This window comes from Mytilus edulis, chromosome 7 (assembly GCF_963676685.1).
Source record: "Mytilus edulis chromosome 7, xbMytEdul2.2, whole genome shotgun sequence".
Classification (NCBI taxonomy): domain Eukaryota; kingdom Metazoa; phylum Mollusca; class Bivalvia; order Mytilida; family Mytilidae; genus Mytilus; species Mytilus edulis.
Genome location: NC_092350.1, coordinates 19,698,183 through 19,806,424, shown reverse-complemented (window position 1 = coordinate 19,806,424; position 108,242 = coordinate 19,698,183). Strand labels below are relative to the sequence as shown.

The window sequence follows — 108,242 nt, the reverse complement described above, 5'->3', positions numbered from 1 at the left end:
TAGGAGCATCCAATGGAGTTCTCAAGAAGTTGTTGTCCAAAAGTTTTGACTAGCAAAAGTTTGCAACGGACCAACACAATTTTCAAATTGGTAGTTTACAGTACAAATTATAGTGAAGACAGGGACTTATAACTAACATCATCATTATTCGTCCTTGAGTGACGACCAGCCGATTTAAAAAAAAAATCAAGAATTATTATATTATAGTTTTTCAGATCTTCAGCTAAAACGCAAGCAAATTGAAAAAAAACGTCATCAAATGGCAATAACTCCAATAAGGAGTCTTCTCACAATTCAATCATTGGATTTATTGGTAGCTTGTAACGTTGGTTTGGCAGTTGGTGTCATCGGACACACTTTTTTAAAGTAGTTAATACCCTTATGATGGTTATGGACAAGTTGTTCCAATGTGCCCCACCAGTTTCAGAGGACAAATTTGTTTTTAAGTTAAGGAAGAACTTTTCTAAATATTACAGTAGATTCCAACGATTGAACAATAATGAGTTACTCATTCTTTCTGACAGTTTTGTTGTGCATTCTATAATTTAAAATGGAAATGGAAATGGGGTATGTGTCAAAGAGACAACAACCAAGCCAAAGAGCAGAAAAAAGCCGAAGGCCACCAATGAGTCTATAGTATACTTTCAAAGAGAAAAGAAGCTAGTCATTGATGTAATGGACAATTGCCTTTTCACAGATATTTGTATCCGAGTAGAAAATTGTTTGCACAATTCAAAAGTATAGGCATTAACTATCCCTTTGATGAATGTTGACACCCCCCTTTAGTTGACAGAAGAATTAGATCATATGAACTTAGTCGAAATGTACAACATTAGATAGCACACATATAAAAATGGATATGTATCAGTCATTGAAATGATATCTCAAAAAACAAAAAAAATATTCAGATATAAAAGATTCAAAATTTTGTGTTTTTATATAAACTTGCTCATTGACATTAACCCAACATCTCCGTTTTCATAATATAAAAAAGTGATCACTATTGTGAAAGAGATGCTGCATATGAAAGAATAAAAGATGAATAAAGAGGTGGTATTTTATACTGAAAAAGGTTAAAGAGTCCGTCGGTACATTATGTGAATGTATATTGATTGTACGCGATACATCATGTGAATGTATGTTATTTGTACGAGAAACAACTAAACATGGAACACACAAACAACTTTACATAGATACGTAACCAGTAAACATACCTATAGATAACGCGGGACATCTTCATCAGTGCATCACTTGTACGCACAACGACAATGAATAAATTCGGGATTTTAATCATTACATCCTTTGTTTCAAGGTATGTTAAATTGGTTAACTATGTGATTGCTGTTGTTCTCGATTAAAGAGCCTGATTGCATTGTAATTTTTTTTGCAGAACTGTTTCAGCCTGTAAAATGCATAATTGTTTAAAGTTTATAGGATTTGACATTATAGTATTTGTCGTACAGACTATGTCATATTACGGACTTTTGACTCGATAGGTTTACTACATTATGCTTAGAAATTTTGGTACTCGATCAAGTAAAAGCATCTTTTAAAAGTAAAATTCATAAACGGTAAAGAAAAAATAAATAGATATAAACTTGCGCGTTAGGCAAAATGCGCTAATGATCATCATTTCATATTCACTGGTAACACTTGGAACTTCTGAATAAGTTAAATCACGAATTCCTTTATCAACCTTTATGCTTCTATATACAGTCAGAAAGTTCCAATATAGCATGTATAACTATAACTGGAAGATAAACGCTTCTCAGTCCTTCAAACAGATCATGGTTTTGTTTATTTCGTCATAACAACAGTGTTTTAAATCATATTTTCTTATTCAATCTGGCAGTAACTTAAGATGGGGTGTGAGATCTTGTTAACCGTAGTTTTTTTTACACATCACACAAAAACGGACTATTTCAGCATCTTTAACTGGCTAAGCGGTCTTGGCTTTGTTGAAGGCCGTACGGGGACCTATTATAGTTGTTAATTTCCATTTCATTTGGTCTTTTGAGAAGAGTTGTCTTAATGGCTTTTTTATATATAAATGTCTCTTGTCTAACCACAAGACAACCAATAAAATTGAGAGTGGAAATGTTGAATGTGTCAAAGAGAAAAAGAACCGACCACATAGCAAAAAAGAGCCGAAGACCACCAACAGGTCTTCAACACAGCGAGAAAATCCCGCAGCAAGAGGGAGTTTTCAGCTGACCCTTAAACAAAGATGAATAAATGTTCAGTGCGCGTGGTAATGAACGTCATACTAAAATTAAAAATCATACAAAAAAGGACAAAGGCTCCTGACTTGGGACAGGCGCAAAATTGCTTCGGGGTTAAAAATGTTTTGTGAGATCACAACCCTCCTCCTATACCTCAAACTAATGAAGAAAAAACAAACACACAGCAATACACACAGCAAAACTAAGTTTAAAAGAAGTCCGAGTCCGATGTCAGAATAGGTAACAAAAGAAACTAAGCAAAATGACAATGATACATAAATTATCAAAGGACTACTAGCAGTTACTGACCTGCCAGCATCAAACCTCAATTAAACTTTATAAATTTTTGGAACATGTTAATTCTCTGTCCATAAAACGTGACCGAGTGTGAAAGTATGTCTATCTGTATCTGTATCTGTATCTGTATGGGTACGTCGTAGCTACCAATTCTGGATTTTATACAACGGGAGTGAAGGCGCCGTCGATTTATTGACGTTTCGCGAGAGCAGATTTAAAGATCGCTACACTTGTTGCGCGAGCAATAGTGTCTTCTAAATGGTTCCAATTTACTATTGTAGACACAAAGAATGAATTTGAATGTTGCGGTGTTTTACTAGTAGTAATGTCAAAACACCTGGTATTGTTCCTCACTTGTTTTTCAACAATGTTTGTGGCTTGATAGTTGTCAAACTTTTTAGCTGCGATGTTTCGTCTTGTTCTTGCTGATTTGAGGAAGTCGTCTGGATCAATAGCTACCTATTCTGACATCGGACTCGGACTTCTTTTAAACTTAGGTTTGCTGTGTCACTATTCTGAAATGGGGCCTTAAAATTAAAGATCTTTAATCCAGTTGTCTTGGAGATAAAATGCAAAGGGATTCATTTTGTTTTGTTTTTTTAGTATCACATGTTTATCATGTGACTGTGACTATCGACACAGAGACACATACTGTGGACCAGTGCCAACCTGTCCTACGACTAGCACTCTCGTTCTAGATCCATGTGGATGTTGCCAAATTTGTTCCAAGGTTTTTACAGTATTTTAGTTAATGCATAAACAAAACAGTGTTATATCTAATGTATTAGATTACTAGTATCTTAACCAAAATGCTGCTACATGTAACTGGCATACATGTAAATATAAGTGATCATGTGGTCTGGTATAATACGAACAGCTTTAGTTGCAGAGTAGACTTTTTCAGTTTTTATTATAAAGTTTAACTAGATAGTGGTCAATGGGTTAGGGAATTGGGGGTTTAAGTTTTGCTCCTCATCAAAGTTCTTGGCAGAATAATTTTAAAAGTTAGTAATAACTCTCGGTATATTCAAAGCTCTTCTTTAGGCATGATAATTTTTCATTTAGCGCTCAAATTAATCTTTCGCTACCACTTTTCAAAAGTTCGGAATGTGAGTACGACATAATCTCAGTAGTATTTAACTTGCCTTTCCTTTTTTATATCTTAGTTTTGCAAATATTGATTTTTGATAATATAACCATTACATCAGCACTTTATTTAAGATTGAGGGAGAAGTATGTGGTGGACCTTGGAAGATATATGGAAAATGTACATCTGGACTAAATTGTCAGGCCTCCGTTCCCACTGATACATTAGGTGCAGGTGGCAACTTCGGTAATCATCACGAACCAAAAGGACTATGCAGAAAGCCTGGTGGTAAATTCAAACATTATAAGTATATTTCCTTTTGTATTTTTGTTAAGTCTTGCGAAGTCTTTTGTTTTCTTTGTTGTGTTTTAAAAACACTGTACTAAAAGTGACATTCTTTTAGTGTTTTGTTTTATATGTACGCAGTTTTTGTATTTTCGGCATTTTTCCATTTTTGCAATGTTGTTGTCGATATCCCTTCAACTTATGAACTTAATATGATTCCTATAATTTCTTTCGTCTTTTTTCTAGACTAAATTAATGTTTCAATCATACCCAGTCTTAAAGTTTATCTGCATGCTTCTCATTCACCAACTATTCTTATTAAGTATATCCATAACTGTTAAAAATGTGTAGTAGAAATGTAGTGTAATGCAAATCTGAAATGTCATAGATATATGCATAGCCTGATAGTTAATTATGTTTTAATGAGTCGTAAAGTCTGGGACTCTCTGATAACAAATTCAATATTTCAAACTTTGCTAGAGGAAACTTATCGTTTGTGTCCTGCAAAATTATTAATTAGACAATTATTATTTAATAAACCTTGAAAATATCTATTGAATTTCACTGTTTGAAATGAGAAAAAATCTTCTTTCAATTTGGCTGACGGACAATAGATTAAGAACGTTTAATAAATTCATATTTAATTTCTATATAACGGATGACAGTCTACTTGTTCTTTTTTTTTTTTGTCTGTGATAAGAAATATAGGCAAGTCTATTTATAAGGAAAATCAATAATAAGTAGTGTAAGACGATTACGTTAGAACTGAAAAAAGTAAAATCACAAAAATACTGAACTCAGAGGAAAATCAAATCGGAAAGTCCATAATCACATGGCAAAATCAAACGACATCTACCGTTATGAAATTGTAAGCCTTAAATAGTTTGATAACCTTTTTTCAAACCGATTGAACACTTGAAAAAAACAATGTTAGAATTGAATATCAAAAACAAGATCAACCTATTTTAATAGAAACATTTTGTATATGATTACTTCTTTGAATAACATGATTATATTCATAAAACAATACGTTTTATATTTCATAAAAAAATTCCATTTTTTATTATTAAATTATGTGACACTTTCTTAAACAGAGGTTTTGCAATCAAGTCGACCATGTTTTGTTGCTCTCAAGCAGTACCAAACTGACATACATATCAGAGGAAAACGACAAGCGGTTACAAACAGACAGCCATTGTCCACTTCAAAACAAGTAACAAAACCAACCCTGAATAGCACAACACATTTACTGGTCTCACTTTCCAAAACTAAGGCGAATCAATCCAGCAATGGTCCATCATCACCAAATTATACTACATTAATGAAATTGTTATCACAAATTACAACAGATTCACCACTGAATATTACAACTGGATCGTTAAATATGACACCAAATGACACTATTACCACACCACAATCTGGAACTTCGGAACAAATTACCGAGGATCAAACAACTGTAACTGCTTCGTTTACTTCGAGCGAACCAATCACTACAGAAGACATTTCGTTCACAAGTGAATCGTCCACCGAGGCAACAACATTTACTGCAGTATCGACGACAGACCTTGGATCTACAAGTGAATCAATTACCACAACACCTGACATGTCCACAGAGGTATTAACGACGCCGACAGTCCCAACGACAACTCCGTGTCCACTCAAGCCAAGGTGTACACCAGAAGGTAAATAAATACTCTATCTATACTGCAATTTTCTTCTTTTTGTATTATTTTGTACTGTGGTTTTCCGCTCAAGAGGTTTTATGATCGCGATAAATGATTTTTTTTAAATAAGTTTTTCGTATTTTGCTCAGGAGTTTTGTGCTGTTTATCGACATGAGATTATGTATGTCTGTATTGTTTCTATTTCACGTCACCATTTTTCAAACCTCTTTCCTTAAAATGTTTCACATTTTTCAATGAAATTAAGCATAGAGTCGTCTAATCTTAGACTATAACTAACCGAATATTACAAACATCAACACGATGGTGTCATGAATGGAGCAGAAACGGTTTATAGGTGTTATGTTTCTATTTTGTCTATTTCTAATACATGTCATGGTCTTTCTTCGACCAATACTGTGTAATTATATACTTTGTCGTATACTCTCGCCTTTATATCGAAGAGCGAAATATAAAAGGGAAATACCACATATATAATCTTTGCGCAGATTATTTTCGGTATGCACATTAACAATCTTTCAGAGACAAACGTCATAAAAAAGCATCGAGTTAGAAGGGATAAAAACTAACAATCCGTATGTAACCTGTTGCAAGGTAGAATTTATGTCCCTATTGTATGCGCTCTCATTTTCCAGTGGCAGTCCAAATTACCAAGACCATCATCTCGGATGGCCTCTATTATTATAAGACCTACCTATTGTATTTATTAAATTGTTCTCGTCCTGAACATGCATGACATATTTGCCACTGAACGTCAACCATCAATCCGTAGGTGGCCTGTTGCAAGGTAGAATTTATGTCCCTATCGAATGCACTGTCATTTTCCAGTGGCAGTCCAGATTACCCGGACCATCATCCCGGATGGCCTCTATTATTACAAGACCTACCTATTGTATTTATTAACCTAGACCTACCTATTTTATTTATTAACCTATTCTCGTCCTAAACATGCATGAAATATTTGCCACTGGACGTTAGACAACCATCAATCAAACTACAAGTTCTAACCTTGGTTATGGATTTCAGTATTGTAATATTGTTCAATTCTTATCTATGACTTTTTTATTGTTATTATTTTTCTGTTTCAGGTTGGTTCGCTCCTACCCAATGTGACCCTTGCGTTGGGGAGTGTTGGTGTGTTTATTATTCAAATGGACAAGAGGTTCCCAACACACGAAAACAAGGACGAGTGAGGTGCCCGTAGTCGCTCACTTGATTTTTATATTTTAACAATAAAATGTTATATCAATTACTATCATTACTAGGACTTCGGTACTTAATATTAAGAACATGGTAAAGACTAATAATTTCTTAATATGTATGTATTATAAAGGCATCAATGAATGCGATAAAAGGTGATTTATTTAAATGAAACTTTTTATTTCTATCAAAATTTGTTTATGAAAATGATTAAAAAAATCTTTGGTGGTAAAGTGAAATATTAAATTGTGGTTAGATTTATAAAGCCTAGAAGTCTTATTTTGTTAAGGAACAACTCTTAATTGGTAACAATGTGAAAGGTAGGCTTCCGTATAGCTGATATGGAGAATAAAATTGACCATAACTATTGCTTTACGTTAAAACTCCAATGTTGAAAGGATCAAGTTTGAGCTCCGCATTTGTCTGAATCATTGATTTTCCTGTCCCTTTATTTTCATCTAAAGGAATACATTTTGGTGTTATCTTAAGCTTTAAAGTAAATGTTCCATTACAAACAAGTTGAATTCAGAAGCACTCTTTCAGTCACGACTTTGATATTCATTAGGATCAAACATGAACAACATAATGTTATTGAAGTTCAGGTTATATATGGCAGTGACCATAATGCGTTTTACTATTTTTTAATAAAAATATCCATCAAAATTTTGAATTATTTCAGTTTATGAATTGTAAAATATAAATAATCAACAAGAATATGCAATAAGATAAAACAACAAAATCGTGCTTTATTAAATCTGCTTTCCGAGAGTATTTATTAAAAAAAAATGACATTCGGTTCTCAAAATTAAATAATATATCAATATCAATGCTTTAAAATTGCTGGTTCTTTATTTCATCATTTAGTTGTTTAAGGTAGAACTTGTTGGTTGTTGATGCTAGCCAAAAGACAAAACTTTACAAATAATTAGATTTTCAAGATAAACTACCTAGAAAACACAGAATTAAAAAATATAACATCAAAACAATAAGTCAGTAATAATAAAAACTACATCATTGTGAATTCATGAATATATACAGATATATTTTGAATAAAACAGTTTACGCTTTTCATTATCATGCTTTAGGAAGAGTGTAAAGGAACTCCGAACGAGCAGGACTGTCTATCCAATCACAATCTTCGTGCATGTGAAAAGGTTTGCCACGTGGTATTGTCATAATCATTCCCATTTCTGTACTGCCACCTACAATTTTACAACACACAATAATACATCTAAGCTGAATATATATGAGCACATGGTCATCCTTTCTTACTTCTAAAGGCAAAATAACTTTCATATATAGAGTTTGCTCTTAGAACTAAAAATACGTTATTCATGACTTCATTTTAACGCTTGTGAATTTCCATGGACTTATGGTGATAAATTTATTTGTTTCGTTAGAATAACTAATCCTATGTTCTAAATATACTTACTATTCATCCGGGCGATTTCAAAATCATAGAAAGGATCGTTACGTATTGATTTAATACGAAGGCACAATATTCCATCCTGACCTGATGTTATGGAACTAGCTCTGAAATAATAAGAGTCCACGATATAATGGTAAAATAAATTGATCCATTTAGAAAAAAAAAAACAATAAATCAGACCTGCAAGACTCGACAAGGTACACATATTGTATAAAGCCAATGGTATGAACATTTGTATTACTTATAGTCATTTACTAGTAGTAGCTAGCCCTCGATTAAAAATTCATGATTCAGTAACTTCAGAAAACATACTATTATAATCAAACTTTGTAAAGCCATGCATGTACTCGTGATTAGAAAATGGTATCAAAAAATATTTGTAATAATTCTTGATGTTCATACTTACCGCAGTTGAAAAATATGTTTATCTCTTTTTTCACATCTGAATAAAACATCTGTCCCATTCATTAATGTCAGAGTGAAATCAGATTTGGTAAAAGACACTCTCCATGCAATCTTTATAGAAGTACTCCAGGAATGACGAAGTACCTTCGGAAACTTACATCCAGGACCTAAGCAAAAGAAAAAAACGAAGTGTTTTTATGAAAATGAATCTAGACTAGGTGGCGATTTTGAGCTTGATATAACGTGTTGAAATTTGTATATCGTTGAATATTGGAAACAGAAAATCGATGAAATCGTCCTTTGTAGTTTCATAATGTATATCCCATTTACTTTTTATTTGTTGTCTAAAAACACACCAAAGATGTTCATTATAGACGAAGTGCAGACTTTTATCGCAGTCTTCAACAACTGAAATCATTATTTTGAGTATTTCACTCATCATCATGACATTTGACATTTATCGAATACCGGAGTCACAAATGACCCTGCATAGATATGAATGGGTTGTGATAGTAATTTTCGTGTCCTTTGTTCATCGTTTTCGTGGAAGGTATTTAATCATACGATCAATGCTGGTGTCAAAAGGTCGACACTGTGTCAAAAGGGCAAAAATAATTGCTTATCCTTAAAATGCACTATTTTAAATTTGCCGAATTGTCCTCATTTGTATTATATGCTAGGAATACATTCATGCAATCATAATACAGAAAAAATACCTCTTTTGACACTTATGCATGTATCTGTTACAATAATTTATTGTTTGTTCTGAAATGTGACAAGCTCTAGATCTAGAACCAGACAGGTTTTTTTTTAAAAACATAACTTCATACAAGCGCGAAGAAACATATTGTAAGCAAGAGTTTTGTATACATTGAATACTTTTGTTATTGCATTCTAGCCGACACATAATGACTTACTCGTTCTTTGGAGATATGAATAGACAGGCACTGATGATCCAAGACACACATCGTTTAATGACATGGGACCAAAATCTCCTCTGTACAATAATGGACCCATCAAGCTGTGACCAATAGATGGATCTGTTTAAAAGATGGAAATCACCAATCATAAATTATAAACTCGAACAATTCATGTTTTTGATATTTTACAGTGTGTCTTTCTATGTTGTGACGTATACTATTGTTTCAGAAAAGGGAGAAGGTTTGGTACCATTAAAACATTTAATTCCGCTGCAATAGTTTGCACTTGTCCTAAGTAAGGAGTCTGATGTTCAGTCAACTTCAGTGGTTGTTGTCTGTTTATGTGGTTCATAAGTGTTTCTCTTTTTTCGTTTTCATATAGATTAGACCATTGGTTTTCCCGTTTGAATGGTTTTACACCAGTAATTTTTGGGGCCCTTTAGCTTGCTGTTCGGTGTGAGCCGTGTTGAAGACCGTACCTTGACCTATAATGGTTTACTTTTATAAATTGTTACTTGGATGGAGAGTTGTCTCATGGGCACTCATACCACATCTCCTATATCTAATTGCAGGATTTTGCTGTTTTCCGGCATTCTGTGTGTTATATTCACAGAGGCTGGCTAGCTAGTTTTTTAATGGAATCAAAAAAGCCAAATTTTATATCGATCATGTTAAAATCATATATTTCATTCAATGTCTATAAATAATATTTCGGACTCATAGACAGACTTCTCTACAAATAACTTCACCAAATAACTCATGGTTTGTTGTACTTTAAACTGTATCTGCTCTATGGTAACTGTCCCTTGAAACTAGCCTCAATATCTATTTAAAGCTGTTCATTTTATTATATGCCGATGATACTGTTCTAATGTCAGAAACAAAGGAAGACCTTCAAATGCAATTAAATTGCTTCAGTGAATATTGTGATACTTGGAAACTTAAAGTAAATACATCTAAGACTAAAGTTTTAATTTTCTCTAAAAGAAGACAGCCTAATAATATTAATTTCATTTATGAAACAGTGAAAGAATTTATCTACCTTGGACTATTGTTAACAAGATCCGGATCCTTCAATAAAGCAAAGAAAAGACTATCAGAAAAAGCAACAAAAGCTATGTACAACGTTATTAAAAAAAGATAGGCAGTGTAATTTATAAATTGGATGCCAATTAGAGTTATTTGACAAACTGGTGAAACCAATTCTTCTATACGGATGTGAAGTATGGGGATTTGGAAAAAATGACATTTATATTGAACAAGTTCATCTCAAATTTTTAAAGCATTTACTATACCTCAAGAGATCTACCCCAAGCATGATTGTGTACGGTGAAACCGGACGATACCCATTGGAAATAAGCATTAAATGTCGAATGATAACATATTGGTGCAGGCTGCTTATAGATGAAAACAAGTTATCATCAATCTTATAAAAATTTGTATATTCCCGATATCACACAAACAATGATGATATTTTATGGATAAAGAACATTAAAAATATATTGGACAATGCCGGATTTTCAAACTTATGTTATGTGCAAAATACAGACCTCACCAAATGGTTACCAAAAAGTATCAAACTTAGATTAATTGACCAGTTTAAACAAATTTGGAACTCAGCTATTCAGAACACATCAAAATGCATTACTTATAGGCTCTTTAAGGAACATTTTGAATTTGAGAATTATTTCAACATCATATATATACACTTTGTAAATTCCGAACATCGAATCCTTCACTGCCAATAGAAAAGGGGAGATGGTATAACATTGACAGAAGTGACAGAAAATGTTCAATATGTACATAAAGAGATATCGGAGACGAATACCACTATATTTTTGTTTGCCCGGCTTTACAAGATGACAGAAGAAGATTTATTCCAAATGGACTAATACCAAGACATAACATTTTTACATTCAACAAACTGTTTAATTCAAAAAAAAACAAAGACACTAAGAAACCTTTGCAATTTTATAAGATGTATTAATAGTAAGCTCACTCCTTCTTAACAACCATAATTTATTTAACATACTTATAGAAAGTATTTCTTTATACAATTTTAGTTTTTACATTTGACTATATAAATCTATATATATATTCTTTTATATGTTATCTCATCCGAAATTTTGAATTTTATGCATTTTTAATGCATTTTTTATTTTTATGTATATTTTTTTTTAACTTCTCTGTAACCTTTGTACTTGCATGGTTTTATGAGAATAAACTAAACTAAACTAAACTATCCTAAGTTAAAGTCCTGTGATCATTAATTTCGTAGTCCTTATATATACGATATTTTCTACAGTTTTCCTGTTTTAAATGAACTATGATTTTATCCTCGTTGCCGATTCTCAGTCTGTTTCTTTTAAAGACAGTGACAGAACACTGGACATCTTTTTTTGTTTTTGTAAATTTGACGATTGTGTCATATTTGGAACTAATAAATTGCAAAATTTTCCAGAGTACCTGTTATTTACTGTTTCATATCATTTCTTGTTACTCTGTTTTCTTATTTATTGTTAACAGAATTCAATATGCAGATTTATAATTGAATATAGCTATTTTTCAATTTCGTCTATCTATATTCCTGATCAACAAATTGTGCCAGATGATTTATGTTCTGATAAACATATAACTGTGCATATCATTGGAATTCTTTGATCTAAGGAGCTGGATGAATTTATTGAAAACTTCCATGTTGATTACATCCAATTAAATTTTGATTTAATCAATATACAATTTCTGGTGTTTTATGTCTTTTTTTCTTTCTTTTCTTTTACTCACCTTTCGGTAATGTAATGATCAATTGATATTTGGCTTTCAGTGTAACATATATATAAAAAAAAACAACATAAATAGCAGAAATTTTAGAATTACGACTTGCCATTTAGCCGAACGAGGCTGTATTCTGCACGTGCATGATATGCGATGTAAGCAAATCCGATACATAAGTAACCATGATAACCAGGCCTATAGTCTCGAATTCTGAAATTAAAATGAAAATATGTTAATGTATAGAAATTCGTATAGATATGTGATGACATCGTGTATATGAAGCTCTCAAATAAAAAACATTCTTGCATATTAATATCATAGAAAATCCTTGCAGTAACTATTATACTGTAAAACTCTAAACCATTAATTAACTATAGCAACATTATGCATTGCAATATACAATCTTTGACTGAATCATTTTTCAAAAAACAGCCTCGCAAATGAAGCGAAATTTGCCAGACACGTGTAAAATAGAACTAAATTTCAAAAATCTTAAATGAATATCTACATATGTATTCAATTTTGATTTATCTCCTTTTGTAATTCTTTAATTTCTAATTCTTTTTGTCCCAAGTTTGTCGGTTTGGGTCGGTTTATGCATCGCTGTAGTATTGTTATATTAACATTATCATCATAAGTCTCATTTGCACAAAAAAAAATCAATTTATTCATGAATTGTGAAATTTTGATTTACACTCAGAATTATGTCCCATATTTCCATAGATATTTAACTCCGACATCAAACTGAAGAAAAGTTCGTCCTTTACATTTTAGATTTAAAATGTGGAACAAATGGTTTCATTTGAAACTCTTTTCTTTACGATTATAGCATAGCACTGCTGGCAGATTAACAAAACCTGAAGCACCAGAACAAAGAAGAAACTCGTGGTCATGCAGAAATCGTTGTAATATCGTAGCAATTAAAAGTGCATACCATTTACGTTAATGATGTGCTGAACTAGAATTAGGAGTATTCAAAAATAATGTTCTCAAGCATGTTAAACGGTTTTCTATTTAAAACAGTATTGGTTTTCTAATATATAAGTGATTATAACAAACTTAGGGTAGAAACTACTTGACAAAGAAGAATTTCAAGTGCTAACTAGTTGCCTGTAAATTAATTACGAAGTGAATCTCCTATCATCCAATGCGTTTTAAGTCTGCACGAAATAATTACATGTAATTTTAATATAAATTAATCAAACTTATCCAGATGTTGGGAGTTAATTATTTTAACAGGAAACACAATGGGAAATGTTATAATCATTGCAAAGTATCTTCTCAAAACTTAAGACAGCTACAGCATGTATAAATATCAACAATACATTGATTTGAAAATACATATACAACATTTGACCTTGTATGTTTTCATTAAGTTTTACTGAAAATACTGAGATGTATAGTATGAATGCAAATGATACAATTATTCATCTGTGACCAAGGGATGACTACATTTCACCGTACGACCTTTAACAATGAGAACATTCTTCGCCACATGTTAATGCACATGTTCCAAATCAGTATAATATAATTGCATTTGTCCTTAATGGAATGGTGTGTTGATGTCACATCTTTGGTAGGCTCTATTGTATCTATTTGTATCGACTATGGTCAATTTTGAGCTTCACATATTGTATAAACCACTGTTCATGCTATATGTTGACCTTCATATCACAATTTTCTTTCATTGTGTGTTGTTGGGTTGTTTTTTCAATTTTCGTTCTGTGTTGTTGGGTTGTTTCTTCAATTTGTACTGTCACATTTAAAACAAATTAAAACAGAATAAATCATATACTGGTATTACCTTAGAAGAAAAGTATTTCCTTTGCTTTCAGCACACTTATATCTCAACGTTTCTTTGCCAGGTTCTTTGAACACCACACTTTTCCTTCTGACCCTAAGTATTGTTCTTGGTTGATTGACTAAATACCAACGATCTCTGAGGTAGGGTGATATGGAACAGTTAAATTTGCACTCTAAAATAAATAAAAGAATATGTTTCAAATAACATGTTATTCAACATGCAATACAAACTAAACAAAGCAGGGATGATATGAGGTGCTCCGGAATGGTATTATACTCCAATGTTAACATCTCTATAGTGATGCCTTGTACTATCATACAGTAAAGGATTTGCATATGTCTTTCGAACTTAATCATATTAATCCATTTAAGGAATGACTGTAATATTTTTTCTGTCTATGAAGAAATAACATAAAAGATTTGGTGCACACTGAATAACGCGCGTTGCGGGTTATTTAACAGTGTGCACCACATTTTTAATGTTATGTCGAATAGACAGAAAAAATATTACAGTCATTTTTTATAATTTAATTCTAAATTCCATTTTAAACCGTAGAAAACCATGAAAAAACGTTGATGACGTCACGGTCACATGACTAAATTATGTCTATGGGCTCGTAACAAAATAACGTTAGCCAATCAGAAGACGCTATACATCCAAAATTAAATTATTGGTACATGCAAGTTCTTTTACAATATGAATGACTGGATGTCAAAGTTGAAATGACATCCGCTTTTATATTTACTTATGCAATGCAGGTCTGAAAGGGGAGACTAACGACGGAGCAGTATGTATGGACCCTAATGAGTTCAGATGGTTGAGTACAGACTTTGATAAAAACAAAATATAGAAAAGAAAGGACTACCAGTATATTATATACAACACGTGCATGTATCTCATAAAAATTGTATTAAAGCTGCCGAAAAATTTTGCAAGATCAGACCATGTTGACATTTTGTGTTTGCTGAGTTGCTGTTTCATTGGTGTATACAACGCCATCCGCCAGTCTTTGAATTATATCACTCTATCTTCCTGAGTAGAACAAACAGATTACAACACTGTTGTAATAGAAACAAACATTTATAACTTAATATTCTAAATTTAATGGTGTGTTACCATTTTTCATCTTATTATTCCGCAATGAAGTTTTTTCAAATATCAAAACTTTTAACATAATTATGCACCAGTATTTAGTCGGAAGAAAATGTCAACATCTACAATTTGACTGTAGAAACTTGAGACGCGTATTTAACTACCCACATGCCTTTATCAATATTGGAAGAAAAAAAATAGGATCACCATAATAGTTTCCACGGTAGATATTTTCTTGAGATATTGTTTATGTGCTACAATTTGTGTGTAGAAACTTGAGACGCGTATTTAACTACCCACATGCATGCCTTTGTCGATATTTGAAAAAAGAGGACCACCATATTCGTTTCCACGGTAGATATTTTCTTGAGAAATTGTGTCTCCTCAAGATAGATAGACTGGCAGGTACACTTTGTGCATAGCGTTAATACAAGTGGCCACTAATTTACCCCCTTTGCGCCGAATATCAATGTCCGTAGAGGTTATATGACCTACTTGGTACAACATGTAAAAGGAATGTTCGACGCTTTTTTTTTCAAGTCACCAGATACATTTACAAATTAAACTTTTTTTTTATTTATATTTTATACGAAGCTTTATATTGGAAAGCTTGACTGTTTGACAAATGTTTATTTCTGTCAAAAATCTACAAAACATTTTCCACATAGATTTTATTTTTTTTAAATGACGCACTTTGTATTGCCAAATATCATGTCACATTTTATATAGATCAGTGACGTCGACGCTCACTGTACATATATTTTTTTCTGTTTGCCAATAAACTCCCCCGTTGATCATGGTAATTTTGCAATTGATACATTTCAATTTTCAAACTTAAACAAATTGACTATTTAACTATGGAGAGATTGAATAAATATTGAAGTCAACGTATCACTGAGTGGTAGTAAATATTTATCTAATGATTAATGTAAATGGAATGAATGAGTGCAATGTTCCGAATGTATTATGGTTAGATCATTCACAAGAGATAAATTTATTAACGGAGTTCAAAAAAAATTCTCAAACTAATCAGAACCGGTTAAAAGCATGCAGCCTCTAGTCAGCTAAATTTTTAATTTTTTCGCGAGGCTTGGCGAGATATTCAGATTTTCAAAAGTCGAGAGCAGAAGATCGTATTATACGATATTTGGTGGTGGAATATGTTTCTAGAAATAAAAGATTGTTTAATTAGACAAACTGCGTGCAAGTTTCATATTTCTTTATCAATGACTTGCTTAAAAATGCTTTCTTTCTATGCGACATTATCACTGGCATAACTAGCATTTTTTCGTGAAGTCACAACAGCAAAACAAGAGTAAGTTAGTTTAACGTCAAAATTATATTTATATATGACCTTTTCTTCTCAATCAAATCCGAGAATTAGCGAGTTCGTGTACATATAACAAAAAAAATAATATTCACTTTCTAACTTAACATATATATAGTATAGTGCTAAAGTACTGAAATGACCTTTCTATTCTATTTTTAGTTTTTTAATTGGTTTTATTCAAGAATTGATTTAGCTGAAGCATATGAAATTTGACCGATATCAAGTTACAGCTTCAAAAGTTGATACCTAATCGATACTAATTACAGTAACACATTATTTCAACACTTTATCAAGTCAATGTATATGAAATCTTATTGTAGTTTTCTTCAAGGATCAGAAATAATAAAATGTAATGATTTCTAACAATCGAGAAAATTAATTCAATTTTCTGACCTCTCATGGGAAATTATGTTGTTGGGAAAACGTATTTCTTTACTACCTTAAATACTTGAAGAAAATTGATTAGAAGTCGTCTCCTTGACAGATTTATCATCTACAGACAAAATCTGACATTCATTTACTCTTTGTCTGATACAAAGTTTAACTCTCTGGACTTCAATACAGGGGGTAGGGATTTAACAGATGGTTTAAAACTGTATAGAGACCGAAACCAGCAGAGAACACTCCGGTATGCTGTGATGTGTTTCTTTGAGTCATATGAGTCTGTACTTTTATATATATATGAGTCTGTACTTATATATATATATATAATATATATTTATATAAGTACAGACTCATATGACTCAAAGAAACACACATATATATATATATATCCCGTCATTGTGATATTGTACCAATGTTTAAATTGTTTACATATTTGGTTGGTTTTATATGATTAAGATACAATGTTGACTGCTGTATCCCTATTTTTTTACATTTTTAATTATTATGTCTGCGTTTTTGTTTCACACATCGTTGTCAAAATAATGGAGTTGTATGCAACTGTCATTTAAGTGAGAGGTTTAGCTAGCTATATGAAACCAGGTTTAATCCACTGTTTTCTACTTAAGAAAATGTCTGTACCAAGTTAGAAATATGACAGTTATTATCCATTGGTTTGGTGTGTTTGAGCTTTCGATTTTGCCACTTGATTATAGGGACTTTCTGTTTTGAAATTTTCCTTGGAGTTCAGTATTTTTGTGATTTTACTTGAAACATGTAAATTGGGAACATATTTAGAACTATTACTTATTGTACATATGTATACAGATTGGTATATCCTGTGCTATTTTTAAAACTGTGACTTACCTATTATTGTAGATAGGTATACAAGGATGTACATGTATGCTATGCTACATCTGAACCAGTATACCTGTTAAAATAGAGAATCATCTTGTATATATACATTTGGATACACATGTAAATAAAGACATACAATTAAAGCATACAATACTGAAGTCTTTAGGTATTTGGGGGATCCTTTTCTTTATGTTGCATTATCTGTCCATTTTCTCAGCAACTACAAATCAAAGCCTCTTGATTTTTTTATACCAAGTTTATTATCGAAACGTTAAGCCGTATCCTTATATGTTTTATATGTTGTCTGCTTCTATACATACACTTTTATTTGTATGTTTGTCTTTTTCAGCCACGGCGTTGTCAGTTTATTTTCGATTTATGAGTTTGACTGTTCCTTTGGTATCTTTCGCTCCTCTTTCAAAGTTATTTGGGTACTAAACTTTTTCTGTACCTACTTTATGACGGAAGAAAGATAAGTGAAAACTAAATGAGTTACCCTCTTTTGTTGATGGATTTCATCAAATACGACATCGTCTGTGATGAAACATAGACATAAACTTTCCATCGAGTACAAGGGTAAATTGTGAGGTCTTATTTACCGGGGATAAAATGACACTTCGTCATACATGTATATGGTTCACTCTGTTAGTTGTTTATTTAGATCATATTAGATATACAAAGAAAAACATAACTATACTTGATGAATACAGAGTAATCTTTAAAGGATTTAAAATGTTCAGTGAATAATATATGTACTTACCATTATTTATAAAAAGTTGTTTATAAATCCTACATTGTATATGGAAATTTCAGGTATCAAGCTTTTAATAAAACATTAGGCGAAATAATCACCATCGAAAAACGATAAATCCTGCAAACGTTCTCTTATTCCATAAGGTAAAATAGATTTTACGATCAGTTTTATTGTTGAAAATGTAAGCATTTCATTTAGGCAGTCTGTATAAACGGTTCCATGGCTTTTAATTATGCATCAATAATTTTTTTGTTCTATAACAGAAAAAAAATCGTTGAACAACTGTGAAACAAAAGTGTTTAATTAATTCTAACATTCGCAATGTTGATTTGAAGTTCTAACTACTTTTCCTGTGTGTATGGATCTGACTAAATTAACAAGCGTTATCTCATATTCTTTAAGATCTTGTTAGTCTTAGGTTGTTGTCAAAGGTTTCAGTTCTTTTTTACAGAAGTTCTTAATAATCTTTAAGATCAAAGAATCTTATTCTTCAATTAGTTTGCTTCTCCAGAAATCTGTATCTTTTAATGAGATTTACCGCTCAAAATAAAGATCTTTGGCATTCTAAGGACTTTATACATCATCTTCATAAACAGCTATTAGGCTTTAATTAATACGGTATGCCCTGGAATCTAATAATTTTTTATATTTTACTGCGATTGAAATGTAATTAACCAGAGTATCTCGTTTTATCCGTTCTTTGTATTTCTTTAGAAACCGTATTGTGACTTGCCTGACATTCATATCAGGAAGACAATCGTCTGTACTCGGAACTGAACAATATGACATGGAGAAGATAAGTGATTCTGATCTAATTTAATTGATAAACGAAAGCTTTATTGTTAGTTTGTCTTGTAGATATTGGGTTGATAAACGGCATCAAATTGAAATGTAAGAGATCATATAAGATAGTCTCCTTTTGGTTAATTAATTATAGTTCAACCAATGAGGCAAACTGGATCATTTTTAGATAAGATTTCGAATGAAATTGTATAGCATTAAATGGAGCTTAAATGGTTCTTATACCCAATCGATCATGTTAGAAAATAAAAAAAAGAAAGAATGTTCAAAAAGTGGCCTCATCTTGATTTAAGTTTTTTTTGTAGTCAAACGAAAACTAAAATCAAACATGTACCGGCCACGTCACTTGTACTTTTGTCCATCTGATGAGTTAAGCCTTTTTCAACTGATTTTTATAGTTCGTTTGTATGTTGTACTGTTACACCACTGTCCCAGGTTAGGGGAGGGTTAGGATCCCGCTACATTATTTATGTATGTGCCTGTCCCAAGTCAGGAGCCTGTAATTCAGTAGTTGTCGTTTGTTTATATGTTACATATTTGTTTTTCGTTCATTTTGTTACATAAATAAGGCCGTTAGTTTTCTCGTTTGAATTGTTTAACATTGTTTTATCGGGGCCTTTTATATCTGACTATGCGGTAAAGGCTTTGCTCATTGTTGAAGGCCGTAAGGTGATCTATAGTTGTTAATGTCTGTTTCATTTTGGTCTTTTGTGGATAGTTGTCTCATTGGCAATCATACCACATCTTCTTTTTTTTATATCGACAGGTCAAATCAAATTGAATTATGTCGGTGATAGTTCAGTGAAAAAGTTGAAAACAATTATCATTCTATCGTTATTCTTGTCAGTATGGGGAAATCGTAAATGACTCTAAGACACCAAGAAAAGAATCACAGACATTGAGAAACTTTCATACTAGTAATTAGAAAATCCTCCCACCCTCACGTACCATCTAGCCAAACACAAAACCCCAGACCTCAAATGTTTGTAAATTAAGATACATGTTCCGCACAGATTCAGTAAATTTTTCTGCTGAATGCAATGTTGTTGGCTTTTTTTTATTTACCAAACATTAGCACTACGTCCTTTTAAACCAGTGAACGGTAACAGATGAATTAACATGATATTTTAAATCTTGTATCAATGAAACTGTTAACCAATAATAACCTTCCAGTAATTATTCAGAGGTATACGTTTGTGCCAATAATGCGTCCTTTTGCGCCAGAACTCATTTGCGAAAATCGTTAGTTGCGCCACTAGTTTTCAAAAATAATTAGTAAAATTGAGAATGGAAATGGGGAATGTGTCAAAGAGACAACAACCCGACCAAATAAAAAACAACAGCAGAGGGTCACCAACAGATCTTCAATGTAGCGAGAAATTCCCGCACCCGGAGGCGTCCTTCAGCTGGCCCCTAAACAAATATATACTAGTCCAGTGATAATGAACGCCATACTAATTTCCAAATTGTACATAAGAAACTAAAATTAAAATAATACAAGACTAACAAAGGCCAGAGGCTCCTGACTTGGGACAGGCGCAAAAATGCGGCGGGGTTAAACATGTTTGTGAGATCTCAAAATGATGATTTCAAAGGTCACATTTCTCCTTTGACATATGGAGATTTGTGATTTCTTCAGATAGAATACAAATCACTAGCATGTTTTACCTAAACGTATTCTGTCTGTCCAATTTGATTGGATTCTGAAGCGTACAAAAAAAACTTGAAATCAGTTGTGTGGGTTCCTGACACTGTATTTCGAATACCGTAGGTTGACATATATTAATTTTGAAGTAAAGCGTAATTTATATGATACCATACGATTAAGATCTCATTCAGATATGTCATGCATGTCTCGCTGAGAGCTGGAAAATATATGAAAGGATTATGATTTGCCTATGAAATATGTTTATGCATAATATAACTATTACTAGGTGTGGGGGAAAAGAGCAACAAACTTTGCCGCTCTTTCAGAACTTGGGAGATTTCCTTTACATTTTGATATCACCATGTCTATGATCAGATACTGGCACCGGCTTGAAATTTTGGGTACATCCTTTCCCTTACTAAAAGATGCATATTTAGAGTCAAAGCTATTATTTGAATAAAAAATTTCCTCTTGGTATGGATCTTTAATCTATTTGAAAAAAATTAATGGGGTTGACAGTCTAGCCTTTGCAAGCAACTTTAGATTCAAAATTTTAATTAAACAGTTTTTGTATCAGCACTATGAAATACAGTGGAGAAACCAAATGCCTCACCTGAGCAGAGGAGAAATTTCAGTCGATTGCGTATTTCTTCTCACAGACTAAGAATTGACTCTCTATCAGGGTACTATCAGACAAGACATCATATATATGTCTCAGGTGCACCTCAAATGAAGTTGATGATGAAAAACATTTTTTATTCTCGTGTAAATCATCTCAAGATAAGAGAAATTGTTTTACTGATTCCACTATTCAATCACTATGCCTAAACTTTACGCGTTTGATTCCTAGCCAAAAACTGATATGCCTCCTAATGTAGAGAATCTTGATATCTTGATATCTGTCTGTGATTAAGTTGATGAAGACAAAATATAACTTTATAAAGATAAATGTTTAAATCAGGCTTTCTGCAGTAAGCAAGAGGTTGGGCATGGCGGGGATCAGGGCACATCGTATAAGTTCTATTTCCTCTTTAATTGACTCTTGCAGTTGTGTCACTTTAAATAGTACTGACTCCTCTGCACCAGGCACGACTTCTTCTTCTTCTTCTTCTTCTTCTTCTTCTTCTTCTTCTTCTTCTTCTTCTTCTTCTTCTTCTTCTTCTTCTTCTTCTTCTTCTTCTTCTTCTTCTTCTTCTTCTTCTTCTTCTTCTTCTTCTTCTTCTTCTTCTTCTTCTTCTTCTTCTTCTTCTTCTTCTTCTTCTTCTTCTTCTTCTTCTTCTTCTTCTTCTTCTTCTTTTATCATGTCCACAGGCAACTAAAAACTAAATATAGGTCAATTTGAAAAAAATCTGAAATAAATTTTTGTGTATATTTTTTTTTTAATTTATCTATTATTTTTTTCTGGATGGGGAGGAGGGTCTTTTTGTCCAACCGAGTTTGAAAATAGTTTCATTTCACACCACTTAATCAATGACGATAGTCACAGCCTTCTAATATAATATCATATAGTAAAACCCAATGCAATAGTAATGAAAGAGGGTTTTGTTAATATTAACTTCATTTGCCACATATTCTTTTCGTTAGTATATAGTTTGCGGTTATAAGAAAGTACTGAATACAAAGTGACAGCAAGTACAATTATATTAACTGTCAAGTGCTTTTAAGTAAGAATTATATGATACGATCATATCCGTGATTAAGCGTGTGTATTTGCATTTTTCCCATATTTTAAAAGAACAAGTTCATTTAATACTTTTAAAAGTATTTTTATGCTTATTAATGTTCATTTTAAGGAATGCTGAAATTTATAAGTATATCAGCAAAAAATGAGATAATTAAACGAAACTATGAAAAAAAATCACAATTCACAATTTATTTTTTTGGGGGTGGGGTTTGGGGGGGGGGGGGGGGATACACAAAGCTCGAAGTTCTAACAAATATTATTTTCCGAGTGAATCAGACAAATTAAGATTTATCCAAATCCTAATTAACAACTTATTGGGGTTAACTTGTCTATGTACTTTTCTCTGGCTTTTACCTCTAATTTGTAAAAAGTAAAATGTTATGTAGATCAGTATTACGTAATGATCAATGATGATAGTTGTAAAAAGTAAAATGTTAAGTAAATCAGTATTACGTAATGATCAATGATGATGATTATAGTGAATGTAACAGTTATAGTTGCTGTTGAAAACCTATATCGTTTGATGAGCTGTATGAGCAACTTTCCAAATATTCCTTACCGCACTTGACACATGCATATTTGTTGTGATTATTCACGGTTTTCAATGTGTTTGTTATTTCCGAATCATTCTCAGAGGCACTCCCATGGGTTATTCATTCATTCAGAGCACGATGAGGTATACTAATTCTAATTAGATTAACAACCCCGTGTTGTTTCTATGTCGTGAATTGTCCGCGGCGGAAATGGTAACTGATCAATACATACAGACTCCTATTGTTTATATAATTAATAACACACTGACAGTTCAGCCTACTTCCCCTCTTTTCAAAATTTGAAGAATTTTTTAGATGGAATTTTGATGTAGAAGAATTTTATTCAGACATGGAGATTTTAATACAGCTGTATTTTTGTTATTATTTATTTTCGGTATTAACAATACGAGGTAAGCTGATTTATTTTATTATTTCATATACTTGACTTTAAAGGGTTTTTATAGTTTTTTTCAACAGCAAACATCATAAATCATAATGAAATAAATATAATATTATGATGTAAATTAAAAGTTAATTTTAAAGAATTTTGCCATCAAAATTGGGAAATATAATAATTTAAAATATTCATTTTAGTTTATTAATATAATTAGATCTTTTTAAACTAACTTTTTGGTAATTAAAAAAACGAAAGGCGATGGATTTTCCAAGTAGTACGAAAACAATTAGGAAATCCTATGGAATTTGTGATATTTATCATGTTTATTACGTTCTGTTTTTGGTACAAATGCAGAATTAATATTCCGATGATGACGTTCACATCATATGAAATGGATTTTCTATCAATACTTTTTCAACAGGCAAAAATTTACATTTACATATTGTACGGATTCTTTAGTTAAAGATTTGATAAATATTTTTCTGTTCTGTCACAGTCTGATTGTTCTTCTGACCATTGCAGTAATATTTAAATATTTAACTTCTATGTTCTAACTAAGCAGAAATTCACCTTGTTAGTAATAAACGAAATACAATTATTTCACAGATCATACATTTTTCAGTGTACTCTAATTGCGTTCAAGAATATTTACTTCATGGGACAGCGACATTAAAAAGTCAGCCCTATAATTCTATACAGTATGAGTGTGACGACGGATTTGATCTGTTCGGTTCAAATGAAGCCTATTGTTTTGCTGACACATGGACAACACCAATTCCAATATGTCATGGTAAGTTCTACTACCAGAGGCGGATGTATAGGGGTTTCATACCCCCCCACCCCCCCCCCACCCCCCCCCCCCCCCCCCCCACACACACACACATAATTCAAATTACTATATCCTCCACTGATTTGGTCACAGAACTTTTTTTACATTTGTTTTTGTTTGTTTGTCACAAGATATACTGAAATGTAATACGCCAATAAATGCATGAACTCGTTTGTCCATAGAGAGAACCGATGCCTTTAACACAACATAGTCGCGGACATATACAAAAGTTCTGGATTGCTTATTTATAGATGTAAGATGTGGTATGAGTGCTAATAAAGGCAACTCTCATTACTAGTCCAAGTCACAATTTTAAGGTCCCCCTTTTTTTTATGAAACATCAAAGAGTTTGAACCTACACAATGAACTTGCATTTTTATTTTTGATACAATGATAGTTCCTCGATACTTTTTCGACATCAAACTATCTTTTTAAAGATTTAATTAGTACAATGTCTTTGTGATATAACCTAAGGAAAGTTTATCTAAAAAGATGAGACTGCAGAACTGATACGTCCTGCTCGAGTTTCAGAATAATTAACCACACTTATTAAAACTTGTATCTAAATCATAATTAGATTTGCTTAATAATCATGATAATATCTATTTTTAGATCATACGCTATTAACTATTCATTCATATGTTTTAGCTAAAGGATGCAACCAAAACGTCTTCACATCTGTAGAAAATGGAGAAATCGATGTATTATCTGAATCTTCTCTTGTACTTGTGACATGTGATCCTGGGTATATAATGGATGGTGAGAGTACGATCAGCTGTGACGGACAACACTGGTCTGAACCACTCCCAAACTGCCATTGTAAGTTATGTTTGAACCACTCCCAAACTGCCACTGTAAGTTAGGTCTGCACCACTCCCAAACTGCCACTGTAAGTTAGGTTTGAACCACTCTCAAACTGCCTCTGTAAGTTAGGTTTGAACCACTCTTAAACTTTTTTTTTTATTGTATTGTTATATTACAACTGTATTGTGTTTTTTTTACTATGTAAGTATCAGAAAGATAAGGATCGTACGTAAAATGTGAGAATGGAAATGGGGATTATATCAAAGAGACGACAACCCGATGAAAGAGCAGATAATATGTGTCTATAATACTATCTTACATCTGGGATGAGGATTACCGTATCATGTCCAAGATTACACAAACTGAGGGCTTAAACAAATATATATTAATTCAATAAACATGGCAACTAATCTTAGTCCTTGTTGGACCGAAGATATTTATCTTAATCTTTTAAGATGGCAGTGTTAGATTACAAGATGAATGAAACCACCTTCTTTAAAGCCATTGTGTAATGAAAATAAATGACAGTGCCTTATAAAATCAAATATAAAATTATTATGTTTTGTACTATATCCGTATCATGATTTAATATAATATATAAAATATAATATATAAACAAGAAGATATGGGTCATTTTCAAAAAATGTCGAATTTTGAAATTGAAAAATTTATTAAAAGTTACTTATTCAAACAACCCTCTACATAAGCAAATCAAAACAAACAGTACTTTAAGAACAACATATTAAAAGATGCAATCTTAATGATGTCATACAAGAATATCTTGAAACATTTTTTGATCGGTGGTACAATATTTTGTCTATCCTGTTACCATTTTCAAAAGAAATTTTGGGTTATTAAGAAAAGGTTTAGATAAAATGTTAAGCTTGTTTAACGTTACCAATTAGATGGTTTTCAAGAGAATAAACTTCTATATATATTCATTCTGTAAAATAATAGATTATTTGCCAATTTTCTAGGTTGTACTGAAAAATGGCTCTAAAAATTGGTTTTCAAAGGTTGTAAAAATTACCACCAGTAATGCAAGTCTAAGATAGCAATTTATATTGTTCGGCCTTTTTCCACCCTTTCGAATAAACCCAACATCAAGTAAATCCCTCATAAGTTAATTTACTTTTCTCTTTATTTCGTTGGTAACAGGAACGTACGTTTCTGATATATCACTATATAAAAGTCTATCCTGTTACCTTTCTGTCTATCCTGTTACCGATATCAGTATTGCACCTGCAAATGCTTAATTGGGAAGATTAAGACGTTATAACCTTAAGATGAGTTCAAACAATGAAATATTTCATTCGTTTTCCACCTACATGTTAAGATAAAAAAATTAACGACGTGTTTGTCTATAATTGTCTATCCTGTTACTGTAACCATAGCAACCATAGTAACAGGATAGACATAACAGGATAGACAAATTTCTTCGTTTTTGATTGCTGTTGTGAAATAACTACTCCCTTTGGTGAAGTGATTATGGTTTTCTATTGTGAATTTGGTTTCCAACACGTTATTGCACTTTTTTACAACCATACTGTTAGTGTAATTAATCAAAATGGTCGGTAACAGCATAGACATGAAAAAAAGTACGCTCTATTTTTTTCACTAAATGTCTTGAAATTTCTTTTCTCTACACTGTCGTTCAAGAAACGAGGCGTTTTAAATGTAAAGATTACTTTGCATTTTTGAAATCAACACTGGCTGATTCAATATTCATAGGGAGAATAATTTAACGACTGATTTAAGTAGCGGTAACAGGATAGACATGAACCTCCTGTACGCTGATTGAATTTAGTTTGTAGATAATCTGTTACATACAATGATAAAGAAGCTACGATTTTTCGTTAGAATTATAATTAACGTTCTTAAAAAGTCTCTTTTGCAGATATCAAGGCGATCAGAAAATCGGAAAAAAATCATTTGAAATGTGTTTTTCTGACAATGTACGCACACAAATACCCCCAAAATCGGCCTTAAATGCAGTTTAATCTTATCAAAATAGATGTAAGGTTTGTTTATTATTAATGTTCTGAATCACAAATCCGACAAGCTTTCATTTAAACCATTACAACTGAAATTTCCATTAGAAATAAAACTTTTAGCATGGGTGTACTGAAAATTCGACATTTTTTGAAAATGACCCATATGGTATGATTATCAATGAGACAATCTTTGTTAGAACACACAGACCTTCTGTTCACCTTACTTGATTATATTTTATATGCTTTCTTGTAGCTGCAGTTGATATTGTAAGTTGTAATTTTGAACAACATTCTTTATGTGGATGGACACAGGACATAGGTCATCAATCTGATTGGCTGATTAACATTAGAGAAACAGATACTAAACGAACTGGTCCCAAGTTTGACCACACGTTGGGTTCGGAAAACAATAACGGTTAGTCTTGAACGAAACGTTTCAAATGAAGACGTTACACTTTTCTATGGTACTATGTTTATCATTTTTTTTTGTAACTTTGCAAATGATTATTGGCCTCATTTGTTAAACCAGTATATCAAATTTAAAAAGATTAGTATTGATTTCGATAAGATTCACCTTATAAGAATGATCTTGACAGTATAATTTTGTGTATTTGTGGCAAGTTCATATTTTAGTATGAAGTATTTTTTTTGTGTGTTTTGTGTATGACAGATTTAACGCATAATTTTCTAGTATTTCTGCTCCAAGTCGGGGGAAAACAGTTATTTTTTTTTGTTTGTTATACATCCTCAGCTTTCAAATATTCGACGAGGAAAGAAAATCCACAAAGCACCGACTTCGGTCGCATAAAATAAATAACGTGTTGTTTCCATTTTTTATCATCCCGAAATCAACCGTTTAAAGTGATTGCATGCGCATTGCCTGTCAGAATCATATATACGTTCCTATTCATGATAGTTATAAAAATTATATTACTCGAGAAATTTAAAGCTTTTGATATTATACTATATAAGTATATTTATGATAAGTTTAGTTCATCTTCACCAATTGTTGTTATTAAACATTTGTACATATGTATTTACCAATCTAAAAGGAGCGTTTGAGATATGAAATGTATATTGTGAAGTTTCAGTGAGAGTAATTCTAACTGTACAAAGTTGTTCTTTGACAGGTCATTACATCTATATGGAATCGTCCCACTATGGAACGCCATGACTGCCTTATGTTAATGATCAGCATTATATGCAGTGCTCACACCATTATATTAAGTGCTCACAACATTATATTAAGTGCTCACAACATTATATTAAGTGCTCACACCATTATATGCAGTGCTCACACATTATATTAAGTGCTCACAACATTATATTAAGTGCTCACAACATTATATGCAGTGCTCACACCATTATATTAAGTGCTCACAACATTATATTAAGGGCTCACACCATTATATTAAGTGCTCACACCATTATATGAAGTGCTCACAACATTATACGTTTTTTGTTGTATGATGAGATTGGTGTATGATGAGATTGATGTATGATGAGATCATTCGGTAAACATCGTTTTTTTGCGGAAATTACCGAATCCATAATTTGTAAATTACGGTAATTCCCAGCATACAAATTTAAACAGTTATTAATGTTTGGTGCAAAATAACTAGTTTGTGAATTTAAATTCTTTTAAGAATATAATTCGGACTACGCCGCATTTTTGCGCCTGTCCCAAGTCAGGAGCCTCTGGTCTTTGTTTATCTTATATTATTATAATTTTAGTTTCTTGTGTACAATTTGGAAATTAGTATGGCGTTCATTATCACTGAACTAATATATATTCGTTTATGGGCCAGCTGAAGGACGCCTCCGGGTTCGGGAATTTCTCTTTACATTGAAGAACTGTTGGTGACCTTCTGCCGTTGTTTTTTCTATGGAGTCGGGTTGTGATCTCTTTGATACATTCCCCATTTCCATTCTCGATTATATGCTATACATAAAAGTCAAATTAGTTTCGACAATTTTCCATTTTTTCCCCCGTGAGTGATCCCTATCCATGAGAGAGAAGCCCCACAGAAACAATCAAGATCCGCCGTCAAAAGTAACTTTCCAGATAACGAAAAAAATATTCAGATATGAAATTTTCAACCTTTGAGATTGATCCTAACATGGGATATGGAAAAAAATTGGTAGCAAAAATAACAGAAATCCTCAGACTATAGACAAGCTTGTATGTGAGAAGAATTAGAACGCCAATCACAACAACGAGAAGAATTCACAGTAAAACAATACTAGAAGTTCTCCATTAATATAATTATATTACAATTATATATTGACATAATAATGAGTATCTTTTTCCGTTACAAAACAAATTGTGTGGACTTCAAATAAAATCAAAAAAGTGCTCAGCAACAAATAGCATTCCTATTTTTGTGTTGTTGCTATCATCTGGACCTAAACACAAATTTGAATCTTTTTTCGAGGTCCATTGTTATCAAAGAAGTGCGATCTAAAAGATATTATTCTTCTATGACTTGTAGTTGATTATATTTTGTATCTTAATGTACCTTAACCAGAATTAATTTAGGTCAAGTAGTTATCAAAGGTACCAGGATTATAATTTAGTACGCCAAATGCTTGTTTCGTCTACATAAGACTCACCAGTGACGCTCATATCAAAATATTTATACATCCAAACAAGTACAAAGTTGAAGAAAATTGAAAATGACTCCTTTTTCATGGACAATCGTTACTATCCAATAATAGTAAATCATTCTATTTTACTCACAGTTTGTTTCAATCTTTACCTAAATGCAAAACTTAGATGCATGTTTTTTTATTAGTTGTTAGTGGCTTTGAACTAGCTGTCAGTAATTGCGAGTACTCTCAGATCAGTACTTATAGTGTCTTTTTGTTGTTGGGATATAGAAGTACCCGCCCACGTCTACTCTATTTTCTGGTAGATGGATTTATATTTGTACCCATCTGATGAGTTAAGCCTTTTACAACTGATTTTCATAGTTCGTTCTTATGTTGTTCTGTTACGCCACTGTCCCAGGTTAGACGAAGGGTTGGTATCCCGCTAACATGTTAAAACCCGCCGCACATTCTGTATATGTGGCTGTCCCAAGTCAGGAGGTGCCTTTATTTCAGTGGTTGTCGTTTGTTAATGTGTTATATACATGTTAGTTTTTCGATCGTTTGTTTGTACATAAATTAGGAATGTTTTACGTTTATCATTTCGGGGCCTTCTATAGCTGCATGACTATGCAGTATGGGCTTTGCTCATTGTTGAAGGCCGTACTGTGGCCGTTTAGTTGTTAATTTCTGTGATGTCATTTTGTCTCTTGTGGAAAGTTGTTTCATTATCAAGCATACCACTTTTTTTATATATATTAACCGTGCAAAATGACGAACAAACGTAGTAAACGTTTTTCATCCCCACAAACTCAGTTTTCATAAGAGATGATAACTTTAAATGAAAATAATGTTAAACTGGGTCTTGAAAGGGTAAAATTTATGGATTTTTTTGAAAAAAAGTGTGTTTCCAGTTTTTGGAGAAAAAAATAATTTGTTTTTGATTCTGAGAAAAAAAATTTGGTTGATTCACCCCTAGCTGCCAATATATGTAATGCTAAAATTGAATTAAAAAAAATATTTTCGACTTGTCGCGAGAAAAATAAAAATCAATAGCCCCCCCCCCCCCCCCCCCCCCCCCCCCCAAAAAAAAAATAAATTAAATGGTTGCTGCCTAATGTTATGTTAAACACCTACAATGAAATGCTTTAAACTGCATTTTCCATATCTGTTAGATACTTATTCATGTGAAATAACAAATTCTGAAAATGGATGCCAAAAATGACTCAATCATGACATATATATAAGCTAGTGTAATATAACGCTTATGTGTTATAGAAAGCTGACTGTTTTATTTAAAATGTAATTCAGCTTTTTTTAAACTGAGTACGGACTATAAAGTGGCACCTTGCTAAAGTTCTTCAGTAGGAAATGAGCTCGAGGAATATGTCATACAAATTTCCCTTCGATATTTCATTAAATAAGCTTTTTATTATTTCACTTACATTTTGCCATTCGTATTTCTTACGACGAACAGAACTACTTTAATCATTCACTTCTTAGTTTCATCTTTTCCTTACTTATTTCAATCAGTTTTAAATATTGTATACTGCCTTATGATCACATGACTTTAATAACTGTTTAAATTTGTTTGCTGGGCATTACCGTAATTTACAAATTATGGATTCGGTAATTTCCGCTAAAAAACGATGTTTACCGAATGATCTCATCATACATCAATCTCATCATACAACAATCTCATCATACAACAAAAAACGTATAATGTTGTGAGCACTTCATATAATGTTGTGATCACTTCATATAATGTTGTGATCACTTCATATAATGTTGTGACCACTGCATATAATGTTTTGACCACTTCATATAATGCTTTGACCACTGCATATAATGTTGGGAGCACTTAATATAATGTTGTGAGCACATAATATAATGTTGTGAGCACTTAATATAATGTTGTGAGCACTTAATATAATGATGTGAGCACTGCATATAAAGGTGTGAGCACTTAATATAATGTTGTGAGCCCTTAATATAATGTTGTGAGCACTTAATTTAATGGTGTGAGCACTGCATATAATGTTGTGAGCACTTAATATAATGTTGTGAGCACTTAATATAATGGTGTGAGCACTGCATATAATGTTGTGAGCACTTAATATAATGTTGTGAGCACTGCATATAATGGTGTGAGCACTTAATATAATGTTGTGAGCACTTAATATAATGTTGTGAGCACTTAATATAATGGTGTGAGCACTGCATATAATGCTGATCATTAACATAAGGCAGTCATGGCGTTCCATAGTCCACACCTAGTCGACATGCACACTACAGTAGAATCTGTTTGTATGAGAGTAATAACTAAACCATATTATTCTTTGACAGGTCATTATATTTATATGGAATCGTCCACACCTAGTCGACATGGACACTACAGTAGAATCTGTTTGTATGAGAGTAATAACTAAACCATATTATTCTTTGACAGGTCATTATATCTATATGGAATCGTCCACACCTAGTCGACATGGACACTACAGTAGAATCTGTTTGTATGAGAGTAATAACTAAACCATATTGTTCTTTGACAGGTCATTACATCTATATGGAATCGTCCACACCTAGTCGACATGGACACTACAGTAGAATCTTTATGTATGAGAGTAATAACTAAACCATATTGTTCTTTGACAGGTCATTACATCTATATGGAATCGTCCACCCCTAGTCGACATGGACACTACAGTAGAATCTGTTTGTATGAGAGTAATAACTAAACAATATTGTTCTTTGACAGGTCATTATATCTATATGGAATCGTCCACACCTAGTCGACATGGACACTACAGTAGAATCTGTTTGTATGAGAGTAATAACTAAACCATATTGTTCTTTGACAGGTCATTACATCTATATGGAATCGTCCACACCTAGTCGACATGGACACTACAGTAGGTTGTTATCTCCTGTCTATCCATGGTATAAAAGTCGTCGATGTTTTCAGCTCTGGTATCACATGTTAGGACCAGAAGAAGCTGGATGTAAGTGATGTTTCTCGTCTGTGTAAATTAAACTTGTAAATACATATTAACAAAAATAATTAAAATTCAATATTACCGATCAATATATACATTTACTTGTTAGGACCAGAAGAAGCTGGATGGAAGTGAAGTTTCTCTTCTGTGCAAATTAAACTTGTAATTGCATATTACATGTAACTGAATTTTAAAAATTCATATATCACCATATGTATATGTACTGACTCGTCCCGAACGCAATCAATCCGATACACTCGACCTTGCTTATATATCATGCAATATCTCAATCTACTAAAATGACTCGTTATTTTACCAACGGTCTTTATTTGGTGCTACTTCTGTTAAAGAACATTGTTAAACCAGACAATTAAACGAGCCACTCCTCTTACAATATCTTAGAACCGTATTGTAACTGGCTATGTGGTTTACTTAACGCTGCTATTGCTTGCATATGAATATATCTTGATTGAATGGTCACTTAGACATGTTTGCTACTACATTATCATAACATTAGAAACTTGGTGATTAGCGTCAAAGGCGTCAAAGCCGTATAAATTGCACAACCCTAACATATTATATAAGCACTTCACTTCTTTGCAAACATCATTGCGACTGACCATACAAGAAATAAAAAGATTTTTCAGACCTTATTATACCCCCGCTGTAAAAGTGGGGGTATACTGTTTTACCTCTGTCCGTCCGTCCGTCCATCCATCCCTTAGTTCATTCATCCATCCGCCAATCAATCCATCCATCAGTCCGTCTGTCCGTTCCATAAATAGTTATCGTCGCATCTTCCTCAGAAACTACATCATAATGATTTCTGAAATTTGGTTTCAGGGTTTATATAAGTCAGTTATACCGTGTGATGCGTTTTCAGATTGATCACTCAACAACTTCCTGTTTATCATATACTCTTGGCGGGCGAGGGCATTATTAGACAGCAGTAGCTCACAGATTCACTTGTTAACGAATATTATAAACAAGTCAGGCATTTTTACAAAAGCCATAACTAGTTTCTATAGCTTGGATAGGCACAGTGGATACACCTGAAAATAAATCAGTGTTATTTTCCATATTTTTTATTATTCATCTCTTAATCTCTTAACGAACAATATATATATCCTATTTATTTGTTTTGTAGATATGGGTAACCTAGAGATTCTCCTGCGAATACCATCAGGGCAAGATCACGTGGAAAGTCAACTCTTTCTCATTGGTGGTAACCAAGGAAACGAGTGGCTCAAAGCCGACGTGTTTATTGAAAGACAGAAAGGAGATTTTCAAGTGAGATATTCAAATATAAAGCATGCAATTAACGAGTTCTTTGACAGCAAACTAATTTTGAAAAAAATAAGAAGTTGATATTTTTTTTCTCGCACTGTTTTTGTTAACTATAGGGTTATTTATTTGTCATGCGCTATCTGAAAATGGCAGATCCAGAATTTTTTAGAAAGGGAGGGATGACTGCCCTTAAAGAAGGGGGTGCTCCAGTCATGCTTCAGTGATTTCCTATATAATCAACCAATTTTTCCTACAAAATAAGAGGGCCTTGGCCCTAATTTAATGGGCCAAGTGAGCTCTTCTCATTACTTGGCGTCCGTTGTCCGTTTGCACAATTGTTCTCCTCTGAAACTAATGGGTCAAATTTAACGAATCTTTGTCACAAAATCATTATAGGGTTTCTAGTTTAAAAATATGTCCTATGACCCGATTGCTAACCAATTCAATATGGCCGCCATTGTAAAAATAGAATATATGGTAAAAATATAAGTTTTGTCTATTATTTTGAAAACCATTATCATTAGAGAAAATCTTACCGGAACAAAATGATATGAATGCTGAATATGCACGGTGACCGACATATGCATTTTAAGCCTTAGTAAAGTCTTGCGGATATGAAATTTCACCTGTTATGTACTTGATTTTCTGTTTATGCTATTTCCGGAGTATGGTTCTTGAATTAGCGATACATCATAATTAAGGTTTCAGACAATTTGAAGGTAAATAGATTTTAAAATAATGTAAAATAATTGACATTTCTAACAAATATTCTATTTTGATTTATTTGAATTTTAGCAAAAAGGCGAAATATACCAGAGCGATAATCAAACTCACACAGCAACAGTTGTTAACAGTAACAATATTAAAAAAAAATTAATTAACGTCTCACCTTTAACAAAGCAATACAATAGATACTATGATATGATACTCAGAAGGGAATATGAAGTTTTGTTCGACGTCACGTGGAATAGTTTCAACTAATCAGATGTTGATTTCCCTATTAAAATCAACATGCAGTAGAATAAAACATTTTTTCAACGTCTCATCTTTTACAAAGCAATACAACAGATACAATATTTAGTTAATGTCTCACCTTTTACTTTAGAATTGAATGCTTCTTTTTATAAATTTATTGGGGTGTAAAAGCGTTGACCGAAGTACATTTTGTATGAAGCGCGGAAGCGCTTCATTCTAAAAATGTACGCACGGTCAACGCTTTTACAACCCTATAAAGTTACAAAAAGAAGCATTCAATACTTACAATTACATTTTGTAGATATGATCATGAAAACACGAATTTTATATATTTTATTATTTAATTCACCTGTGCACTTTATTGTTGGAGCACGTGTTATCATGAGTGAAAAGTTGTATTGAGCAATGCAACTGCTTACGGAATAACACGTGATGTGCAGTTAGCCAATCAGAATAAAATATTATAATGAAACATACATCTAATGTAATTATAAAGCAATACACAACACATTGATTAAAGGAAATTACATAATATGTAAAAACCATTCATATAGAATTATGATAGTCTATTATTTACACATTTAACATGTTTAATAGATGTTAAAATATTTTAAATCGATTGAGAAGATTCTTTATCGTAAGTCATGATTATGATTTAAAAAATAATAAAACGAAATTAAAGTAATGAAGACTTCGTCATAAGATCCAAGAGTTACATTTCTTCTTACATGTTTAATGAATTGTATATGCAATGTATATGTATGTAATTCTTCAATTACTTATTTTAAAAATTACATGTAGGTATGCAGTTGTAACTATAAATAAAGGCAACAGTAGTATACCGCTGTTCGAAATTCATAAATCGATTGAGAAAAAAAACAAAACAAATCCGGGTAACAAACTAAAACTGAGGGAAATATAACATCTGTATTTGTACAAAATAACTATATTGTAATATAATAAATGATTTGTGAATCTTACCGTCACGTTTTTATCATTATAGATTGTTGTACAAGCCACAAGAGGGCGTAGTCATACAGCTGACATAGCCGTCGATGATTTCAGGTTTTACAGATGTACAAATGGTAGGTTTAATTAGACATTATTATTTGGAATTAAGTTTGAATTGAATATTTCACTCCACTCATCAGCTCTCTAGATCTTACGAACTGCTGCAATTTTTGTGTCCATTGGTTTTTTTTTCTGTATAAAACTTAGTATAAGACTAGTAGATTAATTTGAGTTATAAAACTTAATAACCTGCACTATCCAAAATGAAATTCTTTTTTCCATATTTGCATCCTACCTAGTAGAGTCAACTTGTCAGTCTAATTTTTAACTAAACAAAACTAAAAAAAAATGAAAATAATCAATCGGTCGTACCAACATAATAATTTAAATACACATTAAAACTGAAGAAGAAAGCTGATCACGCATGCACGACATTGTGAAATATTTTACGTTCATTGCACGTTGTAGCCTTAAATTGTTATTTGGATGGAGAGTTGTCTCATTGGCACTCACACCACATCTGCCTTTATCTATTAACTTTATAATCTGATAATGCTTATATAATTAGTTATTAAAAAAAAACCAAGCCTTTACTTGAAGAAGTTGTGTAAAGAAAAACCATATACGAAAGTTGAAAATTAAAGCTTTCCAACACACAGGATGACCGCCTTCCTTGATTACAGATGACTATGACTTCTCCATTTAAAATTACAATAATCACTGTACTTATACATAAAATAATTGTTCATTTTTTCAACCGTAAGACGGTACTCGTTTTAAATTTTTTTTAAATGGATTTTGGGTCGTTATGACAATATTTGACATCTATGCAGTTTTCAAGATAAAATCTTTAAATCGCTGTTCATTTGATATCAGATTTTATTGCATAGCATTATAATATTCCCCACAGAAAGTAACAAAAAGTTAGTGCAAGAAATCTTCAAAAGTCATGACGTCAACATTGACAAAATCTTACTTTAAACCAATTTTTACTTTCAAATATTATTTTGCTATACAATAAAAGGGTTATGACATGAATATTGGGGAATATGGTCACTCGTAGAACCTAAAATTGCACTCGCAAGCTCGTGCAATATAAAATTCTACTCGGGACAAAATTCCCCAAAATTCATGCAATATCCCTTTATTATTTACATGTAAATGCATTTACCAAATACCCTGTATTTAAGTTAGGGAAATACACTGATTTAAATCTTTTTATTTAATTTTCAGATACAGATCTTGAGAGTGAAGTCGATTATGTAACAACAATTTTATCTCAAGAGAACAATACCGTAACAGATAAACCCATGAACAACAGTTCTTCTAAAGATGTCCTGTTTAACGATGCCATTAAAGTCAGCGTAGATAATGGTAGTGAAATAACCAGACTAAGTGACGACAAGGTTCATACTCCTAATAAATCGGATACGAAATTACCTTCAAATAAAGAAGCTAAACCAGAGCGGCGCATTTTGAATATTGTGAAAACAATTGTTCCAATAGAAAACACCATCCCTACATCGACACGTGACATCCATGTGCATATCAAAGGTTCATTGACTACAGTTGAAGCAATCCCGTTACCCGCTAGTACAGAAGTCTTGGTTATGATACCCAAGCATGAAGGCGTTGAGTTATCATCTGACATACATGTAAAGCCAATTACAGAAAATATTGAAAAATCAACGGAGAGTTTTGTTATATATCCAGCAGACGAGGGAAATTCGTTTCAAAATGTGGTTGTCACTAAACGAAATCTTATTTCTCCTCTTAAAAAAACTGTTTTTACAACGTCTTCATCTCTGCAGACTAGAGCTGATCAAACACTGCTATTTAGACCTGAATTTATAGCAGGTATCGCAGGGGTAGGTTTGATTATTACCCTAGGCGTTGTCCTTATTTCCATTCTTATCTACAAGAGGAGGAACATTTGGGGACGAAAATCCTCTGATGATCAAGGTCAAGTACTTTACACTAAGAATGTTCAACAAAGTGTGTGATCGTTCGGTAACATTCGTCACAACTCAGCCAATTCCATACCTTCATCTTTCAAGAGTAGCGGATTCAGCCGAGGATTGACGATTGCGTCGACAAGTTCCGTTTATCAAAAACATTCCATTTAAAGTTGTGATTTATGCATATGAAAATACTGGACACCTGCAACTTTAATTGGCTTTATTTCCGTTAGCCAAACGCTGTCACCGTATTAAATTCATATCATGACTGGTTTTTTTTTTTATGTTTTTTAAATTCTTTTAAACATGTCTAATATGACCACTGACAAGAGTTACATTTATTTTGTTTGATAGTTATTATTTGTTGATTTTATACTTTTGTAAACATAAAACGAAATTTGATATTCAATTGTTTCATAGACATGCTTATCCTAATTCATGTTCAATTGGTGTCTTTGCATGGACATCTCATCATGCGTTCGTTTGTCAATGCAGCTGGTTCCCTGGTAATCACCGTTAAAATATGTGAGGATTTGGATGGGGTCTACAAGAGTGAGAATATGGCCAATTACCGCAGAATAAAATTCTAACTAAAATTTAAGAATAGAAAAAAGGCAAAAGTACTATGGTAATATAAAGAACGAACAGAGAAAAATAGGCAGAAATTACAAGGAATAACGAAAAATAACTTTAAAAAAATTAATGAAAACACAATCGAAGGATCCTTATTCATGCATTAATGATTTTATTTCTTGACTGGTGAGCGTGAAGATTTTTTGAAATCCTGTGTAAATAGTGGTTTGTTGTGAAATACTGAATGTTGGCCTCTGAATGTCTTTTAATTGTTTTGTTTTGTTTGTATGTGTATGTGTGTGTGTGTGTGTGTGTGTGTGTGTGTGTGTGTGTGGTTGGGCCGCTGCCTCGTTGACTTTAACACCACATTACTTTAATGCATGTCACGCTGAACAAAAAAAACAAGACATTGAAGAATAAAGTAGTTGAGGAATATTAAATGTTTTGGACAGTATGAACTAGACAAACAAATTAAATAGGTGTACTAGCGTGGTTTAGTGTACCTACAAAAAAGATTGCAATATTTGCTCAAGAGATTTTATGTTTACACCGTCAATCTCAAAGTCCAAGGATCAATTATTTTCCGGAAGCAGAAATTTCTTTTAAAGTAGTATTACATCGTTATTTAAACTATTTCCGATATTATATAATACATTTAACTGTTGATGGTGTTTGAAACATAGAAAAATATCCTTACCAACTATTATCGAGTTAACGAATACATTACCATCTATTAAACTGTATCGAAACTTACACTGCATACTATGTATCATTGTTGTTTAAAACTTTTGATTTTTCAACCATGGAAACCACCTTTACCATTGTGAAATTGAAAGATCGTCTAAAAGAAACCAAGAAAAGAAATCAATGCCTATAACTATACAATTGGTAGTATATATACTATTAATCTATTACTTCGGGATACCATACGCCATATGTTGTTAATAATCATGGACAAAAAGGTAACACAGAGGAACAAGTGAACAGTATAATTCTCATTGACAATATATTTCTATGGGAACGAACTATGAACCTCTGCTTGCCAACCTCTTCTCATTTTCATATATATGAGTCGGTGTTCCGTCAGGCACCTGTCAAAATCAAAAGGACTAAAGAAGCTGGATCATTTAATTTTACCTTCAGATATATTGATGATTTTTTCCCCATAACAATCCAATCTTTTCTGATTGATTGCCATTAATATATCTTCCAGTACTAGAAGTTTAAAAAAAACAACTGACACGGCTTCCTCTGTCCCATTTCTAGACATATGCCTCGAATTTTACATAGGCGGTCATCTCAGTACCATAATCTATGACAAACGAAACGAAACGATTTTAATTTTGAATTGTTTAACTTCCCCAACCTAAGTAGCAATTTGCAAACCGCACAGCAGTATGGTTTATACATTTCCTAAATCATTCGGTATTTAAGAGCTTGCAACTGCTATCCAGACTTTATTATAAAACATCACCAGTGTCTGAGTGTATGACGTTGTTTATCATCTTATGACCGTGCCATATTGTTCTCCTTTTTGTATTTCTAAGTTAACAACCTTTACTGTTTAGTTCATTTTATGAAATATAATTTTCGCTTGGCCCAGTACTTATGCATCCTGTCGATGTATTGTTTTACGGTTGTCATTTTTTGCATAATAGTTATTCTTTTTTGCTTTTGTGCTTCGTCTATATATTATTTTGTTTTTCGTTGTTAGCATATTTGTTTGTTTTGTTCACACATTTTTATCAATATATTGGAATTTAAATCAACTGTCTTACAAGTGAGATGTTAAGCTAGCTTTAAAACTAGTTTTAAGCCATCATTTTCTGCATAAGGAAATGCTGCAGCCAGTCATTACACGTAATATGACAGTTGTTTTTCATTCGTTTGATGTGTTTTAGATTTTGATTTTGCCATTTGATAAGGTACTTTCCCTTTTGAATTTTTATTGGAGTTCGATAGTTTTGATATTATATATATTTCTACGTGGTTTTAAAATTATATCAACATACCAGGTTTATAAGCAAAACTTTTAGACACGAATCATCAGCGGTTCTCTAAAGATGGAATTTTATTGAGTATACGATTTTAGACATAGTTTGTATCTCTTTTATGCCTTTAAGCATGTTAAGATTTATAAATTGAAAATAACCCAATGAACAACTAAACAATTTTTAAACAAACATTACCAAGCAGTTTGAAAGCTTTTAGTTTGTAGCTTGGGGAATGTCATACTCATTTTACTGGCCCAATGCAAAATATATGACAAAACGAAACAAAGATAATATGGATCCTATAGTTGCTTCAATCATTAATAACCTTTAAAATGTTTTTTTTTTATAACCGATTAGCGGTTCCTAATTTGTCCGTAAGAAAAGTTTTCTTTAAGTGTACAACCCCAATATCTATTCTGAAGATCCGGTTTATAATATCTTTCTTAAACTTAATCACGTTATCGTATTCCTGGTGCAGTATTTCTTATCGCTAAACTTGAATTTTTATGTGCATTATGATACTAATCTAATACTACTTCATCTGATATGTTTAATATATATATAAAATAAAAAAAAAGATCTGTCATACTTACTTATATTACTGAACTTGTAGTTTTCATTTCAAAATCTAATGACTAAAGGGAAAAAGGCTATCTACAAAATTAAAACGGATATATTTTGACATTCTGTTAAACACAGTCAACATTAACTTGTTTTTCTAATATGTATTTATTTTATTTAATTCAATCTGTTGTCTGGTTTCTTTATAAAATTTATTGTCAACTGTAACGACATTATGAAACATATAGTATCCCTTTTCTCTATATTGACACAAATGGACAACTTAAGACTAAAATCTATGATAAATGAGACTATTTGAACTTTCCAATACTTGTCCATTCTGTACCTGTGGTATGCTCTATCATAGAAAATTATATGGTAGTTGTCGTTCATTAATTGGGTGCACTAAAATGAAATTATATACCTATACATATTATACCGTAAGTACAGTAGTCCAATGAAAACCAACATCCTGATTCAAGTACTTATGTCTTCTGACTGAGGCGGAAGAAAAGGGCTTTGAAGACATTATTGGAAAGAACGTTTGCAGAATTCAATTGAAAAAAAAAAATTCAATGCCGACTGTAATTTTGAAATTTATTTTTCTATTACTAGCTTTGTATATTCGGCACGGTAAGTAGCATGATTGCATCAAGTGAGTAAATACTTTGTTTTCTTTGTGTTATACTTGACAGAAATCTTTTGCAAAAAATTGCGTTATAATGAGCAAAGATTTTTGGCAAGATGACATGTTTTATTGATCATTCATTTTTTTGTTTAAAATCATTTCATAATCATTCCTTTGAACAAAGTCAGATCATTTGAGACATTTTGTCAATCAAAACCTCAGAGTGAGCAAAAAAGTGTTAAGCAAAGGCAACAGTAGTATACCGCTATTCGAAATTCATAAATCAGTGGGGGTTATGTTTTTTTCTGAAAAAAATATTCTGATCCCCAATTTGATGAAAAAGAATATTCTGGTCAAGCAGATAACAAAAAAAAATAATTTTAGACTTAGGAAAAAAAACATACCCCACACCCTGAAATTAAATTAATGTAAGAGTTAAGATTTTACACAATCTACTCCGAGTAATTCAATATAACCTCAACCAATAACAACTATCCGTCACGAAATAGCACACAATTACTGAAAATGGCGTTAAACACTATAAACACTAATCAATCTATATATCTATCATTGATATAAGGAATGCTTGTGAATATATTTTTATGGGTTTGGGCTAAATACTGTCACTCTTTCTTATATTGAATAAGCTCTACACGGCAATAATACAACAGTTTTATGTCCTAACACTTCATTATTTTATCATAATTTTCCACATAGTTCTAAAGAGGCAACGGAAAATGTACTGACGTATCTTTATACAACTATTAATTATTCTTTCTCGGCATGAATATTGCAGTATTAGTTGATGTTACCTGGTATGTAATATAAGTAGTTAGTATGATACCTTTTGAACTATCTTTTTGAAGAAATAACCACTCACGATGTTGTATATATCGGGATTATTTCAATATTCTAGTCAAATCTATTTCCGTTTATTCAGATCTACTAAAAATGACTTTTCAGTGATAGAAATTCAATGTATTTTAAGTGCTCTTCGTCATTCACCTGTCGTTTATAATTATGATAAATTCATTTATCGGTAGGTAAAGGGACTTCTGTTCTAGATTTCCCTGCCCAATTATGCTCGAATTTCCCTGCAAAATATTGTTAGACAATAATGGTTATACCGATTTCAGTGTGTAAGACACATGTCACAATTATCAATTGTCACAGTTACGTAGTAGGAAAATATTATATGCAAGAAAATTAAAGGATTTTAAAAGTATACAGTAAAATTGTAATACAACAAATGACCATCTGGTGCAGTAAAATCTGAAGAGTATTCTGAAAATCAGCATATATTGATGATAGCTGTTATCCAGAATATTTACTGGTACTTTGATGTACCTTTTTTAATTGTTGATGGTGTTGTATACCTTTCAGGCATGCATTAAAAAAAGTTATCAAAGGTACCAGGCTTATAATTTGATACGCCAGACACGCATTTCATCTGCTAAGACTCATCAATCACGCTCAGATCAAAATTGTTAAAAAGCCAAACAAGTATAAAGTTGAAAAGCATTGAAGACCAAATATTTCAAAAAGTTAGGGCTAAGGTAATCAATGTCAAGTATAAAAAAATTCCTCAGTATTTCGTATAAATCATTATTTTGCAAACTGTAAATTTATAAAAATGACGATATAATTGATATTCATGTTAATACCGAAGTGCTGACTACTGGGCTGGTGAAAATAGTTATTGAAAACAGTATAATTTCACCCAGCGAGTCAGTACTCTCGTAACAAAGATGTTTGACTATTATCTCGACATTTTTTGTATATTTTTATATGCTAATAAATATGAATGATTACTAGTATGGTATCATAAACACGAACCTAAAATATCGGAACAATAAGATACTATTTGTATATCTATTTATATTTTTGTTATCAGTTTTTGGACAAAATTGTACAACCTTAGATAATCCAGCACATGGTCGAGTGGTACTACGAGCAAGAGGCAGAGTTGGAAAGTTCAGATGCTATCGTTATTACAAGTTATTTGGAAAAAAATTACCATCTGTTCAGATGGGAAGTGGAGTCATCCACCACCTATATGTATAAGTAAGTATGTTATATACCAACTGCTCAGAACTTTTACGTACCCCCTTTGAAACTTTCAATCAGCAAACAAATTCCAATGAATCTGCTTGTACCCACTGAAAGGTCAACACCTAGTACTGCTTCTTGAGGGTGACTCTCGTGTCCGTGTCGTTATAAACGACGTTATCACTAGGAAACCAAAACAATCAGTCTATATACAAATTGATACCTATATAAAGAGTCAGTTATCGATTTAGATCAATAGCACTCCTGGTAACATTTGTCTTTCAGATAATGTTTTCTGATTGCAGTTTCTCTCTGCTTATTATGTGAAGGTTGAAAGTCAAAAGCGCAAATTTAAATTAATGATACTTGTCGGTTATGTTAACCTACTTACAGATCGGATTTTTCTGATAATTTAGTTGTTTACAGTTTTTTCTTTTATATGATGATTTAGAAAAAAAAACATTGAAATAAACATATTTGGAAAATAAATTGTTGCTATTTTCTCATTCGATACATTATTCTTTGATAAGAAAGATGTTTCACCTGTCCATTTTTAATGAGGTTCTATAAATGCAAATTCAATCAATAATTCATAAGTACAAAGGTTTGATATCCTTCTAATATAAACCAAGTGAAAAAACAGGTTCCTTTATAAAACAGTCTTTAGAGCTGAGGACAGGGGACTCTTAGTTAGTTTTACTTGTATATATATAGATATGTGTGTGTTTAACTCAGTTATTTTATTGTTGTTGTTACTTTTGTTTATGTCACAAGTATAATGTTACTTATATGACAAATAAAGATTATTAATATTTACTGACATTTTTGTGTACTAGTATTCATTCAGATCTTTAACTGTTTTAAGTGACTTTAACACTTACTCAGTTCAGTTTATCACAGCAAATATGGGGATATAAAATATTTTAAATAATTTTAGCTTTTTCAACAAATTAGCAAATTAGCAAATTTTACGAACTATTTGACATATACAACAACTACACAATACAAAAACCGCTTTTTCTAGCCAATGGTTCTCATCAAAATATCATAAAACAAGTATAAACCAGAAAACTACTCATTTTCAGGAAAAGGTTGTTATGACATTCAATCTACAGGAAATCTTACAGTCTTTAAAGATATTGATGGTGCTGTAGCAGAATTCAAATGTGTTCATCCTCTCAAATTAACAGGCGAGAAATTGATCACTTGTGATGGTATGACTTGGAGTGCCCCAGTCCCTTCGTGTGAACGTACGTATGTTTTGGTGCTAATCCGAATTAAAAAAAAAAAAGAATATTTATTCCTTCTTTACAAAATGGTTAATTTCATTCAAAGCAATAAGCTTAACTTTTTCGACAGAAAAACATATTGTAGATAAACTTGTGACATAACTTCTCAATCAATTTCTAAAAGTTTTTGAACAAGAGTTTTAAATGCCGGCACCATACAATAGCTTGTCACGGAGGAGTTAATGACATTTTATTATTCATAGAAAATACATAATTTGGTAAAAATAAGATCTGATGAGCATTTAACTAAATATGAAAACTAACCAAAACAAATAGAAAATAGAAAACATACAACTTAAATAAGTTAATTACCAAAAAAATACAAATAAATTTTGAGCAATGTTTATAATACATTATTTAAAACATAAAATAGAAATGATAAACAATAACAATCCGCGGTTTATGTTACAAGCGCCTCTTTGTGAAATTCGACAGCAGGTTGTCAGCTATAAATATTGAAAAGTTGAAAAAAAAACTTTTATATAAAGCAAAACATTTGAGTTAAATAATATATATCAATAAAAGAAAACGAATCACAGAGTTGATACCATGGTTCACGTTTTTTTTGTGTAACACATTTGGAATAAAGCATTTCAATGTTATTTCGTAAATTTTCTTATCCAGTTCTGTGCTTATATTTTGTAAGCAGATGCAGAACCTGAATATTATTGTGATTTTGAAGATGAAAGTATGTGTGACTGGAAACATGATAAACAAGCAAACATTGAATGGAAAAGGAATTATGGTACCACACCTACTCGACGTACAGGTCCTAAATACGACCATACCTTGGGGAAGGATGAAAACGGTAGGAAAATTAACGTAAAAATTCAGAGTTTTCCTTTTTTTTGTCCGAAGGAGATAAATTTTTAAATATTTTTTTTGAAAATCAAATAAAAGGAATGTGTAACCAAATAAACATTAAACAGTATAAACAAACGAAGAATCCTTGTCATTATGCATTATTCGTAATTTAGTAAGGAAATATACACATTTTCAAAATATTAAGTTATCTGATATCTGAATTGATAATTGCTTCATATGACAGCTATGTAATTCAAACGTCTTGTTTATTACAGGGCATTATATGTTTATGGAATCATCATCTCCTATAAAAATGAACGACACAGCAAGACTTCAATCTCGGTACTATCCCGCTACAACAGGTGGTCTGTGTTTTGAGATCTGGTATCATATGTGGGGAGTAGTAGGATACAACCGTAAGCATTGGTCGACAAAGTATAATTACTCACGAAAGACTTGCGTTTTCAAATTGATCAAGTCGTAGCTTGTAATAGCTTGTTGTACTTCATGGAATGTATAGATACCACATGTTCAAGAGTTGTTCAGCTTGTTCTGTTTAAACACTAATAAAGATATTATTTAAGTCTGAGTATATGCTTCAAGCTCTGGATCACCGAATAAGTTGGGAAATGTATATCCCATATGCAGGTGAAGTTGGTATATTGTTACTAAGGCGGAGGGAAATTGATAATTTAACCAATTAAAATCGTCTCGTTTGTCAAATATTCAGGTACATAGATGGTGTGTTTCAAATTCAGGGTATAAGTCTAAAATGTGGTGGAGGAAGCCGTTTTTTAATTTCTTGTTCTGGGAGATATATAAATGGAACCCGATCAGAAAGGTTCGGATTGTTAATGGAAAGAACATAATCAATATATATGAATGTGAAATTAAATTTACCTGGCTTCTTTCAGGAAATTACCTTTCCCTCACATTGAGATATGGGATAACTGATATTTACAAAAGAAAGCAAGACAATCATATTTATTATTTTCTTAAACAGAAGTTGGAAGATTGAATATATATATTGAAGAATTGGGACAATCGGATACGTTATCACAAAAAGCAGAGTTCCACGTTTCTGGTAATCAAGGGGACGAATGGATAAAAGGACGATTTCCAGTCGGAGAACGAAAAATGTCTTTTAGGGTAACTTTGCATGTAATAGGCAACTTACTTTCAAATTCTATATTTGAATGAGATTATCTTGTGTTTTGCCTCACTGCAACGCATTTCCTGCAATGAGGAATATGACACAGCATGTAGATTTACAAATCAGACAACTGTGTTTGTATCTAAATAGCTACAACGCAAAATCCTATTTTCAATGAGTTTGACACTGCTGACAGCTCGTGATTCATGATGGTAATTTTAAAACTCAGGAATTGTCAATTTCATTACTTTTTACTTCAACCTCTGTATAAGCAATTTTGTGTAAGAAGCACCCTGTTAATGAATTCTGCATAATGTAAGCACGTAAGACTGATACGCGTTGATTGAAATACGAAAACCACTTTAGGGATGAGAGAAAACTATGTCAATCCTGTCTTGCTTGACCCAAAATCTATCTGACAAAAACTCAAGTGCCACTCACTCGACCAAGACAAGCAATGTATGTACAAGAAAAATATGAGTTTCGTACATTCGATGCGCTATACTGGGTTGACCTTCATTAGAAATTGGAAATGTTGAAACTTGAGTATATGAAAGCTATAATCGCCGTCACGTAAAATTGGCACCATGTTTTGGGTTAAAAAAAAAACCTACCAAACGCATTCATTCAAGATGACGTTTTTCAAGTAGTGGATTCAAAAATCTTTCCAAAAAAACGTTACTGTCCTACCTTTCGTTGTGATTGCTCTGTATAATCCTGACCTTCACATTATCCAATATTTTTACATTGTTAAACCACCATCTTGGTTTCTACGAGGATCCCTTATTTACATAACATTCGTTACTGTCCGGCCATTGATGTAATACAATTTCCAGCGCTTTTTGCATGTAAGCAATAAAGATGATGAAAAGCTCTGAGATACCCGAGAAAATAAACAGCACTTTGAACCCCGAGGCGACACTTCCGGTAAAAAAAATGTCGGATTCAACCATTCAAAATAATCTTGGATAGTTTGAAGGTCAGGATTATACAGTGCAAACGCAATAAAAGGTAGGATAGTGGTTGATTTTTGAAATGATCTGTGAATCCGCTCATTGAAAAACTTCCTCTCGAATGAATGCGGTTGTTAGTTTAAAGTTTTTCAACCAAAACATGGTGCCAATTTTACGCGATGACGACTGAAGTTATCTGCAATAACAGAAAGTAAGGACAAGAAAAAAAACTAGACAAGTAGATGTTTGTATAGTAATGTTCAAGTCACGAATTTGAAATGTCCACATCCCTGAACATTCGATTGATAGAAGGGGGTATATGGCGAGAAATTAAAATGTTCTTGTTGTTCTTGAAGTAAGTTTTGTTCTTTTACAAAATTGCGAGTAGCACAATAATTTTCTTTTATTATCAAGGGATATTTCAATTTTTCTTTGATCATGCTTAAGTATACACATTTCAAAATTAGGTATCAACTTTTTGAAACTATAGAGAACGTAACGGTCTTTTAACCTTATAAGATTTGTTAGATATTAAGTACCTTGGTTAAATGTATCTTTCATTGCATTTATGTAAATTTCTTCCCTTATCACATAGTTCCATAAGGCCCATCTGGTGAATCCGAGTGGAAAATGAAACAAAAAACTATTCACATTATACTTTGTTTTAACGAAAAGCATTGTTTATTGATTTCTTGTAAATCCTTTGATTTCAACGTTTTAAAAGCAATTTTGAGACTGTTAAATGGAAGTGAGTTTGTTTTTTAATGCATTAATGTACATTATTTTAATCTACTAGTACAAAAATCTTCCTATAACCTTAGTTGAATCCGATTAAAAAAAAATGCATCAAATTTGTACTGTAGCATTATATCTGTAAAGATGAATGCATTTTTTAATTGAAATCGGCAAAAACGACTTAATATTGCTTTTGAATTTTCAGTTTATAATTGAAGGAACTAGGTTAAAAAGTTACTTGAGTGATATTTCTGTAGATGATCCTAAACTGTACAACTGTTCGGATGGTAAGTTTTACTTACTGTAAAGATGAATGCATTTTTTAATTGAAATCGGCAAAAACGACTTAATATTGCTTTTGAATTTTCAGTTTATAATTGAAGGAACTAGGTTAAAAAGTTACTTGAGTGATATTTCTGTAGATGATCCTAAACTGTACAACTGTTCGGATGGTAAGTTTTACTATTGATCATCTATCTGACATCTTTTAACAAAATAATTATAATTATCTTTATTTCTTAATCTATAGGGAAAACGGGATGTCCAATGCAACTACGGGATTGGATGGTTTTCGTATTTCCGCGGGAGTAACGACGTCGCGTTTTCTTTATTACATTTAGGGTTGACATTTCAGTATATCTATGAAGTAAACGTTAAAAAGTATAGTATGGTGGTGTTTCTGCAGTTTATATTACGAAAGTTGATTAATCCCACCATTTTTTGTCTGTCGTCTTTTGATATAATAAAACACTTACTGTCTGGATATTCGTAGAATAGTAAGTTTATTAATAATTGCACCTCGGGGACAATAAACATACTTTTCCACTCATACCCAATCAACAAGTATACACTATTGACTGGTTATAAGTGTAATAGCAAGTCGAGAGCTTATACACGTTATAGTTATACTCTATTACATTGCGTACACTAAAGCAATCCAAGATCACGAAGACGACCACAGACCGAAACCATATATTTGTTATGTGTAAGTTCATAAAATACGTCATATAGATATTCTTTTTCTGTTGAATTGCTTTTGGTAAGTAATATATTAATTTAAAATTCAGACGACAGACTGAGAAATATACAGATAATATCATTTACGATTTCTCAGAGATTAACGTTGCCAAGTCCACAAATCCCAACAGAAACGTTATTGACGCCATTATTGTCTAATGACAAATCATTACGAAAAAGTACATTAAACTATTGACCAGAGTAATATTGTAAGACACTATTGACTGGAAAATTGTCTGAGGAATGAGATAGCACAAATATTTCATTCTTTTCAGTGAAGAAAAACCTACCGAGGTATAATAAATATAACTATCAATTGATTCAGAAATGACAGTCACTGGTATACATGTACCTACTGATAAAATATCAATAAAAACACATTGCATTGTCACAATAGAGTGACGCTATTTTTGTAGCTCATCTAGAAAATTAAAAGTTGAGTCCTGAATATATCGAGATATGGGTATTTAGTCAGATTTACATAAAAATTATGATTATATTTAAAAAAAAAAAAAAACCCGGATAAATTATAAACAATGTCAAATTTCCACGCTTTGATTAAATCAGTATTTGGGTCAGTTGATGCACGCTGCCGATCTGTTTAACGTCTTATACTTCGAGAAGCAAATACTATTTTACTAATACATTATATTGTGTGTAAACAAGTTGATTATGAGTTATGAAAATCAAGTATCTTGAGCATTTTTCTGAGTAAGTTTTAAAAAATTTCATATATGGGTGTCCCAAGTCAAATATTCATACAATTAAAAAAATACATAAATGGGTGTCCCAAGTCAGGAGCCTGTAATTCAGTGGTTGTCATTTGTTTATGTATTACATATTTGTTTTTCGTTCATTTTTTTATATAAATAAGGCCGTTAATTTTTTCGTTTGAATTGTTTTACATTGTCTTATCGGGGCCTTTTATAACTGATATGCGGTATGGGCTTTGTGTCATTTGGGTCTTTTGTGGATAGTTGTCTCCTTGGCAATCATACCACATCTTCTTTTTTATATTTTCTGAGGATACCCTCATGGTGCGGTATTTTCTGGCTGCGTTGAAGACTTACTATTATTGGCTTTCGGCCATTTTCTGCTCCCTGCAAGGGTTGTTGTCTCTTTGACATATTCCCCGTATCCATTCTCAATCTTATTTCCTGTTGGTCAGCATTCATAAAATCATCAGTATCCTTTTCGATTAACAACTTTTGGTTATATTAATAATTAAGAATTTTCATTGAAGAAGGAGCATGAATGCGCAGTTAATTAATTCGATTGATGTGTCATTTGTATGCAAGAGTGACATTTTTTTTTACTATGTGCCAATTCGAAAAAGGTAAATTGAAGCTATGCGCATATTGTCACCCTTGAACAGGTTCGTGATTTTATATTTACGTATGTTTTTTTTATTAATGGTAGCTCAAAACAAAGATTGTATACCTCCAATTGACACAGTTTTAAAATGCTGTAACTTTCTTTATAATGCTTGAACATTTATGAAAGTGGTATTCGTTGATAGCTAACAGATTGCTCTTTCGAATTAATGAAATGTAAGTATTATACAACAATTATGTAATCAATTATAATGTTAACTGTGACTACAAATTTCACAAGAAATTTCCACTTTCAATTGAAATTAGCTTCTTCATGGTTATTCCCAAAGAGTTAATGTTATCATATGTTGTTCCTAAAGCCATTATCTGCAAAAGCATGTCTCAGATTTCGGATAGAATGTATAGATAAAATTTAACACCCAATCTAAACATTATCTACTTTCAATATCTTTCATCCGCTCTTTTGTAGCTCCTGCTGTGTTGATTGAGATTTTGTAAATATTTCCTGTATAGTTATAGAAATTATAGAGCTTAATTAATTCAAGTGAACTGAGTGATATTTTAAAGGTTGGAGATTGGAAGTAAAACTATCTTCGTATTGTGCTACCTTAATTCTAAATAATCACAAAATCTATAAATTTAATATACATGTATTTTAGATTTTGTTATTGGTTTATTAAAGACATTGATGTATAAATAGAATTTTATTAATTTGAAACGTTAAAAAATATTAATTACCAATAGAACCTTTCATCAGCTTTTAAATATTATTCAGCTACCTATTATGCTCATTTATTTCAGTTCCTGTGATTGATTCTATTTCTAGCTTTTAGGCAACCGTTGTCTAAATGAGTTACTTCAGTATTTATTTGAATGTTAGGTGACGGTTATCGCCATTTGATTATATGACGTCTGCTTACAATTGCTAATACGACAGTCATAATCATCTGTAAAAACTTGACGTTGTAACGGTTGACGTTTTCAAGATAATATAAATGTTTTGTTTCGAGTTTATTACGAGTACTCTATCAGAATACAGATTAAACCATGTCGTATCGTCAGCTCAGTAATCAGTGCTGCAGAGGCTTTAATTAGTTATCAAAGGTACCAGGCTTATAATTTAATACACCAGACGCGTGTTTCGTCTACATAAGACCCACCAGTGACGCTCAGATCTAAATAATCTGAAGCCAAACAAGAACAAAGGAGGACTCTAAACTCCAAAAAGTTGTGTCAAATGAGGCTTAGGCAATCTATGCCTGGAATAAGAAAATCCTTAGTTCAAACTTTAGAAAACAGGAAATTTATAAATGACGCATTGTATTTATTTATAAAAACGTAAATTCGATAACATGAAGGGTTAACAGCTTCTATTCTACTAATTGAGTCCGCAGTTACTCTCAGTTAATTAGTTAAATGTTTTTGTTACGTCACAGTTAGTAAAAGATGTAAACACAGAGTCTTTAACTTTGTTTTGTATATGTAGATTATACGGAGAGTACTCTTCTTTATCGAGACACAACTCCAATCGATACAACCGAGTCAGGTGTGCAAACCACAACGATGTATCATAGACCGTTCGAAACCACCGAAGCTTCCTCAAGTTTGGCAACAACAATTACACGTCTAGTAAAAACAACAGAAGAATTAACCGCTTTCCCTACAGGTATTATTTCTGTTGGTCACTTTTTGAAAACTATTTGAGAGTTTTTTGTATAAAAACATTGACTATGTTGTTATGCGTTTACTTTACTACATTGGTTAGAGGTATAGGGGGAGGGTTGAGATCTCACAAACATGTTTAACCCCGCCGCATTTTTGCGCCTGTCCCAAGTCAGGAGCTTCTGGCCTTTGTTAGTCTTGTATTATTTTAATTTTAGTTTCTTGTGTACAATTTGGAAATTAGTATGGCGTTCATTATCACTGGACTAGTATATATTTGTTTAGGGGCCAGCTGAAGGACGCCTCCGGGTGCGGGAATTTCTCGCTACATTGAAGACCTGTTGGTGACCCTCTGCTGTTGTTTTTTATTTGGGCGGGTTGTTGTCTCTTTGACACATTCCCCATTTCCATTCTCAATTTTATGACATACAGGTAAAAAATAAATAAATAAGGACACCAATAACTCTTTAAACATTTTCAGCAAAAGGCTGTTTATCAGCTTTATAAGATGAAAATCAATGAACTATATTGTTTACAAATGTGTCGATATAAATGTGTCAATGAATTATGTTATTATGCACTTAAAATTTAGTAATACAATTAATATATTTCAAAATATAAAGTAATGTGTTATCTGAATTGATAGTTGCGTCGTATGACAAATATCTAAACAATAATTTTTTTGTGTATTTTCAGGGCATAATATGTTTATGGAATCATCATATCCTATAAAACTTATTGACAAAGAAAGACTACTATCTCCGTACTTTCCCGCTACAACAGGTGGTCTGTGTTTTGCGATCTGGTATCATATGTTTGGAGTAGTAGGATATAATCGTAAGCATTGATTATAAATACCACTTCAAGGATCACTGACAGTTTCAAATTGGTCAAGTCTTGTCTTGTAAGGCTTACTGTTTGTCATGGGTTTATTCATACTAAGTGTTCTTATGGGTCAATATTCTTAATTGTTTCTCCGGATCCATTGGCGGTAACGGTTACGTTTTCTTCTGAAGCTCAGTCCATATCGTAAACTTGGATATGTATAATGGCTCGTTTCGAAGCTGAGACATTTTCACATATGTGGTCAAATTTTCAGGGTACGAAGTGACATTACTTTTTCAGTAATTTAGCGTATTCCGAAAATCCTTTCGTTATGCGGCTCCTCGAGGTAAAAAAAAAACTTTTGTGACATAATAACTTCTTTGAAAATTTAATACTTTGAACACATTTACTAGCTCCATATTTTTTACATATTTATTCTATGTTTCTCTACTTTCGAAATCAACACAAATGGTAAAGCTCTGACACTGAGAAAGTATAGAAGCATGTCCAATTTCACTACACAAAGATTTTTGTTTACACACAACTTCTGAGTTCCTCATTTTGAGGCGCATTAGGGATATTGACCCATATAGCGGTTTTGCTATAAAGTCACAGTTGTTGTACTTCTTATTAGTATGTGTCACTAATGACCACAAATATATACAAATTGTCCTAACCACAATCTCATCCTCTTTTCCTCGTTTGTAACTTAAATGAATTCGACTTATCATCGAATTTGTATTGATAACGAGTACCACGACAGGTACCACTAATGATCCAGATTAGCAAAACACTTCCAGGGACCCTGTTCTCACCCACAGTATTTTATAGGATTTGTGTTGCTCAGTATTATTTTTCAATGTGTTGTTTGTCCCGTTTGGTATTGTCAGCCGCTTTTTATTATAACAATTGCACCTCTGGTAGATCTTGACTTTAAAGTAATGAAACTGATATGATAATACAAATTTGCTTACAAAGTTTTCACTCAATTCACAACAAAAATCATTTGCGCAAGTTATGAGAATTTCAATCTATAACATGAAAATGTACAATATCTAACAAGAACAAACACTGTAAATAAAACAACTCAATTGTTGATTCATATGTAGTCAACCATGCAAAATAAATATTATTGGTACTTCAATTAAGTCAGAAATCTATATCTAGGCATATTCTATGGGTTTTCTGCATGAAATTCTCTCTGAAAATTTTCAGTGTTTGATTGGTTCTTACAATATAATTGAAAATTAATCAATTGCTTTCAAAACAATAAGTTAACAGAATATCTTGTTTAGACTATAGCATGAATCTGAATAGTGATATATAGAAAAATTTTCTTCAAAACTATTATTTAAAAAAATAAAGGGATTTATGACCAAAAAGGGTAACCTTCAATGCAAAATCCTTGTTTTTCATATCAGGACACTACTTTTCCCTCACTTTGACTTAAGGTTATTTTTTTTTTCAAACAGAAGTTGGAAGATTAAAAATATATATTGAAAAAATTGGACAAAAGGATACAATACCACAAAAAGCAGAGCTCGATGTTTTTGGGAATCAAGGAGAAGGATGGATTAAAGGACAATTTCCAGTGGGAGAACGAAAAACATATTTCAAGGTAACTATTCAATTGAGTGATAACATTCTTTTATATTTAAAATTTAGATAAAATTATCTTTTTTGACTCCTCAATACAATGATATTAGGATATATGTAAATTAAATTGAACATACATTAATCGAATGATATATCATTGCAATGATTCAAATGAGGAATGGAGAGAACAAAAATAGTGAAGCAATAACATGGACTCCAATTTGAACGACACCTGAAACATCGATAGAGTAGTTTTCTGCTGCAATATATATAAGCATCACATATAATACGATTTCAAACTCATTTGTAATGTCAGAAATGTGGAAAAGGATACAGCGGATAAATTATAAGATCAGACAACTATTATGGTATTGAAATATCTAACAAAGAAGATCATACCCTTAGTAAGTTGAGACTCATATATATCGTGTTGGCCAATTAATTCATGATGATTATTGTAAAACGTATGTGTCAATTACATTTCTTTTTGTTCATACTCTTGTTTAAACAGTTTTGTGTAAGTACACCCCAGGCTAATAAATTCCGTGTTATGTAAGCATGTAAGAGTGATACGCGTTGATTTGAATATGAATGCAACATTTAGGAATTAGAAACAACTATGCCTGTCTTATCGATGTACTAATATATCTTCCTGATAAGTACACATAAACTGCTTGATAAATGAATAAGGTATTGACAGTTCAGTTGGCAACTAAACATATACCCTCATGACACTAGCTTACCAAAAAGGAAATCCTACAAAATCATAGGTCTGTTCAATGTTCCTTTAAAATTTCAACCAAAGATGAAGAAATGGATCTTCAATCACTGAATTTGTTTTTTTGTCCATCGATTTACGAGTTTTGAACAGCGGTATACTACTGTTGCCTTTATTTATTGGATTCTGTAACTACGTAAGTGTCCTTTCAAACAACGGTATATTGCTGGGTCTTCCAAGTGCTCCACGAAACCTCTTTCTTAATTATCAACATCTGTTTTATCAGCAATCAAAGCCGGGCTCAGAAGTTATTGTGAAACTGCCTATTCTAGAGGTGGCGTGAATGAGATGTCGATACTAAAAAATTCCAAAGATCTTCTAGATTACATACAATCTAAGACTCTCTCATCTTGCAATAGTATTACAACATTTGACTTTTCTACATTTTATAGAACTAAAAGACAAATTTAAAGTGTTGGTATTACTTTGTTTCATTTAAAAGAATGGCGAACGTAGATACAAGCTTAAGAATTGATCTAAAGTTTTTGGATTGGGTTAAGCCTTCCGATTGATATTTTATCGTGTGTTTTTCCATATTGTGATGTTAGACTATTGTTTTAGAAAAGGGAGAAGGTTTGGTACCATTAAAACATTTAATCCCGCTGCAAATGTGTGCACCTGTCCTAAGTCAGGAATCTGATGTACAGTAGTTTGTTCATGTATTTCATACATGTTTCTCAGTTCTCGTTATTTATATAGACTAGACCGTTGGTTTTCCCGTTTGAATGGTTTTATTTGGTTTTGATTTGGTTTTGATGTTATATTTGTTATTTTCGTGGGATTTTGTCTGATGCTTGGTCCGTTTCTGTGTGTGTTAGTTACATTGTAGTGTTGTGTCGTTGTTCTCCTCTTATATTTATGTGTTTCCGTCAGTTTTAGTTTGTTACCCCGATTTTGTTGTTTGTCCATGGAGTTTATGAGTTTGAACAGCAGTATACTACTGTTGCCTTTATTTACACTAGTAATTTTGATGCCCTTTATAGCTTGTTGTTCGGTGTGAGCCAAGGCTTCGTGTTGAAGGCCGTACATTGACCTATAAAGGTTTACTACTTTTATAAATTGTTATTTGGATGGAGAGTTGTATCATTGGCATTCACACCACATCTTGCTATATCTATTAAGTATCTTGTCTTGGAGAGAGATAAATCATACTTTTTAGAGAATCACTCTGATTCAAACTATTTGTTTTCTTAAACTGACATTATCAAGGTGCTTGATTTATTGATTGACAACATATTTTTTACGTTTGGAGGATGTGTCTTTCGACAGACTGTCAAAAATCCAATGGGAACCAAGTGTGCCCCTCTTTTTGCCGACTTCTTTCTTTATTATTATGAGGCTGTCTTCATACAGGAACTTCTTAGGAAGAAAGATAAGGAGTTAGCAATATCCTTTAACTAAATTGAGTTGAATTGACCAGTAAACTATTCGAAATGACCAGGGAATATTTATATATAAATTTACCTGAAGTGAACAGGTATTTCTATTAACCAATCAAATGCGATTAAATTACGAACGATCAATTTTTGTACAAACAGGTAACGAGTAATGTCGAAAAGTAACGAGTAATGTCGAAAGCATCCGAGATGGAATGAAGTATTTTTAAGTAATTAAAAATTTACCAAGTCCCTCCACTCCGATTTCGATGTAATAAAACAAAACTCAACACATAAGTAATGAGAATCATATTTTGGCATGAATAAAAATTTACAATCATAGATATGTCATAAATAATTTTTCATTTAAAGTCCATATTCTTGATAAATATTAATTTCCAAAATGTATAAATGCACCAAACCAACGGCCACTATAAAGTGTTCAGTGTTAAAGGAAAAACTTTGCTTATAAGTTTTGACAAATAAAATATTTTTCTTCAAAGTTAACTTAGCCAAAGCTTTATTACAATCTATTACAGTTTGTATTGTGTTATCAAAATCTATGGGTCTTGGCAAAATTGCTGAAACTATTACCTTTAAAGAATAAAAACATTGCAAATAAAATCAATTAAATTGTTATAATATTGAATAATCAATTTCCGTTATATAGATGATGTTTAAAAAATTTCGGCCACTGGTCACACAGGTCACAATGGATGTAAACAAAATGGATGCCGCCATGAGTAAAAACAATGAAAATGAACAAGAAAATTTATTTACATGTTCACAACCAAACCCAGATACAACTCCTTCAATATATAACACTGGTAAACGTGGTAAACGTGGTAACCCTAAAAGTCCCGAAAACCTACCTGGTACTCAAAAACAACAAACTAGACCAATCCGTAGACGCAACTCTATCGGTGATATTAATGAGACATTGAAAAAAACCTGCAAGTCTGAACAAAATTGTTGCTAAAAAAGTTCTTGAAGCCCTGTCCAGCCCCGAGGTTATAGGCACCAAAATACCAGTTCTGACGCAAAAGCTAAGTGAAGCTCCGAGTCCAATTATTGAAGTAGAAGTCAAAAGTTGTATCGAGGAACAAATAAAACCCATGTCTGAAAAAATAATCAGTAAAAAAAAACAAATTGCAAATAACTATCAAAATATTTGTAAACTGTTTATACAAGTACACCGCATGGAACAGTGTTGCAAAGATCGTATTGAACAAATCAAGGAACAGGACAAGGAGCTCGATGCATAATGTAATACAATAAAAGATCTCGAGACTCGACTTGAAAATCAGGAGCAATACTCCAGACGAACCAGCGTCAGATTCCATAATGTTCCAGTCCCTATTGATGAACAAGGTCAAATCCAACACCAAGTTAACACTGACCATTTGATACTTGATATCTGCTAAAACAAAATGAATCTTGACATCAAAATCAATGGTATTGGCAGGACCCATGTAATAGGAAAGGCACGTAATGGTAAATCGCAAATAATCGCAAGATTTGTTTCGTACAGGAAGAAACATCTGGTCTATTCGAATAAAAATCTATTAAAAAATAATGAAAATGGTACATTTATTACGGAAAATTTGACCAAATTTAGAACCTCATTGGTACAAACTTTAGCCCAGATGAAATATAATGGTAACATAATTGCCTATTGGACTGCTGATGGAAAAATATTTGCCAAAAGAACAGAAAATAGCAAGAAAAAATTAATAACTGAGTGGGAGGACATTCATGCTCTCCGCCGTCCAATGGGAGACCAAGATGCTCAAACTGTGACACAAGCTAGTGAACCTATACCTGGTGATAGACCATAAGTTCATACTTACTTTCTCTCACAATGTCGAGATCATGTGTAGATTTGCTACACTTTTATTTCGTATTTGTTTGTGGATCTGCAGTTTCAGTCTTAATATAGTAAGTCAATATTTGTGCCCAATATTGCAAAACAAATCAATATCATCCCATTCGTTGTATATCCAATCGGCATAATACTATTTGATTATAAGACAGTAAATGTTAAAGCTTTCAAAAATATTTTAAACAGTCAGTGTCAGTATCTCTCCTCGACAGCATTTTTCTTTAATTTTATATATTTAAAACCAATCATATCAATCAATCAATGGGTTATTTCCCCAAAACTTCTATAAAGCATACAGTTTATGAGTTTCTATGATAAATTTTAAAAAAATCACTTATAAGTAAATCACCTACTAAAAAAAAAGATATGTACATATATACATACTCATGCATGTTAATCTGACAATAAAATTGTATATTATGTAACTTATTGAAAACAGTTATTATAGTCCAAATATGTTCTCTATTGTGGGTTGTTTTGGTCGATAGATTATTATCTCAATAATATATATACCAAATTGTGTTCCTTTGAATGCGAATATACACCGAAGTTATTTCCTAAACATGTTATATGATATTTTATGTTATTTTATACCTGTCCTGTGAAAAAAGTAATTTCAGACTAATTATTGCATGCTTGGTAGTAGGATCCATGTACACATATCAGTAATGCTATCACACCAAAAAAGTCCTGTGCTACTTACTATTATTCCAATTGGTCTTTTTTTTCAAGTCTAAATTGATAAGGTAGTTTTAGTTTCATTCCATCTTGTAAAAACTTAATCAAAGAAGGACAATTGATTAATGTTGTTAATATAAACTACAATGTAGAATTTAAAAAAAAAAAAAATTTTTGGGCGGAACCGTTCACATGTACCTTACGTTTATATGTCATTCAATTATTTCAGAGTAAAATCAGGTTGAGGTATTAGCATTGCTTGTATTTCCATCTTCACCATATTTCGCTTTAATAACATAATGTTAAAAATATTAATACATGTATATCCAAAATTTACCACAAGTTCAAAGTGAGAATGTTGTAAACATATCTCCATCATCCCTAGTTATGTAATTTGAATATAAATCCCATATCCAACAAAAATGACTTTCCACATCTATTTGATTTTTTCCCTTTCAATTTTGTTTATACTTTGTGTTATTTTGTATATATTTTTTCATTTTGTTTCTATGATGATGATGATGCTGCTGTATGTGTATTTACATGTATGCTTGGATCGTGTGGCTGCCCTCTATTGTAACTTATTTGCTATACTGAACCCAAATGGGTAACAGTATAGAAGACTACAGGGCAGCCATAGGTTCATTTCATATGACAAGAAAAAATACTTTTAAATTTTCGACAGTCGGTCAAGTTCATATTACGAAATATTGATAACCAACTTACGGTGCACTTGTTTAATCTTCTCACTTTTTCTTCTACAATCAGTAAATCTAAACATCGACATAGTTTTTTTTGTTTTTTGTACTTCACTCAATCCTAATTATTGGGAATATTGAAACAAATCCTGGTATTTGTGAAATGAAGGAATCGAATACACCTTTAACGGTCAATGAAAAAGCTATTTCAATATTATGCACTTTAAATATCCGTAGTATAAGGAATAAACTAGAGTTCATAGATATTTTAACTCTCACAGAGACTCACTTAGATCCAAATATATGCGACAAAGACATCAAACTTAATTCATTTTCAAACAAAATCATCAGAAAAGATCGTAACAATTTTGGCGGCGGCCTCCTTATTTATGCTTTAAATAATTTGACCTTTTGCGTTATAACGCAAAGGTTTGCGTTTAACGCAAACATAGTAAGAAAAATAAAAAAATAAAAAAATGTGTGGCGCTAATACGCTTCCGTACTTCCGTAGAGAACACCAATATCGTCTTTTACATAAATAAGGAGGCCGCCGCCAAAATTGTTACGATCTTTTCTGATGATTTTGTTTGAAAATGAATTAAGTTTGATGTCTTTGTCGCATATATTTTGGATCTAAGTTAGTCTCTGTGAGAGTTAAAATATCTAGGAACTCTAGTTTATTCCTTATACTACGGATATTTAAAGTGCATATTGAAATAGCTTTTTCATTGACCGTTAAAGGTGTATTCGATTCCTTCATTTCACAAAGACCAGGATTTGTTTCAATATTCCCAATAATTCGGATTAAGTGAAGTACAAAAAACAGAAAAACTATGTCGATGTTTGGATTTAACATTTGTTTTATCTTATTTCTTATTTAAGATTCAAAGGAAACAGTAGTTATTAATGGAGGCTGTATATATTAACATTTATCACCTTTGTAGTCATTGCAAAGTAAAATGCTTGAATAATTATATCATATCATTGACTAATAATGAGCAGAATAATATAAGAAGATGTGGTATGAGTGCCAATAAGAAAACTCTCCATCTAAGTCACTATTCGTAAAAGTAAACCATCATAGGCCAAAGTACGGTCTTCAACACGGAGCATTGGCTCATACTGAACAACAAACTATAAAGGCCCCTAAAAACGATATCCATGTTACTACTAGTTTATATATTACAAAGAAAATTGAGTAAATTGAGGTTATACCTAAGAAAAAAAACCCTGCTAATATAGCTATAACCGAATATAAATATACTTCCAAAGTAAGCTCTCGTTTGAGAACTGTGTAAAGAAGGTTAGATTCAAACAAGCTACCCTTTGGCAATAAATGTATAGAATGAAGATGTTTTATTAATAAAATTATGTTCTCTCTATTCAAATTGCTACCCAAGCATCTTAAAAATACTTCATTATATTGAAATGAAAATTCAATGACTTTCTATCAAAGAATCGTGATCATATTCTGAGAAAAAAATGTTTCCTTATTAATAATTCATTTTAAAGCAGAAAGATCATTTTGTTTATTTGACTTGGATGTTTCCCAATTGTATGACATTATTTTTGATCTTTCAATTTAAATATGACTATATACTACACTATATCTATTTTCTTGTTAAATTATATACTTTTCTGATGCACAAATCAGTCTTCATTTATGTATAATTGCACTTCAAGTATTCCATTATTCCTATGCATATTTATTATAACGATTTGGCCTTGTATGTATGTATGTTTCTTTTTTCATCTACTATAGTAAATCACATCCGAAATAAATGACAGACGGACATATATACAAAACTTAATGAATAATTGAAATCAAGATATTTGCGTTATAACGCAAAAGGTTGCAAACATAGGAAGAAAAAAATGTGTGGCGCTAATACGCTTCCGTAGTTCTCCGTAGAAATGATCTTGAAAATAAATCAGATGAAACTCTCTGGGTTAAAATCCGTGCGAAAGGTCAAACATTCTTACTCTGCAATAACCTATCGAACGACGGTCATTATGGCACACGCTTAAATCATGCAATAGGATTGGCTTATCAATTCAATGAAAATATTTTAATTACGGGTGATTTGAACAGTGATTTATTCAAGACGCAAAACAACAAATTAATTGAAATCTTAAATATATTTAATTTACGAAATGTTATTGATAAACCAACTCGAGTGACAAATCACAGTAGCACACTACTTGATCCAATTAATATAAGTGACACTATTTCGTACTTTATCTCAGATGTTTTACCAACGACTACTAATATAAGTGACCACGATGCACCAATACTTTTTCTCGAGTGTCCGACAACTATTACACGATCGTATAAAAGAGAAATTTGAATTGATGAAAAAGTTGACTAAGTTAAATTCTCTGACAAAATGGACGACGTTGACTGGAATGCACTGCCTCCTGATAATAAAGGTGTGAATGAACTATCTGGAATATTTACTGAAACATTCTTAAATATCGCGAGGGAGTGCATATCCACCAAATTAGTTACTATCGTAGCTTTGATAAACCATGGTTTTATGGTTAAATAAAAAAGAGAAATTCGAAAACGAGACTGTTTTAGAAAATATGCCCTGAAATCTAAAAGAGAATCGGATATTGCGAAGTACAAGAAACAGAGAAATAGAGTTAACAATTTAAAAAAACTTGCTAAGGAAAGATTTGAAACTAATTTAGATAACATCATATTGAGTAATGCCCCAAATTCAAAAAAAATATTGGAAAATAATGAAAATGCTGATAAAGTCGAATAAGAGTTCAAATAATATTCCTCCTCTACAAAACATAATACAAGATGAGGATTTCAGTGACATAGTTTATGAGGACAGTGAGAAGTGCGACTCGTTAAACAAATACTTTGTTTTGATATCCAAACTCGAGGAAGAAAATGTTCATATTCCAGAGTTAAAAGAAAAAACTAATACTTTTATTCAAGATATATACATAAATCAAAATGAAATAATTGATATTATCAAAACTATTGATCCGAATAAGGCATCGGGACCAGATTTGATTAGTCACAGAATGCTGAAAATTTGCCCAAAGAAAGTGGCGGTTTCTTTACAAATAATATTAAATAAATCTCTTCAACAATGTAAGTATCCTTCTAGCTGGAAGATTGCAAATGTTATTGCTATTTTTAAAAAAGGTGATTCGTCATTACCTTCAAACTATAGACCAATTTCGTTAATAAGCTGTGTAGGTAAAATCATGGAACGAATTGTCTTTAAACATGTATATAATCATTTACATATGAATAAACTAATTTATGCATATCAGTCTGGATTGTTTGCCAAAATATTCAACTGTACATCAGCAACTAGAAATGTATAATTGTATTCTTAACTCACTAGAAAAGAAGGAAATAAATTGTTTTGTCTTTTGTGATTTTTCGAGAGCTTTTGACAAGGTTTGGCACAGAGGACTCTTGCATAAAATACGGAATACATGGTAATTTGCTTAACTTGTTTGAGAGTTATCTTTTTGATAGGCAAAAAAAAACTTGTGATTAATACTTCATCATCCTCATTTTGCAGTCTTTCAGCTGGAGTACCTCAAGGCTCAGTACTTGGTCCCTTATAATTAATAATATATATAAATGACATTGCAGAGAAACTCACATCTCTAACTAGACTTTATGCGGATGACGCTTCGTTTAATTACTCGGGGATTACCAGAGAGAAATTCTGATGATCAATCTAAGATGGCTTCCTGATGACCTTATACTGAATGTTAAGTTACATCTGGTAATCCGAATCACTCGTATGAACAAAACATGATTATATTCAAGCACGTATTCGAATTTATCAAAAGGTCTGAGAGATTTCTTGTTATGTAGAAAAAGTGTATTTAAGGTGCATCCACGTCATCATCATCATCATCATTTTCAATGTTTATCTTTATTTCTGTTTCATTTTTTTCTCAATTGATAGACTCGTAAAATATTGTTTATTTTGATATTGCATCCAACATATTAATGTTGTATTGTAAATTATTGTCATTCGGAGCGGACTTCATAAGTATGACTTACTTGTATCCAATCCATTTTACTTTGAGTAAATAAAATATGTTTATGGTGTTTATATATCTCAACTTGTACGATTCGCTCGTGTATGTAACAATGTTTTAGATTTTAACGAGAGAAATTTATGTATTACTGAAAAATTATTACACCAGGGTTTTCGATATCACAAACTAGTCAAAACATTTACTTATAGATTATCGGTGATCATCTCAACGAGACTGATTTTCTCGCTTGAGCCGGGACGGCGAAAGCGAGAAAGGCAATCGAGTTGAGATGAACAATGATAATCTTTTTATCGCTATTTTACCTATGACGACGTTGTCAATTTCATGTCAATTTCGTTAGCAACGCCACGTGCATGCTTAGTTTCCAGCGATAATTTTCCATCTCAAGCGAGTAGCATGATATGAAAATTATCACAAAAAACGATCAAAGGAAAAATGCACAAAATAGCGATAATAAATTTTATCATCGGTATAAAGACATCATTCGTAAATATAGCTCAACATGCAGACTGCTAGTACGTTCAGGTATTTCACATCCAATTTTTTATGGTAATATTTTTTATAAAGCACAAAGGTGTCCGTATTCACCTCAGAAACTTACAAAACCTTTGAATAGACTTATTAAGAAGGGATATAATTACGATACTGTTGTCAAGTCATTAAAGATTGCATATTTTGGCGTTAATATTGAGTCACTGATAAGGTCTTTGCATCGGAACTAAACACATTTATTCTAAAAACAGTTGTTGGCATGACACGGGTTATGTTCTTCTCATATATGTTATGATGGTATGATACTAAACCCCTAACGGGACGGATTGTGCCTGATGTCATATGATGAAATCATAATCTTTCAGTCAGTTTAATTGAAGTCTGGAGCTGGCATGTCAGTTAACTGCTAGTAGTCTGTTGTTATTTATGTATTATTGTCATTTTGTTTATTTTCTTTGGTTACATCTTCTGACATTAGACTCGGATTTCTCTTGAACTGAATTTTAATGTGCGTATTGTTATGCGTTTACTTTACTACATTGGTTAGAGGTATAGGGGGAGGGTTGAGATCTCACAAACATGTTTAACCCCGCCGCATTTTTGCGCCTGTCCCAAGTCAGGAGCCTCTGGCCTTTGTTAGTCTTGTATTATTTTAATTTTAGTTTCTTGTGTACAATTTGGAAATTAGTATGGCGTTCATTATCACTGGACTAGTATATATTTGTTTAGGGGCCAGCTGAAGGACGCCTCCGGGTGCGGGAATGTCTCGCTACATTGAAGACCTGTTGGTGACCCTCTGCTGTTGTTTTCTATTTGGTCGGGTTGTTGTCTCTTTGACACATTCCCCATTTCCATTCTCAATTTTATTAAACTAAAAAAGATGATGTTCTCTCACTAAATAATACAAAATTTGGTGACTATGTTGAACGAATCTTATGTTAATCTGACTGTCCCTTTGGTATCTTTCGTCCCTCTTTTATGCATCGAACTAGAGATAAAGGATACTTCATATAAGTTAAGTCTGCCTCATAACTTGTCTTTTATTTTTTAGCCATGGCGTTGTCAGTTTATTTTCAATCTATGAGTTTGACTTTCCCTCTTGTATCTTTCGTCCCTCTTTTCAAAGTACTTGACCAGACAAGTAATTCTCTGTAAATGAAAAATTCAAACACTTGATAAATTTAGTGTACCCAATTCGCCTTTCTGGATTTCCTTAATCAAACACTCTTAAACTCATACATTTAAAACCATGTGCAATAGCAATTAGTAAGAGAATAAACTTTGGCAAGTAGATTTTTGGATAGTACTTTTGCAAGTGACGAATTCTATATATTCGCACTCCTGGACTTACAATGGCAGACGATATGGATACGTAACTGCTAAAAATTGAAGTTGACGATTGGATAGTTGCAATCATCAGGTCCGAAATAGAATGTGGTTTAAAGTCTTGCATTTCTGTCTAAAGAGCGAAAAGAAAAAAATCATGATAATAAGCAGACCTTATTTCAGTAGACTTAGTATCCTTACGCTGAAGGTGAACACTTATAAAAAATATCGGTTAATGAAACGAATTCAAGGAACTTTCCAAAATACTCTTCCTTTTTGTATTTGCGAGGAAAACAAGATAAGGAAAATATGAGACTTAATTTCCAAGTATATATATTAGAGTGTTAATACAGTTCGTAGCTGAAAAGTGTCCAATTATTCTTGAAATCATTTTAGTGATTTTTTTCAAAACGACACAGAGTATGGGAACATTGATTTTTTCCATGGTACATTGAAGAATGATGTTTATGTTATTTGCTATTTGTGAATTCCAGGCTTCACATTGGATTCTTTAAATTTCCTTATTTACAACTAGTACAAATTTTGGTATCTGTGTTACGCCCTCTTGTCATCCAATCAGAAAAGTTTCACATATGAGATGAAGATAAAAAAAAAACCTCACACACCTTATCCACCGATCTCGAAATTTTCCACAAATTGAAAATAAAACTTCCCCTGTTCCTTGTTCTTGTTAAAGTAACGTTCTTTAAAACCATTGTGAATGACTCAATTTATTTCAGTGATTTGATTTCAATATCTATATTTATTATCAAAATAGGAAATCTCAAATATGTGATAATTTGAAAACAGCAAAGTTGAGTATGTTAACATTAATCATCGAGTTCCCAATTTGTTTATCATTGCCCATGATTTATTACATACGTTTTTAGTTAAGTTCTCAACTTCTGAACTTTTTCAGTTTTTACGAATATTTTGATATTTCTATGAAGGAATGTTGATCGCTCCTCCTAAAATCTTTATTTAATGTTAAATAAAAGTTTTCTTGTAAATACTTTGCTTTCAAAGTTATAAAACGTTAATAAAAAAATAACGCTTCCTATGAACCAATTTGTAGAGTGTTGTTTGATTTAGTTTTCAAGTCTTGTTATCTTGTTTTTTATTTTGAAAAAAGACATTTGTTAGGAATCATCAAATGTGTATAAATAACTAAAATTGAAAATGAAAATGAGAAATGTGACAAAGAGACTACAATCCGACAAAAAAACACAAAACAGTAGAAGGCCACCAATGGGTCTTCAGTAAAGCAAGAAAATCCCGCACCCGGAGGCGTGCTTCAGCTGGCACCTAAACAAAAATGTGCACTAGTTCAGGGAAAAAAAGACGTCCCACTAATCTTCGAAATATATAAATGAACTAAAATTAAAAATCATACAAGACTAACAATGACCAGAAACTCCTGGCTTTGGACAGGCGCGCAAATGCAGCGAGGTGAAACATTTCAACCCCCCTCTTTATGAACAAAATAATCTTCACAAATAACTTAATTTTGTTTTTCTATTTTCAGTTTATTATTGAAGGTACGAAGTTGAAGGATTACCTGGGTGATATTTTTGTAAATAATCCTAAACTGTACAACTGTTCGGATGGTAAGTTTTACTATTGAACACCACTAAGCTCTCGTTAAAACAATACCAATGTTGTTACTTTACAATCTATAAGAACCTTGATTTTTTTCCAAAAATTGTAGACATATAGGAGTGTTCAGTAAAAAGAATATTCCATTGACTTTACTGCAAACATATGTCTTTAATGAACGTTTTGCCTGGCTTGACTTTATAAGTAAAAGGCTTTCATATATCAATTATTAAAAAACAAATGAAGCTTCATAATCGGCCTTGTTTACAAACACTTTAGATTCACACTAAATTCCGATATATATTGTCGACCTAATTGCTTTTGAATCTCGTACATTTAAAGCATTCATCATTCATGGTTTTTTTACTTTAGTTTTGATCGATGTACCTTTTTTGTTTATATTGCAAACAGTATCTACCAACCAGAACGGCACAACTCCTCAGACAGCTTTCTGTTATATTGGCGGTTCTTGGTGATGTTTGTTCTTTTATTAAAATTTTCCAAGTTACTGTTCGTTTGCTTAGTATTTTGTGCAGTAACGAACAGGTTGTGTAAAAACAACAAAATTTTCGTATCTTCAAACACTTTCTTCCATGTTTTTATAAACAAAGAAGTGCAAAGTGAAAAGATTTAATTGTATTTATATATTAACCTATCTGCGTTTTTACTTCGGTTGCTGTTATTGGTTGGGGTTTTTTTCTGATGTGTTGGCAAAAGTTGCATAAATCAGTTATGTGATCTACAAGACTATGTTTTTTAAATGACTTCTGCTGATAATTCGTCGGACGACAGTTGGAGTCACTTACAGTATTTTTCGCTGAAACTGTCGATGTTGTTATGATGTTTCATTTCGAGATCATCACCATTGTATGTATATTCATAATAAAAATGTTTGATCTTTAATTCATCAGTTTATTTGATTCATTCATTCTACTTTCTGTTTCATCTTACTCATTATGACGTTTGACTGAGACTGGCGACATTCCCAATACACGTCACTGCACAATTTCAGATAAACGTCACTACACGCAAGTATGATTTAGATAGAATAAAATATGATTTCACGCACGCGGGTCAATAAATGAACGCCTTACATCTATAAAATGTTTTAGTATTTCATTTACTGAATAAACGTATTTCTTAGTGGATGCTTTAAAAACTGACACAATATTTACAGGATTGTTTATTTTGTTATTTGGAGACTCTTCGATAGAATTTCATTCAGTTAAAGTTATATGGAAATATTGTAACACGTCAAAATCTATAGCAAGATGCGATGAAGCTTTTTGGTATATTTTTCATAGTTTTCTAGCAAAGTTCACTGTGGATGAATTTATTTTCATGGGTATCAACTTTCGTGGAAAAAAAGGAAAACTTGTATGTTCGAGGATATTAAATTTCGTGATTTTGCCGAGGTATGTATACAAGCCTATAGAAAATTGTCATTCGTTGAAAATTTAATTTTGAATTACTTGTACCCACGAAATCCATGAAAAACGAATAATAAAGAATCCGAAGTATTTTCATTATCAGTTCACAGCGTTATTTTGTAGAGATTTCCCGAATATATAAGTCCGTCAGTTCCAGTTATTTTGTCATAAATCGTACTTAAATAGGCTTATGATTACTGATGAGACAATCGTATGCAAAAACGATAAAAATAAAGGATTACCAGTTTTTTTTTTTTTTTTTTTTTTTTTTTTATCAAATTCATGAAAATCGTGATCAGACATATTAAAAACCGGGTGTATGCTTAACTCAGTTTGATGAATTAGCATGCATTTCCCGGAACCGTTGGTTTGCATACAAACCTGAAGTATGAAGACCCTTCAATTTTATTTTAAGTTAGCATACTAACACATTTACATTACATAACATTTATGCATTGCATTTCTCAAGTCTGTATGCTGTACGCAGAACTTAATTTTTATCATATATCATATTTCACAGATCTGTATGCCTGGGTGTCAACAGAATCTTCGATGTAATGCATACGAATCAGAGATGCATACACACATGGTGTTGCCGAACTTCTTTACTGCAGAGGACATGGTGTTGCCGAACTTCTTTACTTCAGTGGTTGTGTTCAACTCAACAATTTAATTGAGTCACTGCATCAGTTTATTTACAAACTGATCCACGCCTAGATATACATCGGACTCGGGCTTCCCTTTAACTGAGTTTTGCTGTGCGTATTGTCGTGCGTTCGTTGTTCTGACATTCTACCATAGCTCTCGTATGATATAAAAAGAAATGCAGTAACCGTTGATCTTTTTTCGATTAATGTTAATTTTCTATTACATTAGAATTTTTAATTTAATAAATCAAGTGTTTGGTACGTTAAAGATCATAGCAAACTATCAGGAAAAAAATAATGTACTTTTATTGTAAATTTCTCTAGCTAAGTTAAGAAGTTTCACTTCGCCAAGGACTAACTGATACTTTAAGTCAAGTACATATAAATAGATAAACATCTGATGACAGGATGGAAACTCCACACCAGTTTATTTATAATTTGAAAAAAACCGAATCAGGGGCGGATCCAGCCAAGTTAAAAATGGGGGGGGGGGTACCAACTATATGTCCCCATTCAAATGCATTGACCGTCCAAACAAAGAGGGGTTCCAACCCCTGGAACCCTCCCCCTGGATCCGCCACTGCGAACATATGTCTTATGTATTTAGACAACATTAAAATGTAGATGTATAAAGTACAAGGATTTTTTATATGCCACCAATTGACACAATTCATAAAATTGATGACCTAAATGGTTATATTTCATAGTTTTTGACAAATAAGTGACACCCAAAGATCAGATTTAAATATTATCAAAATAAACTTCATTGAATTCTACAATTGACATTTTTTTTGGCTCAAACTAGAGAACAGCATACCTCCTGTCATAATTTATAACAAATATTATTTTCAAAGAATTCATTTTAAGAGAAATGATTTTGTAAAAAAAAAACAAAGTGATTGTCTCTAAATTTTACCAATTCTATTTGATTTTTTTTAGGTGAAAAATTATAATTCCTCATTCGCTTATACTTTATTCATAATTTAAAATAACCTCTTTTTCAATGCTTTTTGTATATATTGTTTATCGCTTATGTAGATATAAGAATATGTGGTATGAGTGCAAATGAGACAACTCTCTATCAAAGCCACACCTTGTAAAAGAAAAAGCATTATCGGTCTTCAACATGGAAAATTAAAATTCGTCATCGGTTATACAATTACCTTGACATTAGTTTTTGTTATAGAGATTAAAATTATAACACACAAGGTTGACTGCCATACTCTAATTTTTGACAGTATATTTATTATGAAGTTATAGGTAGATGTTGTATGAGTGCCAATGAGATAACTCTCCATCCAAGTCGAAATTTGTAAATGTTAACCATTAAAGGTCAAAGTAAAGTCTTCAATACGGAGTCTTGGTTCACAGACGCGCGTTTCGTCTACAAAAGTCGACTCATCAGTGACGCTCGAATCCAAAAAAGTTAAAAAAAAAAAAAAGGCCAAATAAAGTACGAAGTTTATCTGAAAAACGAGAAACATTTATGAACCACATCAACAAACGACAACCACTGAACATCAGGTTCCTGACCATGGATAAACACATGCATCAGGTTTATGTTTGTTTGTTTTGTTAAAACATTGTTTTAAGACAAATGATTTATATGCCGCTGTCGTACAAGTGAGAGGTTTGTCCAGCTATAAAACCTGGGTTCATTCACAATTAAAAACTAAAGACCAAGCAACACTAGCCTCACTAAAAACACGCGGAATCTCAGATGCTCCGGACGGGTAAGCAGATCCTGCTCCACATGTGGCACCCATAGTGTTGTTCATGTTATACAAACCAGGTAAATAGTGTAATTCGGTAGAAAGGGACCGGGATTGTAGTAATGGCATTATGAACATATCCGATATCAACTGTGAAACAGGTTCCGTTATGGTCATCCAACCCGTGGGTAGGTAAAACTACAAAGGAATGATTTCAACTTCACCATTTGGAACTCTTATTTTGATATCTTCCATGTGAGCAGCAACCCGCTATTAAGGAAATCATGAGAGAAAATTCAAGCCCGGGAATATCGTATCAAAGAGAGATGTATAATCCGTATGCAGGCGCTGCTGGAGTTTTGCTGCATAGAAATGGAGAGTTCATAATAAGGAAGCTGAAATCATATATTTGTCGTACAGTTTTTTTTTTAACCGACCCTCATTGTCAATTTCTAGATGTAAGTAATAAAAAAAAATGAATCACAAAAATACTGAACTCAGAGGAAAATTCAAAACGGAAAGTCCCTAATCAAATGGCAAAATCAAATGTAAAACACATTAAACCAATAGACAACAACTGTCATATTCCTGACTTAGTAGAGGCATTTTCAAATGTCGAAAACGGTGGATTGAATCTGGTTTTAAAGCGCTAAACCTCTCACTTGTACGACAGTCGCATCAAATTCCATTATATTGAAAAGACGCGCGACAAAGTGTCACAAAAAGGAATACAACAACAACACGCAACCCACCAAAAACTAGGGTAGACTTAACTGTATTTGTTGTAAACTTTATCCCTAGTTGATAGGATAAATTTGTTCAACATAGTTTTTCTATTAAGCCAGTCTCATAAGAATAAACGAACAAGTTGACAACAAGAGAGGCATGGTTGGTGCTTATGGATATGATGATTGTTTGTTGAAAAACACTTCCTCAAAACGTGAAAAGAATGTTGTCAATCATGAAATCAAATATCTTGATAATGACAGTTTTAGAGAATATTCTGTTTGAATCAGAGTGATTTTTTACAAAAAAAGATGTAAGACAAGACACTTGCATCTACGTTGGTCATTCTTTTTTTTATATGAAACAAAGCAATACATAAAAGATAAAGCTGACTTCTTGGAAAATAATTGTCCATTTTGTACCTGTGATTTGTTTTATGATAGTAAATAGTATATACAGTCGTTAATTAATTGAATGCAGTAAACAGGAAATATTATGCCAAATATGCCAAATCCATATATAAAATAGGCCAATGAAAACCAACATCCTGCCTATAAGTACTTATATATTTTAACTGTAGCGACATTCAAAGATAATATTGGAAAGAACGTTTTCCTAATTCATTTGAAAAGATGAGGATTGTATTTTTGACATGTATTTTTCTATTAATAGTTTTTGAAATTTGGCAAGGTGAGTAACATGATTGCATTATTGAAAAGAGAGTTCGTTTTTTTTTGCGTTTTACTTTGCAGAGATTTTTTGCAAGGTGAAATATTATAATTTTGCATTAAACCTTTCGTTATTTAAACACCTTCTTTTAGAATCCTAAAATTACTAAAATTATTTGAAAGTTTAAACCATTGTAGACGTCAAAAAGTTATTTATGCCGAACAAAAACCAGACGTACTTCAACGAAATTGTGCCAGAAAATCGTTTACTGGTGTCATACCGCCAATCATAGTACGTCACCTCCGATTTATACGAAATAGGGTCGAAAACAATATTCATAATTCTATTACATTTCATTGCAGTTAAAAAAAATCTTAGTCAACAAATATCTTATTTTTTCAAAACACCAGTTTTTTTTATGTTTGGTGTTTCTGAACAAATTTGAAAAGGACTTTCAAATGCTAGAAATCATTTTTCATTTTGCCTTAACATTTCCTTTTTATTCGAACGTCACTGATGAGTCTTTTGCAGACGAAAGTCGCAATTGGAGTGCAGAACGCTAATTCTAATATTCTTCATAAAATTCATGAAAACTATTGCACCAAAGAGAAACTTTATTTTGGAAATCGACTCACTTATGATTAATATTTCATATAACCTTAATCAAGTACGAGATAGGAAAACTTAAAATAAATATAAAAAGTGTTTTTTTTAGGTTGCGGGTAAAATTGTTAACAAACAATCAAATTCACATATTACTTGTTTCTTGTGCAGTTTAAATGATACCGTTTATTGGTCCGATCATATCTTCGTAATAAACTCTGACCGAAGTTAACATCTGCCGCACGATGTTCTGGTAATTATTTCATTGATCATTATTTTGCTGTAATGAATATTATATATAGGGAAATAGTTTACTGGTATACATTTTACCAAAGAAAACAACTTTGGGCCCTCTGAACCTCACTACAATTGATAATATAAATGGGGAAAATGTGAAGGAGACCATTACCCGACCAAGGAGCAGATAACAGCCGAAGGCCACCAATGAGTCTTAACCTTGCGAGAGGTGCTTTGGTCTTAACAATTATATATGCTTGAACTATTGTTAAAATTGTATTACTTTCAAGATTGTTTTCGGAAATCAGCGTACATTGAAATTCGTTTTAAATCGTAAAGATGAAGGATATAGCTGCTATCCGGAATATTTATTTATACTTTGATGTACGTTTTCACTTTTTTATTTAATGTGGGCGGTGTTGTATACATTTTATGGGTTTATATATTGTATTGATTGTGTACTGTATTGTTTTATATAAAATTCTAATACCCTTCAAACAAAGATGATTGACTTTTATCTGGACATTAGTTTAGATATGTATATAGATGGAAATAAATGTTACGGACTACTAGTATGTAATCATAAACACGTAGTCCCATAAATGACGGAACAATACAAAAATACTTCAGACAGATTGATTCAAAATGTATAAATCTGATGTCACAAATGTGATAGTATTGAACTTTACATTTGACCCATTCTCTTTTATAAATATTCATATTTTCTTTCGGTTTTTGGTCAAAAATGTGCAATATTAGAAAATCCAGCACATGGTCAAGTAAGAATGCGAGCAAGAGGCAAAATCGCAAAGTTCAGATGCTATCGTAAATACAAGTTGTTTGGAACAAAAATTATCATCTGTTCAGGCGACAAATGGAGTCTTCCACTACCTATATGTAAACATAAGTATGTCTTGCATATCCAAACATTCATAAAAAGAAATAACAATAATTTTATCAATCTTTCATCATTCGGTAGTTTCTCGTTGGTTACCATTGTTTTATGGTTACTAGTCAAAAGTGCAAAATCTTAATTAACGGCAACTGTCAAAAGCGCTAAATTTATATTAACGGAAACTCTCGTTTAACAATTTTGGTTATGTTGACTGAATTTATACATCCGATTTCGCTGACAATTTAGCAGTTTACAGATTTTTCTTTCTATGCCCACTGTAGCATTTTGTTTTAATCGATCGAATCGATCTAAATAAAAACATTTTAAAAAAACATTATCTCTAATCATAATGATCTCTATCGCTCTAATCTCAACCACTGCGTTCACACTACAATTAACCGTTAAACTGCAAACAGTGTGCATAAATAGATTTATGTGTTGGTACACTCATACGCACACTTAAAAAATAAATGGATGAAGTTATTGTTTCTCTTGAATCACAAGTTCAAATTTTGATACTGATTTTGTTGTAGTTTTCATATAGAAATGCTGCGGTTCTTAAAAAACAAAAACAAAACAACATAAGAAAAGAAGACGCACACATTTATGGTACGGCGAAGACAACTTTTTCCCGTTTGCTCTTACTTGCATGAACATAAATGTCTGTTTTTAAACAGAGACATATCGGTTGAGCAGCAAACAATAAACCGACGACATCTACAAGGATGTATAGATTATTGGGTTATCTACACAATGATACTAGTATAGTAAAATATAAGCTGCGAGCCACAATTTGAACTTTTTTTGGCGAGTGAGCGCAGCGAATTACCTTAAAAGCTTCACATTGTGTCAAGCGACTGATATTTTACGATATCTATACGAAGAAAACCCGAATATCTGTTTATCGTACTATAAATGTAACTTGTCCTTTTCCCCTCCGGAAGAGAGTTTTACGCTTGACGAAGGCAAGCTTGATAACGTCTCCTGTCATATTGTGACGTCATGCCTGATCTCGTTTCAAGGCCGTGATATGAAAACTACGGAGCGACTTAGCAGGGTGACATAGGCGTAGGGAAGGACGGTAAGTCCGTCTTTTATAGTTTTGTCGCTACACATGCGCATAAATTACTTTCGATTCAACCGTTCTAGTTTGAACAGATCTGTGCGTTTACATTTAAAGTAAGATCGGTTCACTTAAGATAGACAAACTAAACTACTAGTACCTCCTATTGTGTTGTAGTTTAGACAGGTGAAAGATATATTCAAAGCGTTCGCATTAGCCCTTAACCCGAACAAAAAAGAACCTAAATAGTTTAAATCGATCTAAATGTCCTAGTGTGGACATGGTTTATGATGATTTCAAAGAAAATAGCCTTTGAAGAATCAAAATAAATTCCATTCAATACACTTTCCTTCGTTAATCAAGATGTTTTTTTTTCTATCAAGTTTACATGCAGTTCTAAATATGCAAATTCTATCAATTTATTTATTAGTACAAAAATTGAAATTAATGTTAACTGAAATGTTTGTGTATTAAAATTGCAAATGGACATGGCGAATTTGTCAAAACATGCAGCCGAAGACCACCAATGGGTCTTCAACTCAGCGAGAAAATCCAGCACCAGGATGTAGGCCTCAACTGGCCCCTGGATTAAAATATGTTCAGTTCTAGTTCAGTAAAAATGGACGTTATAATAAACAAGTATTCTTTCAGATATTTAACTGTACCAAGTGACTGTTACATATACACAGTTCAGTTCATCATAACACATAGAAAGATATAAAATAATTTATGATATATCTTACATTAAAACTGTTTCGTGAAATTCTGTAAAAAAAGATATGATTTCTGTCTGAAGTATTTTTGTATTGTTCCGTCATTTATGGGACTACGTGTTTATGATTACATACTAGTAGTCCGTCACATTTATTTCCATCTATGTACATATCTAAACTAATGTCCAGATAAAAGTCAATCATCTTTGTTTAAAGGGTATTAGAATTTTATATAAAACAATACAGTACACAATCAATAAAATGTATAAACCCATAAAATGTATACAACACCGCCCACATTGAATAAAAAAGGGAAAACGTACATCAAAGTATAAATAAATATTCTGGATAACAGCTATATCCTTCATCTTTACGATTTAAAACGAATCTCATCAATATACGCTGATTTCCGAAAACAATCTTGAAAGTAATACAATTTTGACAATAGTTCTAGCATATATAATTGTTAAGACCAAAGCACCTCTCGCAAGGTGAAGACCCATTGGTGGACTTAGGCTGTTATCTGCTCCTTGGTCGGTTAATTGTCTCCTTCACATTTTCCCCATTTATATTATCAATTGTAGTGAGGTTCAGAGGGCAGATGAATAAGGTAAGTTGTTTTCTTTAGTAAAATGTATACCAGTAAACTATTTCCCTATATATAATATTCATTACAGCAAAATAATGATCAATGAAATAATTACCAGAACATCGTGCAGTAGATGTTAACTTCGGTCAGAGTTTATTACAAAGATAGGATCGGACCAATAAACGGTATCAATGTAACTGCACAAGAAAGATTGTTTGTTTACAATTTTACCTGCAACTTAAAAAAAACACTCTTTATATTTATTTTAAGTTTTTCTATCGCATACTTGATTTAGGTTATATGAAATATTAATCATAAGTGAGTCGATTTCCAAAATAAAGTTTCTCCTTGGTGCAATAGTTTTCATGAATTTTATGAAGAATATCAGAATTAGCGTTCTGAACTCCAAATACGGCTTTCGTCTGCAAAAGACTCATCAGTGACGTTCGAATAAAAAGGAAAAGTAAAGGCAAAATGAAAAATGATTTCTAGCATTTGAAAGTCCCTTTCAAATTTGTTTAGAAACACCAAACAAACAAAAACTGGTGTTTTGAAAAAACAAGATATTTATGACTAAGATTTTTTTTGACTGCAATGAAATGTAATAGAATTATGAATATTGTTTTCGACCCTATTTCGTATGAATCGGAGGTGACGTACTATGATTGGTGGTATAACACCAGTAAACGATTTTCTGGCACAATTTCGTTGAAGTACGCCTGGTTTTTGTTCGGCATAAATAACTTTTTGACGTCTACAATGGTTTAAACTTTCATATAATTTTAGTAATTTTAGGATTCTAAAAGAAGGTGTTTAAATAACGAAAGGCAAAATTATAATATTTCATCTTGCAAAAAATCTCTGCAAAGTAAAATGCAAAAAAAAATGAACTCTCTTTTCAATAATGCAATCATGTTACTCACCTTGCCAAATTTCAAAAACTACTAATAGAAAAATAAATTTCAAAAATACAATCCTCATCTTTTCAAATGAATTAGGAAAACGATCTTTCCAATATTATCTTTGAATGTCGCTACAGTTAAAATATATATATAAGTACTTATAGGCAGGATGTTGGTTTTCATTGGCCTATTGTATATATGGATTTGGTATATTTGGCATAATATTTCCTTTTTACTGTATTCAATTAATTAACGATCGTATATACTATTTACTATCATAAAACAAACCACAGGTACAGAATGGACAATTATTTACCAAGAAGTCAACTTTATCTTTTATGTATTGCTTCGTCATATCGATAGGCACCAACCATGCCTCTCTTCTTGTTAACTTGTTCGTTTATTCTTATGAGACTGACTTCATAGAAAAGCTATGTTGAACGCATCTATCCTATCAACTACAGATAAGGTTTACAACAAATACAGTTACGTCTACCCTAGTTTTTGGTGAGGTTCGTGTTGTTGTATCCCTATTTGTGACACTTTGTCACGCGTCTTTTCAATATAATGGAATTTGATGCGACTGTCGTACAAGTGAGAGATTTAGCGCTTGAAAACTAGATTCAATCCACCGTTTTCGACATTTGAAAATGCCTCTACCAAGTCAGGAATATTACAGTTGTTGACAATTGGTTTAATGTATTTTACATTTGATTTTGCCATTTGATTAGGGACTTTCCGTTTTGAATTTTCCTCTGAGTTCAGTATTTTTGTGATTCATTTTTTTTATTACTTACATCTAAAATTGACAACGAGGGTCGGCTGAAAAACAAAACTGTACGGCAAATAGATGATTTCAGCTTCCTTATTGTGAACTCTCCATTTCTATGCAGCAAAACTCCAGCAGCGCCTGTATACGGATTATACATCTCTCTTTGATACGATATTCCCGGGCTTGAATTTTCTCTCATGATTTCCTTAATAGCGGGTTGCTGCTCACATGGAAGATATCAAAATAAGAGTTCCAAATGGTGAAGTTGAAATCATTCCTTTGTAGTTTTACCTATGCCATCACGGGTTGGATGACCATAACGGAACCTGTTTCACAGATGATAAAGGATATGTTCATAATGCCATTACTACAATCCCGGTCCCTTTCTACCGAATTACACTATTTACCGGGTTTGTATAACATGAACAACACTATGGGTGCCACATGTGGAGCAGGATCTGCTTACCCGTCCGGAGCATCTGAGATTCCTCGTGTTTTTAGTGAGGCTAGTGTTGCTTGGTCTTTTGTTTTCTATGTTGAGTTCAATGTACCATTCTTTGTATTTATTTTTTAGCCAAGTTTTTTTTTCGATCTATGAGTTTGAATGTCCATTTGCTAATTTTCGCCCCACTTTTATGTCTCTTGCGGACAAAAGCAAAAGCTTAAACACATCAACTGTATTATTCCTGGCATGGTACTGGTATTTCCTTATGCAGAAAATTGTGGAATAACCCAGGTTTTATAGCTGTACAAACCTCTCACTTGTACGACAGCGGCACATAATTCATTTGTCTTTAAAACAATGTTTTAGGAAAACAAACAAACATATATCTGATGCATTTGTTTGTCCATAGTCAGGAACCTGATGTTCAGTGGTTGTCGTTTGTTCTTGTGGTTCATAAATGTTTCTCGTTTTCCGTTTCAATGGTTTTATACTAGAATTTTTGGGGGGCCTTAATATCTAACCGTTCAATGTGAACCAAGACTCCGTATTGACCTTAAATGGTTAACATTTACAAATTTCGACTTGGATGGAGAGTTGTCTCATTGGCACTCCTACAACATCTACTTATATCTTTATAATAAGTATACTGTCAAAAATTAGAGTATGGCAGTCAACCTTGTGCGTTATAGTTTTAATCACTCTAAGAAAAACTAGTATGTTAACAAATAAAAAAAAAATGGCATGTATAAACTCCTTCGACAAAGCACATAAGCGATCAACAATATATAAAAAAAACATTGAAAATAGAGGTTATTTTATAACCGATGACGAATTTTAATTTTCCATGTTGAAGACCGTAATTTGACCTATAATGCTTTTTCTGTTACAAGGTGTGGCTTTGATAGAGAGTTGTCTCATTTGCACTCATACCACATATTCTTATGTCTACATAATCGATAAACAATATATACAAAAAGCATTAAAAAAGAGGTTATTTTAAATTATGAATAAAATAAAACCGAATGAGGAATTATAATTGTTCACCAAAAAAAAATCAAATAGAATTGGTAACATTTAGAGACAATCACTTTGGTTTTTTTTTACAAAATCATGTCTCTCAAATTGAATTCTTTGAAAATGATATATGTTATAAATTATGACATGAGGTATGCTGTTCTCTAGTTTGAGCCATAAACATTAAAAAAATGTTAATTGTATAATTCAATGAAGTTTATTATGATAATACTTAAATCTAATCTTTGGGTGTCACTTGTTTGTCAAAAACTGTACAATATAACCATTTAGGTCATCAATTTTATGAATTGTGTCAATTGGTGGCATATAAAAAATCCTTGTTCTTTATAGATCTACATTTTATTGTTGTCTAAATACTTAAGTACAGCTCTTTGTAAGAACCAGGCTGAGTGCGATATATGAAGGTTTCAGATTTTTTCTATAATTGGCCTAGTAGAAGCAATAAATCAATACTGCTCAAAAAATAGTTTTGAGTGGGAAAATATGAGTGGTTGCTATGGTAACGGACACTCTATTTTTTGGTTGTTAAGCGTGGTAAAATCTTTCAAAAATCAGCTAAATCACCACAATTCAGAGCCTGATTATGAATAGAATCATGCATTTTTCATTAATTTTCATATGTAACATTGATAGAACTTGGTTTAAGTTTCATTTTAACGAAGATTGCATGTCAACCAAATCTGTTAATTATTTGAAAATTTTTGTGAAAAAATGCATATTTTCAACTTTTCTGAAAGTGGGATTTTTGCTGAATTATCAAATTTTCTCTGATGTTTTTTCAAAAAAGCGCAAATGTGTACAGAATAGTTAGCACTGTAGTTATGAAGTTTGGATACTTCTTTACCAAATTAATGTGGGATTTTCTCAAGTTTTATCACCATAGCATAGCAAATTCTTGATCATATTCTGAGATTTAAAAAAATGTTTTCTTATTAAAAATTCACTTTAAAGCAAAAAGATAAATTTGTCCATTTGACTTAGAGTTTCACAATTGTGTGACATTATTTTGGATCTTTCTATTTAAATATAAGTGACTGTCGATAGGGGATTAATAAAGATAATATCGATAGGGTATTAATAAAGGAATCAAAAGAGTAAAAAAATATACAGATCAATGTGCTTGTTTTCGAGATATTGGCCATTGAAATTTTGGCAGGAACATATTCTCTCTTGACTTTTCATAGCTTTTTCATTGACAGGTTAACATTCTCAAAAACTATTAAAGAATAATTTAAATTTTATAAGACTTTTACAGATGGCTTATCATTATACATGTAAAAGATTTATAAAAAGATAAATGGGGGTCAATGCCATTTTTTAGGGCATTCAAATGAATAAAACCTGAGGTTTCCGAAAATCTGACAAAAATTCCAAAACATGACAAGCGAACTACAATGTACCTTAACTAAGCTCTGAAGCCAAAACCAAGTTAGAGATTATCGATCTTATATATGAAATTTCTAAAAAAAAAATGATTCTATTTATAATCTTTTTTTTTTATAATATTTTCAAGAATCTACATGTATGATATCTTTAAAAATAAACCTACCCCCCCTTTTTCTAACCTTCCAACCCCAATATTACATTATATATTACATTTGTTGAACCTCATGAAAAGAACAGAAAAGACTGTAAGTGAAGCAAAGCATGCAGTCATATTCCAATTTGAAAATAAACACCCTCTATTTATATATTTTGTTACATGAATTTCTATTTATGCAATTTCAGAGTGGATGTTGCTATGGATAATATGTGTTTCCCTGGTAACAATTGAAGTCAACAACACTTGACGATTGTAATATAAAGTTTGCGTTAGCTTTTATGTATTTTTCTTATCGGTTATGAAAAATTCAGGACATTTAAGCTCTTAAACTGCAATATTCTGCAAATAAAAACTCCGTTTCTAAGGAGAAAATCGGTTGCTATGGTGATAAAACTAAAAAAAATCCCACACATTTTTCTATTAAATTTGTTAAAGTAGTATCCAAACTTCATAACTACAGTGCTAACTATTCTGTACACATTTGCAGAAACACCAAAGAAAATTTGATAATTTCGCTAAAATCCAATTTCAGAAAAGTTGAAAATATGCATTTTTTTCGCAAAATTTTTCAAAAAATTTACAAATTTGGTTGACATGCAATCTTCACTAAATAAAGCTTTAACCAAGTTCTATCAATGTTACATATAAAAATTAATGAAAAATGCATGATTCTATTCATAATCAGGCTCTGAAATGTGGTGATTTAGCTGATGTTTGAAAGATTTTACCAAGCTTAACAACCAGAAAATTGTGTGTCCGTTACCATGGCAACAACTCATATCTTCCCACTCAAAATCATGTTTTGAGCAGGATTCATTTATTGCTTCTACTAGGCCAATTATAGAAAAAAAAACAAAAGGCACAAATCGATAATAAAATTTAATAAGATTTATAATACAATAACTTACAAAAAGTATTACACAAATATTACTGTCAACTTAACTGTCAAAACATGAGTCCAATCTTTTATCTTTATCTGTATCCGGAAATCTTTCGGAATCCAATCTGAATATTACGTTCACTACTTAGGTCACAATCCAGTATGATGTTTTTTGTAGAATAAAAGTGTCAATCCAAATGCTGTGAATACTAATGTCTATCGATGTCTTAGTCTTAGTCTGAGCGTTTAACTTTAGTATCTGTATTTATATAGTTGTCACGGAAATTTCTAGAAGACTCTAGAAATAGAAGGTCCTAGAAAGTTACAACGGAAGTTTCTAGTAAAACGTAGAAGTTTAAATGACGCATCTTTTATTAACAACATTCTGGAATCATTATGTAAGTCAAAGGGAATGTTCCAATCATTCTGAGATTGTTCCAGTGATTTCTAAACTGCACAGTTATAAAATTATTTTGTAAACAACTATCAGGCTACACAACACAAATTAGGCCAACATGAATAAATATAATAATTACAATATCATAACCATATTCATTTTAGCAGTTTAGGAGTGCCAACTGAACATCCAACATTTAACTACAAGCATTTACAACTATGTGTAATGGACTATAATATAATCTTAAAAATAAGTCACCAACTTTCTTTGAAAGAAGTCAATCTATATACGTTATTAGAAGCAGTTTAATTCATTAACAAGGGAAAGCGGATTACCTAAGCCGTATTTGGCATAACGTTTTGGAATTGTGGGTCCTCAATGCGCTCTAACTTTCTACTTTTTTGGCTTTATAACTATGTATACGAAACGCGCGTCTGGTGTATTGAATAACAGTTCTTATAGAATACAATATGTGTTTTGGTCGTGCATCACCTTTACTGGTGATCAAGTGGATGAATCTGTCGTAGAGTTGTCACTTATTGAGACGTTCTGGTATTGTTGGAAGTACATTAAACTACTCTAGATGAGGTTGTCCCAAAGTATCAACCCTCCCCCTATACCTCTAGCCAATGTAGAAAAGTAAACGCATAACAATACGCACATTAAAATTCAGTTCAAGACAAGTCCGAGTCCGCAACGTTTATCAATAATTCTTTATCTACTGCAAAGTTCTGTAATTAAAAAAATAGGTCTTTGCTGATAAAAGACTGTTTTATGTAAAAGGTACATTTATATATATTATACTTGTTCTGTACTTTTAATTACATCCTCAACTAGAGTAAGTTTCATTTTCCTGATGATCAAAATTATTATTTACATTCAGCTGAAGAAAAATTATTGCAATGTAAGATGACAAAAACAAATGTTTTTTGAGGAAACTGTTATATATTCTGATTGTCAAATATTGAACAGTTTACAAAAAAAAAAAAAAATGATCAATAATACACTTGTATCTTATTTATTACATATCATTATAATACTGTATGTACTTAATGAATATGTAATTATCGTTTTGTGGACTCGCATGAAGATTGTTTTAAAATAATGGGCGTATCATCTTAATATAAAGAATATTATTTATGAATTTATCTATAGGGGGATCTAACACCAAGTTGAATTGTTTTAGAGTAACTAATTAGAAGTTTAGTGTTTTCGATAAGCATGAGCTCTGCAGCTTATGTCCATTTACAGCTTTTTGTCACTAGAAGAATACTGAGGAGATGGTAATTATTTGTTTTTATCTCTGTAACTATTAACAGCTTTTGAAGACCATTTCTTGTCTTTATTGATTCTGTTTATTATTTTGGTTGCTTTCATACTGACGTAAATCCTATATCTCCTTTTATTGCTTATAGAAATGAGGTCCTCTTTTATTCAAAATCCACATGTTTGTTTCAGGCTTAAGCATTAAGAAGTTAATTTTATATAGGGGTCTCTTGAATTTTGGTGCTACCACATACGTTTACAGGTACACAGGTAACCTGAATATACTAGAAATGACAAGTCGCATAGTTTATAAAACAAATTGAAATCGTAATAATGTAGAGGACAAACCTCTAAATTGAAAACATACAAACTATCAATCAAAAAGTGGAAACGCACGAGACAAAACCATTAGACTATCACACAAATGGATATCCAATCATCAGTAACAACAACCTTGGTATGCAAGGAGACACACTTTTAAACGCAGCAGATAAGTCATTTGATGAAGGAGAAAACTTCGCTTTCAGTATTAAGATTTTATGTTTCAAAATGATAGTCCATGTCGCTGTCTTTACCATATTTATATATTTCAAATAAGTATTTTCTAGCTATCGGTTCCTCTTTGTATTCGAAAACATCTTGTTTTCTGCGCTTTTTATGTTGAGCATAAATTGCGCTAGTCACTATCATTAATGTTATAACTATTCCAACTCCGATACCAATCATGAGTACAGTTTGAGTAGGGGTTTGTATAACAGCTTCTGTTGTATTATTTGAAGTTATTTCTTGATTTCTTCTAGTGTCCATATAATCTACAAATAGAAATATTCATTAAAGCTTAATCGATCCTTTTACATCATTTTCATATTTTACTGAAATCTAAAAATCAACATAATTTAACTTACAATGAAAACAATGACGGATGCGACTAGTGGTGCCGGAACTGTTTATCTTCCGTCCACCAGTTGTCACCTTATAAATCTAATAACCAGCCTTTTACTGAAAATATTTCAAGAGTAACAAGTATCTTTATTCTTTTAGTTATTTTTTATACCGTGTGTCATAGTTAATGTTTTTATACGAAAATCTTTCATTTCTTTTTCAAAAAGTGGCCAATATAAATAATACCTGTAGGGGGTGCTGCTAAGTCTTCTGTTGTTTTTACTAGACGGGTTACTGATGTTGCCAAACTTGACGAAGCTTCAGTGGTTTCGAAAGGTTTATGATACATACTTGTGGTTTGCGCAACTGGCTCAGTTGTATCGGGTGCAGTTTCTTGATTACTATGAGTATTGTCCGTAAAATCTAGAAATATAAATAATCATTTATCATAATTTAACTTGTCATGAAAAAGGGACGGATGCGAAAAGTGTAACTGGTACTGTTTATCCTCCGTCCACCGGTTGTCACCTTATAAAGCTGATAAACAGTCTTTGACTGACAAGGTTTAAAGAGAAATGAGTTTCCTAGTTCTTGAAGTTATTTTTGATTCTATATGCTATTGTTATTGGTATTTTTTAACGAAAACTTTAAGTAGTTTTCACAACGTGATTGATATTAATAATACCCGTAGGGGAAGCTGCTAATTTATCTGTTGTTTTTAATAGACGGGTAACTGATGTTGCCAAACTTGACGAGGCTTTAGTGGTTTCGAAAGGTCTATGATACATTGTTGTGGTTTGCACAACTGCCTCAGTTGTTTCGATTGTAGTTTCTTTTTGATTACTACGAGTACTGTCGGCATAATCTAAAAATAAAATTTCATTATAGCTGTATCGACCCTATTAAATCATTTCCATATTTTTTACTGAAGCCACAAATCAACAGAATTTAACTTGTCATGAAAAAGGACGGATGCGAACAGTGTAACCAGTACTGTTTATCCGTCGACCACCGTTTGTCACCTTATAAAGCTGATAAACAGTCTTTTACTGACAGTTTAAAGTTTAAAGAGTAATGGGTGTCCTAGTTCTTGAAGTTATTTTTGATTCTATATGCCATTGTTATAGGTTTTTTTTCTTTTTCAAAACACTTTTTTTTTGTTTTCACAAAGTGACCAATATAGATAATACCTGTAGGGAAAGTTGCTAATTCTTTTGTTGCTGTCACAAGACGGGTTACTAATGTTGCCAAACTTGACGAGGCTTTAGTGGTTTCGAAAGGTCTATGATGCATCGTTGTTGGTTGCACTACTGACTCAGTTGTATCGGGTGCAGTTTTTTCTTGATAACTACGAGTACTTTCTGTATAATCTAGAAATATAAATATGTATATAGCTTAATCGACCCTATCACATTGTTAATCATTTCAATATATTAACTGAAGCAGCAAATCAACAGAATTAAATTTGTCATAAAAAAAGGATACGACTAGTGGAACCGGTACTGTTCATCCTCCGTTCGTCGGAATTCAACTTATAAAGCTGATAGTCAACCTTTTATTGGCAATGTTTGAAGAGAAATGGGGGTCATAGTTCTTGAAGCTATTTTTGGTTCTATATACAATCGTTATGATGATTTTGTTTTATTCAAAATGCTTTTTGTAGTTTTCACAAAGTGACCAATATAAAATACCTGTAGGTGAAGCTGCAAATTCTTTTGTTGTTTTTACTAGATGGGTGACTGATGTTACACTTGACGAGGGTTCAGTGGTTTCGATAGGTCTATGATACATCGTTGTAGTTTGAACAACTGACTCAGTTGTATCGATTGCAGTTGTTTCTTGGTAACCGAGAGTACTGTCTGTATAATCTACATATAAAAAAACTATGTATTAGATTTGAAGATTCCGTATTTACATCTTTAACTTAATAGGTCTTTACAAAATAATTTTACTGGTTAAAAGAAAAAACGGCGTAAAGTTTCCACAGATGACTACGACTGTCTTCCAAACTATTATTAGCAGACATCAGACAGACATAATAAAAATGGCGTTACATGTCACATTACATTCAAATAAATTCTGAAGTCACTTATTTAGACAACTTTTGCTTAGTAGCCAGATAAAAAAACCAATAACAGCAACCAAAATAAAGAAGTAAATATATAAGTACGTTAAGCAATATGTGATAAAAGTAAATAAATCAATAACCAAAACTAATCATCACCAGGACGCTGAATCTTTGTTTGTGTTAATTACAGAAATATGTTTTAGGGTTTGCGAATTAATATTAATGCAATAATCATGGAACAGATCAATGGCATTCTATTTATCCACTGAGCGAAATTGGACCAGTAAACCAAATTATTTAAAAAAAAAAAATTGTACGTTTATGTGCAAACCAATTAAAGAAGAAAGAAATTCACATTTTTTCGTGAAATCTGTTTTACATAACTTAAGTTTGGAAATATCTTGTTAATGTATAATGAAGGATTACCAAAGGTTAGGTTTAGCAGTGTCGACTCAATCGCCATATCCATCGATTAGCGATGAAAAGATATATAAAGATAATTATAATGCTTTTTATTAACTACTGCAAGATTCGTAATCAATAGTAAAACTTACCGTCTGAACAGTTGTACAGTTTAGGATCATCTACAGAAATATCACTCAAGTAACTTTTTAATGTACCTTCAATTATAATCTGAAAATACAAAAACAATATTAAGACATATGTGAAGATTGTGACGAAAAATACTGTCTATAAATATTTTTAATTCTAGAGAACAAACATCTTTTTAAATAAGAAAAAACACAATATCACAATCAAACTTTACAAATTGGTTTATAAAAAACGCATTGATATATTTACCTGAATGAGGAACGCTTTAAAACGTTTAGAGTAAGGGGGTTTAAGATATCACACAACATTTAGGAATAACTAAAAGTCTTTAGAAGCAATCGAAATTCCCAGATTGAAAAATCAAAATGTGCGTAATAAATTATGTCTTTTGCAGTATCAGTGATGACCGGGTATATGTCGACGGCGACCGCAAATGGTAAAAACACATTTTTTTTCATTATAACAAAGTACAATGTGAAGGATTTCTTTGTTTCATTGTAACTCGGATTCAACTAACGGGTTTTAAGGAACTGTTTGATAAGGGAAACTCAATGTACAATACTAGATATAGGAAAATGTGGTATGAGTGTCAATGAGACAACTCTCCATCCAGATAACAAATTATAAAAGTAAACCATTATAGGTCGAGGTACGGCCTTCAACACGGAGTCTTGACTCACACCGAACAGCAAGCTATAAAGGGCCCCAAAAGTTAGTAATGTAAAACCATTCAAACGGGAAAACCAACGGTATAATCTTTAAAAAATATTAATGCATTAAAAGATATTTCTTACCGAAAGACACTCAACACTTAGCAAAAGCAACTACGGTCAACTTGTATCGTTATGTTCTCTAAGTTTTAGAAAATCTAGAAGTTGAGACCTTTTATAAAAACGTATATAACAAGAAGTAATTGTAACAGGATGCTGTTACGAAGTCTCCCAAACAAGGCTCCCATAACTCGCCATTCCTATGGTCCCATCCACTTACAAGTATTCAAACATGAGGGGGCGGTGGTTACCACCAGGGACTTTGATTTGTTTTATTGTCCCATACAAGAATATGTATGGTTTAGGGGTGGGGACCTCAACCATTTAAAAGTTTTTCATACATGTGGGGTGGAGTGACTCCCATGGACTCTCCCTATATTTCATTCGATGTGTTTTATTCTTCCGTACAAGAATATATATGGTTTAGGGGTGCGGTGACTCCCATGGCCTCTCCCTATATTTCATTTGATGTGTTTTATTCTTCCGTACAAGAATATATATGGTTTAGGGGTGGGGATCTTGACCGTTAACAAGTTTTAAAACAAGAGGGATGGGGTGATCCCCTAAGGACTTCCCTTTTGTTTTATTTCATTTGTTTTATTGTCCCCTACAAGAATATATATGGTTTAGGGTGGGGATCTGGACCGTTTAAAAGATAATAGCACATTCTCAAATTGAACCGGGTGGGGTGACCCCCAGAGACTTCCCTTTAATTCATTTGATTTGTTTAATTGTCCCATTCAAGAATATATATATGATTTAGGGGTAGAGATCTGGACCGTTTACAAGATAATAGCATATTCTCAAATTGAAGGGGATGGGGTGACTCCTATGGATTCTCCCTATATTTCATTTGATGTGTTTTATTCTTCCAAACAAGAATACATATGGTTTAGGGGTGGGGATCTTGACTGTTAACAAGTTTTCAAACAAGAGGGATTGGGTGACCCCCTAGGGACTTCCCTTTTAATTCATTCCATTTGTTGTATTGTCCCCTACAAGAATATATATGGTTTAGGGGTGGGGATCTGTACCGTTTACAAGTTAATAGCATATTCTCAAATTAAACGGGGTGGGGTGCCCCCAGTGACTTCCCTTTAGTTACGTTTGATTTGTTTTATCATCCCATTCAAGAATATATATGGTTTAGGGGTGGGGATCTGGACTGTTTACAAGATAATAGCATATTCTCAAATTGAAGGGGGTGGGGATGACCCACCAGGGACTCACCCTATATTTCATGTGATTTTCTTTATTGTCCTATGATCATTTCTGAAGAGTGCGTGTGTTTATCACTTATAGTTTTCAAGTTATATTCATTTGAAAATTTTAGAAAATAAAATCGCATAGGGTTCTATAGTAAACCCCTCCCTTCTTTCTGCCCCCTAAAATACCCCTTAATAGACATAAATGCACAAACGAAAGATTGATGGCTCACCTAGACATATTAGTCTAACATTCTATGAAACCCTAAGTACTTAATAAACCATGGTCATTGACAAACAAATTGGCTACTCGGTGGTTTATTTAAACATATTCAACTTAACTGTATTCGGATGTCTCAAATAACTGAAATATCCTTTGATAAAGAAGAACAAGAAACAAAATGTTTTATTTTTTCAATCACGGACAAACTCGAGATCGGTATATAGTGCAAGTGAGTGTTTTTTTTTTTTTTAACTTTATCTCATTTTTGAAACTATTTTGATACTGAAAAAATAGATCGTAACACAGATGTTTATCGTTGTGTCTAAATAGGAAAAATAAACGGATCTAATGGGGAACATTGGTATGAAAGAATACCTATTAACATATATATCATTCTTTGACTGTATCTAAACTCACTGAAAATATGATTTTGCATAGTTAGATCTCTATATAAAAGAATAGTTGTCTGATTTGTAAATAAACCTGCTGTTTCTTATTCCCCACTATGACATTTTTAGTGAGTTTGAAATCGCATTGCAGGTAATGAATGTATAGCAGAAGATAGCATTGTATTGAGGCGGAACCAAAGATAATCTCATTTAAATTTATAATTTGAAAGTAAGTTGCCTATCACATGCTAAGTTACCCTAAAAGGCGTATTTCGTTCTCCGACTGGAAATCGTCCTTTTATCCATTCGTCCCCTTGATTCCCAGAAACGTTGAACTCTGCTTTTTGTGATAGCGTATCCGACTGTATCTTGTCTTCAATATATATTTTTAGTCTTCCAACTTCTGTTTAGAAAATGAATAACTACGAAGTCTTGCTTTCCTTTGTGAATATCAGTTAGATCATATGTCATTGTGAGGTAAAGGTAAATTCAAGATACAAAGGAGTGTGTTCAGTTAGATCCCTTTTTGGCCCCAAAATAATAGCAGTTTTACAAAATTGTGAAAAATGTAATCTTATATCTATTAACTGGAAAGTAGAATGCTTCTGCTACATAAATATAGGCTGTTTTTGACGATACAATGCACATATATCGGGTACTACCATCATTAGGTCATGCTAAATTACTGACATCTTTACAATGTTAGCATTTTAGTTAAATGTTAGACGGTTTCCGTCTTAAATGAAAGTGGCCGCATTCGTGTTCATTCATAAAATTGAAATGTAAAGTTGTATTTGATGATAATACATCACATATATAAAGGTTGAGGATGAACACGGATGCGGCCACTTTCATTTTTGACAAAAACCATCTGAAAAGTGACGTTTTGGGCATGCATATTTGATAGATTTTTCATATTTAAGCTTGAATCGGAGCGTTTTCAATGTCTAAATCAGTTAAAATCTTTAACATAAACTAATTGAATCAATTGAAATAGACACTTAAGTGTTTAAAAAGTGTCCAAAATCTTTCGTTAGATGAACTTGAAATTTGAGGCCAAAATGAAGGTTTTGACACAGAGAGCTATATTTTGGGTCATTTGCATATAGAATTCAATCACTTTTTTGTCATATAGTATTAGATCCTATTTTTATATGATTTTATTGAAATACATGCTATAACTTATAAAAGATATTCTATTATTTTTTCTGTATTCTCCATTTTTTGTGAATTATTTCTCAGTTATTTTATGTACCAGAAAAAATGTTTCTTTTTTTTTTTGGAATTGACAGTGTTTGTTCTTTTTAGATATTACCCATTTGCATGCCATTGATGGCATTGAAACTCGAACAATTTTAACCAAAAAACGTTGTTTTTTTTATAAATTCTAAATATGCAGGTAAAAAAAAAAACGAAAACAAAATGAGATATACTATTTTAAAAAGCTTTCATTTGCAATGTATGCACATATGATTATGAAAATCTAAACCTGTCGGAAAGTAACAAAATTCCATGTAAACGATCTTTGGGTGCAAATTATTTTTGCGGAAAGTTTCATAAAAAATCAACACACAATTTTCAAAGTACTAAATGAATTTTAAAATTCGTTTAAAAATATTCAATATGCTTATCAAGTCATGTTCATATTGTAACTAATGGGTTGAAATATTGTATTTTACAATTTTTGGTAAAAAAAGTTTGTTTTGTTTTAAATCTCAACAAATGCAAAAAAAGAAAAAATGTTTTCGTCTCAAATCGATGCTTAAGCTATGAAAACAACACACTGTAAATTTGGAACCTTTCGGGTATAGTTTTAAGATTGTTACCGGTTTTTTTTTTTTAATTTCACTTTACACATACTGTCTATAGTAAATCAATGGGTAATGTATACATTTAAACGATTTCTTGTGGGGCCAAACTTTGCTTTACAGCTAAACAAAGAAACTGTACGATTTTTAAAAAAAGAAATGATGGCAAACATCGTCTTAACCTTTCAATGAGAGGTTGGTATCATTAGTTGAAACTTCTGTTTTTAAAATTGTTGTTTTATGTGAATTTTGTCAAAAAAAATAAATTTCGCCAAATGACGTCATGAAAGCAAAAATTCTTTTTTTTTTAAACGGATTTATATTTCCATAGTCATTTAGTATTACTACCTTCAATATTGGTCCTATAAACGGAAACATTCATCTTGAAATTTGATAAAAAAAAGTTCTGTATCGTTTCTTTTTTTGACTAGTATATATTATCTTAAATATTTTGAATATACATTTTCGAAAAATTTGCTCATTGCTTTTCAGCTGAGGTCTTCAGTTCCCAAAGTAGAATTTTCACAGAAAAGAGTCAGAAGAAACTAATAGAATTTTTTCAAAATTAAGACTCAGTAACAAGAAACCTTCTAAAAATTGTGGGATTGATAACAGGTGCTCCGGAAGGGGTATACCGATCCTGGTCATATATTTGCATATGAATGGAAACAGCATCTTTCATAAATTTTGTTTTTAATACAAGGAAATATAATCTCTTTTTGGTGACGCCATAGCGACACTTATACAAATAAAGAGGACCGAAGTAACAAATCAGATCAGAAATAGCAATTCAATCCTTTTGAGTGATACCCTTTCTGAGATCATTGTCATTTACATAACAAGAGATTACATAAAATCGTATGCAATATACCTATTTTGAAAAATTCGGGAATAGCATATTTGTTGGGCTGTTTTTTGCTTTGTTGTCGGTTTGTTGTTTCGTCAACACATTCCTCGTTTTCATTCACAATTTTATTGTTGGAAATACATTTATTTCTGGACATAAAAGCGGTACAGATGAATAATAACTTTATTAGTGTTCAAACAGAAAGGGCTCCACAAAACTTGAACTAGTGGTATTACTAAATTCCATGAAGTATTAAAAGCTATTAGAAGCTATAACTTAATCTATTTGAAACCGCAAGCCTTTCATGAAATGGTAATTATAGTGTGTTGACCAATGCTTACGGTTGTATCCATGTACACCCCACATATGATACCAGATCTCAAAACACAGACCGCCTGTTGTAGCGGGAAAATACGGAGATGATAGTCTGGCTTTGTCGTTTATTTTTATAGGAGATGAAGATTCCATAAACATATAATGCCCTGAAATAAACAAGAAATCTGATTCACATAGCCTTCATATGAAGCAATTATCAATTCAGATAAACACATTACTTTATATGTTTGAAATATTTTTATATTTCTTACTTAGTTGCGTTTAATGCACAAGGAAAATGATTTTTCTTTTCTGTATACTATTTAATATTTATTCGGGAACACATTCCTTTTTTTAATTAAAAAAAAACATTTTGAACTTCATCTCCTTTGAAAAAGTAAAAGAAACTCCCACATTTTACGTCCATTTTCGTACCGTTTCCAACTTCCCCCATGGTATGGTCATACTTCGGACCTGTGCGTCGAGTAGGTGTGGTACCAGAATTCCATTTCCATTCAAAATTTGCTAGTTTATCATGTTGCCAGCCACAAATATTTTCATCTTCAAAATCACAATAATTTCCTGGTTCTACATCTGCATAAAAAATATAGGCAAATATCTGCATAAAATAATTTACAAAATAACATTGAAATGCTTTTTTCCAAATGTGTTATACAAAGAAATTGTGAACACTAGTATCAACTCTGCAATTAGTTTTCTTTTATTGATTTATTATCTAACTCAAAGATTTTGTTTTATATTAAAAGTGATTTATCAATATTTAGAGCTAACAATCTGCTGTCGAATGAAACAAAGAGGCACTTGTTACATGAGCCGCAGATTAATATTGGCAAATAGTTCTATTTTATGTTTTAAATTATGTATTTTATTTTAGACATTAAATGCTCGAAACCTATTTGTATTTGTTTGGTAATTGCCTGTCTTTTTTAAGTGGTATGTTTTATATGTTTAATTTGTTTTGTTTCGTTTTCATATTGAATTAAATGCTTACTAGATCTTATTTTTACAAATATGTTTTTCTAAGAAGAATAAATATAAGATTTCTAATTATCAATATAACGAAATGTCAAACAGTAACGCCTCCGTCGCTAGCTGTTGTATAGTGCCGTTATTCAAATTCTTGTTGAAAACTTTTAGTAATTGAAGAGAAGTTATGTCACAAGTATATCTTCAATATATTTTTCTGTCGCAAAAGTTTAGCTTTCTTGCTTTTAATGAAATAAACCATTTTGTTTTTGAAAGAATAAATTATAAAAAAAAGTTTGAATTCGGATAAACATAAAAAAATACGTACATTTACATGAAGGGACTGGGGCACTCCATGTTTTACCATCACAAGTGATTAATTTCTCGCCTGTTAATTTGAGTGGTGGAGCACATTTGAATTCTAATACAGCACCACCTTGATCGTTAGTGACTGTAAGATTTTCTGAAGATTGAATTTCATCACAACCTTTTCCTGAAAATAAGTAGTTGTCTGGGTTATACTTGTTAGTTTTAGGATATTTTGTCTGATTATTCATAAAAACTAAAAAAAAATGATTTTTGATTGTTTAGGCTTGATTTTATTTAAGTCTCTTGTTTATGATTGGATTCATTGGCTAGACAAAGTGGGTGTATATTGTGCAGTTGAATTGACAATAAAGTCGTTTTAAGTTTGAATTTCTTTTTACAGAATTTCGCGAAACAGCTTTAATGTAAAATATATCAAAAATAGTTTTATATCCCTATATTTTTTGCGATAAACTGAACTGAGTAATTGTTATAGTAACTTAGAACAGTTATCTATCTGAAAGTATACTAGTACACAAACATTTCAGTAAATATCAATATTAAACCTTTGTTCTTATGGATAAAGTGATTGAATTTGAAAATATGAAACTGCATTAAAACTGGACATAAGAAACATCTTTATAACCAAAAAAAGGTGTATCTATTGAAAAAAGAGACAGAATTTATATACAAATTTCTTTATTTCATTGGCTAGTTTCTATCAAATCACCATAGATAGAGAAAACGGTTAACAGCTTATTTATCCTAAAAATCCGATTCAGATATTTTTAAGTTAACATAACCGTAATAATCAATCGACAGTTGCCATTAATCTAAGTGTTGTGCTTTTGACAGTTCTCATTGATTTAGATTTTGAGCTTTTGGATATTATTTAATGATAAACAGAGAGAAACTACAAACAACAAAATGTTATTAAAAAGACAAAGTTACAAGGAATTCAACTGATGGAAATCTGAAACTGTCTCCTTAAATGAGTTAAAAACCCATAGATAACTTGAAGAATATTTTTGTCAGATATTATCCTTGCTTAAATGGATTAAATCTGATAGATGGTGAAATATTGATGATAGTGTTGTAATTTTTATATACATCTAAATATATGTTTATTTCTATTTTACATTTTTAACAAGTGAGGCACTTTTGAGTCTCTAGTATATTTACCTTGAATTAAATTTCTTCATTTTTAGATGGGCACTATATGTTGTATAATGTTGCTTAAAGCACTTAAATTCAATAAAAGATATGTTTCCAATGTCGTCTTAAATACCAATTTGTACATAGCACAAATATTCGCTTTTACTTTAATATTTTGATTGTTCAGACCGTGCATATGATTAGTTACCGTTCACAACATTCTAGGGTTTTAATTCGAACTAACAAAATAGTTTGAAGTGTGTCTCTTTTGCATTGCTGATGAACATTGTTGAATCATACATTTATGCTAATAATTTACGTTGGTTTAAATTTACTAGTGTTTATAGTGTTTGTAACCACACTCTTAAGAAGCAGCACTAGGTGTAAACACTTCAGTATGTACCAAAAAAATCAAACTAGTTTTGCTTCTTGAAAGTTTTCAAAATGGGTTTGAATAAGATCTTCGATAGTTGGGATATAGAAAACTTACTTACGTATACAAACAGGTGGTGGGAGACTCCATTTCCCGCTTGAACAGATGACAAGTTTTGGTCCAAATAACTTGTATTTACGAAAGCATCTGAACTTTGCAATTCTGCCTCTTGCCCGCAGTCTTACTCGACCATGTGCTGGATGATCTAAGTTTGTACAACTTTGTCCAAAAACTGAAAACAAAAATATAAATAGATATACAAAATAGTATCTTATTGTTCTGATATTTGAGGTTCGTGTTTATAATACCACGTACTAATCATTTATATTTATTAGCATCTATGAATATACAAAAAATGTCGAGATAATAGTCAACCATCTTTGTTGCTAGAGTACTAACTATTTTCCCCAGCCCAGTAGTCAGCACTTCGGTATTGACATGAATATCAATTATTTCGTACGCGTCATTTTTATAAATTTACAGTTTGCAAAATAATGAATTATTCGAAAAACTTGGGATTTTTTTTATATCAGGGATTGATTACCTTAGGCCTATTTGGCACAACTTTTTGAAATATATGGTCTTCAATGCTTTTCAACTTTATACTTGTTTGGCTTTTTAACAATTTTGATCTGAGCGTCATTGATGAGTCTTATTCAGATGAAATACGCGTCTGGCGTATCAAATTATAAGCATGTTACCTTTGATTACTTTTTTGAATGCATGCCTGAAAAGTTACACAACACCATCAACATTAAAAACAAAAGTACATAAAAGTATCAGTAAATATTCTGGATAACAGCTAACATCAATATATGCTGATTTTCAGAATACTTTTCAGATTTTACTGCACCAGTACAATATATATATATGGTCATTTGTTTTATTTCAATTTTACTGTATACTTTTAAAATCCTTTAATTGTTTGTATATAATATTTTCCTACCACGTAACTGATTTCGAAAATTGTGGCATGTGACCTACACACTGAAATCGGTATAACAATTATTGTCTAACACTATTTTGCAAGAAAATTCGTGCATAATTTGGCAGGGAAATATAGAACAGAAGTCCCTTTACCTACCGATAAATTAATGTATCATATAAACGACAGGTGAATAATGAAGAGCACTTAAAATACATTTTAATTTCTATCACTGAAAAGTCATTTTCGTAGATCTGAATGAACGGAAATAGATTTGACTAGAATATTGAAACAATCCCGATATATACAACATAGTGAGTGGTTATTTCTTCAAAAATATAGCTCATAAAGTATCATACTAACGCTACTTATATTACATACAAGGTATCATCAACTAATACTGCAATATGCATGCTGAGAAAGAATAATTAATAGGTGTATTAATATACGTCAGTAAATTTTCCGTTGCCTCTTTAGAATTATGTTGAAAATTATGATAAAATAATGAAGAATTAGGACATAAAACTGTTGTATTATTGCCGTGTAAAACTTATTCAATATAAGAAAGAGTGACAGTATTTAACCCCAACACATAAAAATATCTTGACAAGCATTCATTATATCAATGATAGATTGATCAGTGTTTAACACCATTTTCGGTAATTTTGTGCTATTTCGTGACGGATAGTTGTTATTGGTTGAGGTTATATTAACTATTCGGAGTATGTTGTGTAAAAATTTAACTGTAACATTAATCGTGGAAGTAATATCTTAATTCAACATTACTTCTATGCATTAAGGGAGCAACCATTTAATTTCAGGGTGTGGGTATGGGTTTTTTTCCTAAGTCAAAATTATTTTTTTTTGTTATCTGATTGACCAGACTATTCTTTTTCATCAAATTGGTGATCAGAATATTTTTTTTCAGAGAAAAAAAAACCTAACCCTCACTGAAGGTCAAATGGTCGTTCCCTATGAGAGATTACAACCGTTTCAACAATTCAAAAATTGTAAACGTCATAGGGAATTTAGTTTTTTATAACATACTTATTTATATTTATTGTGTAAATCTGCACAATTCCTTTTCGTGGTATAGCCTTTATCATGTTTAATGACTAATGCGTCCTTCATTTTTCAAAGCGTTGCTAAAGAAGGCTGATACAGAAAGAGCTTCGGACGCACAATAATTAAAAAATGTTTTGAATTGTTTAATGGCACTGTGTAAATACCGCTGCATGTGGTAGTAGTCTTCGATGATATATCATCAAATCAGTACCTGTAGTCCATGATTTGGAAATGACGTGTTCTTTTTTAATCCGTTATTAAAAAAGAATGTATCGAGAAGTTAAAACTTAACTCACTCAATAAGTTGATTTTATGTTGGTTTTATTTTAGATTCCTGTTTCGTCAAGTAGCTTTGCACATGTTTCAGTATTTTATACATCCTCGGCTTTCAAATATTTTAACCTAGATTCATGAAGATGAATATTTAATAATGGTTGAAACGCATTTCGTGGTTTTATAAAAAACAGTTTGATGACTTATTCATTTCACACTCCAACCGCTTGATATAGAATATCTTAAAAATGACAAAATCAGACAAAATGAGTTACATGTAGTCAATATTTGCTCTAGAAATAGGCTGTTTTTCTATTCTAAATGAAGTACAAAATCCCTTCTAATATCCTCAATGTTATATTTTACAAATGTAAAACATGGTCTACCTCAAACAGCTTTATTCATCACACAATTTCATAAGTGTTTTTGACTTCTGTTTATTAACGTTAAACTAGCCTTATTCTTGAAAACAAGGAAATAATTAGTTTATCTGTGAATATCATAAATGTGTAAAATTATAATTTTATCCTTTTTTGTCGCTATTTTTAAAACATAAAGTCACTTTTCAACCCACCATATTTTTCTTAAAATGACTTGTACCAGGTCAGGAAAATGGCCATTGTTATACTGTAGTTCGTGTCTGTGTGTGTTACATTTTAATGTTGTGTTTCTGTTGTGTCGTAGTTCTCCTCTTATATTTGATATGTTTCCCTCAGTTTTAGTTTGTAACCCGGATTTTTTTTCTAAATCGATTTATGAATTTCGAATAGCGGTATACTACTGTTGCCTTTACTTAACACTTTTTTGCTCACTCTAAGGTTTTGATTGACAAAATGTCTCAAATGATCTGACTTTGTTCCAAGGAATGATTATGAAAAGATTTTAAACAAAATAATGAATGATCAATAAAACATGTCATCTTGCCAAAGATCTTTGCTCATTATAACGCAATTTCTTGCAAAAGATTTCTGTCAAGTATAACACAATAAAAACCAAAGTATTTACTCACTTGTCAATGATGCAATCATGCTACTTACCGTGCCGAATATCCAAAGCTAGTAATAGAAAAATAAATTGCAAAATTACAGTCGGCATTTTTTCAATTGAATTCTGCAAACGTGCTTTACAATAATGTCTTCAAAGCCCTTTTCTTCCGCCTCAGTCAGAAGACATAAGTACTTGAAGCAGGATGTTGGTTTTCATTGGCCTACTGTACTTACGGTATAATATGTATAGGTATATAATTTCATTTTAGTGCACCCAATTAATGAACGACAACTACCATATAATTTTCTATCATAGAGCATACCACAGGTATAGAATGGACAAGTTTTTGAAAGTTCAAATGGTCTCGTTTATCATAGATTTTAGTCTGAGGTTGTCCATCTGTGTCAATAAAGAGAAAAGGGGATACTATATGTTTCATAATGTCGTTACAGTTGACAAATAAATTTGATAAAGAAACCAAACAACAGATTAAATTAAATTGAATAAATAAATATTAGAAAAACAGGTTAATGTTGACTGTGTTTAACAGAATATCAAAATATATCATTTTTAACTTTGTAGATTTGTGGAATGAACACTACAACTTCAGTAATATAAGTACGTATGACAGCTCTAATTTTTTTATATGTTTTATATATTAAAGATATCAAATGAAGTGGTCTTATTGATATCATAATGCATGTAAATATGCACGCTTAGCGATAAGAAATACTGTACCAGGAATACGATAACGTGATTAAGTTTAAGAAAGATATTATAAATCGGATCTTCAGAATAGATATTAGAGTTGTACACTTAAAGAAAACTCTTCCTACGGATTATTAAGGAACCGCTCATTGGTAATAAAAAAAACATTTTAAAGGTTATTGATGATTAAAGCAACTATATGATCCATATTATCCTTGTTTTTTCTCTTTGTTTTGTTTTGTGTTGTCATTTATTTTGCATGAGCCAGTAAAATGATTATGACATTATAAAGCTACAAGCTACAATCTCAAAGCTTTAAAACTCCTTGGTATAGTTTGTTTAAAAAAAAAGTTTTTCATTGGGTTATTTTCAATTTGTAAGTCTAAAAAGCATAAAATAGATACAACCTATATCTAAAATCGTATACTCAATAAATTTGTAATTGTTTCGATCTTCCAACTTTAGAGAACCGCTGATGATTCTAGTCTTAACGTTTTGCTTATAAACCTGGTATGTTGACACAATTTTAAAACCACTTAGAAAAAATTAAAATAACTAAATTATCGAACTCCAATGAAAGTCCCTTATCAAATGGCAAAATCAAAATCTAAAACATATCAAACCATTGAAAAACAACTGTCATTTTCATGACTAGCTACAGCATTCCCTTATGCAGAAAATTATGGCTTAAACCTAGTTTTTAAGTTAGCTTATACTCCCACTCGTAAGACAGTTGCTTCAAACTCCAATATTGATAACCATGTGTGAACAGAACAAACAGACACAATAGTTAAAAATGTTTTAAATATTCAAAACAGCAGTCGATATTGTACAATAAACTTAATCACTATAAAATCAAACAAATAAAAAAACAACTAAATAATATATAGACGAAGCACAAAAGCAAAAAAGAATAACATTTATAGTGTCTATAGTGGAGATCACTTCTAACATCTCATTAGAACTGTCAGAATATTCTGTCATATAACTGTTCTAACCTGTCCTAGAACAGTTCTAAGTAGAACTGTCAGTATCAGTTCTAGGTAGAACTGACTAAATAAGTTCCGCCCCCCTTTTTTTGGAAAAAAATTTGGTTGCTTATATAGGGAATCACTGATGCGTGACTGGAGCGGCCCCCCTTTGGTCAGTCAGTGGGCCCCCTCTTATGAAAATTTCTGGATCCGCCACTGCATTTGCCCCTGGACGTTCGGCTACAAACAAAATCATGCATTTTTCTTCGGCTTCTTCAAATTATATTAACATTAAACTATTCCAAGAAGAGAACTTCCCATACATGTACTTTTTATTTTATTTTTAAAATAAAGTATAATAATCAGTCAGGTTGGATGATGCCGTTAAATAGTTTTGTTCAAAAAAAAAAAAACATCACAAACTACTGACATGTGACTGACTTAAACATGTTAAAAAGTCACTTTAGTGACGGTTCATTATTATGGATACAGAGAGGAAATAACGGCGCGCTAAATTCTTAGATATGGTATAAATACACCTTGTCGCAATTTGTCTGTCATTACTGGATATCACACAGGTTCCCGTAAAATTTGACGTCATAAAACAAAATATCTGACGCCACAACGGAAAAGTGATTGTTGTATGCTTCAAAAGTTCAAGAGGCCGGGTCAGCCAGGATTAGCGATAAGGTATATTGTGTTTCAAAGTTGGTGTCATTTTTATCATACGATCCGTCCTCACATAGAAATATTATTGGTTTACAATGAGGCCATAGCATATATATTTACACGATAAAGCGTACATAAGTTCAGTTTTGGTTGATTCGGTCAAATAATTTTGTTAAAACGACTCACATACCTGCCAACTGTCATAATTTGCGGGGGATTTCCAACATGAAAGCTCCCAAATGGAAATTTTGAAGGAGCAATTTTGTCCACAATCTTAACCAAAACAGTTAGTTTTATAAATGCTACAAGCTGTCAAAAGTATGAAGCAGCCTAAAAACAACATTAAAGTGCATTTAAAGGCCCCCTTTAAGGTAATTTGGAATCACAAGAGTCCTCTTGCACGTAAAACCCCCATGGACATTTTGAAAAGTTGGCAGGTATGAACTCAGTCTGAGATATCGAAACTACTGAAAGGAGTAGGTTCACTAAGACCCCTTTTGGCCCCAAAATATAGCAGTTTTAGAAAATTGTGAAAATTTAATCTTGAAGCTATATTTTGGAAAGTAAAATGCTTCTTCTACATGAATATGAGCTGTTTTTGACGACACAATGCACAAATATCGCGTTCTAGCATCATTAAATAAAGGCAACAGTAGTATACCGCTGTTTAAACTCATAAATCCATGGACAAAAAACAAAATCGGGGTAACAAACTAAAACTGAGGGAAACGCACCAAACAAAAGAGGAGAACAACGACCCAACACTACAATGTAACACACACAGAAACGGACCAGTCATGCTAAATTACTGAAATCTTCAAAACTTTAGCATTTTGGTCAATTTTTAGAAGGTTTCCGTTTAAAATGAAAGTGGCCGCATTCGTGTTTATTTATAATGTTGAAATGTGAGTTGTTTTTGATGATAATACAAAACATATATAAAGGTTGAGGATGAACACGGATGCGGCCACATTCATTTTTGACAAAAACTATCAGAAAAGTGACGTTTTTTGGCATATTTGATAGATTTTTCATATTTAAGCTTGAATCAGAGCGTTTTTAATGACTAAATCAGTTAAAATCTTTTACGTAAACTAATCGAATCAATTGAAATAGACACTTAAATGTAAGTGTTTAAAAAGTGTCCAAAAACTTTCGTTAGATGAACCTGAAATTTGAGGCCAAAATCGGCCCTTACCAGACCTACTCCTTTGTTTACAATTCAATATTTTGAATAAAAAGAGGACTTGCTGATACTCTAAATTGATGTGGAAAATGTTTTGTAGCCAATGTGTTCCAATATTCATTGATATTGCTGTCATTTGAATTATACAATCCATCGTAATATGTATTACTATAATTGATTTAGTATGTGGCTATATATATATTAAGATTTACATAACAAGGTGTAAATGGTCAGTTTTGGTTGATGCTGTCACATATGGTCAGTTTTGGTTGATGCTGTCAAATATGGTCAGTTTTGGTTGATGCGGACAAATAATTTTGTTATATTCATGAGTCAGTCAGAAATATCAAAACTACTGAAATTAGTTTACGATTCAAAATTTTGATTTAAAAGAGGACATGCTGGCACTATAAACTGATGTGACCATAATTTTGTTTTCCAATATTGCTTTCACTTATATCAAACAATCCATCCTGATATAAAATATAATTGATTTACTTTGCGGCTATTAAGATTGACATCATGTACATAATAAAGTGCAAATATGGTCAGTTTTGGTTGATGCGGACAAATTATTTTGTTATACCAGTCAGTCTGAGGTATGAAAACTACTGATATTTGTTTATGATGCAATATTTGAATAAAAAGAGGACATGCTGGCATTCTAAATTGGTACAAATGAAATAAGGTAGCATTGTGTTCCAATATTTCTATCATTTGTATTTTCATGATTTTACAATCCATCCTTACATAAAAATATTACAGATTTACTTTGAGAAAAAAAATAATGGGGTTGACAGTCTAGCCTTTGCAAGCAACTTTAGATGCAAAATTTTAATTAAAAAGTTTTTGTATCAGCACTATGAAATACAGAGGAGAAACCAAATACCTCACCTGAGCAGAGGAAAATTTCACTCGACTTCACGACAGAACTCAAGACCTCGGCTTAAAAGCAATGAGCATGATATTAGTGCGTGTTTGAATGCCATCAATGGCACGAACATGTGTAATATTTCTAAAGAACAAAGACTGGCAATTTAAAATTATTGTCCTGGTACATCAAATATCTGAAAAATCTTAATGAGCCGGTTTGAACTCCATTTACATCTTGACATATACAGCTTTGTCTGCATGATAAAATCAAAGAAACTTTCAGCGTTTTTGTGTTAAAGACCGTTATTTTTAGCATTCTTTACCATTTGTTAACGGTATTGAATTGTTTTTTATATAGATTTGACCGTTGGTTTTCGCGTTTGAATGGTTTGATACATGTAATATTTAGAGCCCTTTATAGCTTTCTGTTTGGTTTGAGCCAAGGCTTTGTGCTCAAGACCGTACTTTGACCTATAATGGTTCACTTTTACAAATTGTGACTTAGATGACAGAGTTGGCTCATTGGAATTTATACTACATCTTCTTATATTTATCTAATACTATATGAAAAAAGTATTTTAGTGAAAGAATTTATTTGGGCAAATGACTCAAGACCCTCTGTCCTTATTACCTTTCCCTCACAATGGCATGATTAACTGATAGTCACTAAAGAAAGCAAGACATAATAGTTATTCATTTTCTAAACAGAAGTTGGAAGATTAAAATTATATATTGAAGAAATGGGACAACCGGATAAGTTTTCACAAAAAGCAGAGTTCAACGTTTCTGGTAATCAAGGGGACGAATGGATCAAAGGACAATTTCCAGTCGGAGAACGAAAAACGTCTTTTAGGGTAACTATGCATCTGATAGGCAACTTACTTTCAAATTGTACATTCTATTAAATGAGAATGTCTCAATACAATGGTGCCACTGCTGTACATGCATTACCGGTAATGCTTAATCAAACTCACTCAAAATGTCACAATGTGAAATACAACACAGCAGGTAAATTCACGATTCTGGTAACTTAAGAAATAAGAACATTATACAATTACTGTCTTTTGATGAGGTAAATATGCGGTTTTATTGACTTTTGAAAAAATGATATTCACTGAGGCCTTTCCATATTGGTATTATATTAGTAGGTTTCTCTATATGAATTGAATTTTGAATAAAAAAGCATATTCACCTGAGAAAGTGTTATTCACCGCGCTAAACGTCACGCGCTTTTACATGCAACGTTACGGTTAAATGTTTCATGTAAAATTTGTTTTGGTATATGTTATTCATTAAATACATGTTCTTCTTTCGGAATATGGAATAAAACAATTACTGTCTTTTGTTTCGGTAAATATGGGGTTTAATTGGCTTTTGAAAAACTGATATTCACTTCGGCCGTCGGCCTTAGTGAATATCATTTTTCAAAAGTCAATAAAACCGCATATTCACCTCATCAAAAGACAGTAATTGTATAATATTTACCGAAACAAAAGACAGTAATTGCTTTATTCCATAAAGCAGACAGTTAGAACAAGTAAACAAAACGTATAGTAGATTTTGCATGTGCAAGTAAATAATTTGATATTTCCACACCCCTGAACATACGACGGGTAGAAAGTGATATATGGTGAGAAATGGACCGTTGACAATTGACAAGCACCATATTTGTCATAAAATCTGGTGAAAGTTGGTGTATGTGTCAATATCAAGATGAAACGACAAAAAAGACCTACATTCATATCCTTTCTATAAGGCTCAGTGGGAAGGAAGCATGAGATGCAAGCACTACCAGAAATGTAGATTATTTAGTTTACAGAAGATAACACTCAAACACCTTATCCACAAATCTTGTTAAATTATCCAAAGAAAAAAGAAAATTTCCCTGTTGCTTGTTCATGTGAAAGTCACGATTTTTACAAAATAATGATTTTATTACATATTTCAAGTTTGTGAGACATTTGATTGCAATAAAGTTGAAATTGTTTGATGTATTACTGCACATGTTTATTACATTATCAAACAGCTCCTTTAAGCTAATCAGGTGAATCCGAGAAAATAGAATCAATAAAGAAACCCTTCGCATTCTACTTTGTTATTGTAATTTGTCAATACCAAATTAAGTCGCTGTAGACAAACACCCGGTCATCGCTGATTCTGCAAATTGTATTACTCTAACATATTGTAGGGTAACTTGAAAATCCTTTTCTTTCAAATCTATAAAGGTAAATTCATGTTCATTACAATCTTCACAAGTGAGTTAATATAGGTTTTTTTTTTATATTTTCAGTTTATAATTGAAGGAACAAAGTTAAAAAGTTACTCGGGTGATATTGCTGTGGATGATCTTAAACTGTACAACTGTTCGGACGGTCAGTTTTACTATTTTACATCACTCTTACAGTTGGTTTACAGCATATGTCAAATGTCTTTATTTCATAATCCAATATATATCTTGTGAAAAAAATCAATACTAGTGGTCCACTATTACCATCACTTGTCATCTTGTGCAGTAACGAACACGTATATATATTTCTGTAATAAACAAAAGTTTAGATTCAGCATCTTAGTGGAGGCTTTTTTTGGTTAATGAGTTAAATGAGTTATTTATTTATTATCACATTTATCAAATGTTGGTTTGATTTATTTAAAAAAAATATCGTTTTTTTTCTGGTCTCTAGACAAACGTTGTGTAATTAAGTGACCTCAGTATTTAATTGGATATCCTGTGACGACAGTAAAATAACAAAAATACCGAACGCAAAACAGAAAGTTCCTAACCAAATTGCAAAATCAAAAGCTCAAACACATTAAACGATTGGATAACAACTGTCGACGTTTTCAAGATATAATAAATGTTTCATTTCAAGTTTATTGCGAGTAATTCATATGAATATGTATAACAATACCATAATATCAGCTCAGTAATCAGTGATTCTAAAGCAATGTTTAGAATCAATTCATTGATGCAGATTTGTCGCCGTGTCGCCGATTTAATGAATTTAAATATTTTTATTATAAACTATCAAGAGTTAAATTATTGTCTTATCGCATTGGAATTCGATGACAGAACGTCTCTTCATAAAGCATTACGACATTACCAATATAAAAATACACTATCAAACCGTACTATTAATCTACAATAATGCATGAATAAATGTCAGAATTGTAAGTGACACAAACATTAACATGAACCTATCTAAAATGTTTAAAACCGGTGAAACAGAAAGGGTAAACAGTTTGTTTCTACTAGTCGCATCCGTCATTGTATTCATGACAAGTTTTAAAAATTCTGTTGATTTGTGGCATTCAGTAAAAAAATATGGAAATGATTTAATAGAGTCGCTTCAGCTATAATGAATATTTTTTCTTTGTAGATTATACGGACAGTACTCGTGGTAATCAAAAAACAACTGCAGTCAATACAACCGTAGCTGTCATACAAACCCATACTCAAAAAGTACCAAATTAAATGGCAATGATAGGTATAGTAGGAATAGTAATTGCGTCAATGATAATGACTAGCGCAATTTATGCTCTTTTACATTTTTAGGACAAAGGGGAACCGAAAGCGTAAACTTACTAGCTCGAAATGTATAATGGTAAAGACAGCGATGTAGGCTATCATTTTGAATAATAAAAACGTAATACTGCAAAACGAAGACAAGTATTCTCTTTCATCACAATACGTACCTTAACGTGTGTCTCCTTGTATGACAAGATAGTTGTTAATGATCTTATATTAATCGAAAACGTTCTGTCTCAAGCGTTTCTGATAAAATTTTATTAGAAAACATGCAGTCTTAATTCGACATCATACTTGTATACATAGTATCATATGAACCTAGACTGTGTGCTCTGATTGTCATAGTCACTCAGTAGGGTCATGTTTCGTATGAAAAACTCTTCAGCTCATCTCAAATGACCAGTGTAACGTGGCCTGTGCCGTCTGCCATCTGTCACGTCTGTCATCGTCTGTCTTCCGTTAACTTTTACTAAGATCATCTCCTCTGATACTGCTTGCCTAAATTAAACAAAACTTGCCCAC

At 31.9% G+C, this 108,242-nt stretch overlaps 6 protein-coding genes across 8 annotated transcripts; 4 read left to right on the top strand and 2 right to left on the bottom strand.

Annotated features, from left to right (window-relative positions):
* The first annotated feature begins 1,035 nt into the window (after positions 1-1,035).
* LOC139480957 (serine-rich adhesin for platelets-like) lies at positions 1,036-7,384 on the top strand. Its single transcript, XM_071263949.1, has 5 exons — positions 1,036-1,312; positions 3,123-3,249; positions 3,741-3,894; positions 4,986-5,573; positions 6,662-7,384. The coding sequence occupies exons 1-5, from the start codon at positions 1,269-1,271 to the stop codon at positions 6,775-6,777; spliced, it is 1,029 nt and encodes a 342-aa protein (XP_071120050.1). The 5' UTR covers positions 1,036-1,268; the 3' UTR covers positions 6,778-7,384.
* A 115-nt stretch (positions 7,385-7,499) lies between these two features.
* On the bottom strand, positions 7,500-19,201 carry LOC139480958 (uncharacterized). The gene is made up of 8 exons (XM_071263950.1): positions 18,528-19,201; positions 17,777-17,840; positions 14,107-14,278; positions 12,412-12,512; positions 9,525-9,647; positions 8,609-8,774; positions 8,206-8,306; positions 7,500-7,975 (listed from the first exon to the last, which is right to left on the bottom strand). The coding sequence occupies exons 1-8, from the start codon at positions 18,528-18,530 to the stop codon at positions 7,848-7,850; spliced, it is 858 nt and encodes a 285-aa protein (XP_071120051.1). The 5' UTR covers positions 18,531-19,201; the 3' UTR covers positions 7,500-7,847.
* Positions 19,202-23,182: 3,981 nt separating this feature from the next.
* LOC139480953 (uncharacterized) lies at positions 23,183-38,436 on the top strand. 2 transcript variants are annotated; one of them, XM_071263944.1, is made up of 8 exons: positions 23,183-23,330; positions 24,207-24,374; positions 25,062-25,232; positions 27,465-27,626; positions 32,662-32,802; positions 33,944-34,086; positions 36,062-36,143; positions 37,303-38,436. In XM_071263944.1, the coding sequence occupies exons 3-8, from the start codon at positions 25,166-25,168 to the stop codon at positions 38,070-38,072; spliced, it is 1,365 nt and encodes a 454-aa protein (XP_071120045.1). In that variant the 5' UTR covers positions 23,183-23,330; positions 24,207-24,374; positions 25,062-25,165; the 3' UTR covers positions 38,073-38,436. The 2 variants fall into 2 exon arrangements, with proteins under 2 accessions (XP_071120045.1, XP_071120044.1); XM_071263943.1 differs by having other exon boundaries at positions 23,186-23,597.
* LOC139480951 (zonadhesin-like) lies at positions 25,366-99,986 on the bottom strand. Of its 2 annotated transcripts, XR_011654539.1 has the most exons (12): positions 99,838-99,986; positions 96,599-96,769; positions 94,972-95,136; positions 94,092-94,250; positions 93,683-93,823; positions 90,944-91,089; positions 88,102-88,180; positions 87,171-87,347; positions 86,165-86,344; positions 85,726-85,902; positions 84,792-85,409; positions 25,366-25,395 (listed from the first exon to the last, which is right to left on the bottom strand). XR_011654539.1 is itself a non-coding variant. In XM_071263942.1 (11 exons), exons 1-11 carry the CDS (start codon positions 99,893-99,895, stop codon positions 85,135-85,137), a joined length of 1,728 nt encoding a protein of 575 aa, XP_071120043.1. In that variant the 5' UTR covers positions 99,896-99,986; the 3' UTR covers positions 84,343-85,134. The 2 variants fall into 2 exon arrangements, 1 of the variants encoding a protein (XP_071120043.1); XM_071263942.1 differs by lacking the exons at positions 25,366-25,395; positions 86,165-86,344 and adding an exon at positions 86,670-86,849 and having other exon boundaries at positions 84,343-85,409.
* On the top strand, positions 41,730-49,073 carry LOC139483008 (MAM domain-containing glycosylphosphatidylinositol anchor protein 1-like). The gene is made up of 7 exons (XM_071267038.1): positions 41,730-41,788; positions 43,678-43,847; positions 44,918-45,082; positions 45,771-45,929; positions 46,201-46,341; positions 46,929-47,074; positions 48,972-49,073. Exons 2-7 carry the CDS (start codon positions 43,763-43,765, stop codon positions 49,071-49,073), a joined length of 798 nt encoding a protein of 265 aa, XP_071123139.1. The 5' UTR covers positions 41,730-41,788; positions 43,678-43,762.
* LOC139480954 (uncharacterized) lies at positions 49,136-70,789 on the top strand. Its single transcript, XM_071263945.1, has 7 exons — positions 49,136-49,218; positions 52,604-52,783; positions 53,476-53,616; positions 55,077-55,222; positions 68,003-68,084; positions 69,251-69,488; positions 70,024-70,789. The coding sequence occupies exons 2-7, from the start codon at positions 52,681-52,683 to the stop codon at positions 70,178-70,180; spliced, it is 867 nt and encodes a 288-aa protein (XP_071120046.1). The 5' UTR covers positions 49,136-49,218; positions 52,604-52,680; the 3' UTR covers positions 70,181-70,789.
* Positions 99,987-108,242: the final 8,256 nt, after the last annotated feature.

Coding starts and splice junctions, on each gene's coding strand:
- LOC139480951 (XM_071263942.1), bottom strand. CDS start 99,895: ATGCCGACTGTAATTTTGCAATTTATTTTTCTATTACTAGCTTTGGAT. Junction 88,181..90,943: donor AACGAAATACGCCTTTTAGG/GTAACTTAGCAT, acceptor TTGTATTTTCAG/ATTATAATTGAAGGTACATT. Junction 85,410..85,725: donor CTTAGCAGCACCCCCTACAG/GTATTATTTATA, acceptor TTCTATTTGTAG/ATTATATGGACACTAGAAGA.
- LOC139480958 (XM_071263950.1), bottom strand. Junction 9,648..12,411: donor CAGCCTCGTTCGGCTAAATG/GCAAGTCGTAAT, acceptor TCTTTTAAACAG/ATCCATCTATTGGTCACAGC. Junction 8,307..8,608: donor AAACATATTTTTCAACTGCG/GTAAGTATGAAC, acceptor TTATTATTTCAG/AGCTAGTTCCATAACATCAG.
- LOC139480954 (XM_071263945.1), top strand. CDS start 52,681: ATGTATCATAGACCGTTCGAAACCACCGAAGCTTCCTCAAGTTTGGCA. Junction 53,617..55,076: donor TGGAGTAGTAGGATATAATC/GTAAGCATTGAT, acceptor TTTTTCAAACAG/AAGTTGGAAGATTAAAAATA. Junction 55,223..68,002: donor AACGAAAAACATATTTCAAG/GTAACTATTCAA, acceptor TTCTATTTTCAG/TTTATTATTGAAGGTACGAA.
- LOC139480953 (XM_071263943.1), top strand. CDS start 23,537: ATGGAGATTTTAATACAGCTGTATTTTTGTTATTATTTATTTTCGGTA. Junction 24,375..25,061: donor ACCAATTCCAATATGTCATG/GTAAGTTCTACT, acceptor CATATGTTTTAG/CTAAAGGATGCAACCAAAAC. Junction 27,627..32,661: donor GGGTTCGGAAAACAATAACG/GTTAGTCTTGAA, acceptor GTTCTTTGACAG/GTCATTACATCTATATGGAA.
- LOC139483008 (XM_071267038.1), top strand. CDS start 43,763: ATGCTATCGTTATTACAAGTTATTTGGAAAAAAATTACCATCTGTTCA. Junction 46,342..46,928: donor GGGAGTAGTAGGATACAACC/GTAAGCATTGGT, acceptor TTTCTTAAACAG/AAGTTGGAAGATTGAATATA. Junction 47,075..48,971: donor AACGAAAAATGTCTTTTAGG/GTAACTTTGCAT, acceptor TTGAATTTTCAG/TTTATAATTGAAGGAACTAG.
- LOC139480957 (XM_071263949.1), top strand. CDS start 1,269: ATGAATAAATTCGGGATTTTAATCATTACATCCTTTGTTTCAAG. Junction 1,313..3,122: donor ATTACATCCTTTGTTTCAAG/GTATGTTAAATT, acceptor TTGTTTTTTTAG/TATCACATGTTTATCATGTG. Junction 3,895..4,985: donor ACTATGCAGAAAGCCTGGTG/GTAAATTCAAAC, acceptor TTTCTTAAACAG/AGGTTTTGCAATCAAGTCGA.